The sequence below is a fragment of the Vanellus vanellus genome, assembly GCF_965231255.1.
Source record: "Vanellus vanellus genome assembly, chromosome: 7".
Lineage (NCBI taxonomy): Eukaryota > Metazoa > Chordata > Aves > Charadriiformes > Charadriidae > Vanellus > Vanellus vanellus.
In genome coordinates, this window is record NC_138912.1 from 21423348 (window position 1) to 21567526 (window position 144179).

A 144179-nucleotide genomic window follows, 5' to 3' on the forward strand; every position below is an offset into this window, starting at 1 on the left:
AGACTTCTTTCATAACCAAGGAAAAGCAACAGGTACCCCTAGAGCACAGACCATATGAATGGTTTTGGACATCTACAGTAGGGTGGGACAAGTTATACTAAACTGTACTGAGTCTGTGCATCTTGGTTCCTAGTTCCTTACTTTCTGTAATTATGCACCATTGATAGTGCGGTAGGATGTGAATAGAGGCAATTCTTGCTTCTTAGCAAGATAGACAAAATAAACTTTTGTCACTAAAGATGAAGGATGGGGAGCCCAGCAGGGGGAAAGGCTATTCTTGCCATATGGAATATGAGAGAGCGTGGATTCAGAATGGAAATCCAAGGTGAGAGCTTGTTCTTGAACTGATGGGATGGAGTGGGACAGTGAGTGCTGCTTCTCAAGAGGCAAAGCTTTCCCTGCCAACAATAGGCACTGCCTGATATGCCCAAACTCTTCTCTCAACATCAAGAGCCTCCCAGGGCTCTGGGTCAGCTCTGATCATTCTGCTTCCTATAACACCTAAACACCACTGTGCCTCTTTTTTCTTTTTTGGGTATTAAGATAAATTCACTATTGTTCAGAAAAAACTGAACAAAACACAAAAGCCTTTTTTTACTGACCATATATCATTCTTGTCACAACACATGATTTTGGATGGAATGTGAAAAGGGTTTTTAGAGTTCTACCATCAGTTTCTGTGAGAACCTGCAGCCCACTGCATCTCATTCAGTTAATTTCTAATTAATAAGCTATATACTTAAGGAATGGTCTTGTATGGTCGTAGCTAATTGTGTGGTATTATACATAGGCAGATATTTTTGTGAGTGAAAAATGAATGAGTTGTCCTACAATAGGTAGTAACCAGAAATTTGGACTGAAGCCCAAATTCAGTAATTATTTATGTTTCTTTAACTTCCCTGGAGTTTTGACCTTCATTATCCCCGCTACTGACTTTACTATTAAAATAAAGTCAGGCAAAATTATTTTAATATAGATAGATCTAACCCTAAATTGAGTTAATAAGTTATTTTACCATAGAACAAAAAGAACAGATACCCCTCCTGGTGCCCTATATCCCCTCTTATATATTCACTATGTATTTCCTACATTATGTTCTACAACAAAACACAAGCACAGGTCACAATAGTTCCTTTGTATAGATGTCTCCAATTTCATAAGAAAACATTATTTGGTTGGGTTTTTTTCATATCTAAGCTGTTATTAAGGGTGTGTAACACTATTTATATCACAATGATTTTAGCAGGAAGCTTAGATCGGCACTTTAAAATCTTGAATGCATTGCTCTAACTATAGGGAGACTTTCTCTAAGTCCTGCCTGGCTTGCAAAGCTTTGACTTGAGCTATTTAAGAAGAAGGGGGGGGGGGAAGACTCTACTTGGCAAGAGCTTTAATTAGCAGAAATTTCCACGCTAGGAATATTATTCTGCATGAGCAGAAATTGCATAGCTCTTGCCTCTAGATGCCTTAGAGATGCCATTGATTGGCCATATTCAGAACAGGGGAATTATGTGACCCAGTGCTAATTTGAATTCCTTTACCAAACACATTTTTATTTCATCATCTCAGCTGCATAAAAGAGTCAAAGTACCAGAGCTTTAAAGACTTTGAATTCCTGCTGTTCTGCAATAAAATAAGGCAAGAAATACTACCATCCCTGGTTGATTCTTTAATTCTTTCCCAACAATGTCAAAGTATCAGTGTCCTACAGGTTTTAGTGCAGGTTAAAGACTGATACAAAGTGTATGCCTGAATAGGAGTTTGGAGTGAGTTAAGGAGAGAGAGAACATTTTAATGGGACATTGGTCCAAAATAGCCCAGCTTGTTCCTACCTCCTGCTGCCTCTTCCTCCTTTTCACAGGACCTTGATTGTATAGAAACAGTACAGACAAAAACCACAAACAACAAAAGGTTCGCTCACACCCCCAGTGGAGGTCATGAGCATGCTACCATGGAGAAAAAAAAAAAGCATCAAAGGATGGTTTGGCTTATTTATAAGCAAAGATTAATTAATAGGAGGTTTGATACTTTAGCAATGTACACTTGGGCAAATTTGTATTTGCAAATTGTTCGTTTCATACATTCAAGCAATGTGGCCTGGTGCTAATTTTAAAAATGAATCAAACCTTTCTTTGCCTTGATCCAAAACCTACAAACTTGTGGTTCAGAGGCTTTCAATAGTATCTGCTCAGATTTGACACTTCAAGGTTCAAAAATCACAAAAGAGTTGTGTTATACACAGCAACAGTAGCTTTTTCCAACAATTTTTCAATTATTGCATTGTATACTCTCCAAGAAAAGTAACTGTCTTGGCTACCCGAGGACAAGCTTTAAAAAAGGAGGCAGAATGAACAAAGTCCCTTAAAATATAACACTCTCCTTATAGGTTGTCTTTAAAACTGCTATTCATTATAGCAGCATTTATACCCGCTGGGTGACTATAAACTATGATTCAGAACTACCTGTGTCACATGATGAATAAGCGCAACATGCACCATTCACTTTTAAATCAACCCCCTCCGACCTAAGCCATGTAAATCCTTCAGAAATTCACGCCAGTATTCTCCTCCTTCAGATCACGCATAGAAATAGCCCAATGACGAAAGTTTACCCGTGCACAGCCCCTTTAACCCCTACTATTTAAGTATCTGCTTGGAATTATCAGTGACCCTTGCTGCACTCCTGGCTAGTTCACACTGGGTCTTCCAGAGCGTGGACCCACCGGCGACTTCTCTTTTCTCCAGGATCCTTGAAACAAACACTATTTACAGCGTTGCCATTCCAAGACAACACTGGCAGCTCTGCCGATCAAACAGAAAAGACCCTTCCACTGCTTTCGGCACGCATGTACGCACCCTTCCCTTCTCATGCTACCTCTGCCATCCATCCGCCCTCCCGTCCTTTCCCACCGCCTGCCTGCCCGCCTGTTATCTATTTGCTTCTATCTTTTAGAAATTATTTTCAAGCCCCTCCTCGCTGGCGCAGGCAGCCAAAGGTGCCGTCCTGCCGCAGCGCTCGCTGCCACGGCGGCGGTGGTGACATATGTCTCCAATCAGCGGCTGTGCGCTAATTAATTTAGATCCTTTCCCCGCTACGCTTTAAAGAGCGGGGAAGCCCCACGTTGGAGGAATGCAGCGTCCCCTCCCGCGAGTTCCCTCCGCACCCGGACCCCTGGCGCTGCCCCTGCTCCCCGCCGCAGCCCCGCGCCGCCGCCCCGCGCCGCCGTCCCCGGTCCACAGCTCCTCACCCCCGGGCCCAGGGATTGGCCCGGCGGAGGCGGCATCAGCGGCGGCGGTAGGGGGGGGCCGCCCCCACTCTCCCTCCCTCCCTCCTCCCTCCCCGGCCCCGCCGCCCCCTCGCCCCGGTGCGGCAGGGCCAACCGGGAGACCCAGACGCAGTCAGCGACCGAACTGCCGCCGCCCCGCGCCCGGCCGCCCCACAGCATCCCGCCGATGGCCGGCCGCCTGACCTGCTGCCTCCTGCTGTGGGCCCTGGGCCATGGGGGCTGCCGCTCGCCTGCGGGGGAGGGCGCCGGCAGCCAGCCCGCCTGCCCCGTCCAGCCGCCCGCCGCCAGGGACCCGTCCTCCCCCGGCCGCGACCCCCGCGGGGGCTCTTCGCCGCCCCCTGCGCTGGGCAGCATCGCTCAGGACATGGTAGCTGTCCACATGCTTAAACTCTACGAGAAGTACAACCGGGAAGGGAGCCGGCCCGGCGACGGCAACACGGTCCGCAGCTTCAAAGCCAGGCCAGGTAAGACAGGCCGGGCGCGGCGGGCACCGGCGGTGCCCCCTCGCTCCTCTTTCGCGGTCAAGTGACGGGTTTGCGCCGGGGTTGCCAGTGACGGCGGGGGTGTCACGCTGAGTGAATACTGGGGGGGCCCTGCGAACTACATGGACAGGGTGTCTCCCCTCGGCTCTGCGGACGGCTCCCCACCTCCCCCGGCTCCCTCCCTTCCCCTCCCCGGGAGTATCTGCACGACGGCGTCTCCCTGCAGAAAGACTCCGTTGCTGCGGATGCAAACCACCGGCAAAAGGAGCACTGTTCCCAGTGCACATCGCACTGGGTCGAAAGATGTTTTCAGAGGCACTTTGAGCAATAAAACTAATAGCGGGTGCTCCAGCCGCAGGTCCTCTCCTCCGGCTTTTCCCGCAGGCTCGCCTGTTTCTATTAGGAAGAGTGCCGCCTACGGGACCGTCGAAAACTGCTCGGGACCGTAACGGCGTTGCACCGCCTAAACCTGAGAAGACACACGTCTGACCTCCCCCTCCCCAGCTTTACTTGGCTTCATTATGAGGATGGAAGAGCACATATACTGTGTCAGAACCACACTTTCATTATCCCAATTTTACTCCAAAATAAGAAAGAGGAGGTTTGAGTAGTCAATACTCTTTAAATTTGTTATAATTTGCCAAGGAAACCCAAAATATCTTTCCTGGAAAATGTCTTCCTCCTTTGGTTAACTCCTACAGACTATAACTAAGACCTTAGCTCTTAAAATAAGAATTGGATCAGAATATATTTTTTTTTACATTGCCAGAAATATTAATTTTTTATAGACACATCTGATAGATTGATTCAGAATTTCTTTTTCTGAGTTTCAATCTTTCCCTTACACTTAAAGTCTCATGTATAGAATAAAATACACCACACAGTGTTTTAGGGAATGGTTACTATAATATCACACAATAATCCATATTCTCTAGTGCACCCCAACTAATTTCTATTCTATGTCAAATGTAATATTAAAAAGTAATCATTCAAGGAGGAGGAGATCCCATGGAAGGGTAAGTGGCTAATGAAAATGTCTAGAAATATAGGAGTTGGGATGTAAAGCAATTGAAGACATTTGGGAGAGAAATAAATTGTTATGCTCTGGATCATTAGCTAGCAGCCACTAACTAATAGGGGTTAGGAAGGAACTTCCACCGTGGATGGTTATTCCATGACCTCCTGCTATCACTCTCATTTTTCTGCGAACTGAGCAGCTGATACTGGCTGCTACCTAAGTAAGGCCCTGGACCACAAGAGTGATTTGGGAAGAATGCAAGAATTGCACTATATTCTTTTTCTTCAGTTTTCAATTAATCTGCTGAACAAGTTACTTGCATCTCAGTGCTTTAAATTCTGGTTTAAAACACTAAAATAGCAGCACTGTCTACCCACAGTTAGACTATACTGAGCAATTACAAATCAATATTATTTTGCTCATCTGTCAGACCATGAAAGCAAGGCAGAGATGCTTGGAAGTAACTTGTCTTTCCATGCAATTGAAATAAAGCCCACCTATGTCCAAAACTCCTATCTCCTGTGTCCCATCTGTGTACCTACTGGATCCCATCTCTCCCTAGTAACATGGCATGAAAGCAGAAGCTCCTCTGCAATGTTCCTTTGTTATGACAATAAATTTTATTTCTTTGTAATTCATCAACCTAGTGATGAACAGCCTGAAATGAACCACAGAATGACACAGATGAGGAAGTGGAGAAGAATTATCTGGCAGTATGTTTTGCTTTATCTCCCCCAAGACATTCTACTGTTTTCTTCTGAAAGAAGAAATTGGCATGTTCTTCTAACAAGACATGTGGAATGTCTATTCTATATAAAATACGGATGATAATTCTGATCCTATTGAGATAAGCAAAACAGACAACACCTGCAATAATTTCCTTTTCATTATCCCAAGCAATGGACTTGCTTTTTTTTTTTTGTAATTATTCTTAAACTTGTACCTTTTCAGAAAAATCTGTAATCTTCTGTTTCTACTCTGCAGCTTAAAGCTGTTTGTTAAGGGACACTCCAGCATCACTGCTAGTTATGGTTGTCAAGATGAGGGATCCAGAGGTGCAAAATGTCAGTCCAGACTTAGGTTGCTCCTTTGTCATAGGTATTATTGATGTCTCCTCAACTACACAACCATATTGCTATCCTACGTATCCCTTACAGGGTATAGATGGTGTTGACTGGGTTATTAAATACATAATATTTCTCCATATTCAATGTGAGGCAATTGATATATATATATATATATATGCATGTGCTACCTGCACACATACCAAATACACCTTCTTCATGTTTCTCTAGCAGTACTTATCACTTCAGGAACAGTGCTTCACAAACATCTGATCACCTCCTCTCAGCTCACCTCTACATGTATTCACGAGTTCATTATTTCTCTGATAAGGAGCTGAGAGAGAGTCTATGAACTAATTGTTCAAGTTCTTTACGTGCTTTCCAGTTTTCAGGGAACTCTGTAGCTTTAGAAAACAGCACCAATTGAATGAAGTTAGTTACACAGTCAAGTCCTAAGTGGTTTGTGACCAAATGGGAAATACTAAGTTATTCCCTAACTTCACCTAGGTTGCTGAGATTGGGGGGAATTAAGTCTTCATGGCAGCAATCTGCTACTTAAGCCATGAAACTTCCCTATAAATTGACTCTTGCAGCTCAGGCTCGTTCCCTAAACACCATCCATCCCCTGTGCTAAATGAAGCAAAGGCCTTGGTGAATAGTAGAAAATAGCAGTCATTTAATTAAGACTATAACATAATGCATATGTGCAAGAAAACCAAATCAAGATTACTCATGAAACTGTAATTCTGGCCTCTAGAGCCTTGGTTTAACATAATTTCATAGCTTAAAATATTTTAAATGAGGTTCTCTGCATATTTCTTTCTCACAAATGTGTTATCAGAAATACCATTTAAATCTGTTTTGCTGATCTTCTCTTACTGCAATGCAACATTCTCCTATGTGGATTACCTACTAAAGACTAATATTTTCTTTCCTTGGCCACTTGCCTTTTTTTTTCTACCAACCTCTTGTGTATATCCTCCGCACATCTTGCCTGTATTCCTAACTTGAAGCTGTCTACAGTGATCAGAGGTAGATACAATCAGTAAAATATTAACAGCTTTACTGTATACAGCTAGTACAGTTCAACTCAGACTAGACCTGGAAAATGTAACAATGTTTGCTTGACAGGTTGGTAAAAGCCTGAGTAATCTGATGCAATATGATACGTATGACTATGCTCCATCCAAAACTCTAGTTTCCTCAATTCCTAAAAAGTCTTCTTCTGGCTTTTTAGTAGCTGCAGACTCACAGATACTCATACTGTTCTACAAATAATTTTGACTTTTGAAGGTCTGTTTCACTCTAGAATGCAGAATTAATTTAGATGAATTAAAATTCCCTTTCTCTGAGGTATCATTACAAGCATGTGCTTCATAGTCATATCTATAGAACTGATGGTGCTAGGAGCATTCTACTACTGAAAAAATATTGAAAATTTCAATTTTCCTTCAGGGAGGAAGGCAGTACATAGACTTCTTAAAAACATACCTTCTGAAATGAACAAACATTAACAACAGTCTGGTGTTCTAAAGGAAGTACTATGATTATTCTCTTCCTTGGTCTGAAAAATAGGCTGTCTGCCTTGTGAAATTTCTTTGCTACAAAGACTTTAATAGAATCTAAACTCTGAAGTTTTTTCATAGTATGAGCACCTGCTCATAAGACTAATATTGATTTAAAAAGTTTACTGATAGGACTCCTGTCCTGAACTGACAGAAACAAATAGCTTCTCATCACAGAATACAATTTCTGTTAGCCTCTCTGCCACCTATGAAACCATTATGTGGGTATCAGTACAGGCTGTTCTACTTCACTGCATCAGGAAAAAAAAAAAAACAAACAGATGGTGTAGATGGAAACTGCATACTTGAACATTTGTACTTTCAGACTGCCTATGTGGGCCTGGAATTAATGAACATCCTAATCTGCTGTAGTTTAGTCCAAATGACGGTTCTATCCATCGTGAACTGGAAGACAGCAAGTACCAATTTAGTGAGATATAGCACTACTAATTTTCATCTTTTAAATGGAACTGTGCTTAAAAGGAAGAACATTTTGACAGGTGGCACTTAACAGTACTGCCTTTCTGTTATTGCCAAAATTTCTGTGGCTCATCATCCACAGTGCACTGAAAAAGAAACCTAATTGTTTCTGGGAAGGCTGGCTCTTGGGTTTGTTGGTTTCGTTTGGTTTCGTTTGGTTTGGTTTGGTTTTTGGGGGTGTGTGTGGTTTTTTTTTTTTTCTCCCTGCTGCCAGGGAATTCCCAGGTATGTCAAGAAGGGCAGCCAGACAGTTTGTCCACTTGGGTTAAGTAAAGGTGCAGACTTACCCACCGTAGTCCTTTGATGCATTCTAAGTACCCATCTGAGCTTGGGAGGACAGGAATCAGTTCTTGGTTCTGCTACCACTTTTCTGTATATTCTTGAGCTAGTAAAAAAAAAAAATAAGCAACTTTTTACAATGACAGACTGAAGGCATGGTCTTTTGATTCTGAGATTACATTTAAACACACTAAGAGGGGTTTCTACTGTTTAAACAAACATGGTATAAACAGATATTAATGTAAAATTGCTCATCTACCTTGGGAGGAGGGTAGAGGTGTAACCTGAGCACAAATTGTTCAACTACCTAAAAAGAAGCTATATCACATGGAGTTTGAATTTTAAGAGCCAACTCCTATTCAACAGTAGTTGTCACTAACCTCAAGAAGATCAAAATACAAGTCTTAGAAACCAACTAGGTTTCATAGTGCTTTAAACAAAGTTCCAACAGGATGTATACTGGAAAGGAGGATTGTTCCTGAGAATAATGGCCCCCAAAATATGTGTTGCACCTCTTACTTCCAGCCCCTTTGTGAAATGTATCTTGTGGACTATTTACGGATGAAGAACTTCATATGCCGTTGCCCATAGAGTTAGCATTCAGAGATCTTTCAGGAATCTTTGCAGTCAGCTTTAAATTAGACCATCTTAAATATTAACTGTAAACCTGGTTTTCAGCTAGTATACTGAGTAGGTACCATTCTGAGCTCTGCCATGGGCAAATTTGACAGCTTCTCTGAGCTTTACTTTGTTATAAATGCAATAGAAGCAAGGATTGTTTTCTTGTCTGTCTGGAACAAAAGGCAGTCTGAAACTGAATATCTATGGAAAGATATTTATCCCTCATGTATACAAAAGGTGCCCAGTGTGTTTCACTCTCCCAATGTTATTGTAATATTGCTATTAAATATTATTAGGATTTTTTCCTCCACTTACCCCAGTTTTAAGCTGAAGTGACAATCTCACTATACTAACTGATTTCAAGTGGGTAAGTGAAAAGCAAAATTTGTTAATCCACTTATATAGGAATAAGGGTTTGGCTCAGATATTTATCCATGTTTTCCTTGCTCTCTTGCAGAGTTCTTGGCCCAGAAGCCCTTGTACTGCTTCAATCTAACATCCATGCAGGATTCAGAGATGATCCTTGCTGCCACTTTTCACTTCTATGCTGACAAACGCCCTCGGCACCGGGAAGTGTTTTGTAAGCGGTCCAAGAACTCGTCCTGCCGCCTCCTTCACCTGCCTCCGATCCTGCGGCTCAACCTCATTTTCCAAAGCATTCACCAAAATTCTGCCTATGGGCTAGTGAAAGGGAACATCACCGTGTCTCTTCAAAGGCGAGGGGCTTGGCATGCAAAGGACATTTCACACATCATAAAAGAATCAAAACAGGCTGGAGAGCTTATTCTCTGTGCTGAGCTTGATTCTGGGGAGAAACACCAGGGCTTCCCTGAACAGGTCACCAGTCATTTACCTTATATACTAGTTTATGCCAATGATCTTGCAATCTCTGAACCTAACAGTGTGGCAGTCACCCTACAGCGTTATGACCCATTCCCTTCCAATGATGGGGACCCAAATCTGTCCCCTAATGCTTCTACTGATACTCGAGTGCGGAGGGATACGTACATCTCTAGCTCTATTCAGAACAACGAGTTGCCAGAAGTAGATTATAACAACAATAAATACAACAAACATGACATATGGGAGAATGCCTACAAGTCCTTGAAACCAAAAGCTTCACGCAAAGACCGCAGGAGAAAAGGGCAAGAAAATACAGAAACACTTACAAAGTCTCAGGTGCTCAATTTCGATGAGAAAACAATGAAGAAAGCAAGGCGAAAACAATGGAACGAGCCAAGGATTTGTTCAAGAAGATACATGAAAGTTGACTTTGCTGATATTGGCTGGAATGAATGGATCATATCTCCCAAATCATTTGATGCCTACTACTGTGCAGGGGCATGTGAATTTCCAATGCCCAAGGTAGTATGCCTTTTCCTTGTTAGCTTGCAAACAGTAGATCTACTGGTCTGCCTATTCAACTACTTTGTCAGTTAGACTTTCGTTTAGATTTTTTCATTTTTCACTGTGTTCTGTTGCCTTGTTCAGCCTAATTAATTTTGGCAATATCGTTTCCATCAACTGTGATTGTTTCCATCAGAGTACAGATTCCAAGTTATCTTTAAATTTACTCTGAAGAATAAGAAAAATGTCCCCAGTTTATCTTACAATTCCTCATTTTATATCTTGAAACCATAACATAGACTTCTGTAGCTTATTAAAATATGGTTACACATACTAAATCATCAAAATACTCTGTTGTGATAGCAGAAGTATAAAGTATTATATGCTAATCATAAAAAAAGGTACTGTATCAGAGTATTTCTGAATTCCACTGGTAATACCATAGGAGAAAAATGCAGGGTAGTGACACTGAGGTATTTTTAACTTGCTTGTCAATTTGAAAATAAGAATGCTGGTTAAGCTGATATTTGCGTCTCAAAATTCTCTGGTGCTTTTTTAATTTACTAAATTCTTGAAATTAAAATAATCCTGCTGGAACAAAAAAGTTGACTTACTTTATGTGGCTGGAAATGCCAAATGGCTATCTGTAACACTCTAAAGCTAGTGTACTAAATTCCTCCTACAGAAGCAGTGTGAAATTTGCTAATAGAGAGGCAAACATGAACTCCTGCTCCAACAAAATTTCGATTTGGCCCACCCCCACTCGCTTGCTCTGTGATAAAATGTAGAAATTTTGGCAATCCTATGTAGCACAAGAACTTGCAGCATTTTATAGGACTTTCAAGTAATGGGGAAGAGGAAGATTTGAAGCACTGCATAACCTGCATGTTTAGACACTGTAATTATTTTGCAATTCTACCTACAAATGGCCTGATTATTTATTCTACTGCTATTTTTGCATGTGGTCACCCGGCACATAAATAGTGGATAGTGGTTTACAGCAGAGAATTTCAAAGCTCTGAGACAGGAATCTGCCCTATTTTACATACAGAGAGATTGATGTATGTTCGTGTTGAAATAAGTAGTATGATTTCAGGAAGAGTAGATAAGCAGGCTAGTTTAAGTCCAGGAACAGTGGAAATCCAGACATCAGAGTACGGTGTACAAATCTGACCACATGTTCTCGTGTAGCTGGCCAATGCTGAACCATGCATACATAAAATGGTACATGGTCTGGTAAAAATTAAAGCTTGCACAGGCTCACATACAACTTCACTTTTTTGTTGTAGTATGAAGAAATCATGCAACACCACCACCATTTAACTTATCCAAAACAAAACACACCCTGGGAACATGGGTCCTCTGCCGTAGACCCACAGTGTATACACCATTCATAGGTACCAAAGCCAGGGCAGGGGCAAGGGGGGAAGAGAGAAGATACATTTAACACATCTGGCTTCTTGTGAGCAAAACAGCACGACACAAAAGCTGACAGAACCAAAGGAGAGTGGATCCATTTCTAGCTGGAATAGTTAAATAAGCTTATATTGCTGACTTATTTAATGTCTTATCTAGAAATATTACTTCCTATATAATAAAGATTCCCTCGTAAATCAAAATCACTTACTTTAGTTCTTTACTAGAGCATAAGAATTGCTAAATATTATGGAGGGAGAAATAGCTTTTGTACTTGTATGTATAATCTAAGTCAGGAAAGCATGCATATATGATTTTGGCATTCCTAAATCAAAGGCCGGATTAAGGCTATTCATGAAGACTTGGTCTACACAGTCAACCTGTGATGGACAACAGATAACTTATTTCCAAGGTACTCTTTCAGAACTGTAGAGATAGAATTATACTTATATACCTGGCATGAAGATAATCATCACATTGTATGATTATTTTTTTCTTAAATATTGGTACATCACTCTGCACATCTACTTTAATAACTGCAATTCCTGATCTAGACACAAAACAGCTCTGGTACAAATCTTGTCATAGCAAGTTCACCTTCAGCCTTACTGCTGAAGTTCTTATATGCTGAACTATGAGGGGGAAGACTAACTTATATGGTTAATAATGGCTGGCTGCACTGCTGCATTTGCCAAATAAATGCTAGTGCTATGTGTGGTAGAAGTGGGAACATATTATTTCCCTGGTCTACAGGAATTAGAATTCTTTTGATTTCATCCTTGTACATGAATCAGTTTATGAGTTTCATTTTGAGAGTTGAATTCAAACCTGAAAACAAAAATTTCCTGAAGCTGATAAGTATTGGTTTTTAAGATGGGGTGGTGTGTGTGTGCTTTTTGAGGGGCAAATTCATGATAAAACAGACTTTAAAAGGGGTGTAAGCCAGGCAGAAGGGGCGTGTCTAAAGTATTTCAAACCTGCTGTTAATTGCTTTTTGGCTACATCACCATCCTTCCATTGTCTAAGGCCCAAAATGTTCCTAAAATAGGATTGTCCTAGAGATTAAGTAAGAGCAGAACCTGGCCTGCTGTATATCACTTAGTAGCCAGCATTTAAAACATTAGCACTTCTTCAGTGCCATCACCAGTGGGCATTCAACTCATTATTTCAAGCTTTCCACTTTAGCACATCGGTACAAAGTCTAATGTGAAGCCTAGCCCATGATCACTGAACACTCATGCCAGGTTTCCAGAAGGGCTGGAAAAATTAGAGCCTGGCTGGATGTGGGATGGGTGTGCTGTCTGGCTCTGCTGTGGATGTAGGGCTCAGGGAGGCAGATTCTGTACAGAGTAATAGGCTGTAATATGCATTTTTCTCTATAAGAATTTTTGTGCATAGTGTAAACACTTGCAGGCATTAGAAACCTAATTAGTGCTGTCATCTTGGTAGACGGCTGCTGATGCTAGACTTTGCTCACATCAACTTGTTCCTTGCAGATATTACAGACTGTACAGATGGGGAAGATCCTAGTAGGATCTTCTGCACATTCATCCTGAGGAATCCTGTAAGTCAGTAACTGGTACTGAGGGCAATGATGGCTATCCACTGCACAGCGTCAACAGATTCTGTTTCAGTAGCACATTAGAATCTGTGATTGTTTCAAATAACAATATGAGATAATAAAGGTGCTAGGAACACTTCAGGAGGTTTTTCATAGAGGTTAAAGTAAGAACTTAATTCTAGAAGCTGCAGTTCTTTGAATTTCTAAACTCTGCAGTTGCTTAAACACATGAAAGCTACTTCTGTCTCTCTCGTGCTGTCCAGATTTGCTGACATGGCCAATGCGGGTAAAAGCTTATTTCTGCTTCACAAAATAGCTGTGAGACCAATTCACTGCTGCTTGTTTGTGGACAGCTTTGAAATCTAAAGATGAAGGGTGGCATGAGAGAGCAAGCTGTTGCTAATTATGCCAACTTATGCTAATTGCAGAAAGGCTCTTTCCAGGATTGGTCACTTGTCGGGACTTGGTTATAGATAGGATGCTGTCTTGAAGCCCCATAGGATCAAGAACGGACTTCACAGTTTCTCCTTGTAATGGCTCAAATGATGTCACTTTAGTTAAGGAACATCTGAAAGCCTTAATAGCAAGTAAGGTTTGGATCTGATTTTCTGATATGTTACACTTAAAGTAAACGGATCAAAACTGAATTATCCTAAAAAATAGCTTCTTTGTTATACCCATGGTCTACATAACTTTTCATGTTGAAATGAAAAATCATGTTTTGCATATATTCAATTAGTATTTGAAAAAAAGAGAAGTTATATGACATTAATTCTTCTCACTTGAAGTATCTGCTTCCATGCGGAGCCATGCAGTCCCTATTTGTTGTCCCACAGATGTCATTTTCCACCCGATAGACAGCTATGTACCGATAGTGATGAAAGATTTCACGTGCTACATATACCAGATCTGTGCAGAAAACTTGTGAAACAGTAGCAAAAAGCCTGATATTACTAACACAATTTTACTACTGTTACTGTACGCATTTGCTGGGACAGTATTCAAGCATGACAGCTGAACAGCAGTCACTGAAGCTTCAGCCTCAGTGGTAGGTTGCATGCCATATTATTGCCTCATGTAACTGGAGCACATTCCATGCTATGCTGAGACCACAACAAAGAAAGTCTGTCACTCTGTCACCAGTAAACTTGTGCTTGACTGTATGTACCTCAAGCAACAGAAGTGGTGAAAACTGTTTAGTACTATTCAGTTGCTCAGACTGCAAAGGTCAAGTGTAGCTTGTGAGTAAAGGCAAAAAAAAAAAATTACATTTAACTACCACACAGTATACTATTTATGTATCTTAACTTTTTCCTTTTCTTATTCTCAGTGCTGCTATGCCTAATGGCTGCCTCCTCTTCTCAAATATTTTTCCTTGTATTCTTTACTGCCTCAAAAATCAACAGTAGAAAAGATTGTGGCTGAGTACCTTGAACAGTACATAGCTGTAAAGCTGCTGTAAAACCTCACTTCATACTTCTCCTGCCCTACCAGCCTTTTGTTTTCTTCTCCTGCTTTGAGGCTAGCTCAGGGGAAGAAACAAAAAAAAAGGCTAATGAGGACGGCAGAGGGAAGCAGACAAAGACTCCAGGTATGAAGTACTTGTTTGTCATGAAGTTAGGATCAGAAAGGCTCTGTCAGGTTGTTAGACCATTCTAGACTAACTCCCCCCTGTGGACACTACTTCTGGAGCACTCAGCTCTTTTAAATGAGAGTAATTGCTCCAGGAAAAAGTAACTAATCCAGGTTAGCGTAAATGAGGAGAAATACTACTGGAACATAGGGATAGTTATTTTGGAAATAATTACAGTAGCCAATTCTCCAAGTCAGAGAAGAGGTTAAGAAAACAAAAGATAAGAACTTATGACTGAGAAGTGTGCCCCACCTTAGTCCTTTTCTCCTGCACGCCTGCCTCCAGCATCTAGTAGGTACAGTCAGGGACATTGTTTCTTAGGACTCCTGACTGCTGGCTGTGCCACCAGTGCCCTCCTCTGGTATTCATGAAGGCAGCATAAGGAACACAAAATATCTGTTGGATACACCCTGCACAGGAAAGCTGGATGTGTGGGGGACTGACTATGCTGTATGGCCCTGTGACTCACACACATATATTCACATTTTTTAAGAAACAGAAAACCACAATTGTTGTCATTTTCCAAGTCCATCTGGGAAAGTGACCATTCATAAATGAAGCGATAACTATTTTCCTCTCTGTTCCAGATTGTTCGGCCATCAAATCATGCTACAATCCAGAGCATCGTAAAAGCAGTGGGAATCATTCCTGGCATCCCAGAACCCTGCTGCGTTCCTGACAAAATGAGCTCACTCAGTGTCCTGTTCTTAGATGAGAACAAAAACGTTGTTTTAAAGGTATATCCCAATATGTCGGTTGAGACTTGCGCCTGCCGATAAATTCATACAAACACATCTTTAATGAGACGTACGCATCCTGTCCAACTACACTGGGAAAGTTGTGAATGGGAAATGAATCCACTTGTGTTGATGAATGAATGCAAGCCTACAATTCCTCTACAGAAAGCATGTGGAGAGACTAAAATGATAAGATATTCTCACCTGGAAGGATATGTCTTGCTGTCATCATTTGTCTTTCATATTCATCTTCCAGGAATTCAATACTTTTACAAATATCTTCCTAACCCACCTAGCCAAGACACCTGGTGTTTAGTGAGAAATTTAAGTTTAAAGTTTTCCATAATCAAAGGACTAAAATATGTTTTTATATGCTATTTTTCTGACTATTTTATCTCTTCAGTTAACCAAGAAGATGGGAAGTGACCTTGCAAAGTCAGGCTTATTTTAGAATATCACTTTTGTACACAAATCAAAAATTTTTGCCTAAAACACTCATACTCTTAATCTGCATATTTATACTGAAAAATGCTGTAATAAAGGGCTTGAAATGTATATTTTCTTCAGGGTGCAAGTATAGTGCACTGCGTAAGCTTTCATATAAACAGTATGTTAATACACCCTTCCCTAATATATAATTTGTACTACAAAAGACATACATAATATCCCACACTTTTGGTTTGCTGGATAATTTCAGGTTTTTAAAAATATCCTCTGAGTAACACATACTATATAGTAATATGTTGAAATACTAAAAATAAAATAACCGAGATTTATATTTTTGTAAATTATACTTTATATCCTCTAGATTGTTACATGCTTTTAACAAAAGCTAATAAATTAAAGGTACAGTAGTATCTAAAAATAGTTGAATTGTCTTTCTATAAATGCACTCTGTTACATCCTGTTAATTAGATGGAAACATGTAAATACGTATTAAGCTTGTCATAATGAACCTCAATAGACTAAAGACAAGGGAATACTGTGATCATCTAGACTGACCTCCCGCATAGAACAGATCAAAGAACCTTGCCCAGTAGTTTCTGTTTTGAGCTTGGGAATATCTTTGAAAAACTTGCATAAATTTGGCTTTAAAGTTTTCATGTGACAATATCTCTACTGGACTACAAGTAGTTGTTCCAAAAGTTAGTGCTCTTTGTTCAAATGAAGTGCCTTAATCCTAGTCTGAATTTGTAGAGCTTTAGCTTCAATTCACTGGATCTTACTGTAACCTACTTTATTAGATGTCTTTTATCTACAATACTTTCACTATGTATTTTTAGTATATAGAGCAGGGTCAAATTATATTTTGGCTAAGATTTAAACAGGTACTTTGATTTCTTATTCTAAGCCTCAAAAAAATTTCTCACATCTCTTTTCCAACAATGAACATCAAAATGGGGCACAATATTTGGCAGTGGTTTCCTTAGAAGTCTTCACAGAAATAAAGTCTCTGTGTCCCTCTAACTCCTGTACAATCCTCTGCTGATAGATTCATTGTAGCCCTTGTAACTGCAGCACTCCTTCAAGAGCTGATATTCCATCATTGTGCCTGTCAATCCTCTTTCTCAATGCCCCTGCGTGCCAGGACACACTTGCCACATATTCTGTTTTCACCCACCTCCTGTACAATAGCACAGGCAGACCAGGAGCAGAACAAACTTCTGAAATCTGTGAGGTAGCACAGAGTGCAAAATATTATGGGTTTCCTCCTCAAGTGACAGTCTAACCTTCTGCACTATCTTATCCCATTAAGAGTTGTATTGTTTAGGGGAAGGATACTACACATACTACCTTCTGATGAATGACTAACTGAAAGGCTCCTATCCTGCTAAATTACTAGGTAACTTCTGCAACTAATGTTCCATACTCATGTGGTGCAGATTCCCAGACAACAGAGGTGTGTAAATGTGGTAATTCCTGCTAACCTACATAAAAGCAAGATTCAGTGCATACAGGAGCGTCTGTAAGGTTATTCTCACAGCAGTTCTTGCTAGTTCCTCCTAAACAGCTCTCAATAAGAAGTAGATAGTTCTAAGGCACCTTGTAGTGACTGCCAGTTATGACTGCCAAAAGATCATGGATCCAGCTAGGCATTTCTTCTTCTCCCAAAGTACTACAGTGATTTACACTGGAAATACTGGGACAAAACTTTGCATACTGTTACTGTTAAAGATCTCCCTTAACAAGGTAGGGTCTTGTGTTTTTATAAGTCACGACAAACTCAACTACAGTCGACAAAGTAATGCTAATGCATAAAGAAAAATTAAAAGTTTCTCAGAAATTCATCATTTATCCTAATAATCAACTAATCCTAAAAGAACTGAGGATATATTAGTATGGGAAGATTAAAAACAGATAAAACAGGAAAACAGCTGATACTAGCCAGCAAAGTGCTAAGGACATTTTTTCCTAAAGCAAATCCAATTTCATTCTTTGAGGCCACAGTTTAATTGCCAGAGGTAACAGCAACAGCTAGAATGTACTTAGGTTTTTGTGGAGTATTTCAATTCACTTGCACAAGGCTGCATAATTAAAAGAAACCACTGGACAATATTAATATATTTGTGTATCACTGAGTTAACAACTGTATCACTGCCAAACCTCAAAGAGCAGCTTTCAAAAGGAATTGTCACTGAATGAAACTGTTCATTGTAAAGTTTCCGCAAAGCTGACACTTGGCCTGACACTATTTGACATCTTTATATATGAACTGGAAGTCTGTATATAGCAACCACTACAGCATTTGCAGAAGAGTGTTTAGGAGAGAAGTATTTATTTAGACCACTTGATTTAGCTGCACTTTATATAATCAAAATTCATTTTAAAGTAGACAGATACAGAACTTAGTACCTAGGCACAAGGTATAGAGGCTATTCCTGCTGAGTAAAAGACTGCACCCATAACTTCTAAAGCTGTAACTCTTAAAACAATTTGGGTGGGTGTCATGGACTTATGGCACAGTATGAGGATCCAAGGTGATGCTATGTAAAGATAGCTAATGAAAGCTTTGAAAAGATACACACTCGAGTGGTGAACCACATAAGGAAAGGAGATTTTATTTCTGCATGTGGCATTAGTGGACTGCCACTAGAAAACAAGCCCCAGTGTTCACCTTTTCAAAAAGACATTCAAATTCTGAAAGACACTAAAAAGAAACAAAAACAGTTAGAGAAAATGTCTTATAATGTGACTAAAAAGCACAATCTGCTTATTTTATCAGAAAGTAAACTAAGAAGTAACTTGATTACACTGTACAAATACTTTGACAGTAAGAAAATGCCAGTGCTATGGGGCTCCTTAAGCCAGCTGGGAAGTCACAAGAACTCCTGTCTAGAAGGTGGACCCAGGCACAATGAAATAGTAAAATAAGCACCATGTTTTTTTAAGTGTTAAGTGGCAATCATTTCGAGTAAGTGCTACAAAAATCGAAGAAATCTTCGATTCTTTGACATTTTCAGATAAATTTTGGAGACCCTTAAAAAGTTACATTTTAGTCAAACACAAGTAATTGGGCCCTGCACGCAGGTCGGAATCCCAAAGGCCTTGACTAAAACAGTCTTGCTATGACGGACACCAGGATCCTTTCTGACTTTACACCATAGGAACATATATAACCAGCATCTTGGATCCCAGCTGTGACACATAAGTGAGTATTTGAGGAGTCTGGGCTCACTTTAAACACTGTGTACATAATGCTAGAAATCTGGAGAAGAATGGCCAGAAAGGAAAAAATCTTTTCCCCAGGTCTGCAGTGAGATTTTTTTTAATGTAACAGCTCACAATACTATTCAGACTTTATGGCACGTGTACAAAATGGATTGAGTTCTGCTTAGAAAAAGTGATACACTAAGAGTACGGATAAAAGACTTATGTATCATTAATAAATCGTAACACATTCATTAAGATAAATAGCAAGTGATATTTTTGTCTATAAATAAACTGGGTTTTTTTCTTCTGTATCATGAGAAATTCTATCATCAATCTTGTATTTTTGCCTTGGCTCATTCTTCTCATGGATAACAGTATCTTCATAGATAATCTTCTGTATCTTCACGGAAATCTTTTATTTTCCATGTGGCCTTAGAAGGCCTAGTTCCGTCTTCATTTTGAGGTCGCTGAAATAATGACTGGTTGTTCTTGGACTGGACTGACCATCAGGAATCTAAGAAATATATTACATAAGATACTATAAAAACAAGACTAAATTCCCATACACTAAAGGAATCAAACTGAAAATGGACAAGCCTGCAAACAACATGAAGCAAACTTGACACAAAACAGATATTCCACTGTGTACAAACAATAGCTCTTGGCTGATAAACGGAAAGAAGTTTTAAGGTTGTTTGTATTGTCATGAGATCACATCTTGCAGAATCACAGCTCTCCATCGAATGATCGTGGATTTTCTGACGGCATGTGAACAGACTGTAATAAAGATTTGTGCGATGTTCTTTACCAATAGCCAATAGAGTGATTTTGTTCTAGATCTCTATTTTCTAGTCTTGATGCAAACAGTGTAATCTTCTACGTCCCTAAGAAAGCTTCTCCCTGTGTTGGCAAGGAAATGATAAAAGAGTGTAATTAAGCAATGATGACCCTAAAGTGAAATGCGGATTCTTTACAATATACAATGTCCTTCCCACCAGCCACATGTGTTTGTCAGATGTTTATAGAATCTTCATTAACTGAGAGCTTTGCTAGATAACAGAAGCTGAAGCATGGCATCAATGACTCTGATAAGGGCAAGTGTACAACCAATCTGCTTGACAACTGACAAGAGGCTGGGGTTTGAAGCAGACTGCAAAAAGAACACAAGAAAGTGATTTGCAAAGGGCATTCCAGTTGTTTGCCTTCCACCTCCTTTCCTCTGGCTGTAAAGAAACAAGACTCTTAAGCAGTTAAAATACCCTTGTCCTCTTGTCTCTCCACCAGAAAGTAAATATAGAAGAAATGCATTATTTTGGGCTATTAGCTGCACTGTCTGTTTTCAACATCATTGCCTGTTTGACAAGAGGCAAGCCTTTGGAAGACTGGGACAACTTATCAGCTATGGGAAAGTCTGATGCACACTTTCATGATCCTGTGGAAATAGAAGATGAGACTCATTTCGACTTTAAATCTTTCCTGGAGAATATGAAGACAGATTTACTAAGGAGTTTGAATTTGTCAAAAGTCCCCTCACAAGTGAAGACCAAAGAAGAACCACCACAATTCATGATTGATTTATACAACAGATATGCTGCAGACAAGTCCTCCATCCCTGCATCCAATATTGTAAGGAGCTTCAGTACTGAAGGTAGGAGAAGTGCTAAATAGGTGGACTAGAATTTTTAAAGAAGTACATGGACAGTAGGTACTCAGATTCTTTTGAAATTCAGCAGGAACTGAGTGCCTAACTTCCACAGATTCTTTAGAAAAGAAACAGATTAAAATTTTGGATTGTAGTCTCGTCTTTTCTTTCAAACTTTAAAAAAATGCAATTAACTTTAGTTTTCTTCTTCAACATTTTTACTGTGCAATACTATCTTCTCAAATCCATCAGCTGAGATGATATACTGAATAACAGGGTTTACATGAATCATGTTTCTCAAATCTAGAGATTTGGGACTGAGTTTTAATGTTAGAATGAAAACTTTCGATCATCTACAATTGAGACATCCATACTAGAGAGCTTTTCTTTCAGGTGGGCTCTTCTCATACTTAAAAACCACAGCAGCCAACTGAGAAATGAGTCTCTGCATCCAAGCAAGCAATCACAGTGCTCCCCCAAAATTCTGGTTTAGATGGAAAGATTTATATGGAAGGGGGTTGTCAAGCTTGTCTCAACTAAAAAAGTACAAGATCCCTGTCTGTGTCACATTAAATAGAATTTTAAAAGCTCCATCAAAAGAAAAAGTAAAAAAGTTCGAAGTAAATGCAATCCTTGTGATAAAAATGAGGCAGGGAGAATCGAAGCTTCGGGTTATATGAAAAAGAGACATACACAGGTAACAGCACTACGGAGAGTCCTGAAATGGAAAGAAACCTTAACAGTATGAGCTAGATAACAGTTTCCATATCTGACTCTCCTCTCCGACTGCTTTAGTAGGTAAACACTGTGAAGAAGTGTCAACATTAGCCAATTAAAATTGCCCTAAAACCCAATCATGACTGAGTAATTATTTTACATTGACCATCAAATACATATCAGTCAGTGACGAATTTTACACATTACCGATCTGATCTTCTAGCCAAATACCTGCCCCTCTCAAGGCAGAGTTGCTGGTACTGCACATACCTTTGCAGGAAAAAAAATCCAAACAAAACCCACACAAGCTCAGTGAGTCCAACCTGGAATGGACTGGGACCTGAGCATGAAAGGCTGTTTATCACCAAGTCCCAGTTTAGACAGACCTTGAAGCTTCAATTCAGGATTTTCAAAAACGTTTCTTTTTCCCCAAACTCCCAGTATTCCAAGCTTCTTTTAAAATTATCTGAAGACAACAAAAGCCTCAGCACAACTAGTTCTTAGTGACACTTAAATATGTAGTATACTTCTTTGTATTAGGAGGGCAGTTCATTCGACTGCATGATAGGAATGAGTAGGAAATTCATAGGTTTTTTAAAGAATTCTCTGTGTAAAGATCTCTTTACAAATTGCTAAATCTGAACACTCTCCAGATGCCTTATTTATGTACTTAATACCAACCAGCATCATCCACAACTTTTTCTAGGCAGACTCTTTATGCTCCCCTCCACATACTCACCTGACCATGCAATCTTGGTGAAAATACTACCAACACCAGGGACTACCATTTCCACTTTTCACTCCCTGTCCTTGAAACTTGGCCAGAAGATGGTTTTGTTTTTGTTTTTGTTTTTGTTTTTGTTTTTTTTTAATGCTGGGTAACCATGCTCTTATTTCAGCCTCAAAATACATCCTGAGTTACTTGGAAAGTCAGAAGCACTGTAACCACGTGTTTTAATTTCCTATTGCAGATGTTGTTTCTTTAGCTTCACCAGAAGAAAATCCATTTCAGAAACACATCTTGCTCTTCAACATCTCTATTCCACGATATGAGGAAATCACCAGAGCTGAACTGAGAATTTATATCTCCTGTCACAGGGAAGCTGGGTCTCTCTCTAGGCTGGAAGGCACCATGGTCATTTATGATGTTCTAGATGGTGACCACTGGGAAAACCCAGAAAGTACCAAATCTTTCCTTGTCTCCCACAATATCCAGGAGTGTGGTTGGGAGATGTTTGAAGTGTCCAGCGCTGTGAAAAGATGGGTCAGGGCAGACAAACTGAAGACTAAAAACAAGCTAGAGGTTGTTATAGAAAGTAAGGCTCTGAGTGATTTCACTTGTGGGAAGCTGGATATCAGTGTTACCCCTGACACTAAAAATCTGCCCCTGTTAATAGTGTTCTCCAATGACCGCAGCAATGGGACAAAAGAGACCAAAGTGGAGCTCCGGGAGATGATTGTTCATGAACAAGAAAGTGTGCTGAAGAAATTAGGAAAGAACAACACTTCATCTGAAGAGGAAGAACGAGGAGAGGAAAAGGCCATCACTGGGCCTCACCAGCATTCCTCCAGAAGCAAGAGAAGCATCGGAGCCAACCACTGCCGGAGAACTTCCCTCCATGTGAACTTTGAAGAGATTGGCTGGGATTCCTGGATCATTGCACCAAAAGATTATGAGGCTTTTGAGTGTAAAGGAGGTTGCTTCTTCCCTCTGACAGATAACGTTACCCCAACAAAACATGCTATTGTCCAAACTCTGGTGCATCTCCAAAACCCAAAGAAAGCTTCCAAGGCCTGTTGTGTTCCAACCAAATTGGATTCAATATCCATTCTTTATAAGGATGATGCTGGTGTGCCCACTTTGATATATAACTACGAAGGGATGAAAGTGGCAGAATGTGGCTGCAGGTAGTATACAAGGCAGAATCTCTAAGAATAAGAGTTCCCCCTTTTTCTGCTCTGTGTAAATCTGTACATTGGTGATGCAAATGAAAATCCTTGAAAACAAGTTTTAGAGCAAGGTATGGGGCTGGTTGTTGTTGTTGTTGCTGCTTGTTTTAAAGGAAAACTGACATTTAAAGAATGGCAATCAATGTAAATAGCCTGCATTATATATCATGGCAAAGTGAATACTGGATTAAATATTGTGAGTTTGAACGAACTACACATTATTGGGCAACAGGGTTACTGTTTGAATACCTTATTTCAACTTTTCTGTTTAATTACTTCTGTTTAGGTCACAAACTAAAGGATCTAGGATGCCCTGTAAATATTTAATAGGTATTGAAATCTAATTCTCTCAGCCAACTCTGACATTTTCAGCTTCTGTAAAACTCAGTAAATGGATTTTAGTCTGCATGGTAAAGTCAGGAGTCTAAGTCGTGCAAGCATTTTCTCATATCAGTAATGTCAGAGGCTTTTACAGGCAATTATTTACTCCTGTAAGTGAAGATTTGTAGTATTCAAAACAGAAGAGACTGTCAGTCTTATTTCATTCCCAAGTTTCCTTCTGTGGGTAGCAGGTGCCTTGGTTTCAGCTTTCTTATCCTCAGCATCCCTATTTTTACCCCTTTATGGCACATACTTGAACGATAAGAAGTGCAGTCTTCCGCTTCTAAGACACTGTTTCCTAGCAGGAACAGCAGCCCCTGTCTCCACACAAAGATAAGGAGCCACTTGCACCTACTGCATATTCTTAGTATTTCTTTGCAAGAACATGCAGTCAAACGACATTCAGCCTTAGAAGCGGTATCCTAAGAACAGTGGGGGTTAGCAGAGCTCAGCACTTGTGAAAAGCCAAGGCTACTTATTTAGACGTCTAAAAATGTTTTTTAGGGTCTGATTTTTTAAAAATTTTTTCTTAGGAGAAACTCTATTTTACATACAAAATTCTTTCACCCCTTAGGAGTCTGGGAAAAACTGAAAACTTGTATCTGTGTTCTATGAGACTTACACTGCTCTATGGGAAATATACCATCATACAATAGTCTCCTGACTTCAGTTGTATTTTCACTAAACAAGGACCCCTTCTTTCCTGCAATTAAAGTAAACTTCCTTTGATTCTAATGAAGGTTTTGCCTGTACAAGAAGAGACAGTGTCTTCCGTTGGTTTGAGATGATAGGTGTAAGTGCAGCACAATGCCACCATAGTCCACCTCACTTCTCCTCCACCACCTTCCATACACACAAAAAAAATAAAAATCTATCAGAGAACACTTTTGATCCAAGCCCACAGCAAATTACGCATATGTTCAAATTGGCAAAGAATATTGATGAGGCAAAAATCTAAACAGTAGCTTAATGTATGGAAGCAACAGGATTTAAATGGATACATATGTTTTAAATTAGGGCAGCCTGTGGGCAAGACGAATTCATTTGGCATGAACGGGTCAGCTTGAAATCTAATACACAGTTTATTTACTATTGTTAACTTAATACAGAGCAAATAGCAGGTGAGTGTGAGCAGGGTGGTTGTAATTCTATCAAGAATACTGGTTACATCACAAACCATGAGCACAAAGCACGATTCACCAGAATCCTTGGACTGATTTACAGCCTTTTCCTTTAGAACTGGGCTGCAATTGGATCAGATCTGAGATCTGAGTCCATGCAAACTCCATCCATCCATCGCTGCGTGTCATTAACCTGTTAAGCTTCCTGTGGCAGTCCTCTCATTTTATCACTCCCCACTGACTTCTGTCATCTTACAGTCATGGTTATGTCTTCATCCTTTCAGAACGCCCTGTCTTCTCTCCCTGCTTTGTTCATGTCTCCTAAGCTTATGACATTTTGCACAACTTCTCTTAATCAAGTAAAAGAAACAACCAAACAAGCACTTGGTGTGATCACATTAGAAAAATTATTCACCCATGTGTCAAGGTAATTGTAGCTGTGTGCCCTTAAGTCATCTAAACACAAGGTCCTTATTTATATTTTGACTTCACTGAATACAGGACTTTGTCCATACTTAAATGGAAAAGTGGGGAAGGGGAAAGACCAGTCCCCACATGTTCACAGAGAGAAATTCTCAAGAATCAATTCTTCTTTTTTTTTTTTTTTCACATTCTGAAGTCAAACATTGATCTTTGTTCCCAAGCTTGGGTGGCAGCGAGGGGGGGAGGGGGAGGCGCAAAAGCCATTTTTGGCTCAAATCCTAGCTATGCTATCAGAATTCCAGAGAAGCTCTACAGATCCTGTCCCAAAACTGGACTACAAATTGCTTTTGTATTTCAACCAAAAAAATCAATTGCTCTTCCAGCCAGCTTTAACAATCACATTCCCATAGGCTTGACATTTTGGTTGGTATGGTAGTATAACAAAACATGAATCTTCCGTAGGGTGATGACCAGGGTCAAGAAGAAATGAGAACCCAGTAGTGACTACAGATGCTACCTACAGCATGGCTGAAGTGTGTATCAAATTGATGTTTGGTTTTACATTGTAAATTTAGCAGCTTGATTTATGTAGTTTTAAACATTTTATTTTTGCTCGAGTTCCCTTATGTTTCAACTGCTTTAAGATGCAACAAATCAGCCAGGTGGCCAAGATGTGCTAGAGAGTATACAGGTTGCAAAGAGCAACTTTACTGAGGTGCAAGTTGGGGGTTGTGCACTGTCCAGCAGATGCATAGTTAAAATTAAAACTTACTTGTTTAAAACAAAGTGGCTGGAACATGCCCTCCTTCCCAGGCCCATCAGCTATCTGTGTAACAGCCCTGTAACATCAGAATCACCAGCTGACTCCACAGTCAATTTTAAGGCTACCCTATAGCACTTCAGTCTTAATAGATAACATGGTAAGCTGGTGGTAGCTGGTCAGGAGATATAGCTGTGGCTATTTTTACATAGCTTCCCACCTTGTCTGTGTACACAGGAGGCACAGTGTCCTCTGATCTCATCCACTCCTCTGTGCCATGTCCCAACACAGAAGAACAGCAGATGCAACTTATCACTTAACAACACAGCACCAGCGATCCCTAAAAGTCACAAAGATCTCCATTTTCACTATTCTTTTCCACAGGTGAAGAGGTAATGGCCTCATTGGAATCTGGAGGTGTTCAGCTGGTATCTGCTCAGACACCTTTATATTGGAAAGATCCTGACAATATAGAAATGTTAAGCTAGAATTGCCAATTCCTGATATTCAGATATTCAGGTTTTAGACTGCCTCTCAAGAAGGCTTATCATTTCAGACACAATTGTGTTCTAACACAACTAATGCTCCCAGACCACAGCTGATTGTTCTCTGCAGCCTCCTCAGAGCCTCGCCATTTACCACGCAGGTAATGCAAGCAGGTGCAAGGCTATGCACCATGTAGGTCTACATAGGCATACACTGTGAGTTCCAGGAGATACCAGTACCTTGCTGTAGCTCCTCATACACAGCACTGATCCGAAGTTTGTTACTGCAAAGAAGAGCTGAAGGGTACAGAGGGGAACACTGAAGAAACTGGCAAAGCCAAACATGTAGTCAACAAACAATGTCTGCAAGGCAAGACCCCATCTTTAAACAGCATAACAACAGCTCCACATCCCCTCTGGCTGCTCAGAACAGCTAACAGGACACTGCATCTGACGATTAACCACCTCCCTTCTCCCCATGTTAACTCCCCAATGTACCATTTGTTGTGTGTTTAGCACAGACAAAACCAGGGCAGGTCCCTCCGCAGTCTCTAGAGAGCAAGGGGCTCTACGAGCGCTGTCCGTCCGTCTGCTGGGTGGGAGCCTCTAACTGCCGGTGCCTGAGGTGCAAATCTCCTCAGTGCCGCCCCGGGGCTGACTGAGGACCACAAACCGCCTCAGAGCCATCTTTGGCCTCTCTTCAGCCTTCAGTGCTTTCTCTAAGCCCTGCCTTCGTGCTGCCCCGGTGCCACCGCCGGGCCGTGAGGTGCCTCCAGAGCGCACCACCGCTGGGCTGGGAGAGCTCTCCGTGCTGCCTCGGCGCCATCTTCAGGCTGCGCGGTGCTTCTGCGCCAGCTCTGTTCATCACTCCCCAGCCGTTTTTCTTCACTCATTTTCTTAGTCTCCCTCACAAGGTACTTTAAAATCCCTCAGCTTAAAGGTGCCTCCTGCCATCTCCCTCTGAGCTGCCCACAGCCTTTTTTGCCCTCTCCACGTCTCCAACTGCCCCGCTGCCACCTCTGCACTGGCTGCTGCTTCCAGGCTGCCTCAGCAACGCAACGTCCCTCTGAGCTGCCTCAGAGCTGCTCCTGTTTCTCTTTCGTCCTCTCCCTTAAAGCTTCTGCTGGACCAGCAGTCATAATTCAGCTAAAAGTCTCACAGGAGAGTGGCTTCAGTGCAGCCTTGGAAAATGGGGCGCCCTGAGTCGGTCCCCTCACTGAGGCGGATGGTTTGGCTGGAGCCCGGCAAACCGACCATTAGCCCTCACAAGAGCCTTGACGCTGGCCCAGCGCACCACAAGAGCCGAGCGAGTGACGTCCCGGCAGCCTGGGCCTTGGTGCTGGCCTGACAACCGGAACTTCTGATCCAGCAGCGAGGGAGAAAACCTAGTTCTTTGCAACAAACTAGATAGCTTAAGATGCCAACAGCTGGTCTGCCGGGACATGCTGGGCACTTCCATCCTACCCCAGCATGGCAGACAGCAGTGCCGGGATGTGTTTGACCGATCACCAGAGGTGTCAGGCCTTCGGCAGCACAGTCCCCAGGGAGCGGTTTGGCAGCAGCCATTCACGGCGCCTGGCCATGTAAAAAAGGCTACAGTGGACGACTGGAGTTCTCACTGTTTCAAGTAATAACCTCAGGATAGGAGGTTCTTGCAGTATTTAATATTCACTATTTATTATCGGCTAACTCTGGTGCACCATGCTGAACGAACGTGTAAATCTATCAGAAATGTAGGCTCTAAGGAATGCAGGCCATATAATACAAACACGTAATAGAGCCATTCTCCAAGGACTGCACGTCAATTTCCCCTTTTTGTTGAAAAATTACTTGCCAAAATTCAAAACTATGTTCCTGAATTAGTTCAGGTTGGATAGTTGCAGTGCATTTTCCTGAAGTTCCCCTGAATCCTCTGCTTACCAGGAATATGGCAGTTCATCTGTTCGGGGGAGCTGGTCAATGTGAGTTTATCACAGCTGTGCTCCGTGAGCTGTGATGACTCTCCACCTGCTCCTGGCTGAAATTAGACAGGTTCCAAAATGGGGATATGCATTTTCTACCCTCCCTCAATCTTTCAATAAAAATATAAATTGCCTTCTTATTCTTTTTTTTTTTTCTTTTCTCTTTCGTGGTCACAGTAAAAAGAGAGAAGGGAAGGGAAAAGGAATATTAACAGAAGAAAATCAAAACCCAGTACAAGAACAGAACAGAAAAGAGAGTCTTAGATCATACCTGTGCAATCCAGTTGTGCCCGTCACAGACAGCCATGAAGCAGCGCTGACCCAGACTTGTACATCTATAAAAGGCAGTGGAGGTTTGTCTAGAAATACTTACCAAAGTCCTGGAAGCATGAAATATTTCATTAACATAGTCCTGTGCTTGAGATAATAAACCCTTCCTCCCAGTATTTAGGAACAAAATACCACCTTTACATTAATTCTAAATCTTACATATAATTTAAAATATGGCTGTATTAGAAGGCTCTACTAAAACAAAAGTAGTTTATTTCCAAATTTCACCTTTATCCTGTTGGCATTCCTGCCAGTGAAAAAAATGCTTTTGCTGCCAGACTGAGATGAGCCTCCTGCTACTGCAGTTTATCAGTGACCAAATGGTCTGTATGGGCCTGATGAGAGAATGGTTAGATCAGCCGCAGATCAGAACCAAGAAGTATTGGAGCAAAATATATAAAGCAAAAAATATATAGCAAAACATTTAATCTCACTCTTGTGGAAGCTTTTTAGCATGTGATCTGAGTGATGAAGACCATGCATGCAGACAAGTCTGGGGCAGATAAAAGAAAATACCTCTTCTCAGAGTATGTGGGAAGTTCATACCCACAGGAAGTCAGAAAATGAAATACTTGTGGATGGATTTTAAAGTATCATGAAGTTTTATGAGTTATAAAAGCTAGAGCTAGGCCTGAGCTATTGAGTTCGGCTCAAAACTAAAATCAAAATAGGAATTTGACTTGGGTTATATTGGAACTTAGAATTGATGGTATTTTGGATCTTGGTACTCAGGGTTCAATGAACACACTTGCATTAAACAATGTTTAATAAAAATTTAAGCTATATGTATGAAGAAATGAGTAAGTAAATCATCATTCTCCAAAGCTTCAAGTATCCACACTACAAGAGGAAGGATTCTTGCCTTCTAACACCATCTATAAAGAATCATCAAGGTAGCAGTGAGTGATACATGTCACATTGAATTCAGGGCAAGAGAAATAGATCACTGAACAGATCCAGTGTGAAAAAATACTTTTTTTCCACTGTCCTAGCTTTTTAAGTCATGCATGTTGGGAAAAGCATTCATTTTATATTTACATTATAAAGCTAGTTTTGTTTCTGTGTGCTAGTGATAAAATGCATGAGGAAGAATATACATCCGAATTTGAGGAATAAATTGAACTGTGGAGTGTTGCCATATCTTTTTTTTTACTGGGTAAAACTAATCATAATCCTCTATATATTTCTCAAAACCCTAGCTTTGTAAAAACCTCAGCTACAGTTTCCATCCCTTCTCATATGAAAATCTTTAGAACATGATACAATGCACAATAAATGGTAGAAAAACAGAAAAAAAATATCTTTTCTTAATCTTATGATTTTACAACAGTCACAGGCAGGAAAGGGCTATTTCATGTTTTTTAACCTCTAGATAAGGCCTCACTGGAGAAAAATATTGTGAATCTGGAAATACTTCATTAAATACTAGGAAAAAAAATATCATATAATAAGGTTAGCAGTGGATATATAGAACTCATTTAGATATAGAAGGTAATTATCTGGCACATATCTTGATTAAAAATGCTCAATTACTGTCTGTAACTGTCTGTTTTCTGAGTATGATCTTCATGGAAATTCATTTATGTCTGTTACATTCAGAGTAAGATGAGGTGACTCTTAATACCTCATATATAACATCTGTAACGCCCTATAACACCATTTGCACAGCAAGTTGAAACTGAGGTAGTTTAAGCAATGCTTTGTCATTTCAAGTTTATTAATTTCCATTCTAAAAGCAGAAATTGGCAGAGAACAATACAGTGGGAAAAAAAAGCCTTTAAAAAATAAGGTTGTTTTTAAGATTTACTGTTATTTAAACAGCAGAATGAAATTACTTCAAGAAATCAAGAAAATATGAATTTCTCTAGTTTTTATGGTTGATAATATAACCTTATTTCCACCATTATCCCATACTTGTTAAATAGTTTCATATAAATATGAGTGTCCATTATGCACTATGTACTGAAGGATTAGAAAAGAAAGTACTATATATACTCCATAAGCATGCAATGTCATTCTTTTTTCTGGGATAGAAAGCTGCATGCTTAAAGCTACTGTACAGACAGACAGAAATAGAGATCCATCCTGACATATTCTTAGGGACATGGATTATTGTACTTTTTTTTCCAATTCCTGTCACAATGGATCCATTTTGTAACCCTGCTCCTTGGCTCCTGGGCATGCCCTCCTCCACCACCCAACAGAAGTAAAAGAAAGAAAGAAAGAAGAAAGAAGAAAAGGGGACCCATGGAACAACCCAGCCCCCTCACCCAGCAAGCAGAATATCTAACCCTTCCATATTTACACATCTATATTTCATTGTTTTAAATCATACATGTTTTCTTCATTGTTATGCTTTGTTTCCATCATAACAAAATTAGTCTGTATTTTCGCTTTCAAGTTAATTGAAAGATGTTGGAACACGCAAAAATTGCTGATACTAAAGTAACATTAAAGTGCTAAGCACACCAAAGTGGGAAATGTCAGAATTAAGATTATCTATGCATCATTCCCCTCTTGGTCATATGCATTGATTACACAATAATGTTTTTATTTCAGACATCCGCTGCCTTAGTTAGTGCACAGACTACATGGTGCTTAAGAATAAATTTGGGAATTTATGAAGCACAATATCTTGTCTCTTGACTTGATTGTCTTAATGTACACTACAGCGTGTGCAATTATTCCTGTGGTAATGGCATTTAGAGACACTATCAGAGGTTGGAAGTAAAGGTAGGGTGTGGTAGACATTAATATAGCAAATGCTATCCCTTACCCCAAAAACTTTGCAAGCTAGACAAACAGAAGAGCTGTGGGTTAGAAAAGCAATAGAAATCCATGTGCCCAAGGTCCTGTCCACTGTATTGGCCACACGAGGAGTTAATGCAGCTCTGGCAATAAATCCTGTAGCTCAAAAGTCAATTTCTGGACAAAGTGTGGTTATGCTGGAGAGTTTTTGTTCCAGCTACCTTTGCCCTGGAGTGCTGGATTATTCTTTGCAGGAAGAAAGCAAGAAGAGCAATTCCAACTGGTGACAATGCCTTGGAGTTAGGTCTGTGATGGATGTCACACATTGTCACAGTATCGAACAGCCCCCTGAAATTAAGAAGATACAATAGGTCTGAATCTTACTGCTTCTCTACCAACGAGGCACACAGAATGTAGCTGTGGCACACTTGAAGCTTTATTACTTATTTATACATCATCAACAACAATTTCAACTATATCCTAGTCCTCTCCTTTGACAAGGGAAGTGGCAACATTTTTTTGAACTAGGGTTTTTTACAGATGATAGCACAGCCTGGTTGCCAGAGATACCTGTGGTTATAACATCAAGTTTTACAGCTTTTGCCATAGAGCAGTCCTTTGTCTAATGGACTCTTAGAACAATTTAATGATTTGATGGATTTACATTTGAGCGTTTGCGTACACACAGATACAAATCAACCATGGGATGAAATTGTACCTTCATATATAGACGAGGCTATTCCCATATGGACATGTTAAAGGAAGGAATTTCACAAAACTCCTTTATTACTACAACTGAGCAACCCAGGAAGAGGGCTGCACTAAACTTTGCTCATGCGAGTGGCAGGCTTCACTCATGACGCTTACACATGGCACCAACAGAGTGCACCTCGCCAGGGTAGACCATCTTTAGACTGTTCCCTCTACATGTATTCACGTGTAGCAACAAGTGACATTTTAAAAGCAATACAAAACCATGCTCTTCCCAGATTCCCTAGTCTATTCTTGCAGCTACCTCCAGCAAGCAGAATGGCTGGGGTAGCAGCTTGTTTCAGACTTAAAGCCAAGAATCTGTTTTTGTATGTCTTTGGCATGTCATACTGGAGCTCTGAATGTTGACAACTCACATGGGTGCAGCCTGGAGCTGCATCCCGCATATTCTGATCCTCTTTCAAACTCTTAATACAATAGGGTCTCAAATACATTGGGAGCAGAAAAAAACAACCCCCCGCGTTCTATTTTGGTATGTTGAGCCTAAAGTCTATTGGCTGGGAGCTGTCATCAGACATGACCATATGTTACTCAATGGTATTACAAGTAAATCCTAATTGAGTGCAAATTATGAAGATTAAAGTCACCTCAGATTTAGCTGTATTATGTTGAGGCAAATGTATTTCAAAGTCCTGTTTAAAATGCTGCAATTCTCAGCACAGAAATTAACAGGCTGTCATTACCTTGGATTTTACGAGCTGTTCTAAATGTCTGGAGTTCCTTGTTTGGAGCCCTTAGTCACAGAATGTAAGAACAGTCCTTTGCAGCTCAGACTGAAAAACACCAAAGACAATGTACTGTCAACATCTTTTGAAAAAATATTAAATATTGATACAACTAAGTCACTGCATAATCTCCTGGTATAAGCTTTTCATAAAAAATGGTAAAAGACTGGATGACTGCTTTTCTAATTGTGGTTAAAATCAAAGCTTTGCATTTAAGCAATCCACTGTCAGGATAAGCCAAGACCAGTTTACAACAGACAATGCCTTACCTTTTGGGAACAATTAGCTGCTAGAAAGATCTTCCTTGATGATTGAAGTTTATTACTGTTTCATAAGAGGGCTGTAAAGTAGTAAGGCGCTGAACTTCATCTATTGGTGCACTTCGGATGATGCACTCCATTTTAATGAGATTAAAGGTTTAATGCAGATAAAAGATTTTTATCTGTTCACTGCACCTGGATTCAACACAGGGATTTCAGTGTGATTCACAGAGAGCCATCGGAGAGCTACGTTCATCTTGATCGATAAGAGCTTCTGACTTCTTTCCTTCTTTTGTATTCCATAAAAAACCAAAATGATCAGGACACATTTTTTCCTGTTTTCAGCAGTGATCATGTGCAGCATTCCTGCTGAGGAAATCTTTCAGCCAACTCTAGTACTGGACATGGCTAAAGTCCTTCTGGATAACTACTGCTATCCTGAAAACCTAGTGGGAATGCAAGAAGCTATTGAACAAGCAATCAAGAGCGGAGAGATCCTGGACATCTCAGATCCAAAAATGCTGGCTAGTGTCTTGACAGCTGGAGTGCAGGGTGCTCTGAATGACCCAAGACTGGTGATTTCCTATGAGCCATCACCACCTGCACCTCCCAAACAAGAAGCTGAGGCTTCCCCCACTCGTGAACAACTCCTGAGTCTTATTGAACATGTGGTCATGTACGACAAGCTGGAGGGCAATGTTGGCTACCTGAGGATTGATTATATCATAGGACAGGAAGTTGTGCAGAAAGTTGGAGCTTTTCTGGTGGACAAGGTTTGGAAGACGCTGACAGAGACATCCGCCCTGGTGATAGATCTTCGTCACAGCACTGGGGGCCAGATTTCTGGCCTTCCCTTCATCATCTCGTATTTGCATGAAGCAGACAAGATGCTGCATGTTGAGACTGTATACAATCGGCCCTCCAACACCACCACAGAGATATGGACACTGCCAAAGGTGTTGGGAGAGAGGTACAGCAAAGACAAGGATGTCATTGTTTTGATCAGCCGCCACACCACAGGAGTGGCTGAAGATGTGGCTTACATCCTCAAGCTCATGAACAGGGCTATCACTGTTGGGGAGAAGACAGCTGGAGGCTCACTGGACATCCAGAAGCTGCGTATTGGCCCCTCCAATTTCTATATGATGGTTCCCGTGTCACGATCTGTGAGCCCCTTGAGTGGGGGTGGACAGAGCTGGGAGGTGAGTGGGGTGATGCCATGTGTGGCTACTGAGGCAGAGCAAGCCTTGCAGAAATCCCTGGATATTCTGGCAATGCGCAGAGCAGTGCCTGGCACCCTAAGCCACCTCACAAAGATATTAAAGGACTACTACAGCTTAGTGGAGCGGGTGCCAGCACTGCTGCGGCACCTCATCACCTCTGACTTCTCTTCTGTGCAGTCAGCAGAGGACCTGGCCTCCAAGATCAACACTGAGATGCAGACCTTATCTGAAGACCCCCGCCTGTTGGTCCGAGTCATGATGCCAGACGAAGCTGCTGCCCCCTCTGCTGACAAGCCAATTGCAGTGGCAGCCAACTTACCTGACAATGAGCAACTGCTACATGCCTTGGTGGATACTGTCTTCAAGGTGTCAGTGCTGCCAGGCAACATTGGCTACATGCGCTTTGATGAGTTTGCAGATGCCTCTGTTCTTACTAAGCTGGGACCTTACATTGTCCACAAAGTGTGGGAGCCCCTCCAAAATACAGAGAACTTGATCATGGACCTACGTTACAACCCTGGGGGCCCATCCTCCTCTGCTGTGCCTGTGCTACTCTCCTATTTCCAAGATCCTGCTGCTGGCCCTGTCCATCTCTTCACAACCTATGACAGGCGCACCAACCACACTCAGGAGCACAACAGCCATGTAGAACTGCTGGGCCAGCCCTACGGGGCTCAGCGTGGCATCTACCTGCTCACTAGCCACCACACTGCTACAGCTGCTGAGGAGTTTGCTTACCTCATGCAGTCCCTGGGCCGTGCCACACTGATTGGTGAGATCACAGCAGGAAGCCTCTCACACACCCGTACCTTCCCTCTGCTGCAGCCTGGGCAGGGAATAACCCGTGGTCTAACTATCACAGTTCCTGTTATCACCTTCATAGACAACCATGGGGAAAGCTGGATGGGCGGAGGAGTTGTGCCTGATGCCATAGTGTTGGCTGAGGATGCACTGGAGAAGGCTCAAGAGGTGCTAGCTTTTCACAAGAACATGGGAGTACTTTTGGAGGGTACTGGGCAACTCCTAGAGGCTCACTATGCCATCCCGGAAGTGGCTAGTAAGGCCAGTGCTATGCTTAGCACCAAAAGGGCCCAAGGAGGTTATCGATCAGCTGTAGACTTTGAGACGTTGGCTTCCCAGCTTACCAGTGACTTGCAGGAGGCCTCAGGGGACCATCGGCTTCATGTCTTCCACAGCCATGTGGAGCCAACACCAGAAGAACAGCTTCCCAACATGATTCCCAGCCCTGAGGAGCTGAGCTACATCATTGAGGCACTCTTCAAAATTGAGGTATTGCCAGGCAACCTGGGCTACCTTCGTTTTGACATGATGGCTGAGGCAGAAACAGTGAAGGCCATTGGACCCCAGCTGATACAGATGGTATGGAACAAGCTGGTGGACACGGATGCCATGATTATTGACATGAGGTACAACACAGGTGGCTACTCCACTGCCATCCCAATACTTTGTTCCTACTTCTTTGAGCCTGAGCCTCGGCAACACCTCTACACTGTCTTCGATCGTAGTACTTCCCGTAGCACAGAAGTGTGGACTCTCCCCCAAGTTGCTGGCAAGAGATATGGCTCCCTCAAGGACATCTACATCCTAACAAGCCATATGAGTGGCTCAGCAGCTGAAGCTTTCACTCGCTCTATGAAGGATCTAAACCGAGCCACAGTTATTGGTGAGCCCACAGTAGGTGGTTCCCTCTCCGTGGGCATTTATCGTGTTGGTAACAGTTCCCTATATGCCTCCATCCCCAGCCAAGTGGTGCTTAGCCCAGTCACTGGCAAAGTATGGAGTGTGTCTGGGGTGGAGCCACACATCACCGTCCAGGCCAGCGAAGCCATGGCTGTAGCTCAGCACATTGCCAGCCTGCGTGTCCAGGTACCACGGACACTGCAAACTGTAGGCAAGCTTGTGGCAGATAATTATGCCTTTCTGGACGTTGGGACTGTTATAGCATCCAACCTCACCAAGAACATCAACAAAGACAGTTATAAAAGGATTAATACAGAGGAGGAACTGGCCAGGAAGGTGACTGCAGACTTGCAAGCTCTTTCTGATGATGAGCACCTGAAATTACTTTACGTCCCTGAACACGCCAAGGACAGCATCCCAGGGATCATGCCAAAACAGGTACAGTGGTCTTGTATCCAGCTATACTGATAACCAGCACTGAGTCAGATATCTTATTTTGTTTCTAGCCCATATGATAAACCCACCAGGATTTGCCTGTAGCCGGAAGAGAAGCTAGTGCCTGAGTGGGTTTTGGAGGCTGAGGGTAGTAACTTGCGGTAGTAGGTGGTAGTTCTGGATGCATGCAATTTGGGAACAACCTTCAGGCTGTGAATCTCTTTCAGTTGCCATCTCACACAAGCAAACATGCAGGGCTTCACAGTGAGAGGGAAGATACCTCATAGTCTCTGTGATCCCCTCTCAGTGCTATGGCTTTTCAAGCATAATAAATTAATGCAGAAACCCACTGGTTACAAACCGAGTTTGTAATTTAAGAAAAATTTGGTTGGACGAGAGTAAATACATACACCCACAAAACATGCAGCCACATACTCTTTAATGGATTTTTGTATCTAAAATTGCTGTGCCTGACTTCTATTACACCAGAACAACAAGCAACTCCTTTACTAGTGACAGTGGAACGTTGGTCTGGTTGTATCTCGTGCTCAGCATCAGACAGTTTCCCAGTAGCCTAGAAATACTTTGGAAGAAGTATCTGGGTGGAAGTTAGGTGACCCCAGGGAGATATTGATTTTTAATAATCTACTTTTGCCCTTGCTGTGCGGTTTGCATAACAGTCTGTGCTTTGTTCGGAGCCTGGGTCTTTATACACTGGTCTGCCTTGGCAATCTTCCTTGTTCATTGTTGTGTTGGAGGGAGCTCCCAGGAGCACTTGTTAAAATTCCATCTTCAAATTAAAGGGAGGGTTAGGATAACTTGATCCCTTTCTTGGATGGAGTTAACTCCTTTCTGGCTACTGCTCTAGCATGACTATCAGAGACGTCTTTTCTCCAGGGACTCATAAAATTACTTTTTGAAGAGAATGTATTTGCCTTTGCAATGAACCAGAGTATACCAAGTGTCAGGTAACTATTAAATGTTTCCTGGGGGAGGAAATCTGTGGGCTTCCACCCTCTGAAGTTTTTGGCATGCATGATTTAATGTGGGCATGGCCTTTGTGGTATTATCTCCAACATTAAGGTCAAGGACAAAGTCTAAGCATTGCTGGGGAGGACATTTTTTCCAAGTTTGTTAACCAAGAGATGCTGGCCCCATTCTTGCCTTTAAGCTTAAATGGAAATAATTAATTAAAGGATTTTTCTATTCCATCACCCTCTTTCCCTCCTACGTTTGTTGGGTGTAGAAAACTTCACTCTAAAGATGTTTTTGACAGAGCTCCTTGCTAAATTATTAGCAATATCTTAGTAGTGATACATCATAATTTCTCCCCATTCTACAAAGTGGGCCCATCTTGCGAATTAGTCAGTGTTTTCACTGAAGGCTGTTAGTGGATATTGTTGGTTATTTTTTCTTGTTCAAACCTTACTTACTTTATTCAGACCTTGAATGTTCAGAACAGGATGTATAGGACAAATACCTTATTTGTCACACGACGTGAAATTCTGATCCTGATAGAGCTAGTGAGGAAATGCTATTATACTAATTAATGCCTCTATTTACCCCAGTTTTTTGTCAAGCAAAATTATTGGAAGAGGTCAGCGATACATCCGTAAGAAGCAAATCACATCAGTGTGAATGAAAAGCAGAACAAATGGGAGCTTTCTTCAAGGGGAGATAAAGTATGAATAGCAGAGGAAAAGCACGGGTCTCTTATGAGACTAAAATAGTTTCCAAAGGCATATGCATTCCCTCATAGTACTTGAGGAAATTGGGAGGCAGAGAAACGAGAGAGCACTGTTAAGACATTTTAAGGTGAAAGAGGGCAAGTGAATGAAGACACATTGAAGTAAAGGCTTTTCCTTGTTATAGAGGTAAAAGAAAATTCACCTATTCCACAGAGAACTGGACAGCAATAGTGCCTTCATTTCCTGCCTTGCTTTTGCAGGGCCAAGAGGGATGCTTTCTGTAGAACATTTCAGGAGTACCCTGTACAAATACCCCAGAGAGCAAATGCCTTAAGATTGCAGTGAAGCTTACGTGACGGCACTAATTGCATTTGTAAATATTTTTTGACAGTCCTATACATGGACATAGTAGCTCTTTTAAACTGTATCACATTTATTCCTCAAAAACCTAAGAGCTAGTTTTTCTTTTGTGCTACCTACCTTCCAAGCCACCATTTCCCTTGACAGTGGGATTTTCTTGATAACGACCTTGACAGTGAAGCAGATCCAACACAATTAAATGAAAGTGATGATGAATAACTGCAGGAAGGATGGGATGGGACATAGGAGACAGACAAGTGAAATGCATGTAGACCTTTGCATCTGCTACACTAGAATAGCTGCTGAAGCATAATATAGGGTAGTGAATATGTCTCCTCTATGACAGCAGCAAGGTCAAGGCTAGCCGGAGTTGTCTGCTGCATAAATGCCATTTTCTAAAGTCAGATTTCCCAGAGGCAAATATTGTACGTATTGTTTGTGATTCAGAAAATAGCATTTTGCTTATAAGCCAGAGCTCTGTAAACTTGCTGATGCGCAGTTCAAGAATCCCTACTTCTTATTCTTCTATTTGCCTTTCTCTCCCTCCAGTCATACCTTCCCTGCCGTACTGAAGCATTCCTGTTTATGAATATCTGAGTATTGCAGCCTACCTATGGAAGAACTGCTGCCTGATTTTGGCAAATGTGTTATGTCAATTTTAAGTGTCTCCTGGAGTGACTCTTTTGGCCCCTTAATAACACCCAAATATTTTTAGTGTAGTCTTCACATCTAAGAGAATTTTTGTGTTAATGTTTTAGATAAACAGCTGAAAATGATGATCAGAGTAAAAGACAAAAAGGAATCCTTTATAAAGTTAAATTGTTCCTGCATTTGAAGTTCCCCTTTTCCCAGGTAAATAGTATGTATTGATAGCAGAGTACTGTACTTGCTGAAGGAGGCGATAGGTACAGATGTTTAACCAGAAAAGAGTATAGTTTGTTGATGTCCCTTCATTAATGAGGGAAATCAAAATGCTCAGCCTCAAAGTGTCGAGATAGATAATCAAATTGCTACCCCTATTTCCAATAGGTGGAAAAAAAATTGTTGTAGGCCCACATGATGATGATTTATATCAATGTAACCACAGTGAAGTCAGTGGAAGCATACAAGATTATGCAAGCCAAATCAATGTCTCATGTTTAACTCTGACTCTTTACCTTTTGCAACTCATGCTTGCTTCTTGAATTTGGTGCAGGAAAGAATACGACACTTTGTTAATCACTTTTGTTCTTTTTCTACCACCTTTCATCTTCTGATCTTATTACTCAAGCTCAATGCAGCTATGTTTGCGGTTACAGTCCCGCCAAAGAGATTTGTTTGTGCTCATTTTTTCTGCTGTCATTAATGTTACAGTAAATTTGGCCATTAATTTTAAGGATTTTCAATGTTTTGCATGAAAATCAAAACTTAGCCATGAATCATATTTTCAAATTTTGCTTTCAAAAGTAATCTTCCAGGGCATTGACTAGAAAATAACTGCTCGCTGGCTTGCAACGATTACGTTACAAGCTGCGTGTTGTCAGCAGGCTTACGCACTGCTGTGCGGGGCTGCCCTTTGCAGGGTGAAAGTGCAGCTTCTCGCTCTGCCCTGCACTCCCTCAATGGGGACTGAGAGCCTTAAAAGAACTTCTTTTAATCCCTTCCAGAGCACAGTCCCAGAGGATTTCAGTTTTTGCTTCTGGTAACGGCTCCATCCTAGCTCTCTTGGTGCAATGGAGGGCAGGATTAGAATTCAAAGCTACAATTCTGGAAAAACTGGAGAAATGACCTGTGAAAATCAGGATGAGGTAAAATAAGAACACATGCAGGGTTCTTACACAGTTTCTAGGGTGATAGTACTTGACTGCACAACTCTGGGAGAAAAAAAGGTTGTTTAGGGAGTGTCCTGTAAAAAAGTATATGGGTTCTTCAGAGTTCATAGGCTCAACACAAGTCAGTAGAGTCAAGTCATTGCAGTAAAAAATAGTAATCATCAAACCGGAATGGATAAGGAGGAATATAATCAATAAGACGTGAAATTTTCTGTTACATTTGGCTCTAAAGAAAATTCAGCTAGAGTATACTATGTGCAGTCTTGGGCAATGCTTTTCTGGAAAGATGTGGTTCAAGTAGGGAGACAGCAGAAAAGAGGAACAGAAGTAAAGAGAAGACTGAATATAAGAGTCATCTTGAAAAAGTTTAAAAGATTTGAGTTGTTTATTCCAGAGAGAAGAAAACTGAGAGAAGACATGAAAACAGTCTTCAGATACATAAGAGGCTGTTTCAGATATGAAGAGAATAAGCTGTTCCCTTGTCCATTGTAAATAGGCCAAGAAGTAATGCACTTAAACTGTAGAAAGTAGTGAACTTAGACTGTTTACACTAGATGTTAAAAACATCTTTGTAATAGTAAGGCCAGTGACGTACTAGACTGGATTGCCTGGAAATCACCCAGTGATATGGGTGTTTTTAAGACCAAATGGGAGTCGGCTGTCAGGGATATAGCTGATCCTGCTCAGTCCTTGAGCTGGGGGATCATCTAGGATGGACAGTTCCATTGCAGCCTGTGAGGGTACACAAGGAACCCAAATGTTATTCAAAGAAAGGTGCAACCCTGCCACCCAGCCCCCAAGATCTCATGGCTCTTAAACCAATCTCAGGATTTGCAATGGCACAAGGGGGTTGACTGATAATATTTTAACAGCTGGAAGTTGACAGCACTGGCAACTTTAATGGAAATCAGAGTTACGCTACAATGGTCAGCACAAAAATAGCTATGAAAATACAGTTCCCATCTAAACAGACAAAACAACTTAGGGGAGAGGTGAAAGCAGAGTAAAGAGGAAAGACAGGCACAGCTGAAAAAGTAGTTTTCCCATGGGTGGAGTATGTGTCAGCAGCAGAACCAGGGATGAAACTCCGTGCGTGTGTCCCAGGGCATCATGCTAGGTCCTATTTTGTGTCACATTCACTTATTCCAGTTATGCCACTCACTTGTGGAAGGAGACTGCAGAATAAGGCTGGAGACCCTATATAGTTAATGAAAAACCATCTTCCTTGGCTAAAGCAGTGTTAGCTTGGAGGTCCTTTAGTCTAGCCACATTGCTTATAGTGTTCTTACTAAGGCACCTGAGGGTTTATATTTAACATCAAGTCATTTGTATGTAAACATTGCCTGACTGAGCAGCAGGATCTTACTTTCAGCTGCATCCTGTTCCAGCTTGTCCTTGGCCTGCAAACACAGCCCTGCCTTCCAAAAGAGAGCGCACTGTCTCTCTCTGAAGCTAGACTCACCTCCCAAGGTACCAGCAGCAAATGGCCCAGGTGCCAGTGTTATGAACCTGCAGTTTTCCAGGACAATAACTCTACTGTCAGTCCCAGCCTCCTCCCCTTTTTTGCTTAGGAGGCTTTCCCCACCCACTCAAAATTACATTCTGAGTGCTTTTCATCCGACTTCTGGTCTTAGAGCTTTTAGAATAGATATGTTTTCATACCTTTTCCTGCAGCCATGAAGATGAAGAAGACTTTCTTTGAGATTGTTGCATCCGTTTTACCCCATGAGACCTGAGGCTTTAAGAGCAACCTGCCTACCTTGAAATCTGTAATGAATTTCCAAGAGTTAGCAACACTGCTAGCAAGTACTGAAGTCCTCGGTGAACAAAGATGTGATGCAGCACAGTAAAAGAACAGGCAGAAAAAAAAATTACTAGGCATAGACAGAGAGGTTATTCTTAATGAACATGCTTATGGGTATGCATTTAGCAATTATTGTTGGAGACAATATTGTTGGATAGCTAAGAAATATGTGTGTTCAGTTAAAATATCATTAGTAGGTGGCTGAGAGTAACACATCAATTTTATTCATAGATGTTACCAATGAGTGATGATTTTTTTCTCCTGGGGGGACCAGTACTTCTGAACTAGATATAAGCTCTGTCAGAACAATGCAATGCATGCTGGATATATTCTTCAAAACTGTGATTTGTTAATCAAAGTACAGGGGGCAGATCAAATGGCATTGCTGTCACTGGGAAGTGGATTGGAAATGACAAACTTAGGAGTGCTGGACTGATATGTTTACTGTCCAGATACACTGGTTATTTTCACAAGGTACAGTGAGAAAGGGTACAGAAAAGGACTCAGTAGAGTTTGCTTTTACAATCAGATCAACAGCTACTGGCCAATGGGGCTTTTAAGTTAGTGTTTGAAATTTTGGCAATTTGGGCATATGGAAGAATGATGAAGAATCCCAGGGCAGACAGAAGTGTAATATGGTGGGTAATTTTCCCCCAGGTAAAGGTAAAGTGCTTGAGCTGTGTCAAATACGGCTGCATTCACACAGCTTAGAAACCCTCCTTCTGCTGTGGCAGACCTGCTTTTGGCAGGAGCACAACCCCAGTCCAGAGCCCTTCATGTAGGGCAGGAGATTGCCAGACTCCTCTGCCGTTGCAGAAAGCCCAAATTCCTCCCAAATTCTCTGGCATATTGCAGGTTGGGAGAGCACCTTTTAGCACATGGCTCACTGCTGACTCCTTGTTCTTTTGGGTGTAAAAGTATGGATTGTCTTGGTCTGAGCTATGGCAGGGGGCAACTGATTAAAAAGCAAGTATAAAATCATTTTCCCAGCAACCCTGAGGAGAAAAAGCCAAATTGCTGAAGGTCACATAAGTCATATATATCCCAAGCTTTATCTCCTTAAGCTGAAGGAGAGCCTTCCATTTTCAGACACATGTATGTAAAACATAAGTTTGGCAATAGGAGCAGGCTATGTCTCCAATGCATGTAGGGGTTACTGGAATAAGTTTATTAGTTGGCCACACATTGCTATTAAAAAAAATCTGCTGTTTAATAACATAAGCTAGACAAAATGGCATTAATCACAGCCTAACACGTGAGACTCCAGGCACATGGCCACCGTACAGGAGATTTAACACGCCTACCTCATGAGTATTCCAGCACATGCCCAACACATCAGGTTCCTCACTGTCACAGGGACTGGCTCATTAAAGAGGGGCTGGGGCCAGCCTCACCTGTAGCCAGCAGCTGTTTGTCAGCTGAGGCCAATCAAGAGATTATGAAAGTCCAGAGTGTGTTATTTAGAAAGAACTACTAGAGAAAACAAGGGGCCTTGGGTGGCAGGCCTGGGATAGTGGCCTATGTTGCAGGTTGGGGGATGGTTCTTGTAGTCTGCTCAGCCTCTTTGGTCTGAGGAAATTCCTGTATTTTTGAAAAGTAAACTGAGCCCTGACAAATAGGGGCCTGATCCAGATTCTGGGCATGCTATTGATGCACACTGTACTGGGCAAACAGTGCAGCAGCCAATGCTAACCTGTATTTAATATGCAAAAATCTTAACATCATTCATTATGTTCTTCACACTTGGTCACATTCCTCACGTATGTCCCACCTGGACTAAACTTGACCTACATCATTCTTTTTGAATCTTGTGCCAAGCTGTAAGTGCCAGCAATTGATTTGCTTTGTTTTTTCCGAACTCTTTCAGATCCCTTCCCCAGAAGTATTTGAAGATCTGATTAAATTTTCATTCCACACAAATGTATTTGAAAACAACATCGGCTATCTGAGATTTGATATGTTTGGAGACAGTGAACTTCTAACCCAGGTGTCCGACCTACTGGTAGAGCATGTTTGGAAGAAAATTGTTCACACAGATGCATTAATCATAGACATGAGGTAAACCTTTGAATGGCAAATAACCAAAACTCTTTCAGAACAGCATTTTACTTGTAACTGAATTAGCTTTACATGGTTTACTGTCCTGTTTACAGGCTAACATTGCTGGGATTAAATGAGAAAAGGAAAACAGCCAAGGAAAACAATAACAGTCTGGAAGTATATCTCAAGATAAATCGTACCATCACTTGAGATGTTTAGAACTAAATAGGCAAATTTAGGGAATAAGTTGAAGAACGCAATCCTGGATGTCACATCTGTTTTCTTTCTCTGTTTTCTTTCTAATCTAACTCTGCATGTGCCTTGTATTAATTATATATATATAGCTTAATTAAATCTTTTATTGCAGGCAATGGACAAGTGATTGAACAGTCAAAAGCCACACATAAGGCTGTGTTACAATATCTAGTTTACCATACCTGCAGTGCTAAATTATCCTGTCCAATCAGCCCTGTACAGAATGACCCTTGTGCATAGAGCACAAAGTTGTCTTAAAGGTACTATTGCCTCAAAGGTACTGTAGCACTCCTAGACCATGCTGCAGCAAGCTACAGCATCATATGCCCACTCTTAACTTAAGATTCTGTTGGACACTTCAGTATGTCCAAGATTTATGAGCCAGAAGATGGCATCCATTTGTTGCCAGCTATCAAAGCAGATGAATATCACAAATATACATTTCCCATACAATATTTAGGTGAGTCATTGCCCTGTTTTGGTCCAGAGCTAATGTTTGTGAGCCCAGAACATTACAAATATCAACTAAAGAAAAGAAGGCCGTTGTAAGAACCAATTTTTAATGCTAGAACCACTTGTGTCCATTGCCATCACAGGCCTCTCAATATTTGATAATCTTCTAAATATTCTTCTGGGATTTGCAGCTTGTACAGGAAAAGATGAGCACAGAGATGAGAGTAGAGAGAGTGATCTCACTATGTAAGCGCAGAGCAGGCAGGTCAGCAACCAAAAAAACACATCGGTGACTGAATTCAAATTCAGCAAAGGCACAACTGTCTTCCAGTAGCCTTGAGAAAGGACTGTGTCTTTCCTCTTTCTTGCGCCTGTTTTCTCCCAAGCTAAAAGTCATATCAGGGCCAGGGGCAATAAAACAGCAAAGGTAAAATCATAGCTGAGCTACCAAACGGTCTTATTGCAGTTCTTTTCTTGGATTGCTTTTTTTTTTTTTTTTAATATTTAATGTACTTCCAGCCCTTTGAGTGTGCACAAGAGACCCAGTCTCTAAAGAGAACCCCAAACATTTTACCTCTTTAAATTCTTCCTAAATCAATACTATGATTTTAAGGCAAGGCTGATAATTTCAATTTTTCATGGGATTAACCACAATGAATAATGTTTCTCATCTTACAAGTTTCCCTCCCTGGAACAGCTGGGCTACTCATGAACTTCATATTTTGAAATTTTCAATTTTGCATGGGATTAACCATAATGCATAATGTCTCTCACCTTAATAGTTCCCTTTCCTGGAACAGCTGTGCCACTCGTGAACTTTGTATTTTTAACCTTCACAGCATTGGGAAGAGACACTGATAAACTAAACAGCTTCCCTAATGTCACCCATGAAGTCTGTAATGAAGAAGTACTTGCCTCTAAGGCTTAAGCTAAAATTGTAGCAACTGTTTGGTCATTATTACTAACTAAAGTTTCTGCAGTTTCACTGTCTGCAAGAGAGTCCCAGGAAGAGCTCTCCAGCATTACTCCAGCTGCCTGCTTGCCGCTCGCTCCAGCCATGATGGCAGCAGCAGGAAACTGGGCTCTGCTGGCTCTAGCTGCCTCCTGGGCTGTGCAGCAGCAGTACAGCACCATCAGGGACACACTGAAGAGGCTAATTTCAGTTCTAGCCAAGCATAGTGTGAATCCAGCGTACAGCTCCCAAATGCTGCAGAATAAAGAGGTAGCTTTGCTCTTTGGGAAAGAGGCCTCCTGGATTGTCTAATCCTTTTCTGGAGGTGAAGAAAACTTAGTTATGGACTGGACTGAACAAACCTCATTTTCTAGCAGGATTTTGCTGGAATGCCTGTGCCACGCACTCCTAACATCACCTACAGACCAGCACTGTGTCTATCTCTGTCTAGCAAGCAAAGTACAAACATTTCCAGTGCTTTATGTGCTCTAGGATTAGTGAAAAGTGACAGTCAAAACATAATTTGGTTTTCCATTGTATGTATTCATAGCAGGGGTTCTCCGATGACACTTAGACTCTTCAGTGAATTTAATCTTTAGAGACGGGTACAAAAATAAACTACAACCAAAGTTTTCAAACATAACTGTCCTAAATGAAGCGATCTTTAGGCACAAAAAGAAATGGCCTAATCTTATAAAGTGCCAAACACCAAGTATTCTCATTGCCTGCAGCAGGAAACAAGAACACAACAGTTCTACAAATGTATGTTGCTTAAATTGGGATCTACATTTATATATTAGGGTCTAGGTATTTACTCATGCTGCCTACGTCAGTAACAGCATGGGTTATTCAGAGTAGAAGAATAAATAGAATCTGATGCTTCTCTGCGGATTAAGAGTCTTTGCTTACTTTCTGAAGTTTTTCCAGGTTGAATCAAGAAAAAAAAAATAGACCATTCAGTTTTATGTTTGCTTTTGAAGTCAGTTGTGGGTAATAACAGACGAAGACTTTTAGACAAAATTTTGTTTCTCTGACAAATGTGCCAATGATGATAGGGGAGAATTAGTGTAAATGTATCAAAATGTAGCCATAAGCCCTTTCAGTACTGATGTTAAGGGATGATACTTGTAAGGGCGGTTTTCCATTGTTTCCTTAATATTTTTAATTTGTGTAAAGGTACAATATTGGAGGCTCCACCACTTCCATAGCAATCCTATGCTCATACTTCTTTGATGAAGGACACCAAATTCTCTTGGACAAAGTTTACGACAGACCCAGTGACTCGGTAAAAGAAATATGGACCCAGCCACAGCTCAAAGGTAAAACGACAATTTCTTTTTAGAGTAGCTTTTCATTCCAGATGTCCCTTCTTGTGTATTTTTAAGTGAGCAGTTAGACACCGTAACTCATTTGGTGAAAGCGCCTGCCATGATAAATGCAAGCTGTGCAGAGAATGTAAAAAAATCCAAACAAGTGCATTTCAGCCATGTGCCTCAATGCCTTCTGCAAATAACAATTTATTGCTCCCAGGAATGGCATATGTTTGACACGGAGGTTTGTAAACTGGTCCCCGGAAGGTTACCTGGATACTGTGTACGGCCGTAGTGACTTGTTGCCTTTAAAAGTTGCCAAAATTAGAAATAAACCCTGTGCTCCCTAGACCTCTAGTAATATCTTTTCCAATACTCACACAGTTTTATACATAGCTTCTCACTTCCTACCTGTGTAATCCACTATTTCAGTAGATGAAAACACCCTCAATAGCCCAGTTTGTCCAGAGAATGCAAGAGAGAAAGAAAACCACTAAATCTAGCAAATCTGAGTGAGTTTGGATCATATGGCAATGTATCACCACCACCACCCACATACCCCCCCACACACCCTGCCCTGCTGTTCAAGGAAGTTGAAAGAATGCTGCAACATGCAGAAACAGAGCTGTTCACTGCTCATAAAGTGCAGTCAGAGTGCTAAGAAGCCTTAAACATTGCTTTTAATTCTTTTCCCCTTTAAAGCTAAGACAGTACCAAAAAAGATGTCACAATGGTGTCTGCAATTATTGGCTTGGAGCATGCTGAAATGGTTAAACTTTGTCACAGGCTGTAGGGTCCATCTATCTTCCCAGGCAGTCAGAGGTGGGCTGTACTAAGGGATACGATTACTATGGACACATTCCAGTTCCCATCAAAGAGAACAGGCAGACTCAGATTAACTTCAAAGGAGCTGGATCTGGTCCTGTATTATATATAACTACTGTGAAAAGGGTCTTCTAATGGATATTATGTCTATAGTGAAATGAGAAGAGCAAAGATGGTGTGAAAATTAATTACCATGCTATTGGCCCCTCTCTCACAGTTTAGTATGAGAATTATATGTCATACTGTAACTTACTTAAAGAATGACATTTTTAGAGCAGTTTAGAGTAGCTTTCAAGTTATGGGGTCCCAGTTATTACACACTGGTCACTTTTTCAAAGGAACTAAGTTCTCAAAAAGTATCTAGCATGTTGAGATATATTGAAAATAATGTGCAAAAATCCTCCTACTCCTGTCAGCTGGTTTTTGTAAGAAAATGAGATAACTTGGCTCAGATCCGAATAATAAAGGGGTATTTGTTGAAGGGCTTGCAACAAAGGCCATGGAACAGCTTTCATTTATAGATTATAAAAAGCCTGTGGGAAACCACTATAATTGTAATTTCATAAAACGCCGCCTGCATAGTTTGCAGACCAAGCTTTGTGACATCCGTGTTCCTGGAGGAGGCATGAGAGTGAAACTGAAGATATGGCTGGCTGGCTGAGCTTTCTGTATTCCTGCTGGAGCAGTGGAAAATATCACTTTCCTCACCTGCTTATCCCACTCCTCTGATGGGATCTAGAGTTCCTGTAAAAGTCAAAGCCACCGAAGAGCCAGCAGTAGTAACCATGAACTGACCTCCCAGTTGAAGCTCATAACCAGAAACTGATGGCCCAAGAACACCACATAGGGTGACAGTTTAAAAAGTGCTTTAATACTGTCATAGGTACAAAGTGAATTTCCAAACTTCTTTGGTTAATAGCAGGTGGAGAATGAAGTGTGTGGTATCATGGCTTCTCTTGCTCCATTATGCAAGTAAATCTCTGAAAATAGATGCATTTTCTGATGCTTTTTGTCCTTTCCGGCAGGGGAGAGGTATGGCTCTCAGAAGGGGCTAATAATCCTCACCAGTGCTGTGACAGCTGGGGCTGCTGAAGAGTTTGTGTACATAATGAAGAAACTGGGCAGAGCTCTCATCATTGGGGAACAGACCAGTGGTGGCTGCCATTCCCCACAGACACACCAAGTAGATGATACCAACTTCTACATCATCATCCCCACCTCCAGATCAGTCACCTCTTCAGAGAGCACCTCTTGGGAAGGGAAAGGGGTCCCTCCTCACATGGAAACACCAGCTGACACAGCACTCCTCAAAGCAAAGGAGATGCTCAGTGCTCACCTGCACAGCTCTAGATAGCCTAGTGGGGGAATGTGCCCCTGGAAAAAAAGGTAGGCTGTAATTTTCAAAGGAGCCCAAGGGACTTACACTCTCAGGAGCTGAACCAATTATGGGTTTGGGAACCCCGAGTAGGATTTAGCCATAATTTAGGTAATTAATGCAAAATTGAGACCCTAGAAATCTCACAGCATGTCTATGTGTATGTGCATATGTGCATAGGTGCATGTGAGGGGATAGGCAGGCTACAAGTGCTCCTTTTGTTATCTGTCTAGCTCAGTAAACCATGGGTTGTTTACTGCACAAAAGCCCAGCTCCAACAGGAGAAGCGTCAAGGCCCTTCTGCTACCCAGAATAGTTCACAAGCACGAGCAATGGTGCTGATCTGGGCAGCAGAAGTGGATTTGAGTTCCTATCAGGCTTCACAATGGAGTCTCATTTTTTTGTGAGTTTTCTAGTAATCAAGTTCTTAGGGAAAGAAAGGTACCTCCCCAAATGTAAACCCTGGAAAGGAGTGAGAACTTCATTTCAATCTCTGTGATCAGCGGTTGGTTCCTTGTACACAGCTCAAAGTGACTCCCGTTTCAACATGCTGACTTTTTTAGCCCCTTCTCTGAAACCCAACTCTTTCAGGGTATGGCTGAGATACTTGGATAATTCACTGGGGTTTCTGGATTCCTCTCCTGTGATCAAATGTAAATGTTAGTTCTTGCAGTGTCTGTTTTTTAAGATTTAGCTCCAAATCACAGAGATTTCCTTTGGTTCCGTAGAAAATCCTACCTGTCAGTATTGAAGCCGTGTGAACCACCTCAAAGTATTTATGCAAAGATAGAAAAGGCACCCCTTCTCCTTTGGAAATTGTATACATTCCTATTTATACATATTAAAGGAGAATTAACAGTAGTTGGGAGAGTCCATTTTCCGAAATGCAAGAGCTAAATTAAGTCTTTTCTCCATTTTATCATTTAGATGTACCAAAAATAACCATTCCTGGTCTGTCAGGGTTGCCCGGACTTCTGGTATTTCTTAGGTGCATGCCGGCTTCTCCCCTAGCAGCTGGCAGAGGGATGGGGAATGAGCAGGAGAAAGGTAGTGCATTGACTCTTTCACCCAATGCTCAGATCAACAGAGTCAGGGAAAAGAATCATAGGTTTTTACTTAAGGCCAAAACCAGATTGCTGTCTGCCCTACTCGAAAGACAAGAAGAAAGCAGACAGGCATTCTTCACACCCTGCTAACAAGCTACTTATTAAGTACTAGTGTATTCCAGGGCAACTAACAGAGTTGTTGACATGAGCTTAATCAATGCACAGCATTCCTTGTCTTTCTTGCAATTCTTATGTAACCATTTGTCTTTGTAATGATTTAGAAATACGTATAACTCAAATCTAGATCTCAACATTTCTTATCCCTACAAAATGCCAGCTGTAAGGCAGTTAAGTTAGAAAAATGGTCCCCCCAGATTTATTCAGTTCGAGTCTATAGTAGTTACACATTGCCATTCGCTTGCTCATTTGTAAGTTATTGCTGTTGGGTTTTTTTTATAAATTGTGTTTAAACATCTGACTGCAGGGAATCTGTTTCAGTATTTACAGGAAAATAATTTTAACAACCAAATAGACTTTCCATCTTTTTTACTACTTGTTTGTCTTACCAACTACATTCAGTGCGATCGCTAAGCCGGACTCTTTTGAGTCATTTTGGTATTCTGATTTTTATGCACTAGTCAGTTGTTGAACTTCTCAGTGTTGTGGAAAATATTTAAATGAATTAAAACTCATACAGAATTTTGTGTGAAGTGATATATGTATGAAGAATATTAAAGATACTTAATATGGAAGAGACTGGAGTAGTCAATGAATGAGTAAACAACAGTAATGTATTTCTTCTAATGTCTTTTAAGCCTCTTTAATATCCAAATGATCCAGATATACTGCCGTGTTTTCCTAAACACAATCAGTTGTGCTGTCATGTACAAACAATAGTAGTTGTTAAACCCAACATTTAAAAACTTTAGCTATCCATTCAAGGGCCAAAAGCTACACCCTACGGGCACAAATAGCAAATAATTTCTTCCTGTAGTAATATTGTAAGTACTTACAAATAATAAATATGTCTAGAAATTGGAATCCAGTTGGGAAAACAATGAAGATGCATTTGCTGGTTAGTCCATTTGAAATCAATAGTGCTGTTAGTTCACTAAAGTGATCAGTTTCACTGAAAAAATAATGTGCAACCTTGAAAAACTTTATTAATTGACAAAATATTTACTATTTCATAGGTCATCTACTGGCTCATTGGCATTGAAACTATCAGGCTTAGAAATTTTTTTTTCCTGTCTTCACATACTGCTGTGTCATATTTATTCCCATCTCATTGACCTTAAAACTTGGACATGGTGTAGCGTAAATTGTGTTTGATTGTATTTTTGCTCAAGGTAGGGTCACAAGAAACATTTTGTTTGAAGACACTGGAAAGACTGGCTTTCTTAGAGCAGAGAGATAACAAGCAAGATTGATGAACTATATCCTATTCTATCTCAATTTAAGACAGTGAAGTTGAAAAGGTGCAAATTCAGAACTGACAAAAAGGAAATACCTGTAAAGGCAGAGCCTGCAGGACCCACTGAGACAAGTGGCACTGAACCTAGTAAGATTGTACTGTTTAGAAGTACCAAGCACTTCTCAAATATCTGGAATTTTGACTGGTAACAGCACTTTCCCTGAAACCTCAGTCTACACTTTCAGAATTAAAACTGATCTCTACCATCTATGTGGTCAAGAAGACTTTTTTCCCCCACAGCTGCTTTCTGCATGGATCTTCCACCTTATTCTGTAGTGTCAAGGAAGACGTAGATCCTGAGCTGTATTTCCCACTTTGTATGTACATCCCCCGGGTTTGGTTCCACCTGGCATTTTTTATGTTTCTAGTTACCACTGAAACTGTCAGCTCAAACAACCAGAACCTCTTATGAAAACCTAACCAAGCCACAGCACAGTGTAATCAACAGACCTCACAAAACTACAGACAGTAATTGCCTAGAAAATTACACCGCATTGAAAGGTTTGAACATCACAAAATTACGACTGAAAATCAGTTTATGGAAAATCCATGGTTTGTGGTTTAAATGAGAAAGTTAGAAGTTTTCTTAGGGAGAGGCAAGCAATTTTGGAAGTGCCCTTCCACAACACAACATGCTGAAACTGCCACCCTTCCCTCTTCTGGTTCCAAAGCTGACAGGGACATTCAACAGTTTATCGCACCATTTCCTTACTTGGAATGATTTCCTGAAGTTTCATTCTAATCATGTTCCTTTTAAAGGCAAGAGGAAAGGAGCTGGTGTATCAGGTCTCCTAGCAGTATGATCTTTCTCCTTTTAGCATTCCCAGAATTCTGACCAAGAAATGGCAGCCAGATTATTCTGTGTTGAGGGTTTTTTTCTACAAAATGATGCATTCTTGCTCTCTGGAGAGTGCTTCTAATGATCATACCGCAAAAGCTCTCCTAGTGCAGTGATTTTCAAACCTTGGTCTGTAGACCAATGACAGCTCACAGGCTGCATCAATTAGTGAAAAATTGCCCCAAAAAGCAAGTAAATATATAGTCGTCAAAAACCTGTCTGAGTGCAGTTTCGATGGAGGAACACATCTTCATTAGAAAAAGTTCAGGGGTCAATGAGTGAACGAATATCCTAAGCTGGCATTGCCTATCAGTAAACTCACAACCCACTGCAGAAACACAGCCTGAGCAGCTGAGCATGACAGCACCGTGTTATGTCGCTTTTCACTGATCCAGAAACACGTCATGCGAACCAGTGGTTTGATCAAAACGACACAGGCAGTTGCTAGCAAAGACAGGAAAAGAACCAGTCAGCTGACCTCAAGTTGTCTCCTTCTCCTGTTTTAAAAACCAAAATCCAATTTTTTTTTTCTTCCAAGCATTTCTACTTGTAGAAAAGACACAGATCCCTGCTGTGGATCGCAGTGGGACTGAATGCAGTCCTTCATGAATTCCTTAAGTCCCTTCATTTCTTCATGAACCCCCTGCTCTAGTGGAGCGCCTTTCCTCCAGCAGGATTTCCTTTCATCTGCACCAATTTAAATGTTCAGACTTCTAGACACAAGGAAAAAAAGCTTCCAGCATGACTCAATTATAGGAAGTTTGTTTTTCTTTGTCTCGTTAGGTTTCCTTCTGCCTGTGCAATATTTGGTTCACTCAGCTTTAATATGAATATTTTTGTTTAAAGAAATAAAATCTGCAAAAATTTTGGATAAGCCCCCTGGTTTATGTAACCCAGCTTAGATGAGACACTCGGTTAAACTTGAGACACATGAAAGGCATTCTCTCTGCCTCCACGAGGGGCTTTACGCGAGAGCTCGTTTTACACATAGGGAATCAAGTTCTGGTTCTGTTGGCATCTGCGCTGTTTTGCTCTGATGTTAGCACAGGTGTAGCAGGCAACTGGATGTCATATTGGTCAGTTATGTGTGTAAACAAGTCCAGTACAAGAGGCAATTTGTTCACTCAATTTTTGTGCCACCTCCAAAGGAGCAAGGGCAGTATCACACACATTTGCCTGCCGTGTGATTTCCATGTTGCAAGAGGAAAATCCCCAGTCTTTACATGCTGGGACCAAACTGTGCTGCCCCTGCAGCCGGAGGAGTTGAGGACGGTACCAGAAATAAAGCTGATTAAAAACCTCTCCTCTTCATTTTTGCATTTGGAATCAGCTCTGCCACTTCTCATGACTGGTTCTCTCGCCTTTCTGTGCACAGAAGACATTTATACATTGCTTGCCATCACAGTATGTAAGTTGCCGTGACTGAGATATGCCTGCAAAGAAATGGGGTAACAGTTCTTACCTTTCCACCCTCCCCCCGCCCAAGAAAACAACTTCATGACATAAAGGAAAGCAATCTCTCCCTGTAGCCTTGCTGCTTGCTTAAGCCTCATACCATAAGCAGAGTAAGTAAGTTTGATTACTGGTGAGACCTCTACGGATGTAGATCTAACGCATCATTGGAGGAGGTTTTGAGATTCAGCAGCTGTTTATCAACGGCTGATTTGCCACACTTTCTCAAGATCACTGAGACCAGCACAAAACCCGTGAAAACATGTAACCCGTTAGATTTGGTACAGCTTCATTCTGATCTAAACAATATGCCAGGTGTGGTGCACTGGAAAAACAGGCCCTTGGAGCAGGGTAATGTTGAAGCAATGCGCCAACATAGTACCGGGGAGCATTACACAGCTGGTTTTGTCTTTCTGAAGTTAGGTTCCTAACCATAAAACTGTTAAGAAAACACGGCATCTGTCAGTAAGTACAGAAGAGAACATTTTGCAGCAATGGTACCAAAAAATCTTTAGTCTTATTTATACTGGGCCAGGCTGATCTTAAAGTAATTGATGTAAATCAGGAGTAGCAACATGGAATTATTCTGGATTTGCACTGGAATAAATGAGATCACAATCTGGCCTAAACTACTAATGGGAACTATAACCCTAACCACATATGAAGGCAGTTACACCATGGAGTCCTTCATTACGCTTTATGGACACTGACTTCACAGTAAACTGGCTGGCACCCAGATAAAACCAGATGGAGTGAAATTTGGCCCATTAAAAGTTGCCATTAATATACTCCTTACACAGTAAATGTTGTTGGACACAAAATAGAGATGGAAAGATTAGAAGGAAACCACATCATCTCCTACTCAATGCAAGGTTGTTCCCTGTGCTCCATGTTTCAAAGCTTTTGTTCATTTTGCTTTTTAATGACTCCAGTGAAAGAGCTTCCACCACTGACCTTGGAAAGCTGTGTTACGATCCAACCAGACCTCCAGACTCAATTTAAGTCTTCTGAACTGAAAGGCATAATGTAACAGTTTAATCACTTTATGTTTGGAAAATAAAGCTAGGGTGCACAGCCAGTGGTTGGCCTCTAATAAGTCAAATGTTTATGTTAATAGGGAACAGCCATCTATTAATGTTCAACAGCAATATATTGGGAAGAATACAGTCTCCTGACTTGCAGAAATCTCCCAAGAGATGACAATGTGTGTAATATGTTGATCCCAACTGACAGCCTAAGACTCTCGGGCTGTCTTTTATCACTCAGATGTGTTTACTTGCTGATAATTGCTAGGCATTATCAGCCTAGGCATCATCATAGGAACTCAAAGAAAACTTCTGTCCAGTGTGCAGCAGACAAACACTGGACTATATCATCAGCATGGTGGAAAATAATAAGGAGTATATTGCAATGTCCTTTACTCCTAGCTGAGAAATTAGTGGTTTCTGATAATTTTCTATCTGAAAGGGAATAATAGCAGACGATGTTGAGAGGCCACAAAAACATCAGACAACCTGAAAAAATACTACATGAGAGAGATAAACATGAACACACATCATAAGCTGTCAAGAGCAAGCCCCTAAATGGATTAAAAAAGTAATGAGATGCGCTGCAGTAACAATAGACAGGATTGTTGCTTCCCCTCCCCCCTACCCAGAGCAGTATAAACTCATCTGCTTCTGAGACAAAGTAGAGCTCAAACCAAAGTAGGCAAGAAAAATGTCTCATATGGGCAGGCTACAGAGAGAACTTGGCACCTTCTTTTAAAAAAAGCTGGAATTGGACCATGTAGAAACCAAAGGACAGACAAGCCAGTCTAATGCAATGCAATTCCTGTATGCCTGTGTCATTTTGTGAAGGACATTCCTCTTCTTGCGGTTAGCAGAACAGAGCCTATCACCCACAATTAAACTGTGCAGATTCTATCTATCAGTAGCTCATAGTAACTCAAATACCGTAGTTCCTTTCTTTAGTAGATCCAAAACCTGAAAACGACAGACCAAACTCTACCCCCGTCAGATCTGTACACCTACTAAAGTCACACAGACCTCGCAAGACCTGGGCAGAATTTGTGCTTCCTTTCTACACAATGACGTTGACAACAGGTCACATTTGATACAGATCCAGGTTGACTTGACTTTGTAAAAGATGTTTCAAAAGTAGCAGAGCCTAGAACAGCACTCAGATACACTGATTTACACATCACAGCCTCTTTGGCAGTCTACTGGTCAGTTGTTGATGATCACAAATTTCAGATAGAGTCTTAACGACAAGCCCCTTTCAAAGCCAAAGAGACAGTGAGATATAAGTTTTTTACTCAGACTCACAAATCTGATAAGAAAGTGGATTCAGCTAACATAAAGGAATAAGAGTCCACCAAAGCTGCTAGAAACAGTAACTTCTTTTCTTTTAACCTAGAAGCTCTGTTCTTCGTAATGTTTAAAGAATCTTCATTCAATGAGGTGTTTGTTACTTCTGTATTTACATTGTACTGCACGGGCAGCAGCAAATCAAATACAGGCAAAGAAAACCCTGTTTGTAAAACAATAACATTGTTCCCAACTCTTTGCAAATTAATACTGCATGTGCATTCATTTCACTATTTTATTTCCTTGAAAATAGATTGACAAGGGCTAGGTTGAGTTTTCAAAACTTACAACCCACTCAGACTCTTGTAAACATTTTATATTTTTTTGCAAAGCCTCTATTATAAATTATTGTAAACAGTGATTTCCTGTAAGAAATTTATGTAAACTCAAAAAAGAAATGGATACAAGTGAATCACGTTCCCCTTCTTTACCCAACCTGCCCAGTCCCTTGCTGAGATCTGTCTGCACAGCTCTAATTATGAGAAGTCATGTGCCGGGATAAATGATGGCGTTCTCGGAAGTACTCGTGACAAATGGGACACGTTAGCTTCTCCTCTCGTCTCCTCTTGCTCTGGGACTCAGTTGAGGAGTATTCTTTTTTGTGATGTGACCGCATGTGGAAAACTAAATCAGATGTCATGCGAAAGGACAAGTTGCATTTGGCACACCAGTTCTGGGCAGCCACTCCAAAGGACGTGAAGGTGGGGGGAAGAAGAGTCAAGGAAGAGGAGGAGGACGAAGAAGCGGTGGTTGTGTTTCGTAACTGTCCTCCTGCTTGTTTGGGCCACGGTTCTGAGGTATATGGGAAACCATTGCTCCGAGTGATGCTTGTCTGCAGCATCTGAGCATTACACAAATCACTGACAAAGAACTTGGAGTTGAGAAGAGTGCTGCAGCACATGATGTCTGTGGTGGCGATGAAGCCGGACAGCTCCCCCAGGCTCTTTGCTGACTCACTCATGGGATGAGAAGAATTTATTGCAGCTCTTTCTCCTAGACACTTACTGGGTTTGCTGAAAGCACTCTTCTGTTCTCCTCGGGCTCTGGTGGGCCACACAAAGGAGAACGCGCTACCAGAGGAGTTCAGCAACACTTCCTTTGATACCTGCTCTTTACCACGTGAGACTGTGCCATCCTCCTGTTCTGACTCCTTTGGTTTCTCGTTCCTCTGCTTCTCCTTCATCCTCCTGACCTCAGTGAAAGCGCTCTGCTTCTGCTCTAAAGCATCCTTCCTAGCTGACTGCCTCCCTGAACCAAGCTTCCAGAAAGAACCAGCCGATGCATGCTCTCCCCCAACCTCTTCCTTGCCCCCACAGTTATGTTCCTCACTCAGATTATTGGTTTTCTCCAACAACACTGTTTTCCTGCTTCTGTTGTTCTCAGCCTCTTCAGATTTTGCTCTCTTTTCTCCTGTGAGACCATGGGCATCATCTTTACAAGCTGCCATTTTGACCTCTAGATCCTTTGCCAGGCTGTGGAAATTCGTGGTCTGCTCAGCTAAGTTGCTCTTTTCAGTCTTAGGGTCCTGGAAGTTTCTCCATAGCAGGGCGCTCTTCTCTGGGACACATAGGAAGCGGACATGGGAGAGATAGGAATGCTCGCATTTAAAGACTCGGTTACATTCTTGGCATCTCAACTCTGCAGAAACAGACAATAGATGATGAGTTTTGCAAAGTTACAATCATGGGCAGATCCTGACCCTGTCATTGGCACAGACAAAAACCCCAGAAATATTTCTTGTGTCATACAAGATTACACATGGTAAAGCTCACGCCAGTCCAGAATCAGGCCCCTTGCTGCTACAGAAAATGGTTCACCCACATTTGCCTTCATGTGCTACTTGCAGAAAAGCTTTCATTTAGACTCTCCAGCCAAGTTTGTATCATGTAAAGTGGCCAGTACAAAATGGTCTAGATTAAACCATATGGACTTTATGACAATTTGAAGTTTGAACCCAGATTTGGGTCTACTTTTCCTAAGTAGGTCACTGGCTTTATGTTAAATTCTATACACCCAAGTAATAATGTGGTTTAGACCTGAACTCAAAGATTTTGGCATGAGCCTTTATCTTCTGCATAGGATACTCTGGAAGTTTAATACTTTTCACAAATCATCTGATAATAATGCCTGAAGCCCTTAGTCATGCTCATTTGGCAAACTGCTATATGCCTTAAGGCACAGACACCCGTGGCACAGAAAATAACGTTCAAAATGAAACGATGCCAGTGATGAGCAGGAGGAATGGGGAAAATGCATTGGCATGGAACTGTTGCTTTCTGGCCTTCGGATGTGCTACATCTCTGGTTTATTGGGATGATTGATTGCACGTGAACAGACAGTACAGAATTCAGTGACCAAGACATGTGTGGCCCATCTTAACCTTTGAAAACAGTATCTATGCTATGTTATTTCACAACTCACAGCAGTTTTTAAATGCAAATGATGAATGATGCCAGACAGCACCCGAGAGCTGGGATACATAGGAAAGTTCATACATTGGTTGGGTAGAACTACAAACCCCTAACTTGTAGGCTCAGCACAGCTTAGATGGCGTCCCAAACTACAGAAACTGAACTTTTTATAAGAAAATAAGGCTGCTGATTTGGGTGGAACATTATTCCTGCTAGTTTCAAGTCTTGAGTCTAGATATAGTGTTTCTTGTGTAGATAACAATTTGGCCTGGTAAATTCATAGGGCTGACAGTGTGTGCCTACACGGAAGCTAACAGAACACGCTGAAATCAGTTAAAACAATTTAGTGGGTTCCTGCTATGATTGTGTCTATATTAATTTAACATCAATTTACAGGAACTGTACACTATCAAATTTACTGTACACTACAAATTTACCAACTCACACCTGCACCCAACCTACCCCTTTACTAACCAAACTATATCAGCTGTGTTTAAATCAACCAAAGAGAATGTAGAGAGGGGTTTGTTCCAGTTTAACTAGGTCAAAGTTTGGAGTAAATGACAGCTGGAGACAACCTTGGCATGGACCTGACAGTCATTTGCTTGGTCTCTCCATAACCTTGATTTTTGTTTTTTTCAACAATTGTCAACTCAATTTCTTTTAGAGCAATAAACTTCTGGCAATATCTCCAGATGAAAATCATGCCCTTTTCGTTGCTCCTACTGTGTCCCCGCTAAATGGGCAGACTGTGCTGTATGCAGTACTGTTTGGGTTGTTATGTATTTTTTACAGCTCTGCTTATTTACAAGATTAAAGCCAAACTGTAGCCTATACCTGATTCCTCAATGAGCTACAAAGGCATATTTCCAACCAATATTTTAGGCTTTTAGGATTCCAAGGTAGACGGGTGCATAGACGTCCGTTACACTGCTCAAAAATTTCAACATAAATCCCCAGTGCACCATCCACTCTGGGAAAGTAGCAATGAAAATGGCACTGAGAACTGTAAATTTGTTCTTGTTCTATGCCTCCAGCTCAATTTCCAAAGCAAAAGGCCTTCTTTTTTAGCTGACCAGCTAAGGATTTAGACAGGTTTTATTTCCTCTATTCCAAGATCACCACATACTAAAGAAGTTGCAGACCCACATCAGACCTCGGTGACCCTCGCAGTGAACAATTTAGCACTTACCATTCTGGGGACTCTGAGCTTTTATCTCATTGAAACCCAAGAGGCTGGAAAGCTCCTCATCATACCAAACAAGCAGCTCCTCATTTTTGTTGATTTTCCTAGTAGAGCGATAATATAACTGACTGTTTTCTAAGTAAGCTTCCAAGTTCTGCTCCTTGCTATTGGCAGCTGCTTGTACAAGTCTCATCCAAGGCAGTCCTGTGGGACTGTGCACAGACGTAACATCTACCTGTGAGACAGAACACAAAAAAAGGGAAATTTCAGGTCTTGGGGCCCAAAATAGATTTCCATCAAATTCAAGAACAAAGCCTGTTTTCTACCTCACACAGAGCCAGTATGCCAAAGCTGTGAGCCAGTGTCACCAAGTCCAAAGTCATCCCAGGGAGAAGGCTTCCCCGGCGTGAGTGCTGAGAGCTCTGGGAATACCGCTGTGTGGGAGGGAGAAGGAGACACCGCTGTTCACATGCAGCCTCTCGTGGCAATGCCAGGGGCGGTGCATTGGCCAATCTCCAGCCCACTCACGGCAAGGATGATGTCCTCTGTCTGATGCAGGTTGTACCATGGGACTATGTCAGATCTGGATCACAGAGGTACAGAAGGTGTGCTCCTCTGTGAGTAGCGGTCTCACTCCCATGGGAAAATGGGCTATGAGTCAGGAGTGCTGTGGCCTGTGGGGTATGAGATGTGCAGACCCCTGGATCAGTGCAGTCTGAGCCCAGAAATAAACACACGTTCCGGGCAGTCGCATGTGGGGTTTTTCACTGACATAAGAGGATACGGATCGGGAGGTGTAAAAATAATCTTGGGTTTCGGATTCAACACCCCAACATCTGCATATGTAACTGTTCGGTTAGATGACATAAAAATCAGATTTTAATAAATACAACTAAGAAGCACTCATATGATCTCTTTCCTTTGTCAGAAATAAAATGATACATTCCTATTCCTGCCTTTGATAAATCGATAAAATTCATTTCCAGGTATCTAAACAGATAAAAACTCATCAGATTAATATTTTTCATTAAATTATTTCTGAGAGTAGCGAGGGATTGGTTTACCTTCAGTATGTGTACATTCAGAAATACCAAACAGACTAAGTTAAAAAATGTTGCTTAGGTTGCAAGGTCAGGCACTCAGAAGTTAGAAAAATAATATTAAGTCTACCGCTCAAATTAAATTTCCCTTCTGTGTGTATATTACAGCATAGTCCTCAGTCACATCTACTCCTTTCTCCACAGGACTCCTGAGTCATTTAGTCACAGGTTGACCATGCTCTGGAAATAATATAACTATAAAACATTTGGCTTTGTCTGCTTCATTCAGTGTGTGGCTCCCATCTTAATTACTTTATTGCATTTGCTTTGAATAGGGAACAATTTATTTATTTATAGGTTTTTCCTTGGTGTTTACCACAGCAGATCTATGTCCTCTGCAGCATTTGAAAGATGGGGAAGATTTTCATAGCTTGGAGGCTGAAACACAGGGCTATCAAGGGCAACATTTACAAGCATAAAAAGCCTCAACAAATTTTTGAAGTACTAAGTCATTGTTTAGAAAGGAAGAAGTTTGGAAATGAAAAATATCTAATGACAAGCGTGATCTAAATCTCACCCCAAGCAATGTACGGCTCTTTGTTTTCCACTAATTGCAGGGCAGCCATTCACTTCTGTTTGGTACCAGAAACAGTATTTCGGCTATTTCTTTCTCTGTTTTTAACTCTCTCTGACTGTTACCTACCATGAAAAGCACGATCACATTAGTAGCTTGAATACAAGAAAGAAACATTAAGGGGCCATTAGGATAAGAGTTAATTAGTATAAAGGAGAAAATAAATTAGCATGCCCTGTAACTGGTTCTCTCTAAACGCCATGGTAATTAACAATGATTGAGAAATACAAAAGTCTGACAGCGACACAAGCACACCCACCCACACACAGTGGTTGTAACTAATAGCTATGACAGAGGCTGTCATTTATTAGTTTCTGTGTTTCAGAAATACTGAGCATCCACCCGGCGCTCTAAGCAAAGTCAAAGGGAACACAGCTCCTCCAGGAACCAGGACTCCAGGGAAAGAGCTGAGGGAGCTTAAAGAAGGTGGGGAGCAGTAAAGGACAGACCATAAGATCTGGGTGCTGTCAACTAGAAGCACGCACCAGCATTAGTTTTTCCAAACCCTGCAAGTCCACACTCTTCTGGAGATGGCAATCCCCCAGATGAATCCTTTGCGCCCATATATATGAGGTAAAGGCTTCACAGCCCAACTGGCTCAATCACAGCTGGGCTGGGGAGGCAATCTGGCTTCCGTGATAGAGGGTGCAGGAGAAGGGAGAGAATAAGACTCTTCCTTGGAACCCACAAGAAGTTGTAAGGGGCAGAAGTGGGACAGACACCTTTGTAAGGGCCAGTTTGCTTTGCTGGATTGGCTGGAAAGAACCACCTGTGCCAATGGTTGCCAAGGCATTTTCTTTGCCCAAGTGTACAAATTGGCCCAAGGAGCTCAAATTAGGGTCTGCAAGTGGATGACAGAAAATACATAGAGCTCCCTTTTGGACTAAACATAAAAGCCCAAGATGAAGAAACCCTTGTTAGAAATAACATTCCCCGAAGTGTTGCAGGAGTGCTGCTGAGCTATGATGAATATGAACCTCAGCTGCAAAGAATCCACCTTGCCAAGTTATTCCTGTGTGTATTCTGTTTGTCCCGTGGCCAGCATATCAAAATGCATTTCTTGTTTGCACCTCAGTGCTATGATAACAACATAGTATCGTGATTGAATCATTAAGTAATTGTCTACCCACAGAGTTAGGAGCTTAACAATAGTTCCTGATTTCTAGAAGGTTTACTTTTAATTATGAGTAGCTAACAGGCTATGGGACCACCGATTGCATCTGAAACAGCTACTTGCACAGAATTTGATGTATTTACTGCCAGAAGACAGAGATCTGAGCCAACTCAGGCATCCAATTTCATGGCTGCATAACAATTACTTAGCTCAAATGTAGCAAAACACGAAAGCCGTCCCTCTGGAGGGCTCTTCCAATGTAGAAAACCTTTGAGGCTCTTTCTTGAATCTACAGTAATTCCAAAACTCCCAGGAGAAATACAGAAATATTCCATAAATAAAGCCTTGTTTCAGGAGGGATCTTTCTCCAAAGAGCTTGTGGTTCTTCTGGAGTACTAATAACACCGTCCAAGCAAGCAAACTGGTGCCAGAGACTCAAACAAATGGTCAGGAAAACCCTGAAGCCTCTTCTTCTCTTTCTTAATTTGTTTAAAGCAAAAGCGTCAGACAGTATCTCCCAATACTGCAGCTGCATCTTTCATATTACATTTACTCCCTGGGATTTCTCTCCTCCAGAGCATAGAAATCTTACAAGAGCCTGGCTGTCTCCCAGATCCACCCATGCCATAACACGCGGGAAATTTGCTTGCCTCACATTGTAAAACACTACCTCCCTGTTCTTCATCTAGACCAATGGTGACTGAAATGCACTCCCAAGACCCAGAAAGCCAAGGTAAGAGGCCAGCATAAGAAATATGCATTGTTCAAATGAAAAAGTTATGATAAATAGTGGCTAAGGAACAAAAAAAATTGGGAACTAGAGCTGGAGAGTTAACACTCCACCACAGCCGTGGGTTTCTGACTTTCCTTACATGACAGTTCCTTTTGTTTCACAGACATATCTGTGTGGCATCTCTACAGTGATTGAAACGGGCAGCTGTGACACAGACAGACTTATCTAAGGTAACTTTAGGAGGTCCATGTATTAATAGCAATAAGTTATGGCTGCCTGTTCATACAGCCTGTGCCGAGATCACTGCCATTGTGATTTTACTTTTGTGGATAACTGAGCAAACTGGGTTAACGCTCCTCAGATCTGTCAATAAATGCTGCGAATGTACCACCTGCATGGATCAGTGCAATGCCACAGTCTTCCCTCTCTGCTCTCACATGGCTGTCACACCTCCTGACAAGCCTCCTTTGTCCTTTGTAAGGATGAAACCTGAGCATGAAGCTTCTGTGAGATTTCTAAACTATTTGTCCCTCTTTCCTCCTGTTCCTGATCAGTGCTGAAGCAGGTCATCAATCGTCAGCATAGAAGTGGGACTTGGTATTCTTCCTGCAAAGGGAACAGTTTTCACTGAGGTCCCTCCAGCCTACAGCTCATAAATCAGAAACACACTGGCTACTTCTCCCCTTTAAATCAGAAACCCAGTGACTACTTCACCCCTTTGAAGGAGCTGTTGGTTGTGCTGAACAAAAGAAAAACCTACCCCTTGGCAAAGTTACCTTCTCAGGGATGGCCTAACCCTTTTTGATACAACTAACATGAAACGCTCCTTTCTCCTACCTTAAATACGTAGTGGATGTTCCGTCTATCAGAACACTTGAGAGCAATAAAAGCTACAGTGTCCAGCAGGGTGTTCTGGAGCATGCATGGTCCAAAAACAACTTCTTTGGGGATGTCTTGTGTGGTATGAACAGTAGCCAATATGTCCGGAAAATGGTGATGCAAAAGTTTGTTGTCACTTGTCCAAAGGAATTTCGGCAAAGATGTAAGTTCCATCTTAAACCTGTAAAATAAACAAGAAATCGCATTTGGAATAGAGATGGAATGGAAGGGGGCATCACTACTTACAATATAAAGACTTCCAGAAGCTGTAGGTGAATTGTAAGAGCATGCCAGGACATTGTTGGTTACAGAGTTTACAGCTTTATTAATATCCAGTTCAGAAAGAGAAAAATCACTTCGCACTGAACCAAAATCTTAGGTTTGTAAACAAGTGAGTTACTCTTTTCTGGAACAGGAAGACACTCCAAGAGTTCAACTCCTCCTACACTGCTGCTCTCCACAGCCAGGAACAAGAAGCTGTGGGAGCAGCAAGCAAAATTTTCGGTGTGTGGAACTCAGAATATTCTTGTTCAGCACATTCTCAGATATCCTTCTTATTTAATATTAATAGTTGGTAGAAGTGTGAAGAAAGGTAGAGAGGAAGAACAACAAAACAAAAAAGCAAGTACTTTTTGAAACGCAATTTGTAGAAGCTGTGCTTTTTGATTTGGGAATGCAACAGGAGTCTCATTTCTGGTTAAGCCAGTACAAAACCAGGAATAACCCGAGTCCCGAGCCTATCCAATGTGAATGCACAAAATCTGTGGAGACTGACAAAAAGATTATTTTCATCCCATCTCAAAATATATGTGAGATCTTACTTATCTGCTGTTGTTGGGAAAATCGAATCAGATTATGACTCTTTGCACGGTGATACTCTGAGCATAATGTTAGCAGAGACTGGTGTCTTTAGAGGGTGAATTTTCCTGCCCTGAATGTAGAATATTACACTTTTCAAAGCAAAGGCGATTTCTGCAATGTGAGCCACAGTCTGAGAGCTCTGTACGCAGTGAGGAGGCAGGTTTGACTTATTTGCCGTTCTAAGCTTCTGTAGGTTTTTAATAAAGATATTGCCATCTCCAGCTCCCAGCTGGAGGTCATGGAAAAACCCTCATTTATGCCATCAAGAGCTGGATCAGGTCCATTAGGCAGCAAAAATTAAAGAGAACAGCAACAACCCCTGAAGAGGCCTTAGCCTAATAAATACTGAGATAGAAGGGCTGAAGATCCAGTCTAATCTTTCTCACTCTCTGCCGACAGAATTGATTTGTTACTCTCTGACTCGTGACTTAAACTGAAGTGATATAAAGTGCTCAGGAGAGCTGCATTGATTTAACTAAATCAATTTATAAATCAGTACAGTTAATTCAGTATAATTTCTTCCTGGTAGGCAAGGTCAAAGGCCCTACCCTGAAAATTTTAAAATACATGGTTACATATGCAGTAAGTAGTAAACATCTGAAGGATGGAGGCCTAAACCAGGCAACCAAGGCAAAGAGTGGGACGTAGAAGGTAAAAAAAAAGGTGGGATGGCTTTCCAGAGATTAGTTGCTAAGAGAAGGATAGACTGGGTTTTGGCTTTCTGTTAATGATGAGTTTCATTGCCTGATTTCATTATAATAGCCTATAAGTTACTATTGCTGTGAGAACAGAACACCGGGATCTATGTGTACATTTGTACAGTATGTAGAATCCACCTAAATAAATGCAACATATTCATACGTATGTTTGTGTTTCCATTTAAACTATACCCATTTTTTAATAAATGAAAACAGTCAAGCCATATTTATTTTAAACAATACCAAAACTAAAAGTTCCAGACCAATCAGGTTGCCCAGCGAAGCTGTGGATGCCCCATCCCTGGAAGTGCTCGAGGCCAGGCTGGATGGGGCTTTGAGCAACCTGGTCTAGTGGGAGGTGTCCCTGCCCCTGGCAGGGGGTTTGGTACTAGGTGATCTTCAAGGTCCCTTCCAAGCCAAATCATTCTGTGATTCTATGAATCAGAAAATAAATTTGAGATCTAAAATGCTTAAAAGTTTAGAAATACATTATAACCTGAGCCAGTTCCTTTTCTAAAGAATTCACATTCGGGAAATTCCTAATCTCTTCTGACATTATTGTACTTATCCACTTGCCTAGAAGGCAACTGCTCTTACTAAGATTTCCCTCTCTGCAAAACTCATCTGAATTTCTTCATGTAAACTAAGAGAGCTGTGCCTTGGCACACTGCTGTCATTCCAGAAGAAATGGAAATCGAGGGCCCTCAAAGCTGAGTTTTCCATGGGGAGGGATGCTGGATTTGAGCACACAAGCTTCTCCTAGGAAGAGGGGGGGTGTGCTACCTGCGCGCAGTCAGTCTCTTCCTCCAGAATTCTCAGCCCAAGCACAGAAACGAGGGTCTGAAGAAGCTACACTCCCTTCCAGCTAGCTACTGCTGCCTGCTAGTTTTCTGTATTTCAGCAGCTTTTCAAAGAGGTACCATAAACCCAACCCTAACAAGAACCATTTCTCCAAAGGCTGAAAATGTGTGGATACCAAGAAAAAGAGTAGGAATTATGTGTAACAGCACCACCTAGTGATTTCTGCCATAATACACGTCCCAAAGAAAGATTCGCAAAGAGGCAGGACACAGCTTAGCACTCTTGCCCCACTCTGGTTTTCTTCCCTGCAAGACACATCTGCAACCATCAGCTCCCAGAGCCCACCAGCAGCTCACCCCTCCCACCCGGGCAGCTCTTCTGAGCTCCTCGGTGAAAGCATCAACAGTTCCCAGCAAAGCACGTGCTGCTTGCTGCGCTGCCTACTCCCCTGCCCCAAATCCTGAACACAGAAGGGCCTCCACACACCCAAAGGGAATTAATTACCCTCCTGGCCATAGGAGTCCCTGTCTGTAGGGGCTGTCCTGCAGCCTGCCTGCGGGCTAACCCTCCCGCCTGGGGAGAGGAAGGGAAGGCAGCACTTCTCCTTAGAAGCGCTGCCCTATGGCAAAGCTGTCTGGCCATGGGGCAAATAAATCAATATTTATTCTCCAGCGAATAAATCAACATGCGCACATCTTCAGTTCCATTTAAGCCACCTGGATTGATGGGATATGGGAAATGCAGGTTAATAAGGACTATCAGATATTTTCTACCAGATCTTTCCTCTCTCCAAACTCAAGCATCCCTCAAAGCCAATATGCCATTATGGTTTGTTTGTTTCTAAAAGCGGCTTGTGAATTAGTCAAAGATCTGTGATGGAAAAAAAAACCCAAACAAAAACAAACAAACAAACAAAAAAAAACACCCCAAACCTACAGGCCAAATGCCAAAGTCTCAAAGTTCTGCCTTGGCAGCTGTGGTCGCATTCAACTCTTGCACGGAAGGGTCAACTTTGTGAAAAGTTACGGAAAGGATGTACTGTGTGTACACAGCAAATGGGCTTGTTACAGTCAGTCTCGCTCCAGAAGCCTTCAGTGTGGGCAGATCAATCTCTTCAAATAATTTGTCGAATGCACCATCTAGTGTAAAGTCTCAGTATAACACAGTGTCCCATGACAAAGTGACAGCAGGACATCCCCCGAGTCTCGGGTGCTATTAGCCTGTTCATCGGCTCAACTTCTGGGTACCCTGTCAGGCATGAATTATTTCTCTCCATGAGTGGGTCATTCTCTCTGCCACTCTCTGCACAAACCAAAGGTTAAGTGCCTCCAAAGGTACTGGGTTTTATAGGGTTTAGTGAGGGTTATGTCAGGGAGGGAGTGTAGTTCAAATTTACAATGTTCTCTTTTTGAAACAGAGAAGGTAGGCTGGAGATGTGCTGCCAGTACTCAGAGCGCAGAGTGGTGATACTCTGCAACATCTTTAGAAAGAAAAGGATGAATCTGTCATCTCCAGTCTCCAAACAGCATGAGAAAGCTCTTCCCTCTGCACAGATAAGCTTTCCACCTGTGTTACAGAGGCGAGTTCATCATCTGAGGGGGGACAGCGAGCACGCATGACTGTACTGCTTTCAAAAATGAACTGCTACCTCTGGAAAGGGATATGCTGCATCCTGTGGGCTGTCCCACCCACGCCAGCACTAGCTGCAAGGTCTCCACTGCAAAGTGCAGATTCATCCACAGGACAGCACTGGAACAAGTCTTGCCTCCTTCACGGGGGGAGGGGAGGGGGGAAGGGAGGGGTGGTCTCTGGTAGCCGCAGCCCTTATCTTGGAGAACTGAAATACTGACCTCCTTGAAAGTAAAGATCGAGTCTTGAAACATGACTTGAGAGAAGAGAGAGAAATTGATCTGATTTACTCTCTGAACAGTCCAGTGAAGCAAAGAAAACACAACAGAGGAGCTGAAGGGAGACAAAAGGACTGCAGACAACAGGAGTAAGCGGTGAAGGGGAGCCAAGTATCTATACAAGCTTTACAGGCATCACTGAAATATTCTGGCTGGATTGTGCATCTCAGCAGCTGCACCATAAAAGAGGGTACCCACACACACATGCAGACAACCTAGGCAATGTATTTCTACATTGCAGACTTTTAAAAATCACTTTTTAATGGTTGTTGCTGTTAAAGAAACTTATCGGGCTGCGTGGCACTTTTTAAGAAAGTTTATTAACATAGATTTTACGTTTGTCCCGTGAGTCTGAGGATGGTAGTGTCTGGAAAATGCACAGGGAGGGGGACTTTTCAGCAAAGCTCAGGGAAGTTTTGGAGTATCCCAAGCCTAGATCCACCCTGTGCTCTTCCCCTAGCAAGTCCGGTAAAATACTCGTTGACACTTTACAGGAGTAAATCTCAACAGGGTACAGGCATGCGATTGCGCAGGGCCCCGATCAGCTGTGCTCTTTTCAGTCCCACCACCACTCATTGCGAACCCAGAGACAGCCGAGGAACGACTGTGTGCGAGGTCAGGGCCGCCCGCTGTCCGAAGGGCGTCTGCTGGATCCTCCGGGGGGATCAGCAGCTGTGTGAGTACACTACGGCAGCATGCTGTGCAGAAGGGTCGCTGCGCAACAGCCAATGCAACCTCAGAGCTTGATAGCACCGGCAGATAGCTTAGTATCGCTGGAACACAGCAGCACCGCCTGCAGCGCCTCACAGATGACAGAAATGAGCTGGAACAAAATAAGATGAAATGTAGGTGGGCCAGAATATAAATCTGAAATACCTCTCAATTTTGATGGAAGTTTGATTTGGATCTAGACTAACCTCTACATGGTTTTAATTTGGTTATACTCTACAGACAAAACTTCAGCCACAACCAAGAATGATTCTTTTTTGCAAAACTTTCCTTAGTTTTCAGGAACCTCAGACTTGAACCTGAATGGGAATTCTACACCAACCCATGAAGGCAGTACTTGAGCTCTTGTTTAATTTTAAATCCAGTCTCAATGCAAATCTCATGTCTTTGCCAAAGGTCTTCATAGTCTAAGGAAAGTCATACTTATTAAGAACCTACGGACTCACAATGAGACATGGAGAAGGTATACCAGAATGCCTGGCATTTGCCTCAACAGCACGAAGTAGGTAACTTGCTCACATTTTTCTTAGGGAGTGAAGGACAGAGAAAATAATCATAACAGAGAATTCTCCAAGACTTCACCTAACCGATTACTCTTGTCTTTATGTTTTTGATTTCCACGCTTTGGCTACCTCCTTTAAGGAGCAATAATTCTGCTGTACTCCCATATCTTAGAGAGTCGCTAGCTGTCCTGCATCCGGCTAATTCACTCCTTTTCTACTATACAGTAAAGTTTACAGAATTCTGACCCAAGCCTTGTTATGAAGGTCATATCTTCAGCTCTGTATCATGCAGGCAATGATATGCTTGCCTCAAACTGCCAGTGCTGGGAGTGCCATTGCCTCCTAGAGACATGATCCCCCTCATGCACTGTAATCCTGCTGTTCTCACTCGTGTTCTGCATAAGCAGTTACTGTCCCTCTGGGCTCACCCTCCCACATGCCTCTGAAAGGGTGAAATATAATGCATATTTATAGTGCTTTAGTAGCACATTAGAGTCAGATCACCTGTTAGACGATGGGTACTCTCCATATTCTATCTGTCACAGATGCGAATTCTTCATATGGATGAGTTTAGGGACTTGCTGTTTAATGGACTCTTCATCCCCCAGAGAGTATCTGATACACATATACCATGTCTGTGAGTGATGGATTTTGCATCTTGATTTCTGAGAAGCGTGACAGATCTGTCAAACAACAAGTACCTATGGGCAGGCAGCTCCCTATGGATTATGCAATTGTGGATGTTCCCTCAAAAAGCACATGAAATAGATGGTGCTCCCAGCAACTGCTCCCAGCCTGCTTGCTTCCAGAAGCAGCACACAAATTGCTAGTCATCTTTTGCTTTCCTGAGTGCTCATCCAAGCTGGAAGCCTGCAGGTAGCCTTCTCCTCCTCTCTCCCCATTACCTAGCACTTGCATATCATCCCGTTTACTAACTAGGGTTACAGCTTCTGCCTTCCTGAAAAGTTTTACCTCGTGAGAAAAATACATTTCAGGAGAGGGGAAGTGAGAGAAGGGCATAGGAACAGTTCTGCGCTCATTTTCAGATCCATGATTTTCTACTATATGGCCTTCAGATGTCACTGCAAGCTCTTCTAAGAAATATCTGGAAATGCCCAAATGTAGAAAGACCGCTTTGAGCAAGGACTCCCGTCTCCTATTTTCATAGGATTTGGCCCGATTCTCCTTGCCACAGTAACGATGTTGAACTGTGGTGTCACTTGGAGTTTCTTGGTGGTCATAAAAGCACTGGTAGCCTTGCTTTATATTATGAACGACTTTGCAAATGTGAAGGAAACAAATGAATCACATTTGCAAGAGGGGAAACTTTTCAGGCAGAACTTAATTCGTTAGTTCAGCTCTTCACAATCATAAATGGAAGGGGATAATAAAAATTGTTTCTCTTCAATTAATTTGATTTTTTAAAAAATCAGTAGCTTCCTCTATTTCACCTTTACATTCCATTTTAACTGTGGATTAATTTGCATATAGTGAGATCACTTTCAAAGCAATTTCCCTAGTTGGAAAAACCAGCACAGAAGTTACTCATAAAACCTAATGGAAGTATTTGATCCTGGAAAGCATCATCCCACAGCCTCCCCAACCATTTTTACATCCACCCCAGACTTTCTCCAGAGCAGAGACTAACATAAACAGGATAGCTCTGCATCTGCCAGGTCAACATAACTGAAAGAAAAACAAATAAAATTAAATACTGGAACCATCATTTCCTTCACCTTTTAACTTACTCCTCTCTACTCAAAAGCGTGACAGTGTTTTCCCTGAAGCGCATAACCTGTGACTTCGTGCCAATGCACTCCTGTGGCCACTGCCAAAACTGCCTTTGATTTCAATAGGAAAGGAATCCATGATCGGGCGTGCAGTGTCATGCACAATAAACTACAGATATTAACGGAATTGAGCTGATGCAGACAGAGTGCTTCTGTCTGCAGCAGTTATTACTCTCTGTTGTTATAAGGAACTGAGGAATCTTAACACATGAAGGGAATTCAAAGGGAATCAGAGATGGAAAGGTGAGAAAACCCGCTTCTTGAGTTTTACACATTTGCTTTCTTTCTGTGCAAGCTTTTCTTCTCTTTTTTTATTCAAGTTGTGAACTGCAAAGGAGAAGAATCAAAACCAAAACTGAATGAAACTGGCAGGAAATCAAAGAAAAGAATGGAGAACTCTTGTGTTAAAAGATAAAATAAGTAATTCCAGGACCCAAAAAATAAATCCTGAAAGAAACCGCAACCTGTTTCCTAAATCTATTAAGTTACAAGATGAAAAAGTCCTTTCAAAGCATGAAAAGTCTACACAAGCTGGTTTTTTTAGTTCACTGCCGCTGCACGATAGGGCTGCTGTGCTCCAGCTTGGGCACAGGTCTGGGAGATGTTTCCTTTTGAGCATGGAGTCCTTCATACCTTTACTGCTGAAAATCCCACGTACATGAAGAAAATTGTACCAGTGTACATGGAGAGGACAGGCAGCTGTAGCTACGTGCCACCATTCCCAGCCTGTTTGGGATGAACAAAGCTAGCTGTGGGTTTGCTGCCCCTCAGACAGCCATTATATCCCAAGCAGAGTATACAAAAGTCTTGGATTACCTTGGAAAGAAAGGAGTTGCTGTTGATTTTAAAAAAGAAAACAAGTCGTGTGTCGCTTATTTCCAAGTCTCAAGTTTAGCAAACCCATCTTTGAGAAGCAGCCCATAGACGATATTCCTCGAGTTTCTGAGCTCTGACTATGGTCTTTCATCCTCCCATTTTCACTGGTGGCAAATTTGGATCCCAGCCGTGATTCTTCGTAGAAGCAAGAGGACAGCTAATCCAAAGATGGCCCTTTCCTGCCAGTGAGCCACTTCCCACAACAGTGCGTTAGGAACAGCCCAATTAGCACTGATAAGTAACTGGGATCATGACAACAAAACCTGTGGAGACTGGATTTTTTTTGTTGTCCGGGGCTACAACTGGGGCATACTGTGAGTACCTCTCTTCTCGGTTCCTCATGGCCCTTGATGTATGGCTGCTCTGAACACATCCCCTGTACTCCTGGGCCGACTCGGTCCCTGCAGCTTGCCTGAGCTAAGCATCTGGGATTAAGCAGAAGGAAATAAACCAGAAGCAGAAGGAAATACACAAATGCACCAAGGAGAAATTCACTGACTGCAGAGGTGAACTGAATCCAGAGGAGGGCCATGAAGATGATCAGAGGGCTGGAGCACCTCTCCTATGAAGACAGGCTGGGAGAGTCAGGGTTCTTCAGCCTGGAGAAGAGAAGACACCAGGGAGACCTTATAGCAGCTTTCCAGTATCTGAAGGGGGCCTACAAGAAAGCTGAAGAGGGAATTTTGGCAAAGGCAGTAGTGATAGGATGAGGGGTAATGGCTTCAAACTGGAAGAGGGTGTATTTAGATTAGATATTAGAAAGAAATTTTTCACTATGAGGGAGGTGAGGCACTGGAAGGTGTAGGTGCCACATTGCTGGAGGTGTTCAAGGCCAGGCTGGATGGGGCTTTGAGCAACCTGGTCTAGTGGGAGGTGTCCCTGCCCATGGCAGGGGGTTGGAACTAGGTGATCTTTAAGGTCCCTTCCACCCTAAACCATTCTATGATTCTATGAATAAAATTGGGACTGATCCATGCAAATGGTTTTCCCTTGGCATTTCAGGCATCCCCAGCTTTCTTTCATCATACCTTCCTGTACAGCAGCTGCACAACTCTGGCCTGACAAGCCCCTAAAAACAGTCAGTAGGAACAGGGAAACTCACTGCCTCGCATCCCCTGAAAAGGTCATGAGGCAGCTCAGAGTGAAGAGCCTGGTGTCTGCTTTGAGCTTCCAGAAACTGGCCCCTTCTGGAGTGTGAGTTCGATCTGGAGGTTTTAATGTGAAACAGAGACCTCCAAGCTCATGGGGTGCTCACAATTTTGTTGTTGTATCATCATATCTTCAGGGAGCAGTTCTGCAATTCTTACTATTTCAAGGCTTTGTGGTCTTGAGACTGTCTCTCATCAGCTGAAATCTACAGTACATGCAATGTAAGCTGACAGCTCTTGATGAACCATCATTATATCTTGGCTGGATACCCAGCCTACTGAATCATGAAGCTGCCAAATCTTTTTGTGATGAACAATCTCTCAAACTTCAGTGGGAATAATGAAGATGACAGAGCTAAAATCCCTGCTTGGAAACAAGTAAATACCTCAAGCTCCACTTTTGCCTTAAGCAAGTTCTATGAAATACAGGAGCCATTTGGAAGTGCAGATTAAAAGAAAAGCTTCCAAATTCCTTCTTATTTTGTCTGAGGTTAGGGAAAGCTGAAGCGGACGCTCTCCTGATGCATCGTAGCTGTCTCACAGACACGCAGAGCTGCCCCTCCAAGGTAGATGTGGATTGAATCACTTCTCCAAGACCACCACAAGGATTCAATTTCCACTCTTTACCTGAAGCCCAGAAACAAAATGTCTGAGATTGAGCGTCGGATTGAGCATGATGAGAATATAACTGAGATTTGAACAAGTCCCAGTAGAGTCACGTACCCTAGCCCCACTGACTTTCAAATGGCAGCTCAGCACCAAGCTTCCCTATGTTCTTAGGAAATTTCCATACTGAACCCCTATTTCTAATGCCACCATCCTCCATGGCAGGAAACGGGGTAGGCAGGAGAGGAGTGGACTATCCCACATAGCAGAGTAAACTGGGCGTTTTAAATCCAGTGGAACACGAGCAACAGAGTCACTGCGGTCTCTGTTTCACACCTCCCAGTGCTTGGATGAAATATATTTACTTTCTGCTATCCCAGTGGTTCAGACAGACTGGGTCTAAGAGTTTGGCTCCATGACGCACAAAATGTCAATGCTTCTTCCCAGTTGGGTTGGCCCCAGAGGCAGAATTAGTACTTCTGTCTGGCACTGCATCTGATCTAATGGACCCTGGTGGATGGTACTGGCTTGTACAAGTCATTCATAAGTCAGACAATCCACCTGTGGATAAAGAGGAGCTGACTACAGCTCTGTAGTCTGCTGGCTTTCAAAGACTTAGTTTTTGTGTGCAGGGCACTGTACTCAAGGGCTGACTCTTCACTAGGCTACTGTTCTGTCTGATGGAAGCATTACCTCCATCCATCACTTTGCTCTTGTGGTTTCAAGGCCTAAGACCTAAAAATAAGGTTTCTGTAGGATACAGGGAGCACATTCTAGCTCCCCAGCCAGGTTTGAGGATTATCAGACTGTAAATGTTATGAATTAAGATCATTGCAACTGCATAGTACACGCACTACACTGTACGGATATATTTCAGTTCAGAACACACAGTATTTCATATTCCAGACCTGAACTGTGCTAGTGGTGACCTCAGAGACTTGGTTTGGTTTCTGCTCCCGCTGCTCTGGCGTTGTTCACCATTCAGCAATAGACACAATGCCCCCAAATGACACAGGAGTTTTGAATTTTACAGGGGACAGCCAGGAAGGGAGAGAAAGCAAATGTAAAAATGCCTCTACTTTTCTCACACACAGAAAAGCATATAAAAAACATGCATTTTAAAGCAACAAAGTTATTTCACAGGAGGGGGAAGAGAGAAGGCAACTATCCATTTGTCAACATAGTGTAAGAAAGTTACTTGTCACACAGCCGTGTGTATCCACTTTCAGTAAAATCCTTGTCTGATTCACGTAAATAGGAGCCCTGACCAGGGCAGTTTGTGCTAACGCATTTGTTCTCACGCGGATTTGTGCATTTGTTCCTTCTCCCAGGGGTCCATGCAGACAAAACCACCATTCCCTATGAGTAGCCACAGAAAACGGAGAAACAACCAGCCAACCAGCCAACGCAATTCTAACACAACCAGACTGAGCCAAAGACAACCAGGCTCAGCCAAAACTTGTAACTTGTGAAAACAGTCACAAATCATTTTTCCTCCCTCTTCATACAGTTCACATTCGTGTCTCCTTTTCACAAATTAAAAGAAATCATGCTATCTGATTGATGTTCAAGATACATAAAGAACATTCTCAGTCCTGCTATTTATTTTTGGTAGCTCTCGATTTAAAAAATGTTATATCTGTTCAAGTGTCTCTTTCTGACAGAAAACATATATTGGTGTGTAAGCATATATATATATATGTACACACATATATATACACATGCATGCATTCACAACTATGCGTATAGCTATACATACAGCTAAATAATCTTTTTAATTTTGCGGGTCCATCATCTGTATTTGAAGAGAAATATTTTAAAACTAGGAGCGGTCACTTTCACATAGTTAATACTGGAGATTTCTTCAACAGTACTAACATTAACTTACATTATTTACATTAATGCTAAACTTATTTTTAAGGATAATGTCGCCTACATAATGTCAACTCCAATAACAGCAAGTAACTGAGCTGAAGAACACTATATAAGGTGAAATTGTGGGGAACAACATTAGCAGCTTATTTTACACTACAATGAAGCAAAGAAACCTTTTAATGGAAAGTGAATTTTGTAAATTAAAATAGGTCTGACTGAAAATAATGTGTTTCCCAACAAAATACTTTGTTCTTTGACCTGGTGTTTATTAATAGCATTTGCAAGTAACATATGATTGTGCTGTAGGAAAATTATACTAACTGATTCACGCATTACAGACATAGAAATATCCACATATAACATACTAGGACTTAGCCAAGTAATTTCTTCTGCAAAATCTTCCGTACAATCTATAATTCTTTACACAGAATTTATTTTTGTACTTTCTCATCTGGTTATATTATGTTTAGATAATAGAAGCTAAAGTAATATTTTGAATTTACATTAATATTTCTACAGCTATAAAGCTATTTTTTTCCCTATACGATGATATCTCTATAGACTTCTATTAAGGCAGTTCTACTTTGCTTTGAAATACTGGAAGATGCTTAAATACTGAATAAATTTGCTTTCTCAAAGAGCAGCTTATGCTTTGGTGTAGTTTTACACATTTAAAGAAATAAACCTTAAATTTAATCTCCCAATCTTCCTATTGCCCAAATAAATCCCTCTCTCTAGTACCAATTATATTTAATAAATGGAAACAAGAGCTGTCAAGCCCTAAATTTTTCATTTTTAAAAGCCAAAAATAAGGGATAGCTCCTGAACAATAATTTACTATGATGAAATGCCGAATTTCATGCATGAATGCAACTGCTTTTTATTTAAGAACAACTATACTAAAAATATAAAACAATTTAAAAATCATGTCTTCCATCAAGCTTTTATTGACATTTCTTCCAACTAGTACCTGTCTGATCACAGAATAAAGATATTAAAATGCTTCAAACGTTTGTAGTACACTGAATTCCTACAGAAACCTTTTCATGGAAAGATTTGCAAACGTAAAGATCAAGGTGACATTTTAAAGTGACAACAATAGCAGCTTCTAACTTACTCAACCAGTAGGAAATTTCCGCTAAGGAACATGAATATCCTTATATTAGATACAAACAGAGAATAACAATGGGAGGTATTCCAAAGAAAGTTCATCAATTTCGTAAAAGCAGTTTAGACCCTAAGCGAGTACCTAAGACCGCCACGATGCTCTGATCACCTGTCGAAGCTGGAAGGATGAGGAGAGCTGTAACCAATAAAAAGGGCAACTGATGCTCGGGAGGTCTCGGCGAGAGAAGAGGAGCCGGGAGGGAGGAAAAGGGCTACTACCTTCGGGGTTGCCGAGAGGGCGCCGCCTTCCCCCCCCTTCCCCCCCCCCTTCCCTGAGCCGCCTCCGCATCGCCCCCCGCAGCCCAGGGACGGTACCCGCCGCCGGGGGGGCTCTCCCCGGGGCCCCTCGCTGCCGCACTGAAGCGGATGGTGACAAGGTCGGGCACTAGTCACCAAGGAGGACCCCCGTACCCTCGCCTGCTCCCCCCCAAATTCACCCCCCCCTCCTCGGCAGGTCCCGGCTCTGCGGCGGCGCCCGGGCTGGTCGGGGACCCCCTCGGGTCCCCTCTCCGCCCCCGCCACCCCCTCGATGTGTCCCGAAAACGCCGCGGTCCCTCACCGCTGTCCTTACCCGCTCCAGGCGGGGGGCGCAGCGCTCCGCGGCCGCGCCGCCGGGGCGGGCGGGAGGGACGGCGCACTGCCCGCTTCGCCGCCCGCTGCCCGCCCCCCCTCCGGACCGGGGCCACCGCGGTCCCCTCTGCCCGACCCCGCTCACCTGCTGACGGCTCACAGCGGACAGGGGCTCTCCGACAGCGAGTATGTCATATGTCCCCCCACCCCCTTCCCGGCGCGCAGGATCCTCTCCCAGGACCCCGCTACGGCCGCGTCCCCGCGGAGCCCTCACCCCACCGCCGTGTCCCCGCACACACCCCCTTCCCCCCCTCGCTGAGAGCCGCGCCGGCAGCCCCCCGCCCCAGCACCGCCCCAGCAAGGCGGCATCCTCCTCCCCCGCCACGGCTCCCCGCCCAGAGCAGACCCCGGGAAACGCCTACCGCACAGCGTGCCCCCCCCCCCCCCCCCCGACCCCCCGGCACCCAGCCGTGCCCCCCGACCGTCCCCCTTCCCCGGGACCCGCTGCCTCCTCCCGCGGAGGGCGCGGAGCCCTTCCCGGGGCAGAAGCCACCTCGGGAGCGGCTGCGAAGCGCAGCGAGGGGGGCTCAGAAGGTGGACGGGATTCCCCCTTGTAACGGTACTTGAAAAAGAGGAGTTTCTTTTAAAGTTGGGGGGGGGGGGAAAACCCAAACCAAACAAAAACTCCTCCAAAGCCTTCTTCCCAGTTGCCCTTGAATCTGACGGCACTTTTGAATATAAGGCTATTGTAGGAGCTGCAGATGTTGACCAGAGTGGCTTGAAATGAAAATTACTGCTTCATAGAAAGTACTCGCACAGCTGGTATGTAAAATAAAACCATCAAACGTCTTGTCATAATCAAATATTCCCTAAATCTGGACTAGCGACATTGCTTTTGAAAGATGTCGTTCCATATAAATGCCTTTAACGCCTGGTAGAAAATTCTTATGAACATGTTGACAAATGAAATAACCCGGGTTATTTGATTAGTGTCCATGTAATCTGAATATTGGCTTGTATTGGGAAAAGAAACGTCAACTCTTTAATGCTTTTGAAAGGATGGATTTTCGCTGCAATTAAAGAGTAATCTTATACCAATAAAGAGAGTGAATCACGCTCTACGTGTTCTGTGCTACGGGGATTAAAGTGGATGAAATCAAGAGTTTGCGTTTTCTTTCAGAATTCCCCTCGGGCAGAAGGAGCGCCGTTACGGGGCGCCCCGGGGGGGCGGCAGCTGAGCCGCCGCTGCGGGGGAGGTCCTGCATCCCACCGCCCCCCCCTCCCCAGGGGGCATCTCCTAATACTTCTGTGGAAACACCTTCTGATTTGGGGTGCAGATGTCGAGAAACCGAGATGAGCAATTCCCACCGCACTTCATCCCGCAAGAGTTTTGCGCAGCCTTTATTGCAAATAGCTACAGAGGGCGCAGGAGGGGATAATTAGAGGTTGCCACCCGCCTTACGGAGCTCGAATCACTGTAACTCCTTCGCGGAGATTCGCGGAGGTAACCTGTGTCCCGGGGTAAGATCCGCATCTTACGGTCAGCTCAGCTGATGGTTTGGTTTTCCTTCGAGCGACACCCGATCAAAGGAGCCCATGTCACCGGCAGCCCCGGGGCAGCTCCCCCGGCCCGGCCCGGCCCGGCCACCTCCCCTGCACAACAGCACTAACCCCGCACACACACCTCGTTCCGGTTCCAGACCCGTCAGGTTTGCCCGGTGTGTGTGACAGCCACCGGAGGGGCTCAGCCAGCTCGGAGCACCCGTTTATGTTGAAAACGGGAGGCTGTGGCGGCGGGAGGCGGCCCCGCGGAGCCAGCCCGCAGCCCCCCGCCCTCCCCAGCCCTCCTCCCCTCCCCGGGCCGGGCGAGTCGCAGCCCCGCATTCCCCGGTGCCCAGCGGTGACCGCGGCTGTCGCTAGCCGGCGCTCCCCGCGGGGTGGCATTGCCTCTGCGTACGCCCGACGAGCCTTAAAACGTGCGCCCCTCGCCGGGACCGCGTATCCCCCGGAGAAGGCGGGTCGGGCGGCCGCTCTCTTTGCAGAGTGAGGTGATTTATTAGTGATCAAAGAAGGGCAGTGCACGTTATCAGAAAATAGTTATAGCCACATTTTTCTTTGTAGTGCCTTGTTCTACTTTGGACACTCCCTTGAAGTCTACCGCGTTATTTTACGAGACCATCTGATAGTCACCAAGCCTCGAGGGAATCTGCAGCCATTAGCGTTTTTAACTGCGTTTTGGAAGGCCGCGGTGGCTGAGGAGGGGGGGGGGGGGGGGGGGGAGGAAGGGGAGGGGGAAGAAGGAGCGGCTGCTTCGGGCCGGCGGGACAGCCAGGGCGGGCGGGACGCGGCGCTCCCGGGGACGGTGCGGGCTGCGGACGCTAGTGGGCACCGCCGAGGCCGCGGCCCGGCGGAGCGGGAGGAAGGGGGGATTCCTGCTGCCCAGCAGCCGCTTGCTCATTTTTTGTGAATGTCACCAGGGAGGATGTGGGTTTCTTGTATTTCTCCATGATCTAAGTAATCGCTGGGTCTCTACTGGCCAGTGCACAAAAACCTTTAAAGTGGTTAGCTCAAGCAGCGCATTCAGCTTCTAACCGTGCATAGTTAAAACTGGGCGAGCGGCTGAAAACCGGTGGACCCTCTAATCTTTGCTTGATAAATCGCCGACCGCCGCCGCGGTTGCGTGTGTCTGAACTCGGTCCAGCACAGAAACAGGGAACCGAAACCGAGATGCTTTCCCCGCAGCGCAAACTTTTATTTCAGACTTGCGGGCGGCAAACCCACACGGCACAAAACAGGCGAAGGGCTGCTGGAGGGGGCACCGGCTCCGACGGGGAAGGAGTTATGCGCGGCGGGGGCAGGCGCGCCGCGTCCACGCGTGTCCACGCCGGGCGCGGAGCGAAGGGGCCCGCTAGCTGCATGGGGGCACCCCGCCGCCTCCCGGAGGAGCCGCACACCTACTGCGGAGCCGGCAGGGCCCGGGACAGAGCTGCCGGGTGCTGCGGGGGGAACACCCCTCACGCATCCCTTCCAGCCTTCCCTCCCCCCTCCCCCGCAGGGCAGCGGGATCAGCCCCGACCGAGCGGGCCTTGCGACCCCTCGGGTACCAGCTTTGTCGGGGGAGGGGGGGGGGGGGGGAAGGTGTCACTTTTTGCTGTAGGCACGTAGAAGCGGCTCCTGGCCGGATGAAGAGGCCCCCAGCGAAGCGATGGGAGTTTGGGGGGGGGGGGAGGAACGACACTACTGCCCGGTGGGGCAGCGTGCCAGCACCCCACAGGGGATGGATTCCCTCGACCTTGACTGGCGTTCAAAAGCCTCCCCCCAAGAAGGAGAGGCAAACGTCTAGTCCCAAGTCTGTCATGCAAAGTGACTCTGCTCGCATCCCTCCCTGTGGCTCTTTTCATTAATTAGGGACTGCAAAGGGTGTGGGGGAGGGGGAAGCGGCTGGAAGCCACTAATTATTCAAACTTTGGAGACGGCATCCAGATGAGCTGGGTCAGCTCTTTAGGGCCGTGCTTTGTAACCTGCGTGTATCAGGCGGAGAGCGGTTACGCTACTGTGCGAAGCCTCCATTAAGAGATTTCGTTTCATCATTACTCATTGCCTGCAGGATGTGTGCAGACTCCAGTGTGAATAAACTAAGGTTCCTTACCGCGGAGGAGAAACAATTTGCTGTGGCATGAGAGGGTCGTGAAAACCTGCCCTTACCCCCGCCCCCGGGCAATAACCTTTTTAATCGCACTCATCTCCTGCAACGTAATTTTTCACAGGTGCCCCCTCGCGTCGTATCCCCTACCCCACCCCTCCCCCGGTTTGTCACAGGTTTTTGCAGTGACGCCCACCTTCCGCAGCAACTTCTCTCTGACACCTCTCACTCAGCCCCAGTCACCTCAGGACCCCCCCGCCATCCCCTGAGCCTACGGCAGAGCAGGACGGCGCAGCGCTGTCCCGGAGACTGCAGCCGGGCTGCCCCTGCCCACCCCTGCCCTCGGCCGGGCTCCCCCCGCCGCCAGCGGAGCCCCCCCTGCCCCTTTCCCCCACTGACCCGTCCCCGCAGGGGCGGCTGCGCTCCCTTCCCGGCCGCAGCTGCCCAGCGCCCCGCGGGCAGCCCGGGAAGGAGGAAGGGAGAGAGGGACACCCGCCCGCCCTATGCCCGCGGGGGGCGGCGGGGCTGGGGCGCAGCGGTCCCTAACCTCGGTCCCCCGCTCGCAGCAGCCTTTCCCACCTCGGTATCCCGGAACAGGAAAGTCCCGGTTTAGCTTTCCCCCATAAGATCCTGTCTCCCTCCCTCCCCCCCCCGCTCTCCTCCCTCTGCCCCTTCCTGCCTCTGGCCCTGGCGAGAGGAGACGCTTCTCGCCGTGCGGGACGGGGCTGAGCCGCTCGGGGCAGCCGCCGAGGCGGCGGGGCATGGCCACGGGGCGCTGGGGACCATCCGGCCGGGCTCAGCCCCCAGCCCTGAGCCAGCAGTCCGGTGCCCGGCAGGCAGGGCTGCCTTGAACCCGCAGGGTTGAGCTGAGATCCTGAAGTTAGTGATTCGCCCCCCCCCCCCCCCCCCTTTTTTTTTTTTCCTTCCCCCCTCAGCCCTCGGTGCTTCCGAAGAGCCCGCAAGGGCTGCAGCGAGAGAGAGGGAGAGACTGGGGGAGGAGGAAGAATTAAGGAAGGGAAAAGATGGCGAGTTGCAGGAGCAGCGTGGAGAAAGCAGCATTTTTGTGCTGCTTCTTGCTGGCGATGGGGAGCCTGACCTCCTGCGCCCGGCCGGAGGAGGAGGAAGAGCAAGAAGAGCAGCGCTCCTGTCACGGTGCCTTTGATCTCTACTTCGTCCTGGATAAGTAAGTGACAGTCGCATTTAAAAACGTTTATTCACCCTTCAGTGCCTCCTTGCAGCAGAAGGGACGTTGTCGTCCCCACCCCCCCCCACCCCCACCCCCCCCGCGTCTCGCCGGGTGCCTTCCCCCACCTCCCCTGGTGCTAAACATGATGTGTGGGGCAGGGTCCTTATTTTTGCTCCCCAAAACTTGCACGTTTCCCAAGCGGAGCATTTAGGGGAGCACCGTGCATTATCTTGGGTTAGTTGCCCACGCGAAGCCGGGAAATCAGGTCGCCTTCAGGTTATAGCATGTGGTGGGTGGACTGTGGGTGTTGGATTTGAGGGGGTGTTGGTCAGCGCCCCCAGTACTCCTGGAGTTTGGTGTTGAGACTCGGGCTAAGTGCTGAGATGTCACCTGTGGGATTTAGCAGCACCGGGGCTGTGCAGACCTGCCTAAAGTTAAGACTGGACTGCTTGTGTGTAGTGGTTGCTTTCTTACAGACTCACTGTAAGGTTTTGTAAAACTTGTTTCTGCTCAGCTTCTTTGGAATGGTCTAAACGTGTGTTTGAGTTACCTTCATTAAAATAGGTTGGCAAATACTTTTCCTTAATGCTATGTTAGCCCAATTTAGGTATGGCCGGAGGGTATGGTTAAGCTCACATTTATAGGCATGTTACAGCAAGCGCTAGCAAAGTGAGTGGTAAACTGGTGCACCCACAGGTGTTTTGCAGAAGGTGCACTGCTCTGGCTTGACAGCCAAGGGTTAAAATCAAGGAGTAAATTGTTAGTCTCCCACATATCCTCAGTGTGATGGTTGTGTTATCTAATACATCCTGGGTTACATACGTGATGTGGTATTAGGAAAGACTGAAGCCTTTTCTTCATGATTCTTACCCACAAGCCAGGTATGAAGTCTGCATTGTGCTGTTTCCCAGTTAGGAGAACTGTTCAGTCCATCAGGCCTTCTGCACAGCCTGTGTGGGGCAAAATGCCACCATCACTCAGGAGCCAGTATATTCCCATATTCAAGAAGAAGAAAAAAAAAGTATCATTAAGTAGTGATTCCATTTTTAGAGCAAAAGGATCTGAGGACCAAAGGCATTCTGCCTTTCTAAAAGAGGCACTAACACACCATGCCATGTGGTCATTGTTTTGTTGTTTGGTTTTTTTTTTTTTTTCCCACTAAGAACTTGTGCCTGAAGTAACCTTCATGCCTAAGAGGAGCTCTGTGGGGGACTAGTGTTAGTTCTCAAACTCATTCTTGCCAGGCTTTCAAGAAGTGACTGGTACTGTTGTTATGCTCACTTCCCTTATTGAATTCCCAGTAACAATAAATGCCGGTGGTTCCAATATGGGTTCTGTAACATGGTATCTGTCTTCTGCACTGCAATTTTCTTGTTGACAATGGCACTGTGTATCCCTAGCAGTCACCACACTGCGCTCCTGTGCTACTTTTCATCTGAAGATCAGAAAGCACGCACTGGGACAACGCTGTTATCACTCATGTTGTATTTGGGGAGATCAAGGCAGAGAAGTGAGTGATTTGCTCAGAGTTACAGATATGTCAAGTGATAGGAAGTTGGTTGTGTAAGCATGTGGGCATGAAATCATAAGTTTTCTTTTAGCAGGCTGCGTTCTTGTATCTTGGCTTAGGTGCTGTCCACTCAGTACATTGGTCCACTGGAGACCGGACCTGATTATTGTTGAAGGAAAAGTCACAGACTTTGGTTCCAGTTGGAAAATTCTCTTTGGCTTCAATCACAAACTGATTCTTTATAACCTTCAAGAGTTATACCAAAGAGTTCCTCCTTGGTAAAAAGCTGTAGTAAAAATTACTTGGGCCCCTGAGTGGTTTTAGAATCCATCCCTGCTCCTATCAAATCTGTGGCAATGTGGTGGGAAAGCTGCTTTTGGCCTCAATGAGATTGCATTACAATCCATATGGGTAATATTAGAGTGCCAGATCTTAGGAGCCATAGGTCCCGTACTGGCTGAGCGTGTATTTAATCCCAGCTGTATTCTGTGACATCTAGCACAGTACAAGGAGTTTTATGGAGGCAGGGAAGACTGACTGCGTGGATAGACTCCGGATCTTGGGACGGTTCATCAGAAAGGAACTAGATAATCCATTAGTGTTAAGAACGGTCAGGGTATTCCTGGTAGGGAGAAGGCAGGAAGCCAGTCAGAAGCAGCTGGTCAAATCTGAAAATCCAGTGGGTGCATATTATTTTAGAATTGCATCTATGCTGATACATATCTGGGAAGAACTCTGGCTCTAATTTCTAGTGGTAGAATCCCCAGAAAAACCCAGCCATATACACCACAGAGTATCCCCACATGGCCTGGGGATCTCCTCCCTTCATTGGTGCCTTGCCAGCCTGGAGCTAGATGCATTCAGTCTTAATTGGCTGTCTAACAACGGGGTTGAAGCATTGGCTCTGTGAAAACTCCAGGCTTTAATCCTGTGACCCCATAGCACGCTCTTGAGCTGAATGACAGGCCCTGTCTCTGAAGTCAGCCTGGGTGAACCAAAATGACTTTAAACCTGCTTTGCTTTGCTTCCCCACAGAAAAATGTAGTCTCACATCAGTAGGAGGCAAATTGGAAGAAGACAACAAACCTTTCTGCTTATGCATCTGAGCACTGTGTGTTACTGCAATGACTTTACTGGGGCATGATTTTTCCTTTTCATTCTGCCAGGCAAAGTCTGTGGGGATGTAATCCTGCAGGCAGCAACCGTCAGATGGAAAAGATCATCTGCTGGTGAAGTTATTGTTATAATATATATGCTGCCAATTAGCAAAAGAAACTCGCTGATTTCTTACATTTTTTTCTCTGCCTGAAGTTGATTGTAGCCCTTTATGTTAACTCCATGGGTCAGGCAAGATCAGAGAGGTGGAACCAGGCCCTGGATGTCTGAGAAGCTGAAAGGGAAAAGCAGCACATGTGGGAGGGAGACCTGCCACCATCCTCCTTAGGGTTGTCTGACCGTGCCAGAACCACTGCCTTGTCTCTGGGGATGCTTAAATGAGCAAAACTCTTGAAGCTAGGGGAGCTGGACATTTGCTGGCTGCAGAGGTGGCTGCCTAGAGTCTGCAATCTTGTGCTGTCTGTATGTCATACTTTGCGAGTTATGCAGGCTTGAGCTTATTTGGAGGTGTAGTGGAAGACTTTAAAGTGTCATACTGAAGCAGCAGAAATTTTTCTGTTGGCAGCTAAGTCACTGCCTCTACATGAGGTAGGGGAGCACACAGCGCAGTTGGCGTACCCCTCTCCTGTGGCACGTGGTAAGGTCAAGTCGCTTGTGGTATCAAAGATCTCATGTTTACCTTTGAACAAGTACAGCTCTTAAGCCCAACATAATGAGTAGCTGAGTAGTTCTCACTTGCTTTGGTTGCTTTATTTGCTTGGGTTGTCCAGGCGCATGAAGAACTTGTTTCAGTCCCATCCCAAACTGCCAAGGACAGGTCCTCTTAGGGATCTGATTGCTTGACTAACAGGTCCTGTAGTGACATCCTTGTGCTTGAGTATGTAAATAACTCCCTTTCATCCCTGCCTTGCTGTTAACATCCAGCTGTTGTTTGTAATCAGAGTGAAATGCACTTGCACAGTGGAAAGGATGACTGACCTCTAGTGTTTTCTAATTATAACAGTGCCTGATAGCATCCTTATAATTGTTTATTAGTGCAACAGATAGAAACCCTTTTAAAGTAAGGACTTGTAACTGCCATAAATACCTGCTGCTGGCGATGCTTGACATGACCGATCTGAGCTGCAGATCTGTCTGTATTTTATATTTACTAAACATGAAGAAATTTCTTTGGGTTTTTTTTGACTGTAAGACAGGATGAGGAATGGGGGGGGGGGGGGCGGGGAGAAGAATGTGAGATAGTCAAAAGTATTTTCTCATTTTTCCTGCTGGGATGTTTGCTAAGAAATTGTTTGGATTTTGAGGAAAAATGAGCTGCACAGCCTTGGGAAAAGGTTTTCTTTTTCCACAGCACAGAACGTGGCAGTGCAAATGTCTTGAGTAAGGCCCTGGTTGATTTTCTTTTAGAGCAGTGATTATAACTCTTTTTTGAGGGGAGGCTGGCCTAACTACCCTTTCGCTACTCCTCATCTTCCCCTTGAACTTCTGGGTAGTCCCTCTTCATGGTATTCCCATCTCTTGGGCCCACAACAATATTGCCGTTCACATCAATTTTGCTTCGTCTTCTGTGCTCCCAAGAGCGTCCCACTCAACAGCAACTTTGGTAAAGACATGAGCACAATATGGCCAGCCCCTCGCTTGTAATCCACTTTCCAGCTGCCTTTCTTCTTAAACTTGGTAAGCCTCACTCCAGAGGTGAATGTCACTGGTAGGGATCTGCTGGGGAAGACCACAACCTCTGATTAGGTGGGAAGTTAGCTATCCTGTCCCATCTCCTTCCTGGTTTTGTTTTTTTGCGTCTGTGTCCACCTCCCCAACTTCTCCTTGAAAAGCCAGTTTTGTGGAAGAGGGAGGTGTCAGGAGGGAAACGGGTTGGTATTTCCTAATTCACTTCAGGCAAGCCAAAAAGCCATCAGAACAAAAGGCATTTCAGGAGCTGCTATTCTGGTCTCTACACACCTTGCTTTTTCACAATATACCATATTTAAAGCAAACAAAGAAGAGAGTTTGGAAAACATATTTTGTGCCCCCCCTCCCCCCCCAGTGATTTCCTTGCCAATGACTTGGATGAATTTAGCACTCATGAATTAAAAGTACTAGTGAGAGCAAGTATTTTTTGCCTTAAGCTCTCACTGTAGCCCTCTGCCTCTCTTCCTGCACTCACATAGTCCCAACCCAAGAGTGTCAGGATGGAGCTGGACCTGCGGGAACTTATGCAGCTCTGTACGCTGTCTGGGTGTGATGCCGTTCTGTGTGCTGGTTTTACACAGTGCGTGAGGAGGGGAAGAGTGTGGCTAACAACATTGTTGTGGTTGGAAATCAGACTGCTGGCAAAGATAGGTGCCTGAACACATGTTCTGTCACCTAACTTGATTGCGTTTGGAAATCTCATATTGACTGACAAACTGCTGCTGAACTCCCTTTTCTGTAAGCAAGAATATCTACCTACTGCAGCCAGACTTCAGTTCACCATAAGAGGTAGGACCTGGTGCAGGTCAGCTGCCTATTGAGCTTGAGAGGAGTTACTGTCTGAACAAAAATATCAGCTTTGTTTCTTAGATGACATTGATTGTTATGCATGTATATTTAAAAATGGTTGTGTCTGTCCGTCTTCCTCCTTTGCTGTCTGATGGGTTTTTTTTCCCCTTTATAATGTAACCACATCATCTACATGACACCTCTCATAATCTCCAGCTGCCTGTAAGCAATATTCTTTATTGTTTTCAAAACATAATCAGTTGGTATTTTGCCTTTGCATCTTTCTTTGTTGTGGTTATATCGCAGCCAGTGCTGTGATTATCTTACAACCAGGTATAATTGCTTGGAATGTTTCAAAGCAAATTTTTATTCAGCTTCAGACATACCTATGTTATTGGAACCAGGTTTTATTTGTTTGTATTTTGTCTGATATTATTCTGCCAGATTTGCCTTTTGGCAGGGAATATTCAGGAAAACCAATTCTCCTCCCTTCTGCCCAAAGAAAAAAAATCTTTAGAAAACGCAAGGCAAAGCTAATGGGTAGTGGTTATTTGACATAAAATGTATACAGTTAACGGGAAGAAAAAGCCATGGCAGCTTGTCATTTGCCGTCTATTTATGCATGTAACTAAATCTGATTTATTTGGGGCTTGAGCCAAGGAAGTAAACCGTAAGATTCCCACTGACCTAGGATTTTTGTTTGTGTGCGCTCAGTGATTGAGAATTTCATTACTTTTGTCTGAGCTCGCAGGCCAAATGCTGGTGTGAATTGTGCATTTGTATGAGGCGTAGTAGGACTGAACATTTTCATCTCAAATGCAGAGAAGATGAATTGACTCCTGTGAGTTTTTCACAGCTCAAGAGTTGTTTCTCCCTGCTCCTGGCTGTCGTTTGCACCTTGTTAAGTGTGACTGGGACCGAGTGCCCTGCTTTGCTCCGGGTGTTGTGCTGAAGAGGACCGGGATGCTGAGAGTAGGTCTTCCAGCCCTTGTGCCGCTCAGAGCAGCTCTGGAGCTTTACAGGGAGATCTGAAGTGGTTGGATGCTCTGAGCATGGCTTCCGAATTTCCCTTTGGGCTCTTTTGTTGGCTGGGGATGTAGCAAGAGCTCTAGCACCAGGTGGGCAGGACTTGTGCATTAGAGGCATTACTGTAGGAGCAAAGGGAAGTGTTTTGAGGCATGACTTAACAGAAGCCTCTACTGTTGCTGCACACTTCATCAGTAGTTTTATATGAGAAAAGCTATCTATAAAATGAACGGTTTTGGTCATGTAATGTTTTGGATTCAAGTACTTTGGGTCCTGTGCTCGGGGTGCTGACCTAGGACTAAAATCCATTTTTCCAGTCACTTCTCTGCATCTTCCCCTGCACATTCCAGCCCTTGTCTCATCCATTAATGTTACAAGTACTCTGAAGCAAGGACTGTCTTAGAATGGCTGTCTCTGCCAGTGTTTCTAATTGCCTCTGGAGCAGATAATATAAACTAGTCCTTCCTTGCCTGGATGAATCACCCAGTCAAGGTCCCTTCCATGCTCACAAGAAGCGTTGTTTGGGAGAGGAGGATTCTTGTCACTTTGAATGCTCTGCTGGCTCAGAAGGGAGCAGAGCGGCGGATGAACATGTGCGTGTGTGTTTGAAACTACAGTAAACTAGGTGCCCCAGGGTGTGCTTTTATTGCAGAGCGGTTATTAGCCATGTGCAAGAATTCTGTTGTCTACAATGTGGTGGTGTTATTTGGAGAGCTCTTTGTGGCCACAACCAAAGTGCCACGTTTCTGAGCAATGGGCCATATAGAGGGCCACCGTTAGCTCAAGGGGTTAGAGACTTACAGGCACCTGCAAACTCAGTGGGTGTTGTACTCCCCTGACACCATACCCAAACTGAACCCCACATCAGTAATAATGGGTCTGTATTTTGCTACAGGATCTCTGGAATTGCTGCCTTCAGCTAATCTGTAACAGAGGCAAATGTGTGTGGTGGGGGGGTGGATGGGTGAGGGTCGAAATAGGACAAGGGGCAGCTCTGTATCTTCAAGGGGTTTCACTTTCTCACTTTCAGCAGGGAGGAAAGGCTTTAGGTCTCTGTAGATGTGGTAGTACAAATGTTTACTGCTTGGGTAGTGCTGGGGTCTTAGTGTTAACTGCTAAGCTGCAGGTCTGATGTGTGTGTCGCACTGGGTTGGCCTGTATAGGCTCCTGACAGTGAGTTCAGCTGTACCTGTGAATCAGGTATGCCCCGGGGCAGGCACCTTACGGCTCTCCCTCCTGGTTTTCGCCTGCTGAAGTAACCGGGCTGAGAGCAGCCCCCCGCGTGCCGGGGCTGTGCTGCTCGGCATCTCTGGGATCCAGCTTCCACCGCCTCTGGGGGCCTGTTAGGAAAGAAGAGGGGGTTTCCAGCCCACCTTGCGCTTTCTTGTGTTCACAAACAGCACTGAAGTACCTCAGATTGAGGTAGACGTGACTCTAAAATGCTCACTGGTCATTTGTTGTCTTTTCTTTTTTAATACTGACATAGAGCTCCACTAAACTAGAAGGCGTCACTCCACAGTAAGCAAGCCGGAGCAGAATCAGGCCTTGCAATCACATCGCTTCCTTCCACCCCCAGAAATACTCGCTGACCTCCTCTCTTCCCCTCCCATCAAGCGGTAGCAATGTGAAATTGAGGAGAACAGCAGCAGGAGCGGCAGCTGCTCCTCTAAGCCGGGTCCCGGCGAGGCCGGGAGCACATTCTTTCCTATGTTGTGGTTTGCTGACTCTTCTCTTTGTCTCGTGTGTAATGGGAACCCAGCTCGTGGAGCAGGGAGCGCGCTGCCTGCAAATGGCTCCTTGTGGGTTGTTTTCACTTCACTTTGCTTGGGCCTGATTCTCCCCCGAGTTGTGTAGGTATGAACCTGGGGAGACTCCACTGCCTCTCTGGACCCGCTCCAGGTTCGCCCCTGCGGAGCCAGCAGCAGAAACAGGCCCTGAAATGCTTTCTGCAGTGCTCAAAAGCTGCCCACCCCAGCTCTCTATTGCTTTGCGTTTTCCTTCACCATGAGGCTCCTGTAACCTCCAAGGGCTGAACACCTCACGGTGCCGCTGGACTCTGACAGGCACATGAACCGCTCGTGAGCGGTGGGCCGCTATCTGCAGGGGCCTTTGGCCTGTGGGGCTCGGTACTTCTCAGACAACATTAGGGTGGCCGGGCTTCTTCAGCAGGGAGAGTGCAGGGAGGAGGGCTGGGGCTCAATTGGGTGACGGTGGCCATTTTGATGGATGTGAGGAGCTGAACCTGGTAGCTGATGACCCAAAGCAGGAGATCTCTATGGTGTGCGCCAACAGGATAGGTCTGGCTGTAACATCACCTTTCCACAGTGCTGACTTGGTGGATCCACTGGTACAAACCTCCACAGCAGCATACATGGGGTTCCCTGGCTGCATCGCTTCCCCATGGTGTCCCCCAGTTACTGGTGAGGGCGGATGAGCGTGTGTCCCCCACCTAGTGCTCTTTCTGCACAGCACCGATCTTTTCCATGCTTCGTTATTCTTTCCTCATTATTCAGAAGCACTCAGAGTTCCTCTGGAGTCTTCCAGGAGTGTGTCACTTGGTGGCCAAACAGGCCAGGCAAGGACTCTGTTAGTGGTTGTTTACTGATGGCACTTGGGACAACACGTCAGTTTTGTCCGAGGCTCCTATTAGCACAGGTACACTGATTAACAGGAGTTTGTTTAGTTACTGTAAGGTTCTAAGGGAAACAACAAAAGCACCAAAACTGCTGTAAAGATCATGCTGTGTGGATGTCCAAGAATAACCTGTGATGTAGAGCATCACCGAAAGACCCCGTGCTTTCTCTAGGCATGGTAACTGTGGAGTTAAAAATGTGTATGGCTTTCAAGCATTGGCCGTAGTCAGAAAGGAGCTTAGGGTATGCTTGGAGCCTCCCACTTGCCATGGGAAACCAAGGCAAAAGCCTCCTAGTCTGATCCAGCCCCTAAGCATGGCAATCTAGTTTATGCCACCAGCAACAGTGGTTCTGCAGCGTGAAAGGTAAGATCCCAAATGCAGTGAAATGCATTGGCATTTTCAGTAGTCTTGGGCAGCTTCTGTTTGTCAGTGTTGGGAGTAATATTTTACAGTGTTTGGCAACTTAGTATATATAGTTTAACAAACATTTTATTGTTGTCAATTTTTGTTTAATTTGCCATGAAAACTGCTGTTGCTGGTGACATGGGGTCAGACCTCTGGGCCAACAGGTGAAAAACTATATCATGACAATCCACAGAAGCCTCCAGAACACACACAGATACATACATACTTATGTATATATATATCTGTATATATGAAACCGCAAATAGAGAAATTTTACAAACGGGGATATTAGTGTTGAGTTTGGGGGGGAGGGAGGGGAAATCAGGTTCTTCTATATGTCAGGCCACCCCCACTGGTGTTGATGAAGGGTTTGACGTGACTTGTTGGTGGCACTTGGGCATCGTTTGCAGAGGGAGATGACACACCTGGGCTTGGAGGAGTGTGGTGAGGGAAGTCATTAAGTGCTGACCACTTCACTGGTACTCCTTAGTAGAGATTTTGAAACAGTTACATTTTCTTGCTAGTATTTCTGCCTGGCTTTGACACTTCCCAGTTGATAAGCAACATGTGGGTGCAGAATCCCTCCTAGGGGAGGAGGAGACCCGCAGCCATGCTGAAGAACCCCTGCTCAACAGGGTTGTGGCTCAGTGATGTAGAGCCAGGTACCGCTTCCCGTGAGTTCTAGCCCAAGGCAGAGACCTCCCTAGCTTTTCGAGGTGGGCATCTATAGATTTATTACAGCCAGTTTTAGTTACTCGTAGTCTTACTGGTTCTTCCGTTTCCAAGAAGGGCTGTTTCATTATAGTCAGAGTACATGGAAATGCATAGTATTAAGCTTATCTGTGCATTTTCACTTTAAAAGTCTTCATGATTTTCCACCATTAGTGGCTTCTAATTTTCTTAAATTTTTGATATCTAGGCTGTTTTGCCAAGATATTCTTTGCCTGAGGCATAGATTTTTTTTTTTTTTTATTTCTTTTTAAGAAGGGGGGGAAAAAAGAAGTAATTCCGACAGTCCTAAAAAGGTGCTGGAAATGATCATTTGTTGCTCTTATAAAGAAAATTCGTTGCTACTTTCTTTCTTGGATTGCATCAGTGCCTCTGCAGCTGGCAGTAGAAATTTGATACCTCATCCAAAATAGGTCATTCTTTTCCAAGTAAGAAACTGTGGCTATTCTATGTAGGGAAGTGACTCCATTGGAAATTGCAGGAATTGGATTTAAGTGGGATGGCAAGCTCAGAATGAAACTGAAAGTGTCAACTGCAGGGGGAGAAAAAATTAAAAAAAAAAAAAAGGGAGCTGTAAATGCATCTTCCCTAGATTCAAGGAAAATCTCCGAGTTCATCATGTTTAGAGATTTAGCCTGGGACTTTCAGAAAAATCCTGGTGAATTGTAGATGCTGGATTGCCTCAGATCCCTTTTGGAAAAACAGTCTTTAAAGTACGTACCTCACATCAGTATGGATTATTTTTTAATGAAGAGAAAAGAGCTCATTTGCTAATAGTGCTGGCACCTTTTACTGGTGCTGCTCACGAATACATAAACATGTCATTGCGTAGCACGTATAAATCAGAGACTGCAGAGGATCCAGACCCTTGCTTTGAGCCGTACCCGGTGCTTTGTTGCCCTCCCTCAGTGCCTGGCAATTTCTTCGTTCTTTTGTTTGTTCTGCGAATAAACAATTCTGCGATAATCAGTTTGTTCTGCAAATAAATCAGAAGCTCTCTAGAAGAGCAGCATGAAAGCACAGGGTTACACAAGGAAGCTTATTCTAGCTTATGTGCTTCAGGGGTCTCCTTTCGGTCCTTGCCCCTTTATCTTTGCTCTCCTCCTCCGCTTCACCAGCACTGTTGCAGGGCAGGCAGTGCCATATTATATTGCACACGTAGGCTTCTATACGCTGAGCTGTACCTGACGTACAGGGGCAGGAGTCATTGGCATAGGGTTGCTTGGAAAGCCCATAGTAGAACTGGGAATTGTAATACGGGATCACTTTCTCACTTTTTTTATACATTTACACAGACAAATGTCTAACAGCAGTTAGAGGAAACCTGCTGCTTTACAGTAGTTAAATTTCAGAAATTTGTTAGTTCTGCGTCTAATCCCCTGTGATCCTTCTGTGTGTGCTGCTGTTTTATTTATCTGTCTGCCTAAGACACCTGGAACTTGAGTTTGCCTGGCAAGGAAAGTAAACAAGCCGTTCTTTCATAAACACCACAGTCCTAGGGAGGGCTTTTAAAACCATTGGCTTCTCATGCTTTGTAGCCATTTTAATGGCTTGAAAGTGTATGGCATAGATCCACATGGTAGAAATTACCTAACGTTTACTGTAGCGTTGCTGCATGCAAGGCTGTGTTTGAGGTCTGAGTCCCACCAGGCTGTGGGGGCCTCTGAGAATGTAAGAATAAGCAGGAAAAAGCCAGGGAGTGTCAGTAATGCAGTTTTATATATCGGGAATAGCAGCACAAATGTGTAAGTTTGTGCACGCAACTAAGTTGCCCGAGTTTTCACAAGAAATCTGTAAGGGAGCCAGGGACTGACTGTCCAGGCTGCTAGCCCAGTGAATTAGCTACGAGAACTGCCTTTCCCTTCTGAATTACTTCAAAAGCTTTCTCTTTAGAAACAAACGGTAATTCATGCAAATGTTCTCCCACGCATTCTGGGAGAATAGAAGATCAGTCAAGACTTTCTGTGTGGCTGCAGGGGCAGAGCTGTGTTCTAGGAAAGTAAATAGTCTGCTAGCAGATGATTTTGTGAAGTCAAATAGAATTAATTAAACTAGAAGAAAATATTTATGTTTTATCTTAAAAAAGAAACAAAAGCAGATGGAAGAGTTACTCAACTTGTTTCAAAATTGTATGGTAAACCATTTCAGACCTATTTCTACTTCTCTTTGAGTCAGTGGGTTTTGTCATGGTGGTTCCTGTTACAGCTTCCAACACAACTGCTGTAGAAGAAGTCAACAGAGTTCACTGCCTCATCTTCAGAGACCTCTGTGTAACTTGCATCCCTAACCACCTTTGGAGTAGCCCAGGCTTAAAATTCAGAGTGGAACAAGCAATTTTGCTGTGAAATAAGCTGAATGTAATCAATTACGTTCTGTACACAGGTCAGGAAGTGTCAGAAATCACTGGACGGAGATTTATTCTTTTGTGGAAAGCCTAGCTGAGAAGTTCATAAGGTAAAGTTTTCTTAAGATTATATTTTAATTTGCTATATAGTTATAATTTATTTTTTCATTTACTGTTTCTTAGCAAATGAAAATCTGCCAACATAATGTGTGTGTGTGACGTGGATCTGGCTTGTTCTTCTGTTTCAGTCCAATGTTGCGGATGTCTTTCATTGTTTTTTCTTCACGAGGCACTACAGTCATGAAACTAACAGAAAACAGGCAAGTACTCCCCACAGCTTTCATCCAGAAATGCTCTTCATCCCTCCTTTCAAGCAGCAAGTGGGCCCAAAACCGGAATTTGGAGGTCTGTTTCTGTCCTCGGTGCGGCACCAACTGAAATCGTTTCCACTATTCCCAACTGGAGGAGGGCTTAGAAGGCCTTTGGGTCTCCCATTACCGTTTTGTTTTCAGCCTTATAAGAGAAAGGCAGCACTGCGCTGTCTGTTCTTTATCTCAGTATTTTGGGGACAAACTGCATTTCCAGTTGAAAATTTGTATGCGTCCTCGCTATCCCCAGCTACCCAAATAAGGGCAGGTTTTGTGTAAGACATCTCAGACCCTGAGCTGATGAGCGAAAGACTGTATGAAAGTCCCACGGTGCCCTTCGAAGTGACCCAAAGCCCTGAACTTTAAGCCAGCAGCCGGTCGTACCCAGTGCTGGAGCACTACCTCGCTCGGCTCTCGCACCCCTTTCCTGAGCTGCCTTTAGACAGCACCCATGCCAGAGGCGCAAAGCCAGGCGACGGGTTTCTTAAGAAAAAGAGAGTCTGAGGCTGGAGCAGAATTCTTGTTGCCACCTTCACAACCACATCCTCTGTTTTTATTTTTATTTTTTTTTAAAAACCCAACCAAACAAAAAAGAAGCAAACAAAAAACCCAAAACCAACACCAAAAAAAAACCCCAACACCCACACCAAAAAAGCAAAACAAAAAACCCAAATAATTTTGGATTTAACTTGCCTCATGCACGGAAATCCCTGTCACGGAGGTGCTTCTAAGTATTTTCTTTCACTTCATCTTATAATCCCTTGGTTTTGCTACTGCTTCTGTCTGTGTGAGAAGTCCTCAGTAATACGGTGCACCTTATAAATAAAGGAGGCTCTGGAGCAGTCTTGAAAGAACAACACTCCCCTTCCATTTTGTATTCCAGAGCCTCATCCAAAGCCAGAAACCCTGCAGGGGTCTTGCATTTCTGCTGGCTCCACTGAGTTTTGGCTCAGGTCTCCATCTTGTACCTTGGTGACAGAGCTCAAACTTGCTTACTTCTCCCAAGTGGATTTGCTGCTTGCAAGGTCGAGAGTAGGCAGGAACCCTGTGGCAATACGTATAACATGGCATTAGAATGTTCTCTGTCCTAAACTCCTGTTCTCTGTATGATTCACCATGTGTGCCTTTTCAGCTCGTTTTATACTTGAAAGGGTGAAAATGTTAGGGCAAAAAGCACGTCGTCTCCAATCCCAGCTCGCAATTTTACCTTCATCCCCCATAGACTCCTGTTTCCTCTGTAATTGGGGCTGTGCTGCCTAAAGTGCCCAGCTCTAAAATAGAGCTTAGAGAGGTGCTTACTGTCTTTTTTTAAAAAAAAAAAAAAAAAAAAAGGATGCCCATAGCATCAGGGGCTGATGCTTGGGCTGCCTACGCCTTGCCTGTTGAATATTTGTGCCTTATTTGCATTCCATTAATGTAATGAAAACTTTGCCAAGGATCAGGGTCTTTTAGTGATCAGTGATCAATTAAATTATTAATTTCCATGGGTAATCCTCTTGGTTAACAGGTGTTTGCGGAGTAAGAAGCTATGGAACAGGGGTCGTGGCATCAAAGTTACCTTGTTCTTACCAGGGAGCAATCTGTGCCCCAGGAAGGTTGATCAGTCCCTGTGCTAGGATAGGAAATTCTCGTCATTCCCATCCTGTTCTCTTATCTTTTGGATTCTGTCTTTATAATGGAAAAGTCCTAATCCCAACTGTCCTGATGATTGATTAAATACAGAGGGTTTATTTGTCCCGCTTTCATGACAGGGTAATAAGCTTTTAAATTCTTGTTACACCTGCAGTTTGTCAGAGTTTAATATCTGGCATTTGGTTTAATTCAATCTTGTCCTCTCTGACAGTATACCAGAATGAGGGAGCAGGGACAGAATTGCACCCTTAAAATTTGTTAACCCCAACACTGTATCATAAGTCTAGTTTTGTGCTCCCGTAGGCGTTTGGCTGAAAAATTGTGGGTTTTGTAAAACCAAGATTTCTCCAGTGTTCTAGCTGATGTGTATGCACTCTGTGCAATGTGTTGACAGGGTGCATAATCTAGCTGTGGTACAGGAATATCTCAAAAAAAAAAAAAACCCAAAAAAACACAACTTTTAATAAAAAGTTATTTTTTTTTATCCAAAGGGAAGCCATAAGACGAGGGCTCGACATTCTTCAGTATGAAGTGCCTGGAGGAGACACGTTCATGCATGAAGGATTTAAAAGGGTATGCATCACAGTACCTCCTTTCTTTGATTTATACATATAAACTTTGCTTTTCTTGCTGCCGGTGTACTTAAGAGCTAACAATGTTCTACACTTCATTGCAGGCAAATGAGCAGATTTACCACGAAACCTATGGAGGTATGTGTTATATATCACTCATGTTACATATCTGCATTGAAAAGACAGGGATGATAATTCTTTTTATGACCTGCAGTAAACCCGCCGAAAGAAGTGTTGGAGAAGGAATGGGTGTTACACAATCACTACATTCCATTTTGACTACAGCCCTACTTTTAAATGCGTGATTCATGGTTTATTAAGACCAGAGGAGACCAGTATGATCACAGATCTGACCCAGTGCAAAATAAAGACTAAAGCATTACAGCCAAAACTGCCTTTCCTGCACCCAGGGGACAGGAAAACCCAGATTTTCTTGCGCCCATCTGTCCTGATGCACTCAGCGCTGTCTGCCTTGCTCACCCAAGTCCCCGTTCGTATTGGTGTAGATTTGAATGCAATCAGCTGAGATTTTTGCATCAGTACGAATGATTTGGGATCAGATTCTGAGTTCCTAAAATGTGAATTTTCACTAATTTTTGAGATGGAAATGTATTTGTGGTTTTTTTTTTTTTTTGTCTGTGGCAGAAGAAGGCCTAGTTAGTTAAACTGAACAGCCTCACACCAGGGTACAAACCAGGCGAGAAGTGTTCTCATTTGTGAGCTGATGGTCTCTTCGGAAGATGGAAAAATGGGTCGGTGCCTTTTCAATGAAGTAGGCTGTGAGTGAAGAGTATTCAGCAGCAACTCTGCATGTCTTCTCAGGCGCTTCTGCCAGTGAAATCAAGAGGTCTGAGAAGTCCAACTGTAAACTGTTTTACCTCTTCATAGCATGTAACTAAGAACTAATGAACTATTCTGTAAGTTGATTAGGAGTAGATGAGATTTGGATTTATAAACTAAAATATCAGGGAAGGAACAAGTGGTCAAAAGAAAACAAAACAAGATCTCCAATTTTTCAGCCTTTTTCAAGCATGCTGGGCAGAAAAAAAAAAAAAAGGAATACAGGAATCCGAGCTATTTTTCCCCCCAAGTTGCAGGTCATTTTTTTTTTTTTTTTTTTTTTTTTTTTAAGATTTATGTCCATGTCTGACATGACATGGGGAGGACTGCATGGCATAAGAAACCTGTCAGAACTAATCAGTCTTTAATTTCACACACTATGGGGAAAGACACTTGAAATTGTAAGTTTTTTTTTTTAAAAAATAACAAATACTTCCCTGAAAGTAACATGTATGTGTATTAGTTACTTAAGAACTATTGAAGCAGAAAGGTTGATTCAACCATAGTTTGCATATTAATTTGGTTTTATTTTGTCAACATATTGCCTTTTTCTAGGTAGAGTTGTATTCCATATTGCATTACATATATAGCTAGCCAAAAATCTCTGCAACCTTTTCACTTAAGCTTAGGTGGGATGTGAAATGTCTTATCACAAGACGTGAAATTTTCTTCAACGGACCTGATCTTCGGGTTTTCACACACTCAGAATTCCTCTGAACTTCACTGACAGCTTTTCTTGCTCAAGAAGTATAGGACTGAGTCTCCCTATAAAAGCACTCTTCATGCCATGTTCAGTGGGGTTGTTCCTTGAAAGTCTGCTGGAGGGCAAGGTAGGATGGCAGGAAAGCTCCTTTTGCAGAAGTGTCTCCTACCACAATCTCTGGTTGAGGTTTGTGTAGGGGCATGTTTGTGAACAGGAGAGAGGAAACCTCTCTCTCTCTCTGCGGATCCATTTTACCACTTCTCCACATGAAGGGTCTAGATGTAGTCTCGGTGGGTGCTATATTTTACTCAGAATGGAGAATTTTGTATGTGGACCTTGTTAGAGCGGTACCTCTCCTTCAGTGATGCTTGTGATATGAAGGGGCACAGGTTTTGGCTTATTGCGTGCTATTATGCATCTGACCTTCAGCTGGTGTATCTCCAGTAAAGCCCATACAAATCAGGCTGAGAGCCTGGCCGGATGGGTTTGCCTTTATTTGTCAGCAAAAAGGAATGGCTCGCTTCAGACTTTTTTTCATTGCTGAATCTTGTGTCATACGTATGCAATCTGTTAACTATCCTCCATGTAGGAGTTCGGACCGCTAGTGTGATTATTGCTCTGACGGATGGAGAATTGCAAGATGTTCAGTTTTATTATGCAGAACAAGAAGTAAGTCACCTTCACGTTTACCCAAACTAGCTTATGTCAAACCTGTAGGCATTTACTGCTGGCTCCACTGATTATATGGCTTTGCCCTTAACGGCAATTTTTTTTAGGCCAACAGAGCCAGAAGCTTTGGAGCTATTGTTTATTGTGTTGGAGTGAAAGATTTCAATGAAACTCAGGTAACTTTGTTTGCTTTCTTCTTGTTTTGTTTTTCTGTTATACTGGTGCACAAGTAACAGCATCAGATGAAGGCACTTATTTAATTACTTGAGGCATAAGTCATTTTGTGTCAGTATGATGTCTTTTAGCAAAAATGAAAGCGCCCAGTTTTGTTCACTGTAATTTTGTTTTCCTCGTGATTTATGATTGTCTTTCTTTGCAGCTGTCAACAATTGCTGACAGCATCGATCATGTTTTTCCAGTTACGGGAGGCTTTTATGCCCTGAGAGGAACCATTGATTCAGTAAGTTGGGTATTCTGAAACCCAGAAAAGGGCACCCTTTCCTGTATTAACAAAGCATAGCTAAAAATGATTGCCAAAAATGCTGTTGTCTAAATCTTTTAGATTCTCAAGAAATCTTGCATTGAGATCCTAGCGGCTGAACCATCGAGCGTTTGTGCAGGAGGTAAGTTTCCACAAGAACAATGTGATAAGGCAAATGAATGACAATGATGAAATGTCAGTAGCTGCTTAATGTGGTATTGGAGCTGAAGCCCGTGGATGTGTTGGAGCATCCCCTCGGGCTGCGGCTAAAGCCCTGTGTGTTCCTTCTCACTTAAGGAAAAAAATTGTGCCGATAAACACGTAGCTGCTGTGACTGAATGACAGCTTGGGGAGTTGACTGAGGTAGCATTTGGGGAACTGGGGATACTGCTTTTTAAAATATCCGAGAGAAGGAGGAGGCATAAGTGATGTAAGGCCAGACTGCCAGAGGTGCTTTAGGGTCTAGAGGCGATGTCTCACAAATTTCTGGAAGGACTGCATTCCTGGGATCTGCTCGGACTCGTAAGCCGTTAGAACAAGATTTTGCAAAACAGTCACAGAAATTTCAGCTTTATTGAACCAGATATAATTAACTGCATAGGCCAAGGTACCTGATGTATTTTTCCAAAGTACGAATGTTTTACTTATTTGCAATGGAAGAACCATTAGTGTATATGGTAATCGTGAAGAATCCTCAGAAGAGCTGTTGATAATTTCATGCCTTTCATGTCTAGTCTGTTTAACTTGGATTTGTTCTGGTTTACATTAGTGATTCACTTGCGGTGTTTTTGTCTACTTGAGAGGCTATTGCAGCAGAGTAAGAGTGGCACCATAAGTTTGCTGGAAGGTACAGTTTCCAGCATGGTTCTTTAGATCTGATGTTTACTCGCTTGTATTCATTTCCCTATATGCTGTAAAAATGAGCACATAAGAATAAAATAGCAATGATGCATGAAAGCTGACCGTGAAAACAGATAAAAAACAGGAAACTCGGGAAAAATCTAATAAATATCACAGAGAAGAGGAATTGTTCGCTCTTCATTTCCACATGTTGATCACAATATGATCTTGCCCTGAGTATTTAAACTCAAATATCCTTGTATCTTAAACTATTCCTAAAAATATAATTGTGAACTAGGCATTTGTTATAAAATCTTGTCTGCGGAGAAAATTAAAAAAAGAATTATATTGCTTTTAAAAATCTCCTTGTGGAGTTGATAAAAAACAGTTTTAAAGCTTTGAGATTTCAAATCTTTTTTATTTCATAGTGATAAATTCTTTCTTTTTTTGCTTGCTTATTGTATACCAGGCAATTTTTTGTGCACCAGCTTATTGCTTTCCTGTTCACCAAAAATTGCATAGCTACATGCAAATGTGAGTGTTCCAATAGGAGGGATTTTGGTAGTATTCTTATAATTGTTTGGAACAATGTTAAGAATACTGGAAAGTTGAATTTGAAACCATTTTTTTCAAATGGAAATTTGAAAATATTATTCAAAAGCACACGTAAAAATTTAAAAAAACGGTTGTATTACTTGCATCTGTAAAAGTTTTTCAGTCTCTTTGTGGCTTTCGGAACAGACCGATATAAGTCAGGCAGGACCAGTTTCTGTGTATTGCTGCTGATTCAGCAAAATACCGGCACTTATTTCACTTTAATTCTGAGGTTTGTTCTGTCGCTGTTGACAAAGCTGTCCAGCAAAGGCTGGCGTGCGGTGAAGTGTGGTGCTGAATCACCAGGGCATGAAGACTTGGATCTCGTGTGCTTGAAGCTTTACTTATAGCAGCAGGGAACCTGACAATAGGAGGAAGCCAAAACTGCAGCTCCGAATGGTGCATACCGTCCTTGTGGGTTAAATGGTCTTTCGGACTAAGAATCGGGCCTGTAATAGCTTTTATTATGAGTCCAGTCCTGCAAGCCTCACCTGAAATGAACTCCTGCAAGAGATTTTGAAGTGTGAGGCTGCAAATGTTTACACTTGTGCTTGGTTTTATTATCTATCCTTTGTTATCCCGCTTACTTCAACGTAGCCAGAGGCTCATCATTATGGCTTTGTGCACCACTGTCTCCTGGAGGGAGTGTCCTGGGATTGAACAACTCTTTTTGTGGTAGTGCGAATCCAGATCCTGAATCCAGTTCACTGGACAGTCAGATATAGTTCTACTCTATATGTGACGTGATTTATTTTTCCATGTACTTTATTTGACTTAAACGCCAAAAATACTGAAGCCTGTGAAGACCCACTCCTTGCGACTGTTCTCGCAGCTCATAGTTACCACTGTGCTGGTGATTACTGGTGATCTTGGCTTCATTTTTGACTTGCCGAGGTTTAGTAAAATGCTGATGAAACAATTTCCGTGTGGTGACAATTCCAGTTGGGACTCTGGCTCTCTGTGACGAAGCTATCTGGCAAGTCCATTTGCAAATTGATCTCGTCATGTGACAGCTACTGATGCTTAATGCTTTTTGACCCTGCAAATTCATCGTCCCCAATGCAGAGAAATACGGTTGGGTCCTTCCTGTTCGCTCTGATTTAAAGTGACCAAGACGTGCAGCCTGTAAACAGGCTATCAGTGCTGAATTGGAGGTGCCTCATATCCTATTTGACAGCATCGTTGCTTTGATTATGCTTACGGTACGCAGATGTGATTGAAAGGTTTTGTTGGATGTGGCATCCTACTGGCCACATCAACTACCAGGTGTGGATGCAAGCCGTCAGCTTCTCATCAGAGTCACAGAAGCGAAGCCGACAGCGCAGCCAGCGCACACCAGCTTCAACCTACCATCTCGCTGCCAGCGCCGCCCGGTTATTTCAGTGCTGACCTTTTTCCCTTCGCTGTCTTGTCAAAAGCTGCAATCTACGATCTGACAGTAACTAAGGAAGAAAAGGACGCAGCCAGAACCAGGGCGCAAAATTAAATGGAATTAGCCATTTCAACAGACCATCATGCACAACATGTTAATGCTCCGGAGCATCCAAAGGGGCAGGCTTCTTAACAGCAACAGCCAAATCCAGTACCAGCTGACTACATTTCTATGCAAGTCCGCTATTGAAACTGTATTGTCAGCTTGTGTTGGTGGACAGGTTACTACCCAGTCAGTCGTTCACGAATGACTGTGCAGAGTGGCAGTGACGGTGAAAAGAAGGGCGGGAGAGGTAAACTGTCTTGACAAGACTAAACTTCTACATGTAGCTTTTGCCTTCAATGTTTTGTGCTAAAAGTCTTACTTGCTGCATCTTTTTATAGCCACTGAAATAGCTATCAATTATGCCTTTGTGGTTGCTGCCTTTTAAGACCATTAGTTCAGAGGAGGGGGAAAAAAAAATCGAAGTGCAATTTTATTTCAACAAGCTGCTTTTATAGTATAAAATTAAGAGGGGAAAAAAAAAAAAAGAAATTATTGTCTTAGCTGGGTGTTCAAGTTGCTGTGGCATGGGCTGGCTACAAGCAAGTCTGGGGTAATGCATGGTCCCAGGCAGGTAATTCTGGTGGGTGGGCAGAGGCCCGGCTGCCCTCGGGGCTGGCCATGACTCTCAGCTCTACTGGCAAAAAAAGGGATGCTCATCAAGAATAACTCGGTTTATCAGCTGGGTTAGATGTGGAATGGCTCAAGGCATGAATCAGAGTAACTCCACATTCTTACTGAAGTAAGAAACAATTGAATCTGCTCTACAGTCCATTTTTGTTTGTTTGAAGAAGTGTCCCCGACCCCCAGTGGGAACCAGGAGGTATAACCCTTCCCTTAAACAAGAGGCCAAATTCTGATGCTGCCTTTGTGTATTTGGCTCTTGATGTGCTCAGTGAGGTCTCAAATTTGATCATCTTTCTTCAGCAAAGTGCCAAAGCATGTGTTTCACTTTAATATGCACTCCAATAGATATTTTCTTTTTCCCCTCCCAAAATATCTTCTCTGGTTCCCACGTTCCTTGCAGCCTGTGTCAGTTCAGAGCACTGCTCTAAGGGAAGGTTATCATGAGGAAAACCAGAGTGTGGTTTTCCAGTGCTTGATCATAACTTGTGCATGCCCTTGTCCAATTCGGCCAGAGTTGCGTTAGACCTCAACGTAGTGAGAATGTGTTTCTGGCAAGAACGAACGGTTTGTGCGGAAAAGTCAAAGCGCTCCACATCCTCACGCTAGCTGGCCTTGCAGTAACTTGATAGCGGAGAGCAGGCAGACTAAGCTGAATATGTATTTCAGCCGCCTTTGGGCCTCGTGTACTGTTATCCAATAACAAGTCCTTCCTCCAAAGCATACAAATAACATGGCAGTTCATCGTATGAAATGTTATCAAAAGCCAGATCTCGCATCGCTAAAAATTAGGTATGGCTCCCCTCAATCCTATCAACATTGTTTGCCTCTCTTCTGTAGTGCGTTGGTCAAAATATAATTGATAATACATGTGGACTTGTTCGTGATGATTTTCCTTGCTGCTAGTGGAGAATTTCTATGCAGTTTATTCTTATTTTTCTGTGTGTAGCTTGAAGATTAATTGGTCGTGTGTTGTGCTGGTATCCCCCTGGTATTGGGCTGGTCTCAAATGCTGCTCAGAGGCTGGTATAAGCGAGCTCTGTGGAGGATTCGGCTAAAGCAGGAGATTTACGTGTGAAAGTGCAACAACTTCTGTGCTTTCCCTTGCTGTGTGCCGTGGGTTGCGGCAGTCAACTGGCTTCTTGCATGTAGCATCAAAGGGAGTTTCAAAAATACATTCGGCACAGAACAAAGCTGTAATGTCTCTCCTCCTGCCTGCATTAAATATGTTATCTCGGTGGTCAGTGTAGTAGCTACAGTGCATTTTTGTGACCTAGAGGGAAGTTTCCCTTGCCACTTTCCCTCCTGGTACATCTTGTGCCTAGCTTGGCAATTCGGGCTGGCCCTGAGAGGAAGGAGGCTGTGGCTTGATGGCGGGCTCCACCTGTGTAAAGTAAAAGAGAAGGAAGAGCAGCAAACAGTTGTGTTGTGCTGTTATCAGAGCTGCAAGAAGTGTTACCCATTATAGGTTATTATGAAATAATTTTAAAAGCTTGCTGTGGAGAAACTGAGAAACAACATCAGGCTCCTTTAATACCTTCTTCCTCAAATTACCTTTCCTGTTTCTAACTGTCCTGGGTACGCTGACTCGAGGGGGTTTCACATTACACATAAACTCACCTGATGCTACCACCACTTGTCTGTGTCCCTACCCTTCTCCTGCACATTTCTATTCCCAGCAGATGCTCAGCCAGGCAGATCACCTTAGTGATCTCTCTAGCACCAAAAAGAGGGTTATTTTTCAGGTGTGTGTACTGCGACATGGTCAGTGCCAACAGTGGAGGGCACGTACAGTTGGCATCTCGCTTCTGACAGTACCCTTCCTAGGCTGGCTTTACTTAGATTTGAAACTGCTCCATTAGTAAGAAGACCATGGGAAAGTTGGCTGAAAAATCTGGCAATGCTTTTCGTGCCTGAATGAATTGTGGTTGCTTATCACAGTAATGACGAAAGTCATAGGTGCCTCCCCCCCCAATCAGTATTTTGCCAGGACTTGTACCAGATGCAGACCTTCCTCTCTGATTCACAGCAGGGTTTTGAGGGGAGTCCTGTTTGCCTGCACCTATCATAGAATCATTTAGGTTGGAAAGGACCTTTAAGATCATCAAGTTCAACCATAAACCTAACACTGCCAAGTGCCACTAGATCATGTCCCGAAGTGCCACATCTACACATCTTCTAAATACCTCTACGGATAGTGACTCAACCACTTCCCTGGGCAGCCTGTTCCAATGCTTGATTAGCCTTTCAGCGAAGAAATTTTTACTGATACCCAACCTAAACCTCCCCTGGCACAACCTGAGGACGTTTACTCTGGTCCTATCACTTGCTTCTTGGAAAAGTAGAAACACCCACCTTGCTACAACCTTCTTTCAGGTAGTTGTAGAGAGCGATAAGGTCTCCCCTGAGCAGCTGGTCACAAGTTACGTTCTCCAGGGCTCAGTATTTGCACCAGTTCTGTGTAATATCTTTATCAACGACCTGGAGGAGGTGATCGAGTGCACCCTCAGTAAGTTTGCAGATAACACCAAATTGGGTGGAGTGTTGATCTGCTTGAGGGTAGGAAGGCTTTACAGAGGGATCTGGACACGCCGGATCGATGGGCCAAGGCCAACTGCATGAGGTTCAACAAGGCCAAGTACTGGGTCCTGCTCTTGGGTCGCAACAACCCCACACAGCGCTACAGGCTTGGGGAAGAGCGGCTGGAAAGCTGCTCGGAGGAAAAGAACCTGGGGGTGTTGATCGACAGCTGGCTGAATATGAGCCAGCAGTGTGCCCAGGTGGCTGAGAAGGCCAACAGCATCCTGGCTTGTATCAGAAACAGTGTGGCCAGGAGGACTAGGGAAGTGATTGTCTGCCTGTACTCAGCACTGGTGAATACTGTGTTCAGTTTTGAGCCACTCACTACAGAAGGGACATTGAGGGGCTGGAGCTTCCAGGCAGTGAAACTGGTGAGGGGTCTGGAGCACAAGTCTTATGAGGAGCAGCTGAGGGAACTGGGGTTGTTTAGCCTGGAGAAAAGGAGGCTCAGGGTAGATCTTATCTGAACAGAGCTGCTGCTAAAAGCCAAGTGTCATCTGCTGTGGAGATGGGAGGGACGGGTGCTTGTGGTTAGCAAAAGTGTCTGGCCCAAAAGCTATGGAGGAACCATGAGATGACATCAGCCATGTCAGGCTCACAGTATTACTGTGGCACCTTTAATAAAGGCACTGAGGGTCAATGGGATGCTTGTGGAAGGAACCTTGAGATGAGTGAAGCACCGGTGCCACTATGGCACTCTTGGTCATTGCTGAATATTGGGAGTGTCGGTGTGAATATTTTGATTCAGGTATAGGGCAGAGAACAGCCATTGTCATTTTGTCCTTCTTATCACTCTGGAAGGAAATGCTGTATTTGAGCTATTTTTCATAACTTTCCTGTTTTTACTTACAGAGTCCTTTCAAGTTGTGGTAAGAGGCAACGGCTTTTATCACGCAAGAAATATCGACCAGGTACTCTGCAGCTTCAAGCTCAATGACAGCCTTACTATCAGTAAGTTTGCAGGTTAATGGATTCCAGTGTTCCCTGCGGGGGACGTGTTGGGGGAGTCTGGATGTGGGGGGAACTGGGTAGGGATCCACATCTAACGGTAGCTTGAAGTTCATCGCTAGTCAATCCTGTGACCTGTGGGCATTGTGATGTGAGGGCTTACACGGGGCGTGCTGCTGCCCTATGAATTTCAGTGTCATTGTAATGGTGCGTGTGGGTGATGCATACAACCAGTGAGGACTGGGTATCAGGTTTTAAGAGGGCGAAATAAAATTGCTTCTCCCTATACCCTAGTTCATCACCAGTAAAAAGAAATAATGCTATCTTGCACCCTGGTGGTGTCTTCAGACTATTTATTCACCAATTCAGGAGATACTTACCGTAAAGCAGGGCCCTCCCAGGCCTGTTCCATTCCTCTCTGACACCGTTGCTGGTCTCATCGCAGAGAGCGTGTAACACGGAATCTCCTTGTCATTGCTGTGCTAAAGAGGGTCTTTTGTTTGCTGTCTCAGCAGCCAGGCAAAGGACTGAATAGCCAAAAAAGATTGAGTGTCCAGTTTCTCAGCAGTCTTCTCTTATTCCCAAGAAGCAGTGTATGTCTGGCAGGGTGAAGCACAGCGTGGGGAGGGGAGCTTTGGTCCTTTTCTGTATATGCTGCCCTTGTTGGCTGAGCACAGTAGAGGCTTTCATATGCTGTCGCGGTCAGACTGGTGCCTTCCCTAGCAGTGAATTCACTTACAAGAGGGAGCACATGAATTACTCCTTCATTTCCCATCCTAGTTGCCTACGTGGAGGCTGCATTAAACAAACTGGTGGTCTCGCTGTCATTCCATGCACAGATGCCCTTTGCCAGGGATTTGTTTCTTGTGGTTTACCAGGTAGACAGACTCTTGGCTTTTTCTTCCTTGCCACTAACACACTAGCACCTTGACTGGACTTCACACAGTGAGTGCTGACCCAGGCCTGGAAGTACACAGGAGGAAAACTTACCCTAATTCCGTATCTCCTCCATGCTGTTCTCCTTGGATTAGGTCTGCAACACTGATCTGTGTCTGTGCTGCCTGGCTTTTTTGCCCCTCACGCTGTCCCTAAAACATACCACTATAATTTTCATGGTCTCACCTCTGCCAAAGCAGGGAAATGAACTTTGCTTTCAGGTGTTCTTGGGATGGGTGAAGCACGAAGGAACAACTCTCGTATCTGTTGTTGCTCAGGTTATTTTTTTTCCTAAGTAGAAAGAGTAATCAAGCCTCTAAGGTTTAAATAAGCTGGCAACTTTTACCAGCCTGTTAATTCACTTGGGTTGGACTTTTGTGGACCAGTCTTTCTCTGAACTGGCACCTTAGATGCTTTGTTTGGCCATTTGGAGCTAAGGTGCAGTCACAGCAGTGACTTGTCTGCTCTTTTGCCTCACCATATGCACTTTTAGTGGAGTGGCATTGCAGGATTACTGCTGGGCCTCCACTTGGCGTTCGTGGGACTTGACATTCTGGATGTGGCTTTTGAAAGCAACAGGATTGGCACTGCTTCCTCTTGGAGCAGCAGAGTGCAGGGAGGCAGGAGAATCACCCATGGCCTTGCTTCTGACTGCCTGCACCAGACCCCTATACACATGGGCTTTTTCTGGATGAAGCTGCTGCTACAGAGGGGCAGTTGGGGACAGGAAAAACAGCAGCTAGTGCAGGACAGGTCCTCACAGTAACATCAGTCATGGTGCCCCTCTGCCTGTCTCCTGTATATGACCAACCAAATTTTCTGGGTTTTTTTTTCTTCCTCCGGTGTCTGTCCATTCAGCTCCACCCCATCTCTGTTCTTCCTTTTCCCTGGGGTGAACTATTGCAGCCTCAGCTTCTCCTCTGTGTGTGTGTTTGGAAGTGGGTAGGCGAAAATTGAACCCTATACTTTTGACCCCTTGAGTAACTTGTGGGTTCAGAGCATTTCAGTATGACTAGAGTTTGCATGCACTTGTCAGACCAGATGAATATTGCTCAAAGCTGGCTTCCAAATGGCTAGTCACTGCTGTCAGGAACAGGGATGTACTTCCATTTCCTAGCTGTGGTATCTCTAGCCTGATAATAACATTATGTTGGCATCAACAAGAATGGTCATCCTGGTACTTGGCTTTGTAATCAGTACCTTTGGGGAATACTAGTACTTGCCTCTGTACTGAATTCATCTGCGACTCTCATTGGTGTCAATGCTTCTCCAGGCGGTGGCCTGCTTGGGACAATTTCATTTTTTCATCCCTGACAGTTATATTCATTTCTTTTCAGATGAAAAGCCGACTCTTGTTCACGATACTTACTTACTTTGTCCTGCCCCAGTGATAGAAGATGCTGGACAGTAAGTATTGCTTTCCAGCACACATCAAGAGAGAGGGGACTTCTGAATAAGGATGTCATTACTGAGCTAAGAGCTCACTATTTTGCCCAAAGTGCCAAGATAATAAATTTGGGGGCGTGTGGCAGGATTACCTCCATCCCCTTTGTGCCAAATCCTCTCCTAGTATGAGCCAGCATAGCTCTATTCAATATTGTGTCTTTAGCACACCTTAATCAAAGGCTTTGTTGGACCATGGTCCCATATCATCGAACCATAAAATGCTAATTTCTCCTCTATTCCTACATCCTTTTTTTTTTCAGACCAAAATGTAATTGAATTCCAGGCAAACTTTTCATTTGGATTGAAAAGAGATGCTTGATTTGAATTCCTTTGCTGCTGTTGTAGATGTGGCTTCCTGTGTTTTGCCCTGCTGAGGCTAGTATTGGTATTTTTCAGCTCTTGTAATCCTGCAGACATCTGGGAGACATAACACAAGGCCCTACCTCTCCCCTGGGTGATCTTGTGGTTGCTTAAGTACTATACTAGGGGTGAGGGGAAATGCCTCCCTCCCCTTTCCTATTTGTGGATGAGGGAAAGTTGTTTGGGGTTTGTTTTGTTTTGGTTTTTATTTTTCTTCAGACCTTTTCTCTGATATTGGAGAACGGCTAGGGTCACGTTCTTCTTTAATTTCACTGTCATTTCAGTGTTTTTACTCCTTCATCTCAGGGCAAGTGTTCTGTATTTGCTTGAATATAAAAAAACCCCCACATTCTGTCCCTTTAAGCTGCAGAAAGGGTTTAAAAAAAAAAAAAAAGCCTTAAATTTTCTTGTTCTATCTAAGGTAGTATTGGAAATGTCTAAGACTTTATGTCATGACTCACTGTCCGAGTGCCCTTTGCCCCAGGTGGGGTGGTGGTTTTTTAATAAAGAGCATATGCCCCATCTCAATTAAGCCAACATAAAAAGGGTAGCTCCTGGGCAAGCAGAGAGACAAATGCAGGTAAGCACCTGGAGCCATGAAAATGCCTTGACTCAGCAGAGCATGTTATCCATGCGTGTTCATGAGCCAATGGCTAAAACACAGCCAGAATAAAGGGAACAATGGGTATAAATATGACACTAAAAATAAGTGTATCTGTTTTGTGCTTTAGGGTGGTTTTCCTACAAGTCAGCATGAACAACGGGCTAACGTTCATCTCCAGCTCTGTCAGCATCACCAGCACACAGTGTGTAAGTAATTGCAATGGGGCTTGACAGAGAAACCATGAGATCTTGGAAAAAGACTGGCTCTTCAGGCAAAACTTCCTTGAGTGAGCATGAGCTCTCTACAGCTTCTGCATCACGGTTATTGATGGGATCCAAGCGGTTCTTTGAAAAATAACCAGGACTAGTTAAGATTAAATCATTATTGATGGTCATGATAGATTTACTGAATAAAAAAATATAACAAAAGGCACCCTGCCCATTCCTGTCCCAGGAGAGAGAGATCCTTAAAGCTAGGATCTGACTAGAAGGGAATCTGAGAAAATGAGGGAAGGATCGTCATGAAGCAACGCCCTGTCAAGCTTTGGGATCCCTTATGGGATCTGGGGTGAAAGATGCAACTGCCAGGACTTGGATCTGGAAAGGCCACAGCATGGAAAGTCCTCTAAACTTACATGGTTATTTTTTTGGTTGGAGGTTACAGCATTTGTTCTTAGACCCCCACAATTTGCCTTTACTAGTTCAGGATCCGCTAAGGCATTTTTACAGTTTTAGTGACATGAGCTGGTTCCTTTTCTTTTGATGTCATGGAAGATAATCAGAAAGAAATAGCAGCTTCAGATCCTGGGAGGAGCGTCTTGGTAAAATGCTGCTGCTGCTCAGACTAGCCGAGGGAGAATGTGCTGCTGCAGAACAGCGATGGCTGTGATATGAGAATCTCCTGGTCAAAAAGACCACCTATCCTTAGGTGGAGCGTCAGGGACCAACAGCTAGAAGTGATCCTTGACAAAAATTTGATTTTAAAATCAAACAATCAGAATGAAGAAGCTGACTACTAATAAGCAGTTGTTGTCTTTGTCTTGGAGTAAAAATAGGCAACACCCATAGGTGGTGCAAGTAAGTGCAGTAGCTATAAAGATTTGGCCTCGTGCTTGTGGATGAAACAAAGCTTTTTGCAGTACCTGATAGCAAACACTTTGTATCAAAGTTGAGCTTTATAGTTATTAGTGTCCAAAGGACTTTTATAACCTCTGCCAAATGCTGTCATATTGTTTGTAATCATTGTTGGCCTTTTTGACAGCTGCAGAACAGAAGGGAAAGAAGGAAAACATAGGCAGTGACTGGAACTTGCAAATCTCATTTTCTGATGTTTTCAGCAGTGAAGCTGGGAAATCTCACACCAGATTGCTGGAACAGTCGGGGGTGCGGGGACTCAGAATTTAGCAGAGAAGTGTTTGCTGCTTCACCTGATTATTTTGATTTTTCCAAAACTTTCCTCCAAATTTTCTACACTGAAGACTGATATTTTCACATTTTATTCCCCTCTTCTACCTCAGGTACAATAAAACCTTTTGAGTCTACAGTGAAACACAAGTGCTAACTGGTACATTTAGTTACCCATATGTAATTCACTTCTGACGAAGACTGAAGTCTTAGCCCTAGCTGGGGTTCCTGCAGGCCAGAGCATGGATGGAGGAAGCTTTCCTCTCAGCAGCCTTAGGATAAAGAGAGGAATCCAATCTCCAGTCCTGTCAATCTGACAGTTTTTGACCAGCCTCTTGCAGATTGAATGCGAAGGAGGCAGGGAGCCCGATTCTAAGCTGATACAAGAAAAGACTGTGTCGCTCCGCTTACATCCCATGGCAGTTCAGTTTCCAACTTTGTCTTAATTTCATGCATTTTAATCTTCTCGTTTTAGAGCCTCCCTCCATTTCCTTTCCTCTCCCGTTTCCTTTTCTGTGGGTGGCAGTCAGCTGGCCTGCTCAGCTCTCCTCCCCAGCTGGCCCTTCTGTCCTTTCTGTACAGTAAGTATCGTTTCTTCACTTCACTCCTAGAGCCTCTGTGTGATCCCTGTGCTTCTTTCTGCTCAGCTGCACGAAGTCTGCTATTTCCTTTTCGAAGCCCAGCCTCACTATGATGCTTTGTATATTTAATCGTTAAAAGAGGACTCTTTAGCTTCTTGCTGCCAGCAGCTCCCGAGCTGCTGCTGGCAAATGTCTCGGCGATTTGTATGAGCACTTAGCATGGGAAAAGCAACGCCTGGGAACAAAGGCTGCAAAACAAGGAGGTAATGTGGGTTTGGAGTAACAGTAGCAGCGGTATGCGCATCTGTGGCTCATGCGCTGCATTGCTACTGTGCCTGGATTTGTTTTTAAGGTGCAGCAATACCTCTTAAAGTCATGCTCGAACTTTTATTCGTGCTTTTCTCAGCAAACTGACTTCACTGGGAATTCATGCCTCTCAAGTGTCTGCTTTCCAGGTGCATTAGTGCTGCATGGGGCCATAGGAGGGACAGAGAGGGGGGGCTGCAGCACTGAACGTGCAGCTGCGTAATATGTCTTCTAACAGGACACCTTTGAGCAGGGGGTCTGACACACGTCGCAGCAATCCGTCGTGGCTTTCACCTGCTCCCTGACCAAATGAATGAGGTGAGCTAAATAGTGTATCCCAAAACAGGTCAGTTTGTTGCATCTATAACGAGAAGCCACAGGTCAGTGGAGGATGGTGGTGCTGTGACACAGAGATACGGGATACTGGGCTACCTGCCTAAAAGCATGGAGTAGGAGCTGTGGTTTTGTTAGTCCCGTCTTGAACATGTCAGTCCTGAAAGCTCTAGGATTTGGCCAGAGAACGAACTGGGTACCACCCGAGTCAGCCACTTGGGTTCTCACCCAGACTTTGCAAAGCTCTCCTCAGCTGGTACTTTCTTTTCCACCCTCAGCCTTTTTATTGTCCAAGGGGAGGACAGACCCACTTGGAACAGTGAAGGAAACTCCTGTTTTAAAAGGGGCTAAGCATCAGTTTCTGGTGTCGTGGGAATTTACCAAGTAGTTTCAGATTTAATAAGGTGACTCTCATGGACTTTATCCTTGATAAATCTTCTTTGGAACTTGCTTTCTTTCCATTTATCCTCCCACCTATCCTTCTTTGAAAATCTCTTTCGGCTTCCTCGCTAGCCAGCTCCTATTCCCTCAGCCTGATTCACAGATCTTTCTTCAAGCTCTTTTCACATCTTCCCAGCCTCAGGCTATCCTGCAGTTTGCTGCCAGGTTTTGCCTGTTCTCTGGTACCACTGTTGCTGGTGAATCGAACCTCTTCTCAAACTCAGAAAATCTACAATTGAGAAGGTTTCTTTTCCCAGTATAAAAGAAAGGGCCGGAGCACCTCAGCTAATCTTAACCTCATCGCGTAGCCCAGTGCAGTCCAAGGAAATGGCATGTCCCAGCACGCCACTGCCGATCTGTAACAAATGTTTTATTTCCAAAAAGCCATGTGCTCTGTATGTCCTGCAGGGGCCAAGCAGCATATGAAGACCTGCTTTCTTGTAGTCATCAGGACAGTACAGAGAGTTAATACCTCTTCTGAACACACTGATGTGAAATGCTTTGTGTGTAAAGAGTCCATCAAGATTTAGCCAGGAAAATCAAAGCTGTAATTCTCTTTGGTTGCCTGGCTGCTCTGAAAAGCTAATTTGAAGTGTTAGCACTTGATTTTTTTTTTTTTTTTTTTTTAAATTCTTGTCCTTTTGAAGAAAATGTAACTTCTACCTGGCCCCGGTGTCCCACCATTCTCTGTAGACAAATAGATGGAATATAAGAATCGGGAATGGTTAAGATTATGATTACAGCATATCATTAAAAACAGTCAAACCAGCCCCAGGAAGACTACGGAGAACCAGCAGCATTAAGGACTAGTTTGCATAAGGACACAGGCTGGGGTTGTGCGTGCAGTTTGAGTCAAGAGGCAATTCAGGCAGGCTTGGGAGGTGATGAGGCTGAGCGAGTACATTGTGCTCTGTTCTGTGATGTTGGTATGTAAGCAGTTACCCATAAGCTCTCAGATCCAATATTCCCATTTTTTGAATATCAGTATTTGCATATTCTGCATCTCTAGTGATGAAAGTTTACTCTGCACACTGGGGAGTCTGTGGTCTTGTATTTTGAAATACCCCTCTGACAGTATTAAGGGACAAATCTGCTAGCACAGATTTGGGAATAGTTTGTATACAAGTTTAGCACCCTTGAATCTAGTGGGCTGTGAGCATACTATAAACTTATACATAAATTATACGTATACACACCACAAACAGGAGGTGCTTCCCTGAATCATGACTTCAAATACAGATTTGTCACACTGAATACTGATGTGACCCCAATGAAAACAGTGATTGCACAATCTACCTGAGACCTTGAGCAGGTTTCCATCACTACATTTTTCCCAGTCTAATTGTGTAACTTCAGGGCTCCTGTCTTGTTTGTGATACCTGCAGATAACTCAGAAGTAATAATCTTGTTTGCAGCTGACTGGGACCATCCTTTTCATCGCTCTCCTGATTCTGTTTCTGCTGCTGGCTCTGGCTCTCCTCTGGTGGTTCTGGCCCCTTTGCTGCACGGTGGTAAGTACAAGTTTTTATTCTTTTGACATGGTTTCATCTCTTCTCTGCAAAAAGCATAGAGTTACAGTGCTGGAGTGTGTGGTTAACTTCATTTAAGAAAAGTGCTGCCAGGTTTGTAAGGCCCTAATTCAAAAAATTGCTTTAAGTGCTTGTTGAAGTCACTCTGGTCTGGGTTTTTCAATGTTGCAAGGCCTATGTGATTTTGACACTGATTGAGAAGTTTAAGTGATTTTGTGGACATGGCCCAAGTCCCTGTAGAGATCAAGATCTCCTTAGAACAAGATTTGAAACCTGCTGCAGAAAAGTGTCATGGAACTGACTTACTAATAAGTGCATAAGCTGTTATGGTCCTTTTTAAAGACAAGAATTAGGCTTGCTTTTTTTTTTTTTTTCTTTTCTATTTGTAGGAGCTGCAGATTGTGAGTGAATATTTTGCACTAACTTGGTAATCACATGACACTAAGGCAGAACTACCAGGATACAGAGCCATATTATGAGTTACTTAAGGCACTTGACTAAGTGAATAATTCAATGTGATGGATTTAGCTTCTCATCTGCATTTATTTTACGCCTGTTGAAAAGCAATGGGGCTAATGACGGGACTGAATGTGGGTGAATGGACCAGTGCAACCTTTTTGTGATATGAGCAAGAAAGCAGAGAGGGCATAGCATTGAGATGGATGAACCTCAGATTTCTCCCATTGTTTATATATTCCAGGTGATCAAAGAGCCGCCGCCACCACCACCCCCAGAGCCTGTAAGTATGCTATTTTTGAGCTGTTGCACTGTCTGCAGCCACTGTAGTGTGTTGTGGTGCCCAGGAACATCAGCCCTGTAGGTGTCTTAATGACACCTTGAAGGCTGTGAGAGGAAGTCTTTTGGGTCAGGAGAGTTATTTCTGCCTTCTGGCCTTTTTATATAAATACTGCAAGATTATTTCCATCCACAGAGAAAGTAGTTGCATAACTCAGAAGTCCACAGACCAACAATTCCTATGGTATTTTGTTCCTTCTGCTGCGCGTCAAACAGGTGTGTAAGCAAATCTTTGCTTCTCAAGCTGTGCTGAAAGCTGTCCCTCCTCCAGTAAAACTGCCGTTGCTCTCAGCAGGAGTTTAGCCCGGATTGGCAGTAAGGAACAAAGTCTGGCAGCTGAAAGAAAGGACAGTGAAGGCCACATTCTTGTGGCTTTGCTACAGGAGAGGGAGGCAAGAGTCTGCCCTGGCTGTGGTTCTGCTGCACAGGGACCTTTGGAAGGACGTTTAGCCTTTCTCCATTTAGGTTGGGAGCTGTTTGAAGCAGGATTGTATTCTGCTCTTTTTGGGACAGTAACACACTGACCCTGACCTCAGCTTAGTTTCACTATGCTAATTTCATGAAAATAGTAGCAATAAATAAAAGTACCTCCAGAGAAAACTCATGCCTGCCTTTATTTCTTTCCTAGGCATAGACAGTTAAATGATGGAAAAATACTTACCTAACCCGCAAGAGAAGCTTACAGTTTGCTGCAAACTTGCTGTAACTTGGCATGAATATCAGGAGGCAACCACAGCTGCTGTTTTGAGGTTGCCAGAGGCCACCATTACTGTGTATGTGATCCCGTTGCTTGTCCTGGGCAGCAGCACTGTGACAATGTAACTTTAGAATACGCACCAAAAAATCATACTGGTTTTAGGGTGATTAGTGTTGTCATGAAGCGTACAGTTGCAGCCATGCTGTGTTTGAAGGAGGTTTTAGAGAGCGTGGCACCCCTGCAGCAGAGTTCCCGGATGCTTTGCAATTATTCTGATCAGCAGAGGTTTTAAATGCAATCAAAGAGACTGCGAGCTGACGTAAGCCTCCAGGAATAGCACAGAATACAGATGTTATCCATCCCTTTACTTGGCCCTTGTCTTTATCCAGTATGGATTGTTGTTTCGTTATGCTGAGCCCTAGCTTCCCTTTAGCTCATATAGTCTGGTATCACTGCTATTAAACTGAATATAGTTATCTAAAAGTTGTTCTAAAGCACAAGCGTTAGAATTTCCATTACTTTTCAAAATGTATGTGGTAGTTGTTGATGTTGATTTGCTATGTGTTCAATGTGGGGGATATTTGCTATAAATCTTCTATCAGCTGGGAAAGTATCAGCCATCACGATTAACTGTGTCCTGCTAGTGTCAGGCTTGCCAGCAATAAGGGTTGTTAGACATGAAGTTTTGAAATCTGTGTTACATCACATGGAAGAGGCAGGATATTTTATATAGTACTCAAGTTCACAATGAAATCAAATATAAATGAACTAAAACTGCTGATTTAGTTCTCTAGGTACTGTTTTAGATGTGGCATGAAATTCAATAAAATTTCAAATTAAAACAAACAAACAAACAAAAAAACCCCAGTAACAAAATCCCAATACTAAATTGCAGTGCCTTACTTGTATATTTATTTCCCTGACTTAGGATTCAAAAACACCACACCACCACCACCCCCCAAACAACAACAACAATGAGAAAAAACAACCAAAAAACCCAAACAAAAAAAAAAAACACACACACCCCTGACTAGTTAATGAAAATGTCAACTCTAGCCTTGCCTGGCCATACTAAAGAATTTGTTGGAGGAACTGACCCATGAACCGTAGCTGAGAGATCAGACGTCACTGAATGGAAATACCTGAATGGAAATACTGATGGAAATACCTTTCTCCGAGGCATAACCTAAGAGTTAAATATGAAAAGAACAAAAATTAAGGCATGTTTTCTAAAAGCTATTGTCGGCTTTTGGACTCTCAATTCCTTTTACATTCCAATAGAAACACGTAGGGCAATTTTGAGAAAATGTCACCTAGTAACATGACAATAATTTGTGTCCTTCTCTAGTATTTGGATTTTACTTGATTTTTTTTTTTTCTTAAATAAAAACTAAGTCCAGGCAGTGTATCTAGAAACATACTTGTACCGATGAAAATTAGCAGAGAGCACTGTGCACAGCCAGTCCGAGAGCAGCATGCACATCTGCACATCAGCATGAGGTGTGTTTATTTGTCTCTTAGAGTGTGAGGCACGAGGATGGTATTGAAGGAGGCTTGTTGGGCTCTTTCCTCAATTATGTACGTACTTGGAGAGTGTCATGGTGTGACTTTCAGCTGCCTCAACTCAGCGTAACAATAGGCACTCTGAGAAATCCCAGTGACTTCTGTCAGCTCAAGGTGATAGACCTGGAGATATATTCCCATGGTTGTCAAACCAGAAATATTTGTCAGCTTTTAGTTAAGCAAGAACAGAACAATGGACCTGAAATAAAACCCTGATTCAGACTCTGCCATGTTCCAGAAAAATAATCTGCAGTCTTTATAATTGCAGGTCAAAATCTCTGGATCTGAGGTTCCTGACAATTTGGAGATGCTCCAGTCTGAGTCCTCGTTCCAAAGTGTACAGCTTGAGCCAGACTCTAAAAAGAATCAAGCAGCGTAGAATAACTGGTTACAGCTGCCATGAGAAAAGGGTCTGATGCACATGTTAGAAAACTCACAGTGGTAGCTCTTTTCCCTGTTAGGTGACATTAAGTTCTAAAAGCGTGATTAATAAATGATTTCTTTGGGCTAACTGATTGCTGCATTTTCTGCATAGCACAGTGGCAAGCCCGTATAATGTACAATTCATCTCCACTTTGCCTTCCTTTACAAGTTGGTTGTGATTTTGAAGCTCAATGCATATTTGACTAAATAAAAGCTGCCTGGAGAGAGGAATAGGCAATCCTCTTTGGCTTCCCTAGTTAAAACTGCAGCTGCAGAGACAAGACACTTTTGTTTTTGTCAGCAAATAAGTGCAACACACAAAGCCAGATATCCAAAGATTGGGCCATAGGATGTTCATTTGTTTTCCGTAGTATATGCTGTTCATGTGAGAACAGCAGTAATATCTCCCCGTCTTTCCCATAGGAATCAGATGATGAAGATGGATTGCCAAAGAAAAAGTGGCCAACTGTGGACGCATCTTATTACGGGGGTCGAGGTGTTGGTGGGATTAAGAGGATGGAGGTATTTAACTTGTTCTTTAGTGTTGTAAAAATCAGTATGTTTAATTATAAATCATAGCAATATGGTTTTTATGTGATTTTAAAAAAGTTACCTTGATGGACTAGAGACTGGGATTTAATTAGGGCTTGTCCACCTGATTGCACCTGCTGTCCAAGTAACAGACATCAAGCTGCCATCATTCACATGAATAATTAAATGAATCTAGCAATATGAGCCAGAGAAAACTTGCAAGTTGAGAACTGGGATAAGCACCAAAAGAAGTTTTAATTTACTGAATCAAACCCTTCAGTTCAGTTGGGTCCAGTTTTGTCTCAGGCAGAGTTACTCTGGTTCTGAGTGTTTGAGGGGGCCATCTATTCTGTGCCTGGCTGTCTGAAAGCAGTTGGTTTGGGGAATTTAAACCACTGATTTTTCTTTTTTTTTTTTTTTTTTTTTTCCTTTTCTTTTGGGTTTGAGTTTTGGGTGGTTTGTTTGTTGTTGGTTTTTTTTTTTTTTTTTTTTTTTTTAGTTAAGCATTAACTCCTAATGCATAAAACCACATCTGTGTTGAAATTGGCCAATGAATCAAATCCTGCTCTGGGATTCTTGCACAAGGCAGTCTTTCTGTGTAAAGTGAGATGTTACTATGAAAGAAATTTGCCTTGTGCTGTCCTACAGCGTATACATTCCAGGAAGTCAGTGGATAATGCTGTGATCAGCTGCTAACTCCTGTAAATAAACATCTTAGTAAAATCAATTCAATGTTCCTAACCGTGGATAATATAAGACAGGGAATTGTCACTCACCTGTATCAGCTGAGGGCCTAATGATGACTTAGGAATGTCACACCAGAAACTCCCACCAGATGTAACTGGTGGCTAAGAGGTGGTCTAATGTACGCTAGCCAAAGATCTGGACCAAACTAGGGCTAACAGAATGAAAGCAATGGCTTCCCAGCAAATCCTTGCAAGTCTGCAGTTTAAGTATTGCATCTCACTATTCTTGAACATTTTTCTCGCGAGAGTTTTATCCTTAATGCTGAGTAACCCTGTGGATCATATATTGCCCTTGAATGCAGGATCACATTCCTGTTTGAGGTAAGTCAGACAACTAAATCAAAATTTCATCTTGAAATAAGTAGTGTACAGTATGTGAAGGTAAAGTTACTGACCTCTCTTGTGACTGTGCAAGATATCTTTGGAAGAGCTGTTTGCTGTTTTCAGTAGTAGCTGCACAAGTTTGAGGGCTGGTGCTCTTAAACCATTCATGTACTTGTGCACTGACCCTTTTTTGCGCTTGTGAACTGAACAACAGGAGGTGCTTAGGGCTAGTTGTAAAGACTGTCTGCCTTCAGCTGGTGCTGCCGCCTGCTTTTTGCGTGAGGCAACGGGAAGTGCATTAGAGCTGTGACCTAGCAGAGCTGGGCAGAGTGCTCCAGGTTTCACTTGGAAATGGGTTAAGCTGCTCTAGATGCTGTGAAGTCCCACAACACCTTACATTATGGAAAGTGCAAAAGCCAGTAGTTCAAGTAGTTGAGTGAGACTGCTTGACTCTTATATGTGTATTTCTGATTACGGTGGGAGTGTGGTGCCTTCCTAAGTTTGGCTTCATGTCTGGTGGCATTGGGTCATCTGATGGGAACTAGATTAATGTCTGTGAAAACCACCTGCTGGTGGGACTGCTGAAGTGTCTCTGCTTACAGTGTGCTCTCCTGACTTCAGGTGCGATGGGGAGATAAGGGGTCAACAGAGGAAGGAGCAAAATTGGAGAAGCCCAAAAATGCAGTTATTAAGTTGCCAGAACAGGAGTATGAACCATGGGAACCCAAGCCAAAAAAGCCCCATGTGCGAAAACCACCTTCCCAGCGGAAATGGTACACTCCCATCAAGGTAATGTGTCTGCCCCTCAGTTTTACCAAGTCTCTTATGTCACGCGTGTTACGACATCCCGCTTCTTTATCGCAGTCTTATGGCGGGGCTGGGAGAGCCTACTTAGAAAAATGGCCAGTAACCCTGAACCTTGTCCATATCCTGGAACGTGCATTTCACCTGGCACTGTGTTGTGATAGTTTTTTGAGGAAGAGTGGAAGGTGTTGGAAGGCATGAGCAGAGATCTTCCCTCCCTCAGCTCACACCTTTTCAGGTGCTTTTGCACAGCCTGAGTTGCAACAGCAGATATCTCGGCTCTTAGGGAGGGTGGAGAGGGGGGTGCTGTTTTGTGCCATCTGAAGGCAGCGTATAAAGAGGGTCTGATAAACTGCACTGTCCTTGCTTTGACTGCACTGTGGCTAAGGCCTCGGGTTGGGATTCAGCTCTGTTCCCCTCTAGCTCAGCCACAAGACGTAGTGTTTGATTTTGGGCAAGTCGCTCAGTCTCTCCACACTTTCATCCCAATTTCTCCCATGTCATTATAGTATCTGGTGTCTCTCTGTCTTTTAATGTATGTATCCTCACACAACCCTTGAGGCAGGGCAGAGCTGTTATCTCTGCTCACAGAGAAGGAAGCTGGAGGGGTAGCTCAGGCCAAGGGAGCAGCATACCATGCTCATCCCAGAAACCTGCGGCCATGTCCCAAACCAGTGCTTTGTGGGATGAGGTTCCCACCTCCCCACAGTGCTCGCAGATCAGTTTAACAGTGCTTGAATTTATTGTCTGAAAAGTAGCTGTGAATTCTAAAGCCTGCCTAGGTACCTAGGCTTGTGGCTGTTTATCCGTGCTCCAGCTCGCGTCACGTCAGTGCAGTACTTTTGTTGTTCTGCCTTTTGTTAATGTGACATCTGTCTAATTGTACCTGTCTAATTGTTCACGTTAAAGTCATCCTCGGTGAGTTTCAAGCAGGCTGAATTTGGCCTGCTGCATATCAGATACATGTTACCCCATTGAGGCGTCTTTTCTGGCTGTCTAGATAAGCAGTATAGAGAGGGCAAGGGCACAGGGGCAATGCTTGTGCAGAGAGTTTAACAGAGAAAGGCTGGATCAACTCACATGTAGTTTAATCTCATGCTGTTTTCCCCAAAGTTCTTGGCCATGTCATATTTATTTATTTATTTACTTATTTTTATTTCAGGGCAAACTTGATGCACTGTGGGCTTTGGTTCGACGAGGCTATGATCAAGTCTCTCTTATGAGACCGCAGCCAGGAGATAAGGTAAGGTGTCACCAACACACTGGCATGTCACTTCTCTGTTAGCAGCAGCAATGTTCTCCCTGCCCCCCCCCCCCCCCCCAACACCATCTCTTTTTTTCGCTTTTTTTCTTTGTGAGCTTGTCTCTTTTCACATTACCCTAAGGCTAAAAATTTGTCACAAGAACAGAGATTTCAAAATGAACTAAAATGTTTGCTGTGGCATCTATTTAAAAGTATTGCCCCAAAAGGTCAACAGTAACGTCCCCACTGTGATGATTTGAGCAGACTTGAGGAGGAAACTGGCCGGCCACAGTAGTATATGAGACCTTTTTCAGCCATATAAGTTCTTAGCCTTTTTTTCTGGGCATGTGTGTTGAAGTCAAAGGATAGGTTCGTTCTTTGTGGGTTCTGGGGGACTGCTGGTTTTGAATTTAATATACAGTAAGTAGTTGTTCTGCAACAGTAATTGTCCTTCCTACCCAACTTCATAAAAATGCCTCTCAGATTTAATAATAGAGTGAAGTCGTTAATGAGAGAAATCATGAACTGTGCAGGTGATGAAGAAACAAATTATAGCAAAGTTAAAGGAGAATAAAGTCTCTGTAGAATTCTGTGCAAAGACACAGTTCTCGGTCATATCCTGTATCTCCTGCCTTGATAAAGTCTATTGGCCAGACGTAGGGTCAGGAGGAGATTCCTCCTGGGAGAATGCAGGGGGTTTCTGCCTTTCAGAGCCATAGAGATGTCCGTGTGCTGCCCCTGGGTCACTCACGATAGCTTAGTTCAGAGCGCACTCACGATTTCCCCGTGATAGCCTGGCACTGTTACAGCTGTCCCTATCTTGCTATTCTGTAGGGACGACTCCATAAAAATTGAGCGCTGTTGCGCTTTCAGATTGGGTTTTCTGCAGTGGAGCTTTGAAACATGAGGACCGAGCAGAGACACACCATCTTCCTCGCCACTATGGCCCTTCTCTGGTCATACACTTCATCGCCTTTGCTCCCAGGGGAAGGGGTTATAGAGTTACAGCAGTAGGGGCCATAAAGTGCTTTTTTGGGGTAGGAGTGGTGCAGAGGCCCTTGTGCTGGGCTTGTCTGCCTGGATGATTTTTATACCTAATAACAGTCTTAAAAAGCAGCCCTAATTTACATCATCTAGGGCAAATACCCTACACCCCTCCAACTTTTGGCAAAATACTGTTAGGGCATTTGTCTAATTATTAACCAAACGTATGCAGCTTCAGTATTTAAAGTTTAGTCTCTTCCCTTTTTCTTTTGGTGCGTAAGGAAACTAAGAGAACAAACTCCGCTTCCTATGCTACTTTGTAAAATGGTTTTGACTGTTACACTAAGCTGCATTTTCAAGGCAGCTGTGCTTGAGACACCTTATTTACTTTTTCAGCACGATCTGAAGCTTCTGAATAGGCTCTTTAGGCCCAGCTGTATTTTGATAGCGCTAACATTGTATAATATGAATCTATCCTCTGCCTTTCACTCCCTCGGTTGGTACATTTCTATCAGTGCAGAGCACAACGGAGCCTCTGTTAGCCTCTGCGGTCAAGAAACATGCAGGGGGCTGGCTCTGAACAGGGATCCTCAGTTCCTTGCCTTCCAGCTCTGCTGTGGGGAGGACAAGGGACTCAAAAGAGGCAATGTAAAACGGAGCAAGCTGAAGGATTATTGTATCAGGGAGAATATTAGAAAATCAAACGTACATCTGGGAAATAGGGTGGAAAGAATCCTATTGAGCCAGATTCGGTGGAAGAATAGGATCGTCTCTGTTCCCTGGCCTGTGAAATTAGCTAAAGCTGAAGAATATTGAAAGTGAAGCAAGAAAATGACTAGACATCCTTCTGCTGTAAAAAAAATAAAGGCTATCACAGGCCTGTATTTCATGGAGAAAGCTAGCACAGAAAAGAGCAAGGTTATTATTTATTGTTTGGTTGACTTCTCTAGTTGTGATCCCTCAGTAGAGAATTGGCTCCTTGCGAGTTAGGCTTTTGGTGGGGGGGAAGTGTATAAATATAAATGTACATACACATAAGTATATATGAGTAGACACGCACGCAGTTACTTACTTTGGGGCTGAAGAATGGGGAAATCAAGTCAGTGCTATGAGTGACCAGCAGCACGGAGAGCCTGGAGCTCCGGCCGTGCCAAACAGCCCCAGGAGCAAGCCCAAAGCTCTGCTGGACCCAGACCCAGCCCCAGTGGGGACAAGGCCACTCCTGTACAGGTGTGATGACGGTAGATTTTGGTTTACCGTTGAGCAGACATGAAAGTACAGCCTGATGTTCCTTGGTGCATTGTGTTCTTCCAGCCTGCACCATCCAGAGGCCAGTGACTGTGTGGTGATCTCGGAGAGGGGGATTGCTCTGCTTTGTGAGGTTTTAAGGGGTTTTGGGGGGGCAGGGGGGGAGACTTCTGTTTTTTTGATTTGCCTTTTTTTGTTTGATTTTTAAGGTAATTTCATAGTTGTCTTGGTTGTTCAGGAAAACTTGGAGCTCAGAGGGCAAAAGGAATACACAATTTAATTATGTTTTGGGAGTGGCATTTTCATTTATAACTCAGAAAATTCCCATCTCTGAATTTCCCAAAATAGTCAAATTATTATTTTTACATTTTCAGGGATTACCAGAGATATAGGTTGTTTCCCACTGCAACAATATAACTCACTGAATTTACACTTCTCCAAGTTTCTATTTCACAGCTTACCTCCATTTAAAAAAAAAAAAAAAAAAGCTGCCAGTTCCCATTTTTATTGCTACAGTGGGGCATATGTTCACTTTTTGTAGCTATTGGGAGAAATTATTGCAAAACATTTTTTTTTTCTGCATAATGAAAATAACAGTTGTAGTAGTGAAAGAACATCCACAATATTTTTCTCCCTGTATTTTTCACAAAGCTTTTGAGACAGGGAAAAGATGTCAAAGGAGAGGTTTTTTGACATTAAAAACTCTTTAAAAACTCTTTTGAAAATGAGTGCTTTGGGTTGGGAGCTTTTCTTACCCCAAAAAAGCCTGAAAAATACTTCCCTTTATAGTTTGGTTTTTTTTTGTTTTTTACACCAAAAAGTATGTTAATGTTTTTGGTTGATTCACTGATGTATCTGGTTTTGTCAGAAGCAAAAATAAGTTAAATATTTTTCAGAGCTGTTCAGCATCTTCCCCCACAACACAGCCCTCTTCTTTTTGGGTCTGCAGAACATACAGGGGAGGTAGTTTTGCTGCCCCAGGTTTTCAAAACATGACTTCTCCCCCACTCCCACCGTGAAGTTAAAAATGGCACTGTTTGTGCTTTTTGAGTCTTCATGTGGTGCAGCCCATTCCAGAGCGTGTCCAAGCGCCTTGCACTGGAGATACAGGCTGAAGTGTGTGCGCAGGAATACAGGACTGACTGCTGCAAGGGACTGTTGCCCTTTGCTCTGGGTGGCCAAAGCTGCTGTCTCTCCATCCGCATTTCTTCCTTGATCATGATCCTGTTGCCTTTCCCAAACCACCTGCTCTTTTCCCTACCTGTGACCCCCTTGGACTCCTGCCCTAGACGTTCTCTTCTGTTTCCTTCATAGTTTTCCTCCTCTCCTTGCTGTGTCTATCAGTCCTTGTTTCCCTGCAGCTTTCCTTGATGAGACAGACTGGTGCCCTGCGGTCCTGCCCTCTGAGATGGGTGGGTTGGTGACCGCCTCTTTCCCCTGTTCCTGTCACGCTGCAGGAATGGAAACACTAGTAGGAGCGTGCCTTGGGTACAGCTATGCTGCAGAGCTGGTTGAGGCTCCCGAGAGCTCTCCTGTCCTGGCTGGTGCTTTTCAGAGGGTGGCAGGGACTTCTCAAGAAAAGGATCCCAGGATGGATGACCCAGCAGCATTAAACAGGATTGTATTAATAGAACTGGTGGTTAAAATTGCAGGGGCTTTCAGAACTGACTAAAGAAAACCAGCCAAGCACAAGCTCTGCCGCCCCTTCTCCTGGGAGCTGTGCCTGCAGTGTTTGGCTTGGCTCTGCAGACAGCTCCTCCTCTTGGTCTCCATTCAAGATCATGTCATGGCCCCACCACTGAAACTGGTTGTTATTAGTTTGGCAAATAGCTCAGTAAAGGGTCACAGGACCCTGCTCACTCAACTTCTGCAGGTCACCCCTGGCAGGAGCCTCTGTTGCACCAGGATGAGACAGCAGGGGATGAACATGCACTTAGCTCTACCCCATCATTAGTAGACAGGCTGCTATTTGTGGGATGGCTTTTTTTGCTGAGCTCTCCGACAGCATCAGCAGAGGAGTGAAGAGATGAAAAAGGGGCTAGCAGCTCTCCTGCAGATTGCTGGGCTTTCTTCCTTGCAGTAATGTACAAAGGTGAAGCCTTGATAGGCATTTGTGCTACTATTGCAGTGATGGATCCCTTAGAGCCAGGCTGCTATTCTTCCTTTCATCCCCCAGAAATCTGGGGCGTAGAGGACCAGCAGTCACTCTTCTGGCCCAATAAAGGGATTAATGGCTCTGAGGTGGGGACGCTGCTCATCCAGCAACAGGCCTGGCAAGCTATGTGTTGCTCAGGATACTCAGGCTGTCTTGAGGACTTCCCCATCACCTCTGTGTTGGTGTCCTCCTGAGCTTGGTTATGAGCTTGCAGGAGGCTGCTAGGAAGATTGGAGTTTGGAAAATATTAATGTCTGGCTATCTTGAAGTATCTTATAGAAAGCACAGTAGCTGATGGGGCGGGTTGTCAGTAATCTGCAAAAGGGAATTTTCAAGCTCTTCCCCTTGACCTCATGGATCAAAAGTGGGGCTGTTACCAATGCCAGCAAGTAAACATTTTTAATGGGGTTTTTAACCCCAATATGTGCAGAGAGAAAGGCGAGATGCTTCTTTCAAATGGTCTGCTTAGTTGCTGCTTTCAGCAAATCCATTCCATTTTGCATTTCAGCACATACTGTCACAGGAAATTCTCAGAAGCTCGGTTTACCAAAAAACCTCAGCTGAAAAAAAAAAAAAAAATACATTTTTCCCCCCAAGCAGAATTGCTCTTGTTTACTTTAAAGCTTTAGAAAGTGATCTCATTTTTGTCACTGAATATTACCTGCAACAGAGAGTGAGAGTGTAGACTGGATTTTGCTGTCATAATCACCATTGTGTACTCAATGCTTTAGCACTTTAGCAGTACTACCCTTTGCACGTGCAAAGCCTTTTCCTGGGGAAAGGGGCTAGAAGCAGGCTATTGTACAAAACCCTTTTTTTTTTCCTCCTTCTTCGTTCCATAAAACTGAAAGTAAAAAAGGCTGCTGTGCAGCCAAAAATTTCATAAGCTATAAGCTGCTGGTCATATTTGAAGCCAGGACTTCTGGGTCCTTTCAAGTTCTTGCCATTGAGTCGCTGTGTGACTTCGAACAAGGCATGGCAGCTGGAATTTTAAACACCAGCCTCTGAAATGAGAAGAACAGGAGTATTTGGGTTCCTTATTCTGTGCGTCCCTTTCAAAGTAATCACTCTTAAGCTGGTAGGTTTGTTAAAGCTCAGAAGGTCTGATTACCCTCAAATTTTGAGTGATTCCTTGTAATGCTGACCACGACATCTATGTGCCTTAGTTTTCCCAACTGCAAAATAATAATGAGAACACAGTAATTACCTTCCTTACAGCTGTGAGGGTTAGTTAAAGCCTGCCAGACACTTGGGACTCCTTAGATGAATGGTGAGACATCAAGCCTATGGATTATTAATGACTAGTAATTATTTTCTGGCTGCTGCCCACAGGTGGTCAGCAGTTTGAATGCAGCCCATGGGGATGGCAGTACCCACCTGTCACTCCATGCTGCCCATGTACCAATGCTATTTGGAGCTCGTACTAATTACTTCTTTTCAAGATGGAGTAATGGCCTTTAACAGGTTTATCTGCCACTTGCTTGGAGATGAGTTGTAGTCACCCAAGTAGTAATTGGCAGAGCTACAGGGGGTGCTGGAAAAGCAGCACTGAGCTTCTTCAGACTGTATTCATGAGAGACTGTCGCCTGGTTCTGAGGCTTTTCTCCCTTTGCTTAACCTTTCTGGATCCAATTACCTTCATAAGCTGCTGAAAAATTAAAGAGATGGGGATGTCGCCTGCCACAGTAGGTGGTCTCACTTTGTCACTTTCAATGAAAATGTGACACATGTAGCCCCCATCTTACTTTTTTTCCTTTTTGCAAAGATGACCAGTATCTGTAAGGTTCCTTCCTGCTGTAGCAGGCATGGCATGGAGAAAAAAGCTCCCTGGCTGGAGAGCAGCCCTGAGGAAAAGGACCTGGGGGTGCTGATTGATGAGAAGCTCAACATGAGCCAGCGATGTGTGATCGCAGCCCAGAAGGCCAACCGTATCCTGGGCTGCATCAGAAGTGTGGCCAGCAGGTCAAAGGAGGTGATTCTGCCCCTCTACTCCTCTCTCGTGAGACCCCACCTGGAGTACTGTCCCCAGCTCTGGAGTCCCCAACATAAGAAGGACCTGCTGGAGCGTGTCCAGAGGAGAGCCACGAGGATGGTCCGAGGGCTGGAGCACCTCTCCTACGAGAAGAGGCTGAAAGAGTTGGGGCTGTTCAGCCTGGAGAAGAGAAGGCTCCGGGGAGATCTTATTGCGGCCTTCCAGTCCCTAAAGGGGGCCTACAGGAGAGCTGGGGAAGGACTTTTTACTGGGGCATGTAGCGATAGGATGAGGGGGAATGGCTTTAAACTGGAAGAGGACAGATTCAGATTAAACATTAGGAAGAAGTTTTTCACTTTGAGGGTGGTGAGGCACTGGAACAGGTTGCCCAGAGAGGTTGTTGAGGCCCCATCCCTGGAGGTGTTCAAGGCCAGGCTGGACGTGGCCTTGGGCAACCTGGTCTAGTGGGAAGTGTCCTTGTCTATGGCGAGGGGGCTGGAACTAGGTGATCTTCAAGGTCTTTTCCAACCTAAACCATTCTATGATAGGAACAGTTCCTGGAACAAGAAGACTGCAAGCGTTTTGTGCTCTTTGCAGCAATATTGGTGTTTTCTGCAGCGTTTTAAGATCTTTCTGTCTTTTTTTTTTTTTTTTTTTTTATTGTGGCATGTGAACATATCCCTTCTTTTCCCCTCCTTTTTGGGTTTCTTCTAGGGAATGTAATTATCCAAGTAGACACCTCAGCCTTCACTGGCTGAGAACATTAAGGAGTTGGACATACAGAAACTTTGAAGCGAAGTCTACCAAGAGCAATGTCCCTTTTTGGAATGCTAAAGGCCAGGTGCTCTGAGTGGAGCAGAGCTTTGAAAAATGAAATGAGGTATACCTGTTGGTTTTTTTCTACTATAGGGGGACAGGCCCTGTCTCTGTTGAGACCAGAGTGTATAACAGAGTTTGTATGAGAGGTGTCAATGGAGTGCTCATGGAAAAGAGTAATTTCAAAATGCAGAGCTGGTGCTTGATAGAGTGGTCAAGCTGCATAGAGGAAACATGGCAGGGATATTTGCACAGAGTGTTAGGTCGCTATAGCATACTTGAAATGGGAAGGAGAGTTCCATGTCAGGACTTCAGTACTTGAGTTGCTTCCCTGGTGTGTTCATTCCTAGAAGTAGTAAGGTGGTGGTGTCCCTAGGAGCTCTTCCATCCAACTTAAAATAGGAGCTTTTGGAGGAGGAGAGGTTTTCTGTCCTTTGTAAATACGCCAGCACTGATAACGAACTGTAGGAGTCTCATCCCAAGAGAAGAAAATCTTTGTGAGATAAGCCCAGAGGAACCTGGGAACTGTGGGTTTACCATCTACTTGCTCTAGGTAGCAGCAGAGCCAGTTACCTAGAGATGGCTTTGGGGATACTTGTATCTGTTTCCAGACTCTGAACAAAGAGGCAGCTTGTCTGTGTGCTGGGCCGGGACCTTACTCTTTGGCTGAGGCAAGTTCAAATAATAACTGTTTTCACCAGAAATCTCTCTGAGAGTCTCCATCATTATCCTATACCCTAGGTGTATGAAGAGCATTGTGCTTTCCCTCTGTGCATGCCATAATCCTAGCTTGCTCCTGAAGAGCCAGTCAGACAATTCACCCTGGAAAGCATGATGACACTTAATTACAGTTTGAGCAAGACCAGTTATGGTCCTTTGTGGCCTGATTTGCTCCTCCCAGCAAGCCGCAAATACCTCAAGGCTGAGCCTGTTGCACCCAGCTAATGTTTGTTGCTCTTGTTGCTATGCTCCAAAGCCCTCCCCATTCAAGGTGATGGGCAAACGCAATCTCCTTTTCCCTGAAAATGCCAAAGGAAAGAGAAAAATCTTTTGCAAACCAACTGCTGTTGTTTTTTTTTTCTTGAACCACATTCTAGTCTGGTCAGCATTCAAGTGTGGAAATGTGTGGTGCTGTGGTTAAAAGAAGGGATGTGAGTCACGAGTCCTGAACTTGTAAATACCATTTTGGTTGGTTTTTTTCCCCCAAAGCTGCTGCATAACCTAGGGTAGATGACATGACCTGACAGTGGCTCCCCTCACTTCCTCCACTCTGCGAGCCTCATCCATAAAAGCTGTCAGAAAAGAGGAAGGCAGTAGATCGTGTGTTGTGAGTGCAGGTTTAGGTTAAGATATTTTTCTCGGGTTTGTGTGGAATTTGGTCTGGTGTGGTGGTACTTGGAGATTGGTACTGAATAAAGTATGCCTGATAGACCTTAACTTTGATTATGTCCATTGTTAGCCTTTCCTATTCCCTTTGCTACTTCAGCTTTTTTAGGGCTCAATCAACAGGCTTTGTTATAGATCTGCCCTGTGCGTTACTTCAGTCACAACTTCAGCAAGGTCCAAGACATGTGATGTTTTGTGCATTCCTGCAAGATATCTTGTGACTCTGGCCATTCTTTCAGGAGGTGCCTGTAGCCCTTTGCTGTATTTTCCTGCTAAGGCAGGGCTGGAAACAACATGCGGCTCCATGCTGAATGGATTGTGATATAAATTATTTGAATAGCCCTGTCTTCAATACTGGGTTGGGTTCTCCGTGTCACTTGCCTTGTGTGCCTAAGCTGGAAAAGTGGTACCAGGCATGTGAGAGCTGGATGGTGGTGATGTGCTTAGCACAAAATTTATTTTGCTGAAGGGTTCCAGTCCTACTTAAAAGGCTAATTTTCTTGGCTGAGCTATTCCTCCTTCAGGTTCCTCAGTATTGGTTGGTTTCTCCAGGGGAAAGTTGAAATTAACCCACTTCTCTCCAGTGTATTTCTGCACTGGTCTTCAAACTAACAGAGTAGACTGCTCCAAGAGGACCCATCCCTGGTTTCGAGCAGTGCCATGCACGGCTGGGACTGTGAATTGAGGACTAGTGTCTGCAGATGTGCCTGTCTTGGGAACCTATCAGTACTTGATTGTATTGAACTCTCGGTATTCTGATTAAAGAAGCTACAGTAGCCTGGGATACTGCAGCTATTAAACTTACTGCAAAACAGTTCCTATCTGTATTGTAATTCCTTAGTAGATCTGGACACCATTTTCCAGATTACTCTTTTTGTTTTGACTAAAAACTGCTTCTTTAGATGTTCTGTACATATTTTTGCGTGTTAATGGAATTAGCTGAAGTGAAAAAAATACCTTTGAAAAAGCCTGAATATTTTCAAATTTTTTTTAAACACCTTTTCCATCCAAAACTCAAGGAAAAGATTTTTTTGAATTTAACAACATATGTGTCTCAAGCCCAAGTGAAACTTATTTTGACGTATTTCTTCTACCTGAAAAATTAAGGCTTTTGGTTGTTGTTGACTTTTTCCTTGGCCAGTAAGTGAACCGAAAGATGACTTTTATTGCCACTGTTACGTGCGGTGCATGCCATGGGCCTGTTTGTGAGTTTGCCCTGGCAACCCACCTCCCTTGTCCCCTGGGGGATCCCCTGGATGGGGTTATCACACACTTTGTGTCTAAAGAAGAGCTCCTGTGCTCTCTCCGCCCTTCCCCACCCCATAAATCCTACTTTCTCAACTATTTGGCTCCTGTAGCCAGGGTGTCTGAGGGCATACTGGGCTTCTGAAGAATTTCTTCTCCCAGCCCCTTTACAAAGCAAGGCTGGTCCCCCTTCGCCTGTGTGAGACGGGCTCAGGCATTTTGGCTCTCACCTGGGCTTTCTGGGTGGTGATGTGGGCCATGTCTCAGCTAAGCCAACAGGTTTTACTCCAAATGCGTCAGTAGCCCAAGGCATTGCTTAGCTGTGTCTCGCTGTCACCACATTCTCTCCTCCCAGCCCATATGCAGCTATCTTCTCGTTTGTCACTCGGGTGTCAGGGTTTCTGAAGCAGGGACTGACTTTCTGTAATGTGTCTCGCTGGGGCTGCGCCAGTGAGCCAGTGACCAGGTGGGCAGTTTAGTTTGGTTGCTAAAAAGTAAGAGAAAAGGCACAAATGTTGCTTATAAGGTGTCTTTGTGGACTGTGTGAAGGATCTGTCGTGCCTCAGCTGCTGCTAAATATCACCGTCCCTTCATGGGTCAGAACATGTGTCTTGTTTGAAATTGTGTTACCTCCCACGTCTTAAAACTCAGTCTAATTCCACCTCGCTCACGCTGTGCCGTAAACAGAGTTTGCTGCTGCTGCTTGGGTCATCCCTGTGCATTTGCATTCGTCATTTTGTAATTTTCAGTTTGACCTTGTGATGTACCTAAGGCCATAATAGGGTCCTCACTGTTACAGTATGAGTGATTCTCAATCTACAATGCGGTGGTTTCCTTCCCCTCCAGTAACCCCATCACAGAAGGAGGGAGCAGAAGTGACATGAGTTTACTAATAAAGAGGCCAAATAATACAGTGGAAAAAGAAAGGGCTGAACTGATTTTCCTTTTTAAAAGCAGCACTAAAGAAAATAATTATTATTTTCTTATTGTTGGACACTGCCATTTTATTGGACCTTACTTTTAAATTCCTCTTCTCTTCAAGTAAACCCCATTTTCTCTTATCTCTTCATAGTTTTGGATTACCATCGTTTTAGGCATCAATACTGAGTTGTCAAATAAATCCTCAGAAAATTGTTATTGACGAGAGGGCTTATTAAACTGGAAGATATTTGAAGAGTCAGATTCTTGTGTAAACAAATATTTTATGTTGATGTAATGTTTTGATTTGAGACCTAGTAACTGCAAATGGCTTCATATAAAAATTAATTATAAGTTGATAAATTAATTGGTAATGATTAATGCAATAACCACAGTGTAATTAATGGTGACGATTAAAATTTAATTGTTAAATAATATAATTAGAAATTAATTAGAAATTACATATTTATTGACCTGAAATCATGCTCAGCCACCAGACTGCTGATATGGGAATCTCTGACATTTCCAATACTTTATTTTTCAACATGAAAATGCTAACTTGGTCCCAAATGTAAGAGTAGGAGTTAGTAGAAGTTCCTAGAATATGCCTGAAAACCAGGCAGGCTTAGGTTTTACGTGACAAACTGTTTCAGCAGCTCACTAATTTCTAGCCTGTATGCTGCAGGGTAATCAGTGCAATTCCCAGGAAATCCATGAAGGTTTTAATGAGCCGTGACATGTTCAGCGCACAGTCAGCATGAAGCAGTGCAGTGTGAGGAGGCTTTTGGCAAAGCCTGATGCACACAGATCCTGGCTCCCGAGGAGCCAGCTGCTAATCCTGACACTTGCCCAGGGAACTCGAATAGTGGGAACTCTGTACCACCTCTTCGGCTCTTTCTCTATAAAATTACTGTATCCATAATCTACCTCATTCATAAATATACTTGCTAAACAAGTTTCTTATACTGTTGCTGTTTTGGGATACTCGGTGTAGCTGTTTCTGCCAGAACGCTTTTGCTCTTTATTAGAGGACAGGGATTAACCCGTCCTCTAGTTTTTCCAAGGTACAGCTTTTGCAGAAGTCACTGATCTTAAAGGGAGAGATCCCATTGGTTTCTGAGTGTGTGGATCGAAACCTGCACGTAGCTAAAGTGATTCTGAAATTTTGTAGATGCTCGCTCTTGTGGTTTTGTACATAGCCTAAAACCCCAAATTTTTTCTTTTGAGTTTGAGAGCTCCACTTCTACATTGAACTTTAGGCAGTGAAGCTACATGCTGATGAACCCCGTCCATAGCAAGCTGGCAGTCATCCCAGTGACATCCATGAATAAAATTGGGGAGAAAGGTGACCACTTTGAGCCCAAGGAGATTATGTTCGTTTCAGACTTCAGCATCCTAAATGTAATAGTTTTGACTGGGAGCTACTTTATTTTTTTAACTTGTTGGCCCAGTGTTTTGTATTGCTCTGCGCAAACTTTAAAAGAATGGTTTTATTTTAATCCATTCTAAAATGTAAAGGCAAGTGTCATGTTCTTACAAAGTCAAAGACCAAGAAATTTCAGTAAACGTTTAAGTGAAGCCAACTCTTCCTCAGTCAGATACCCTCCTCTGCTAGTCAGAATTGCAGCACTGAGACTCCATAGGCAAAACCAAGAGTGAACGAAAACTCAAGCAAAATTTGTAACAGGAAGGATATCTTTTATTAGGTCAACTAATGCAGCTAAAAATGAAAAACAGGCATATTTTTGTGTACACAAACACTCTGGCATGCACAGAGATGAAACTGGATTTGATTTTTGTTAAATAAACACCTATGCGTGTATTAAAATGAACAGAGAAAAGGGACAGCTACTGGAAGATGGGGCGAATTTTTTAAATTCTTTTTGCTGAAGGGCTCTTAGTATCATGGGTAAAGAGATGTGCCCGTGGCACTCTTTAAATTGCCTGGTTCCTTTTAACAGTTGTTCCTTTCCACTGAAACCTTGCTGAGTAGTAGCTAAAGATTTTGGGGGAACAAGCACTGAGGAATGATGTACTGGTGAAAGTAGCCCAGAACCAAGATGCGGTGGCTTTCAAGAGGCTCCTCCCTTCCTTTCTCCTCTCCCCCCCAATCCCCCCCCCCCCCCCTTAAACCACACACAAAAACACATCCTAGGTGGTCGAGGAGGCATTGCCTAGAAGTACAAAGTGCCTGAATTGCACATGTGATAGTTACACTGGGATAAAAGCTGGAGTCGGGACAAGGGCAGATCCCGCTGCTTCAGTATTTGTACTTTTTGAAAAGCCAATTTGGCAAGCAGCATAACAAGAGCCTAACAAGTGGATGGACATATGGGGAGGCAAAATAATTGTGCATTAGGAAGACTGTGCAGATGTGAGCTGAAGTAAGGGCGTAACTCCATATGGCGCATTGCTGACCTTCAGTTGGTGCCTGAATGACAGTACGCGGTGCGGGTCGCACCATCTGAGGGATGCTGTACTGGGAGCAGGGCTGAAACCAGCCAGAACTGGATTTACGCAGATCATCTGCTTCCTAGGAAACAATAAAGCAGCTACTGACAGCTGTTGTGCCTGAGATCATCGTGGTATTATTGCGCCTTGCAACTCGGACTCCTTCCCTAAAACACTTAGTGTATACCATGCTTCAGGGGAAAAAAATACTGTTACCACCACTAAAGTGGTGGTGGCTGGTGGCTCTTAATCCCTGTTAATCCCCTGTGCAGGGAGAGCATAGGTGAGTGTGCAGGATACCTGATTTCTGCCCATGTTCTCTGTGGTTTAAAATTCTTCATATGCCTTTGGAGAGAAAATTACTTAATCCTTTCAAACACAGAATATTAAAAATCCTGTGGTTAGCATGTTTATTTGAGAAACATCATGTGTTGGTTTTTGGTTTTTTTTTTTGTTTTGTTTTTATAAACTAACCCCAGAGGGCTGCACAAGTTAGGTAGAATAGCTGTGGCACTCTGTTATTAGGGAAGTGTGATGAGTGGAGGGCTTAATTCTTCAACCTGGAAATCCCTTTGATGAAATATGCTTGATAAACCCAAACCATGACTTATGATTTATTATCACGTGTTCCTCCCTTTCCCTTTTGGCTGTTAATCCTAACACAGGCTAAGAGTTCGGCCTCATTTTATCAATGGCTGCTTGAAGTGCTCGGGAGGATTTGCTCCAATATTCACCAGAAGTCTTTGATATATGGGATTGTAGGCTAACACCGATAATCTTTTGTGAGGAAGTGTCACAATACATACATCGATCATCCAAGCCTCTATCTGTCAGACTCTCCCAACCCAACCGTATTTTTCATGACACAATGCGGCGCATGGCCTTTAAATTACCCATCTGTCTGACAAATCAGTGAGTGTGGCAGAAACTGGCAGCAGTTTGACGTCGCCTATCACTTTAACTGAAGTGAAAGTAATGCAAACAGATTTATGGGATCCCCTTTGATTATAGACTATGAATATATTTGGAATTGATGTTTGGGAGAGAGACACAACAGAGAGGCAGGAAAGGCTTGTAGGCAAAAGTGCTAGTGTTAGGTTTGCAGCTTTGCATTTACTATGAGGGAGATGGTTCTGGTAATTTTTTCCTTCTCCGTATGGTGCATCTTATCTGAATACCTCTGATGGTTTTTTGCCTTTTTTTTTTTTTTTTTCTTTTGTCCTGGCTGGTTATTTAGCTGTTCTAAACTCCTAACTTTATAAATATCAAGATTGAGTTTTCTTAAATGTACAGTTTCAGTACAGCTATTAAATATATCAGTAATGTTCATTGCATGGCAGTAAATATTGCTGAATTTCCAAGTGTGCTCTGAATACAATGGAGCGCATAGAAGACAAATAGCTGACAAGGATGGCTGCTCGCTGCAATGTTATAGAATCACAGGATCATAGAATAGTTTGGGTTGGAAGGGATCTTTAAAGGTCATCTAGTCCAACCCCACTGCCATGAGCAGGGACATCTTCAACTAGATCACGTAGCTCAGAGTCCCGTCCAACCTGACCTTGAATGTTTCCAGGGATGGGGCATCTGCCACCTCTCTGGGCAACCTGTGCCAGTGTTTCACCACCCTCGTTGTAAACAGTTCTTCCTTCTATCTAGTCTAAATCTACCTTTTTTTAGTTTAAAGCCATTACCCCTTGTCCTGTCGCAACAGGCCCTACTGAAAAGTTTGTCCCCATCTTTCCTGTAGCTCCCCTTTAAGTACTGAAAGGCTGCAATAAGGTCGTGCTGAAGCCTTTTCTTCTCCAGGCTGAACAACCCTAACTCTCTCAGCCTGTCCTCATAGGAAAGGTGTTCCAGCCCTCTGATAATTTTTGTGGCCCTCCTCTGGACCCACTTCAACAGGTCCATGTCTTTCCTGTGCTGAGAGCTCCAGAACTGGATGCAGTACTCCGGGTGGGGTAACAAATCATGTTGGTGAGGACTTGAGTTCTGCGATGGAGTAGAGCAAAGCATCGACTTGTATTTTTTGATCCAATGATTTACGGTTGGTGTAGAAGTCACCAAGGCCTTGGCATTAGCCCTTTGCCCCCGTTCAAAGGCTCCGGCCCCAGTATAGTATTGCCTTGAATTTGGTTCGTAACCAAAGTCTGTTGTAACAAGCCTGGATTTTTAGAAAGGGGATTTTATCCTACTTGTTGAGGCTGTTGTTCAAGTGCAGTGGTGAATTTGATGGTGAAAGCTGGGACTGCGAACTACTAAGCATGTCTCGTGTACAGGCAACAACAAGCCCGTTCAAACAACTTTTGGATGCAGCTGAGCTCCTGAAGCCCTGAGCCATCCAATCCAAGTGGTAGGGTGGTACCCTTTGGGCGTTAGTACATTTGTTGAATCATTTTCTGAGCTCTCTGGAGCTTACACAAGCTTCTCTTGATATGCTGCTTGCCTTTCTTCAGAGAAGCCAGAGACTGAAGTGATTCCCTTCTTTTTAAAGAAATAGTTTTCCTGAACAAAGGTGCAGGCATTGGAAGTCGCTTAACAAAACAGATAGTTGTAGTTCAGCCGGGATGGCGTTTTTCTGGATTCCATGGGAAACTCTGATTTCTGGGATTGCCACAAAAACTCAGCCCATTCCCTAAACGCATTCAGAGTTTCCTCATGCCGGACAGCACTGAGCTAACAGCGATCTGTCATTGCTGTGTGTTCTTGTATTCCCCTGTTACCACAGCCATTGCTAGCTGTGGGGATTGCGGTCCACAGCTGCTTAGTTCTGAGATAGGCTTTTCTAAATCTGAAATCCTCCTGAATTTTGCTTGGGGGATGTTGGCATAATCCTGAGCTGAATTTGGTTTGTCGATTCCAGCATGCAACCTAAACCTCTGGCTGTCATCAGCATCATGGCTCTGCGGGTCTTTCAAAACGATAGAGGGACGATGCGTTGTGTGACAAATATTTCCTAAACAAATCAAACAGGTTTTTTTCTCTTTCTGTCAGCTAGTGTTTGACTTGAAAAGAGAGAAACAGGTAACATTCCCCTCTGTGCTAAACTGCAGAGGCCATTTTCATTAGGATGGTTGCTACATGGAACAAAACAGGCCTGCTGCACAAGGAAAAGGTGATGGCAAATGGACTTCATCACTGATGGGATGAATACTTTCCAGCTCACAGTTGCTTGTTTGGAAACTACATCCCAGCTCCGGTAAATTGGCTGTTGGCAGTGTCACTCCTGCATTTTCAGGCTGTCTCCATCTCCAGCTTTTGTATGTAATGATGAGAGGCCTTTTTGACTTCCAGGTGCAGGCAAGGCTTCTGCCAAGCTTGTGGCAGCTGGGTTCTTGCATAAGCATCTCCCACATCCCTAGTTGAGGAGGTGGAGACAGTGATGACAAATGTTGCATCTCCTCACACAAGGTTGTGCCTGCAGGATTTCAAGAGGCCTCTGCAGAAATAGTGGGGCAGTTTGTAACAAAACTTTTAGGGGTTGTGGGGAGGAACAAGTACAACAGACAGCAGAAATCTTGGTGTCTGACTGAGGTCACCGTGTTGGTTTTGAAGTGCGCAGGAGCCTCTGGCTACTCCCCACAGGAAAGCCTAGATGGTCTTTGGCATCTGTCTGCCTCTCTTCCTGATCAGAACTTGGTTAGTGGGAACCTATGCAAAGCTTTGTTTTGGCTAAAGGAAACCCTGACATATTTGCAGTTAGTGCCTAGTTGACTAGGACATCCCCAGCGCTTGCTGTTTTCTAAAATGCAATCTACTCCTGTTTGTTTTAAAATCTCCATCCACAGTTCTCCCATCAGGTCCTGCCTGCCTGCATCCCACATCCATTCTGAAAACGCATTCATTGGAGAGCCCTTTGTGCAAGTCCCACACCTTGTAGATGTGGCTGCCCTCGCAAACACCAACATTTGGAGCACAGAAGACACGTGTACTACCCCAGTATAGTGTTCAAAACATGGACACCAGCTAGGCTAGCATCGCTGTGGAAAGGAAAGCTACACATAGTGTCTTTGCTAAGGTTGTTCCTCTGGTATAATCCTATGTCTGCCATGAGTTTTTCAATCACAGTTTTGTCAGTCGGGGATCTCACCTAGGCAGGCATGACTTTGGTGGAGCTGTGGCTTTAGGCATGTTCTGCATAGCTCTTAGTAGCAGAGCAGAGGGCATATGTGAACAAAGTCACACTGGGGAACCTTTTGGTTTAAACCAGTCATAGGCTATTATCTGTAGGCAGGAGCTCTGAAACCCAAGGAAAGCATTCGTTTCTAGTGCTGACCTTCAGAACAGCATAGTCTGAATGTCATGTCTAGGACCCAGTGAATCATACTGGATGAAGATCTCTAACTGCAGCCTGACCCCTCTGCTTATAGTGCCTTTGGCTAGCTGCTGCTGAGTCAAAACACCTGGTTTTTATGAATAATGAATTTTTCTTTTCCTCTAGGGAAGATGCATAAACTTCACTCGGGTGAAATCGGACGGAACCTCTGTACCTTACAGCCCACCACCAAAGCTGCCACGGCGTGGCGATGTTCCTCTCAACAATGCTCCAAGGAATCCTTCTCCTCCTGTGTCTCTGCAGCCCCCTTCCAGGCAGCCTCCTCCTGGACCACCCCCATCCCGAGCCCCTCCTGGACCTCCTCCTTCACGCCCACCCCCGCAGCCCATGGCTTAGAGTGCAGGAAAACCCTGATCGACAAAACATGTCCCTTTGCTGAACGCGGCATATTTATTGAGTATTGGTTTACAGTTAAAGATATCAGAATTTGTTGCTGGTCAGCAAAAAAAAAAAAGAAGAAAAAAAAAAAGAAAAATTGCCAAGTGTCAATTTTAGTGTATGAATATATTTATACCACACGTGCTGAGTAAACATTCAGTGGATAGATTCAGAGCTATGGGGTATAGAAATAAACCAAAACCGATCATCTAGATACAGTAGCAGCTTTTGTATGTATACATTTGAAGATCTATTTACATATGACATTTGTCTGACTTGGTATGTCAGATCATTCATTAATAACTTTAGCTGGTACACGTGCATCAGTTGTTTTGATAGCTGCCACCTGCGAGTTGGTTAAACATAGTTCATTAAGGAATCTGCTTTTTTTTCCCTGCAACCGTACTGCATCCAGATGTTAAAATGGAACAGTACTTACAAAGATAACTTTCTGCCTTTGGGTTCTGCGGGTGGAATTTCCGTGAAAGCTTATAGGATAACTATAACAATAATGAGGTAAGATGAGACCATGTGCCAATAATCTAGCAACAGTAATCTCATGTAGAAGAGAGGTATTTTTTTCCCCTGAGACAATCAGTTTTAAGCCTGCCATCTCTGCATGTGTTTAGACTTGGTTGCATAGGATAGGCACTGAAGGCCAGATACTTGTTCTAGAAATCCAAACCTTGAACAAGACCTGGGTTCAGATTTGTCCAAAGTTCAGAGGAATTTTGAGAAAAACGTTTTGGCTAGGTGTTTAGATTTCATTTACAGAAAACGTGGTCCAAAAGGGAGCAAATGTACATGTGATTTGAGCACGAATGCTGTAATATGCAAACAGCATGTGTTATTTATATTGGCAGGGTTGAGGGACTGATTCCATTGCCCTTTAATTAGATAAATTTCCTTTTGATCTTACTGCCGAGCAGAACTAGATCCTCTTGTGATTCAAACATGAATTCCTCTATGAGGAGCTTTCTTTAGACAGCCCAGATCCCACTAGTATGTAACCTTGCAGTCTGCCTGTGGTTGAGAGGCATGGCGTGATGTGTCGGTAGGAGCGTTTATCCCTGTTTTATATGATGTTTGGCTAGAGGATTTGCCAAACACTGTGACTGCTCACCCATGACCTCAATTCCGTGTGTCATCAGAAAGTGATGGGAGCACCCACACAGGGGTGGGAATTCATGACGCGGGACTGTGGGATAGCCCATGAATAGTGTTCACTAAGCAATACCTGAGTGGGTTGTGCCCAGATCATTCCCTAGTGAATCAAAATAACACCTGAGCTTGCTTTTTCTCCACCGCTACCTATCGTATTGGAGAGAGTGGCTGCAAATCCCTGTGCTGGTTCGCTTTGGCACTGGCTGTGTTATTAGGATAGTTGTAGAAATAATGTTTATGTTGCATTATGACACAGCATATACCTATCTCTCCATCTCTGTGTGGGTGTGTGGCACATCACGGTAGTTATTGGCACCTCACGGTAGTTATTGGCACATCAGTCCAAGATAAAACACTAACTGTATTGTGCAGTTACTCCGGATTTAAGGCCTCTTCATGCAGTTGTTACAGGCATATAAAGTTGCACTGGTACAAATAGAAATCAGGCTTACTGTTTCCAGTGGAAGTCCCACTTGCAGAACACCATACCAAGCTCTCTCAGTCTATGCCGATCACTGTGACATGCCGTGTGTATGCAGCTGAGGCTGTCCAAGATAAACTCAGAAGAACCACAGAGCCTCTTTCTCCTCTTGCACTGCTCTGCTCTCTTGAGTTACGCTCTTACCTCATGTATCTTGGTGCAGGTAGTGGAGTCGCACTTGTGGGTGCCGGCTGGCCTTGGAGCTGTTCCTAATTTAGGCCTCAGCCAGCAAAGCAGTCTGCATGCATTAAAATCTCCTGCAGGTCAAGAGGAATATCCTTATGCCCAGGTACTTTGCTGACCTGTGATTTTGTTGTGATCAGAAAGCAGAATTGGGATGCACTCAACCCTGGCCTCATTCTTTTTAGTCACTTGAATAGGGTCTGTGTAATTTGGTCCATAAGAATGGATTTCTGTTTGAAGGGGAGAGAAGCGTGTGTGTGTGCGTCTGTGTTTGTGTGTGGGAACTGTGTAGGTTTTTGTTTGATTTCTCTTCCTTTACAAAAATTGCTCAGAGAGTAGCACTCCTATGAAAGGGAAGGCCGTTTGCAGCCAGTGCAACGCACAGTCATCACTTACTTATCTCTGTTTCTTTCAGTCGAAAGATGAAACTAAATCATGTCAAATTTTCCACTGCAGTTCTGGTGAAGCTCCACTTCCGGACACCAGTGAAAGGAACCGGATGACTCCAGCGAGGGGGTAGGGACCTGGATGTGGGGGAAAGTGCTTTACAAGCAGAGGTCATTGGCTGGCATTTTTTTGGTTGTGTGGAAGCCTGTGTCGAATAAACTCGCTGGCTCTAAGACCAGTTGTAATGTGTACGTACAGTTGAACCTAACAGCCTCCCGTGTTTGGCTCTCTAAGAATAATTAACCAACAAATGCTAACCAGGAACTGAAAAGGCAGAGGGTAATAAAGCCAATTCCCCTGCCAGGACAAACGTGCCGTTTGAAGTTTAGCTGCTTGTGGGAGTGCGGCAGACCACTGCTCTGTAGGTGCCAAGTCTCTTATCAGCAGGCAGTGATGACATTGAAACAATGGTGAAGCTCCCAATTGAGGTAATAATAAAAGGGAAAACTTGCTTACAGGATTACTATCCGCTAATAAAGTTGAATTGATGGGTCAAGAGTAAACTTTAGCTAATGAAAAAGCCTGGGGGCCAGAGTTTGTATTGTCTTGCACCTGTACAGATCTCGAGAGGGGTCAGCAGAGTTGTTGCGGATTTGCACTGCTGTTAGAGTTGGTAGAATTTGACCCACTTCCCGTGAGAATGGAGGTGTTGGCTTAGGGAGGGCTCACAATCACGCATCCGACATGCCTGTTATTTGCAGTTGAGGAGAATGTTCTTGTTTGCTGGAGTAGCCAGTCTTGCGGAGATAACCGATACTAACATTTTTTACATAGTTTGCAAGTGCAGCGAGGAAGGGAGTGGTTTGAGCTTCCAGGTAATCAGTTCTGTATATGATAAAGCAGGAGGCACCACGAATTTGAAAATTGGATTCAGCATAAATGGAGTTCCCAGCATTTTCGCTATATAAAACTAAGCATTTGGTGTGTAACTCAAGTTTTGGCTGCAGCTTCTGTGATGGGAGTACTGCAGGTTTAGTTTGCCGGTGAAGCGGGAAGGAGAAGGTGGACCTGAACCGAATTGCCTTTGCAAAGGAGGGGACAGTGAATATGCTGCACTGGCTACAGAAGTAGCTTTTGGTTGTGTAGAAATGTATCTGTTTGCAGTGATCTCGGGCACTGTAACAATGCAGTAGGAGGAACTGGTTGTTATTTTACCGTCTGTTGAGCTTGATCCTTACCTGGCGTAAATCAACATAGGCC

At 43.4% G+C, this 144179-nt stretch overlaps 5 protein-coding genes across 5 annotated transcripts; 4 read left to right on the forward strand and 1 right to left on the reverse strand.

Annotated features, from left to right (window-relative positions):
• Positions 1 to 3452: 3452 nt before the first annotated feature.
• Positions 3453 to 15567, forward strand: GDF10 (growth differentiation factor 10; the record flags this gene model as incomplete). The annotated part of the gene is made up of 3 exons (XM_082486532.1): positions 3453 to 3750; positions 9253 to 10160; positions 15340 to 15567. The coding sequence occupies 3 exons, from the start codon at positions 3453 to 3455 to the stop codon at positions 15529 to 15531; spliced, it is 1398 nt and encodes a 465-aa protein (XP_082342658.1). The 3' UTR covers positions 15532 to 15567.
• Positions 15568 to 20442: 4875 nt separating this feature from the next.
• On the forward strand, positions 20443 to 23411 carry GDF2 (growth differentiation factor 2; the record flags this gene model as incomplete). Its single annotated transcript, XM_082486692.1, has 2 exons — positions 20443 to 20788; positions 22471 to 23411. 2 exons carry the CDS (start codon positions 20443 to 20445, stop codon positions 23409 to 23411), a joined length of 1287 nt encoding a protein of 428 aa, XP_082342818.1.
• Positions 23412 to 33728: 10317 nt separating this feature from the next.
• Positions 33729 to 49625, forward strand: RBP3 (retinol binding protein 3; the record flags this gene model as incomplete). Its single annotated transcript, XM_082486582.1, has 4 exons — positions 33729 to 36776; positions 44304 to 44494; positions 47313 to 47455; positions 49297 to 49625. 4 exons carry the CDS (start codon positions 33729 to 33731, stop codon positions 49623 to 49625), a joined length of 3711 nt encoding a protein of 1236 aa, XP_082342708.1.
• Positions 49626 to 57297: 7672 nt separating this feature from the next.
• Positions 57298 to 60615, reverse strand: ZNF488 (zinc finger protein 488; the record flags this gene model as incomplete). The annotated part of the gene is made up of 2 exons (XM_082486434.1): positions 57298 to 58463; positions 60429 to 60615. 2 exons carry the CDS (start codon positions 60613 to 60615, stop codon positions 57298 to 57300), a joined length of 1353 nt encoding a protein of 450 aa, XP_082342560.1.
• A 22388-nt stretch (positions 60616 to 83003) lies between these two features.
• Positions 83004 to 143414, forward strand: ANTXRL (ANTXR like). The gene is made up of 20 exons (XM_082486467.1): positions 83004 to 83179; positions 95464 to 95535; positions 95674 to 95745; positions 97917 to 97998; positions 98102 to 98135; positions 100130 to 100209; positions 100317 to 100385; positions 100589 to 100669; positions 100772 to 100832; positions 107655 to 107753; positions 110024 to 110093; positions 111224 to 111302; positions 115576 to 115671; positions 116390 to 116428; positions 119591 to 119689; positions 121390 to 121557; positions 122735 to 122815; positions 140432 to 141220; positions 142513 to 142638; positions 142989 to 143414. The coding sequence occupies exons 1-18, from the start codon at positions 83019 to 83021 to the stop codon at positions 140660 to 140662; spliced, it is 1674 nt and encodes a 557-aa protein (XP_082342593.1). The 5' UTR covers positions 83004 to 83018; the 3' UTR covers positions 140663 to 141220; positions 142513 to 142638; positions 142989 to 143414.
• The last annotated feature ends 765 nt before the right edge of the window (positions 143415 to 144179 follow it).

What these genes read in the sequence shown, in the direction of transcription:
- ANTXRL (XM_082486467.1), top strand. Translation starts at nt 83,019, where the DNA reads ATGGCGAGTTGCAGGAGCAGCGTGGAGAAAGCAGCATTTTTGTGCTGC. An exon ending in ATCGAGCGTTTGTGCAGGAG is followed by an intron (nt 100,833 to 107,654) that starts GTAAGTTTCCAC and finishes TTTTACTTACAG; the next exon opens with AGTCCTTTCAAGTTGTGGTA. An exon ending in GCATCACCAGCACACAGTGT is followed by an intron (nt 111,303 to 115,575) that starts GTAAGTAATTGC and finishes TCTTGTTTGCAG; the next exon opens with CTGACTGGGACCATCCTTTT.